The following is a 139,090-nucleotide window of genomic DNA, read 5'->3' as shown; positions in this document are numbered from 1 at the left end:
CCGCTGCCCGCCCACGGTGAGCAACTCCTCTGGAGAGCGATGCGGATGAGCCATCATCAATTTAACACGGCAGAAGTCACCAAACTGGGGAGATGCCTCCACGGACCTGTATCGAGGAAAGTAAGACAGGACTCTCTTCTTCGCGTTGGCAGCGAGTCTCCTCCACGTCTTGAGATTATACGATTGCAGGTACTCGAGGTAAGTTGCATCCTCGTGCTGGTCATTTCTCTCGAGATACCTCCTGTAGCTGCCGACGGTCTCGTTGACATCTTCATCCACGCGATACGAACGTGCATGTTGCTCCAAAGGACGGCAGTCGACAGAGACCACCATCCGCGTGCCTTCCTGCAGAGGAATGTTAAGGAGAAGATGGGAAATCTCCTGCGCCGAGTAATCTCTCTCGGCAATCAGCTTATTCATCAGGCGAGAGGAGAAGGATAATAGCGGCTGAAGGTGTGCCGTGTGCGGCAAAACCTGGTCTGCAAGCTTACAGTAAGGCTCAGTCTTCTTCTCAGATTTGCTGCAATACTTGGCAGCGTACGTAATAACCGCCTGTAGGCTGGTGCAAGGAGATATGTCGATATTGGCTAGCCAGCCTAGTATAATGGCGGGATTGAAGTGATTCATGAGGTTGTCATTCCGCGCCGCCTCGAAGACATAGTACGACTTGCCTTCCTTCCTGATCACTGCGGCCAGCTCCCGCAAGGCACGAGGAAAGTCAAAACGACACTCCCGCTCTGGATTGGCCGCATTGGCCGCCTCGATATCTGCAGCAGCGCCTTCCATATCCCTCGCCAGATCAACGGTTCTCTTCCTTACGCGTAAGCAGTATGTGGTATTGCATCTGTGGCGCTGGCAGCGGTTGACGATTTGTGAGAGACGCAGGAATGTCAGTTCTGTACTCAGTGGATCTACGCTCAGGGGGTTACCCTCACCCTGGGGCATAGTCCTAGTCGGCTCAGGATTAATGGCAGTGATGTGGAATCCCCACGTGCGTGCAAAAACATCACGAGCGGCTTCATCCACCATGTCGACTCTTGGGCAATTCTCCATCCAGTACAGGCCATGGTTGTGCGGACTGCCACGCCCTTGCCATTCATACCGATCCCAGTAATCCGTAATGTTGAACTTCTTGCTTAACACGATATCTCGAAAGAAACAGTATCGGCGGTAGAAATGGAAAGCAGCAATGTGAGGATTCTGACGCAAAAGTTGGCGCGAGAGACCCATCCTCTCGGACTCGGACGCAGCCAGCCATTCATCATATCGGGGCATGTGCTGGTAGAGACTCCGCCAGTGTAAATCTGCCGGGCTGAATGTGATGAATGCACCAGGACATCCAAGGTTGTAGGCATAGGCCTCGAGGTCCTGCCTCTTCCTGTTCCAGAAGGGGCGCGTGCCGCGAATAGGTACCGCATGTCTTGTGATTGAGTTGATTAGCACCTGCGCCTCAGGGTCCTCGCTGTGCTCCAGTGCCTGAACAAGCTGCTCCCGTGTGAGCGGTTCATGACTACCATCGTGTTGCTTCACGAAGAATTTGGACCGTGCACGGGCCTGTGACCGCATCAGAGTATTGAAGGCGACGAAGCGGAAGGTCGGGTGGCGTGCAAAACGCCCGTCATGCCAGCGCATCGCGTGCTCGATGTAGTCCATGTAGTCGATTGACCGTAGCCGAGGCTCAACAAAGTCGGCTCTCCCGTCAGGAAAGAGGCAGGGAAAAGCTAAGGAGAGTAGGGCATGAGAGCGATTGAACTCATTAATGGGTGTGCGCCGTATATTCGGAAGCTGCAGCTCGTGCTGCACCTGCTCCTGGAAGCTTGTGGAAAGCCTTGGTTCAGCTTCTGGTTCTCCGGCAAGAATAGACCGCAGAGCATCGAGCTCCGTGTCCTTGGCCAAAAGGTCCGGCACCGCAGCCTCGTCCTCCAGGTCCGGTTCTGCCTCCTCATCTTCCTCGGGTCCAACTTCGGCAGCCTCCACCTGGCTCTGGGGGATGTCGTCCAGGACATTGCCATCTTGAGGCAATTGACTCAGCCGCTCTTCGTCGATGACGATGCATCGATAGCCAGGATGATGGCGCCGGAGGTAGTTAAGCCATATGGCAACTGGCTGGCGGCGTACACGGAACTGGCGGGTGAATTGCCGGCTAAGGTTTGCATGGGACGACGTATTGGAAGGACGGAGTAATACAGTGTTCAACTCCCGCGGCAAAAGCGGGAGTTGGTTGTACACCAAGCCAACCTCGCGGAGAAAGTGAACAACATGTCCCCGATATTTGTACTGCTGGCCCCGCACAAGCATAATATTCACGTGGACGTGAACACGGCCTATTAAAGACTCTTCAGTAGGTGTAAGCTGAGGCAATTGAGTCGGTACGGAGCCAAAATCCAACTGGTTGTCCACAGAGAAGAAGTACGGCTCTTCAGGGCCGCGTTTATCATCCTTTCGACAGCAACGCGCACAAATGCCATCAGAATCGATCTTCATCTGGAACCAACGCTCTTGACATCGACCACAAAATTGCATTTGGTCATTGTCCAGCTTTGTCCAGAACTCACGGAGGATTGCTTTATCACGACAGGTCAAGGCGCAAGCGTCCAGGTCCCCATTCCACACCGGATCTTGTGCGTGAAATACGGCCGATTCTTCAGGTGGAATCATCACTGGACTCCGGTACCGTCGTGGCGGCCCCGACGATCGAGTTTGCCTTTGAGATTTTTTTGGCCGCCCTCCTGTACCAGGGGCAGGACCACGGCGAGCACGGCGACGAGGCCCTGACTTTCTGGAAGGCTGCCGCGAGCAATAGCGAAGAGGGCTTTCGTCCAAGGCATTGCTATTATCGTTCCCGTCTTCGTCCCCTAGATCGGAATCAGACTCTACCCCTAGGTGTTCGAGGTACTTCCGTGGTCGAGCAGGTGAAAGCAGCAAGTTGAAATAGTCCTCGACGTCAACATCAGATTCAGAGAACTGTCCCCTGTCATCCGCTTCCTTGGTCATTCCATCCCCATCTGGGAGCTCATTTGCCTGTAGTCGATCTTGACTCCCAGCTACGTTCCGTGGTTAGCTTGAACAAACTGCCGGGACCACAGCACAAGGATACCTTCTCCAGGACCATCAGAACCTTCAAAGACGCCGAGTTGAGAGATTGTGGGAGTTAGTGACACAGCCTCCCCTGCACGGCGTCGTGAACGATGGTCGCGCCGAATAGTGGCCTGCTTGGCCCTGGCGCCGGCCTTGGAGGCATCATCTTGCGAGTCCTTCCCGCCCTTGTGGAACCTAACAGCCAGGTAAGAGTAGTCCACACCAGTCGTGCTGCTTCGGACAGTAGATGGATCAGAATGTGAGGCGACAGGATCGGTCGAGGGCGGCACAGGCGGTGAGGGAGCTAGAGCCCGGAAGAGCCGCGAGCTCGCTTGGGTTGGTGGGATCGGCGTCCCCAGCACTATCTGCGGCTGGCTGCCTGGCTCTCCGAACAAACTCCTAGCTGTATGTTGTTGCCGTAGCTTCTCTGGCGATGTAGGTTGGGTTCCAGATCTCTGGTTAGGAGGCGATAGGCCAGCGTCTCTGTCGGTTCTTTTCGGGGCAGATCTCTCAGCTGAGGTAGGACGGACAGCCAGCTTTCTCAATGCAAGGACGGCACCTTTGGACCTGGCACGCTTGATCAGGTTAGGGAGGCATATATAGTATATCAATGGTGTCAGTTACCTCGGAATTGCGGTGGTCCCGGCATTCCAGACAGGTTGTAGTTGGATTGGCAGATTTCCTCCTGCTAACGAAATTACTTGGTGATTTTGTTCGGTCGCAAGACGGGCAATGGACTGCCAATTCAGATCTAGGACTAATATTACCCCTAGAATCATAATCCATACCCAACCATGCGGTACATCTGTTTCAATAATGGAAGAAAGGCTGCTGGCCAAGCAAACGAACAGATCGCTGGGCAAATTTAGCGATTGTAAACGATTGTAAACGATTGTAAACGATTGTAAACAGAGAAGTAAACAAAGAAGCACCGACAGACGGTGGCTGTCCTTTACCCACTTTTCTAGAGCCACCAACCAATCCAGCCTTCTTTCGCGATTTCCCATACAAAATTTGGACCAATAGAAACTTATTTGTCAAGCCTGCACCAAACCCTCATTATTCGGAAAACTTATGGATTAATGTAGAGTCAGCCTTCGGCTGAATTATCTTGCATTTATTCTTAATAAGCGTCTACATCATATAGAACTCTTTGTAACGCCATAGAATCGCTACTAGAAAGAAAACATGAGCAACGGCAACAACCCCTCCATCCAGTTTTACTCTCTCCAGGACAACTCAGTAACACGTAACAGTCCCGAAAAGCATTTAGCGGCACAGGACTCACAAATGTTCCCGGAATAATACTGGACTCTACATCTTGCAAGGCGATACTTGGTGGGTTTAATCTTCATCTCATGTGGAGAATATCCCGAAACATCATAACACGTTAACATAGATGGCCAAGATGACTACGTTATCGGCAACACAAAATATTATATCGCAAATTGCTACAGAACGAAGATGGGACAATCTGGGACGGAAAATTAGTCAAAGCGAATTCAAGGCTTCAATAGGAATTCTATACCCCAGGGAATATTTATAGCAAAATTTCGTGATACTAGTATGCCTCCGGCTATCACAAATGTATGAGCAATGCAAGACGATCTCGGCAGAACAGTAATAGGGGTCATGCTAACGATTCCCCTTCTTACAGCCTGTGATGGGACCATTTAAGTACACTAGTTCTCTTCCGTCCAAGGGAGTGAGAGATAAACTCATTGAAGCGCTAAATATATGGGCTGAATTACCAGACGTGGCCCTCGCCGATGTCAAGTCCGTTGTGAGAGACGTGCATAATCTCTCTCTCATGTGAGTTTCTATCTGAACTAGTCTTAGCATATATGTTTAAGCTGGTCCGAGCCTCCTACATGCTTAAAAAGGGTTATCCACCATGAGTTTGTTTGAACAGAGAATGCTTACACGGACCTTAGGTTAGACGATGTGTAGGATTATTCACCAATAAGACGTTTAAAACCAGCGACGCACTATATATTTGGTATGTTACAGACCGTTAACTCCGCTACCTGTCAGATTGTCGATGTCCTTCGCGGGTTTCTTGGCTTGGTGATGCCCTATCGCTGAGCGTAATGATTGGTATAATCGTCCTTAATCTCCTTCCCGTTTTAAATTTGCTTTTAATCTTCTGATTTAATGGGCGCCTATAATTATGCATCTAATAGCTAATAAGATACGAATGAAAATGAAGTGAAAAGCCTTCTTATCGGATAAGGTTATAATTTACAGTGGACACATCTTATCTCCGAGCCTATAATTGAAGCTTACTTACGGATGGTAGATGGTAGTAAGTGCACTTCTTTCTACATTCGTTAGTATCTCAACTGTTTTATTAATGAACTAAATATTAGAGACTGGTGGGCTGTTTCGTATGATATTAAAACTAATGATTGCTTAATCCCGGTCACCAACGAAGCCTGCTAATCTGGATCGTTTTATGACACTTGTTAGACGACTCTTTTAGATCCGCGGCAATTTCTATAATTTAACGTCAGATCAGGTAAGCTTAGTGCGTTGATACAATTGAGTGATGCTAATTGAGAAAACTATAACGCTAATTATGTATGATCCGCTAAATAGTATGAGAAGACTAAGGGCTTTGCCGAGGACCTAGAAGAAGGCAAATATAGCTTCATTTGATACGTGTAGTTGTTAACGCGGACACGACTACTCGGATGATATTAAGAAACCTTCTCATTTAGCGCTACGCCGCTGTAGTAACGCTACGGAATGCCACAAGGAGACGGTTATCGATTTACTGCGCACCGCAGAATCTCTCGAGTACACGAAGCAGGTGCTCCAGTTACTGCATGCGAACATAGGGGGCGAGATGCACAAGATTGAGACTTTTACTGGCAGTTGTAACCCAGAAGCGCGCAATATCATAAATTCACTGCGAATTCAAGGACTTTCTTCATAGGGTAATGGGACACGCTCGAGCGAGTAGAACATTCCCAGATGCAATTCCTCCGCTTCAGACACAGGCACTACATGACACTCATGTTATTTCACTACAACTCTCTTTTTTATGTGTTAATTTGTTTTATTTGAGACAGATTAACTCCCTTATATTAGTTACTACTTAACACAGAATATTTATTAGAGGTAAGCTGTTTAATGTAAGTGTTTTCGCTATATAAAACTATAAATAAACCTTAATTAAATACCTTAACTCTTATATTCTATACATTCTATAGCAGAAGAAGTTTTTATACTTAATTATACCCCGTGCTTATTACTATTTTAAACGTAATAATATTTTGTAAGAAATAGTTGTTTACTTGTCTTTCGCGTTAGTAGCCCCTCTACTAATATTGCCTAGTCTAATATAAACAGGTATATAATCTTTCGGGTGCATTATTTTAAGCCTAGTTAGATATAATCGCTGCCTATTTATAGTGTATTTTAGTATATTTAAACGGAGAAATAGCGGTGTAGTTAGTTTATACTATTCTTTTAACCGTAGTCGAGGCATTCTCCGCGTCCTAAGCGAGTAAAAGAAGGGTACCAGAACTCACTGCTTCTCATCCCACTTATCCCATACCTCCTTAATGTTAAACCGGCGAGCACACAGAACGAGGACTAGCTTGGCCTCTACGAAAGCTAATTCTTAGCTAATGCAGCTCCTTTAACCAAGACAAAACGTACGGAGGGCGTCTTTTAGAGGGTGTAGAGGATCCCCTTGGAAAGCCACCGTTCGGGTACGAACTCGTGCGCTCGTAGCTAGATAGCCGGATTTCGCTGCGTCTAACTAATAGCATCCTAAATACCAAATCCTTCTGTGGGATATTTTATCAAAAACCAAGCAATAGTAAGAAAATAGTCTTTTATTAGTCGAGAGTTAGTAGATTCTTCACTTTATCCTAAAAGAATTAGCCGTTCCTCTCGCTTTTCTTAAAATAAGTCTCTTTTTTTATTAAAAGTCTAGCCTTCTTCGATGTATTACCAGGTTCGCCTTATCGAATAATAAATGTAAGGGAATACACTCTAAGAACTTCCTTTATAACCGCCTTTATATAGGGAATAGAGTTTAAAAAGTGAGGCGACTCCGTAAGACGAATTAAGGCGTTAGCTAGATTAGTGCTATATACAGCGCCGTGCTCAGCTCGTTTGCTATGCCTTAAGGGTTATCCTGTAATTCCTTAAACATCCAATATATAATCCCTAAAGTAGTCTTAAACCCCGCAAGTACAAGGACTTTTAAGTTACTTATAAGAGCCTAATATAATTCCTTGTCAAGTGATAATACAGATGCCGCCTTTCAGCCAATTTCTCCCTCGATGTATTTTAACGCTTAGCTAAGCAGCGTTATTTTGTTTAATGTAGGAGGGTTAGTGTCAACAATAATTTTCGCAGTTAACAGAGAATGGTTCTCCATTATGCGATTATTTCGGCGGATCAGCCACTTATGCCAAGGCATATAACCAAGGTTAAATAGGGACTAACGCACATCACCACCAATTTCCATCAATTGTATCTGATAAAGCAGTGCGACTTTAAGAGGACTTCCCGTGGGGCTAGTTTGTTCATGCAGACGTTTACCGCTTTATTAACCCAGTTATTGTTAGCTGTCTGCGATGTCTAAAGCAGAAATGCGAACTTACACAGATGCTCGGAAGATTATGTCCAAGGTGAGATGTGTGGTTAGACTTTAGAGCTGGAAACGGGGCCCCATTTCCTATTCACCCCAGATTTCATAGAAGTCCTCTATCTCTTCTAGAAGCTCTGGAATCATGGCTCATTGCGAGGGCTAAATTCCGGACTCAACGCGGACCGCCACTTCTTCCAAGTATCGCCGCGTGACGAAAGTACATCCATACCCTCCGTTAAGGGTCGCAGAAAGTCTCTCATTATGAAATGTTTTCGAAGTTTACGGTTGATTATGAAATCGGCGGACGTGGTAACATCAAAGACTACCACAACTGAGGACTTCGGCAAAGGCCACATGTCGAGGTAAACTACAAGTGGAACCTCATCTAGAGCTGGGAAGTATTTCTTGACGTTTTCGGCTAGCCAGCCATGAAAGGCGATAAAACTAATGTCTGGAGGCATACCGCTCTTAATTCCGCGACAATGTGCAAATGGCCTAGGAGCCAAGATTGCGGCAACATGGGCTAGAGTGTTCAATGTACAGCAGTCAGTTTTGGCAATTAACATCAAGCGAGTAAAACGGCTCGACTGTAAGAGTAACCGACGATTCCCAAAGCAGCGAGCTGTTTGTGCCTCAGCCTGATCTTGAAAGTCTGGTGAAGGAACCTTAGCAAGGCGAAAGCGGCAATGCCATCTGGTTGCTATGGTGACATAAAAGGTGTTAGTGTGCTTACGTAAATCCAACGTGGCTGGTGCCGTTATGCAAATTCAAAGTCTACTTGGCAGCCCACCCAGAAACCTCCATTACCCCATAGCCTCTTCCAGTGGTAGAGAATGAAGTTGTCGAGTATATCCTGCCAGCCAGTTGTGTGTTGCTTATAGAATTTGCATGGCTGTTCCCGTCGATTAATACCAGATGTTGCGCCTAAACCGAACGGACAGGGAAACGAAGTCAAGGGTTGATCAGCGCCACGAAATCAATCCTATATCTTGACCAAAATCACTTCCTCTGCTTCTGCGACGCCTCGGCACCAACGACTACGGACGAGGGCGAGGGCGAGGGCGATGCGGCTCCAAGACGTCTGTCTCTCACGTCAACTTCCGTCGCATTTGCGCTCTCATATTTCAATATGGCACCCTGGGTACATCCGCGGTGAGGACACAATGTTCTCGCTACCTAGACTGGATGAGGTAGGGCCGCAAGACAAAACGGACGACGAAACCGACGATAGGCAAAAGGGCGCCTGCTTCGGAAAAGCGCGTTATGGGGTCCATTTCAAAACCATGCTATTAGCCTGCCAGATTATCGCAGGAAACTCATTCGAGACTGCGTATTTAAGCTACGATCGCAAAGGCAGCAACAGGGTACAACTGGCTCCCTGTGGTATCTTGATGCATGACCACTACTTTCTCCACGTCCTCCAAGGTGATCTCATTTTCCCTTCCCCCCTTTATATCATCTCGAAGCTGAAGTGCCGGTTCTTCCGCCATTCAATCATCCGTGAATTCGCCTGCTGACCAAAGATTCGTAACAGAAGACGACACTGACACGACGTCGTATGCTGTCACACCTAATTTCCAGGAGTGGCGATTTCCTGATGCTCTCCCGCAATCTTGGGGTTCTGTTGCGATGACTCCCCGCGATACTAAACCAAGCTGTATCATCTCGGGCCGTATGAGGCCCGAGAAGGCACACGTTATACCCCAATCTCACGACAAGTGGTACACTGACAATGCTATGTGTGACTATTCTCAAGGCGCAAAGTCGGTGTCAAATAGTGACGATAATGTATGCCGACTTCGTGTTGACCTTCATAAGATCTTCGACGATCGCGCGTTTGCTTTTGTTCCTAAACTAGATGAGGAAGGGCATCAACATACTGTCGTACACTTCTTCTCGACTACGAGCGATTACGGCGACGCTGCTCTCAAATATCACAACCGCAAGGCACACAGCCTTAATTCCGTGGCACCGCAATTCCTGTTTGCACGATTTGCTCTCACAGTGTTCGCCTGTATCAAAGACTTTATTCTAAGAGGAGAACGCCGCCGGATCGCGGTGGTGCGTCGTGGCATCGACTCCAGCGGCAGCCCTGCTTGGATTACTCAAGAAGTTCAGATGGATCGTGCACAGCGACACAGTCAATACGGCGGCGGAGAATCGCGGGCCTCGAGTCCTAGTAAGAGATCCAGGCCACAATCAGAATCCCAGCAAGGAGACGGTCAAGAAAGCGTAGAAGAATTCGAGTACGCATCGGAGGATCCCGAGAATAATGATAATGACGGATATTATACGTCTCGAACTCGGGCTTGGGTTGAGGCTAATATAGCGGACTACGATATAGCTGCACTATCAAAAAGACGGCGTATTAATGGGGTTGAGTCTCCTCTATCCTTGACAAGCTCTGCTAGTTCCCAAGCAACCATTAATAAACAAAAAATCGCGGATAAAGCAGCTAGTTATAGGCCTAATTGTACTAGTATTAGCTTAAAGGGGAGCGAAAATAATCCCAGCTACTATCTTGTAGAAGCGGTTAAGGTAGTTGATAATAGCAATCCTTTTATTTTCTATTAGCATATAAATGTAACGGTAGCTTAGGTTCTAAGGTATAGTAGGTTTGTTTCTTAGAAAGTAAGTTAGGTTAAATACTATAAAGTAGCTTTTAAGTAGTATTATAATAAGGCCGTTAAGAGTATAACTCTTAATAGTAAAACTATTACTTAAATTAATTAATAGAGATTTAAATTATTTAATTATAGAAATACCTTCTCCTTAAGTACTTGTTTATCTCTCTATTATAGTTTTAAATTAAATAAATCCCATTTAATCTCCCGTATTAGATTAGGTTAATCCCCTTTAATCTATTAAGTTAAATTAAACTAATTCTATTTAATTCCCTCACGTAACCTATAATTCTATTAGGCCTTATTCTTATTTGTATACTAGCAGCTTATAATGCTAGCTAACTACTTTAAGTACCCTTAATTCGTAATATAATACTTCTCCTCTATTAGTCTTATTCTTAAGGCTATTTTATTTTATTTAGTAAGTATTCTCTTTCTTTCTCTCTTTTCCCTTTTTTCTTTCTTTATTATTCTTTTTATAATATCTTTTAACCGTATTTTAAAATAGTGATTTTACCTTAACTAGAAGATTAATTATAAACGTCTTTTTAAGTTTATATTTGCCTTTAGCTTTATTATACCTTCCTATAATTTATATTAAAAAAACAATTAAAAGTGTTTTATTATTAAAGGGAAAGATAAGTATAGCGAATATACTTTACGTGGTTATACTAGCTATAATTTAAGCGAAACATTTTTAAATACTTATAATCGTATCCTTTATAAAAAGAATTATCTTAATAAAGAACGTGCTTTAACTAAAAAGAATTTAAAGCAAGTAATAGCTCGTTTATAAAGGATTTATTATTAGGAGAAATTTTTATGATAAAAGGCTACGAAGATAATTACTTATAGTATAAAGAGTTCAAACGAGTTAAAGGCCTAAAAGCGTTTAAAGTTAAAGTTTAATATACTTAATTAAACACTTAAGTTTTTAATAGACTTAGGTTTTCTTATTTCTAATAAGTTTTTATTCTTTAATAGAACTATTTAAGTAACGTTAAGTAGTTTATAAGATTCTTAGCTAGTTTTTAGGTGTTTTTAGAGTTTAAATATCCCTTTTATTTAATAAGATAATAATAATTCTTTATATCTTCTTATACTTTAAGTATTCGTTTAACTTTATATTTATTAGTATCTTTTGTTATAATATTAGTAGTAATTATAGATTTATTTAATGCTTTCTTTAATAATAATATATAAAATATAAGATAAATTCTTATTTTATCTAGTAATAATAGTTTATAGTTAGTATTTAAGATTTTCCGTTTAATAAGAAATAATTTAATCTTCTTTTAATTAAGTTTATTACTAGGTTACTTAGTTTTAATATTTTTATAAATAAGGTATACTTTATATCTCTTCTTTAGGATTAACGTTAATAATCTCTTTTTATTCGCGTAGTATTTTATTTAATTCTATAAAAAAATTTATTCCTATTATAAGTGTTTTTATATTTCTATTATAATTACTATATACGTTATAGCTACTAGCGCGTTTATATTCTATATTATATGTATCTTAATAATAGGGTTAAATCTATAATTTACCCTAAATAATAATATCTTTATATTATTAATCTTAGAGCTATTATAAGCCTATTATACTAGTAATAGCTATTTTACCTAATTATTCTATTAGTAGTTAATATAGCTTTACAGATATTATTCGAGTATTTAGTTTAAGATTTCTATTTATTTATTTAATTATAAGTGGAATACTATTAACAAGCTTTATTTAATCTTTATAGTTTCTATAAGGTATTTCTAAAAGTTTAAGGTAAATAATTTATCGCGATTTAATATAAGCTTTATTAGTAATTCGTGCTATATAATAACTATTTTAAAGAATATATACGTTAAGTTCTTAGTATTACTTAATTTCTTATATAGAATATAGTAGGCGTATTTTATAAGTTTATTTATAATAACTAGAATGCTATTATAAGCTACTCCTATTATAGGTTCTTTTAACTTTAGTAGTTTAATAATAAAGTCTATTATAATAGTTTACTATACTCTTTTAGGTAATAGTATTAGTTATAGTTTACTATATAGTGCGTGTTATACTACCTTTACCTTATTATACGTGTTATATTTCTTAATAACTTCTTATACTATTTTTCTGCTTTTTAAGAAGTCGTATAATCTTCTTAATCTACTAATCGTCTTCTTCATACCCTAGTATTCGTATAATAAGTGTTCGTATATTTCTTTAATAAGCTCTTCTTAAAGTATACTAGGAATATACTACTATTTATTATATAAGAAGGTCTTACCTTCCTTAAATAAATACGTTTTTATTTCCTAATTATTTAGGTAATTATTATTCTTAATATATAATACGATTCGTTATATTTATATTTTATTTAGCTTAACTTATTAGGTTATATTAACTTTCTAGGTATCTAGTATAAGGTTCTTATTCTTAATAGCGCGTAGTAAGGGTATATTACTTACTTACTTATTTAATTTTAAATTCTCTCTTTAGCTAAGCGTATTAGCCCTTTTATTTTTAAATTCTTTATAATATATAATCTTAAAGTTATAATTCGTAAGGGTTTTATACTATTTAATCTATTATTTATTTAAATCCTTTATAATTAAAAATAATATAAGATTCTTATAGTTAGTATAAACCTTAATTTAATGCTTTACTCCTATAAAATAGTATCTTTATTCTTTAAAGCACTTAATAATAGCTATAAGTTCTTTATTATAAATTCTATAATTAAGTTTAGGTTCGTAGAGTTTCTTTAAGAAAAATATAACTAAGTATAATCTTCCTTAATTATCTTATTATTTAAGCTATTCGCCTAGTATAAAGTTTAAGGCGTTTATTTTAAGCTTATAAGGTTTATTCTAATTAAGTGCTTTTAATATAAGTTCTAACGTAACTAGACCTCTAAATGTATTGTATTTTTTGTATTTTTTACTATACTGTATTGTATTGTATTGTAATGTAATATATTACAATACATTACAAGATTAGAATACCTATAAATGTATTATAAGGCTATAAAATATTTAATATTATAAATAAATGCTTATATAAGCATATTATATATTAAAATGAAGCTAAAAATCACGTGATTTTGAATCTTTTAAAATTAACCTTAAAATGTGGATATTAAGCGAGATATTAAGCTTTAAAGTTATGTCTTAAAATAAAAAGTAAGTAAAGCGGGGCGAATTTTCAATTGCTTATAACTTTTTAATGTAGTAACTTATAATAGTAAAAAGTAGGGCATTTCAAAGAGCTGATTTAGCTCTTTTAAATGATATAAAATCTTTTCTTATAACCCTTATAATTAGCCTTATAATTTTAAGTTAAAAAAACAAGGGTCTTTTTTCCTTAAAATACATTTATAGGTATTTTACTAATGTAATGTAATGTATTTAAATACAATACACGAAAATACAATACAATACAAAATACAATACACAATACACTTGTATTTACTATATTCGTAAGAGCTCTGAACGTAACTAAATCTTTTATCTTTTAAAATACCGTAGCTTTTAATTTATTCTATTAAAAGCTAACTTCTTTCTTTATTAGGTTTATAAGAGGTTATAAAATATCTTTATATTCGCTTAAGAACTTATAGTAAAAGTTTACGAATACTATAAATCCTTTAACTTTCTTTAAATTCTTTAATATAAGCTATTCCTTAATAGTTTTAATCTTATTTAAGCTTATTTATATTTCTTTATATATAAGCATATACCCTAAAAAGTATATAGTATTCTAGTAAAACTAATATTTTAAGGCTTTAATTAAGAGTTTATTATTCTATAGAGTTTATAGTACCTTATATACATATCGTTTATATTTCTTAAGGGTATTTAAGTAAATAAGAATATTATTAAGGTATATAACTATAAATACTTCTAATTATTTCTATAAGATCATATTAATTATTCTTTAAAAGGTTATTAATACGTTAATAAGCCTAAAAGGTATTACTAGATATTCGTAGTATTCTCTACTAGTTTAAAATGCTATTATTTACTCGTAGCTTTCTTTTATTCGTATAAGGTTATAAGCTTCTTTTAAGTTAAGTATAATAAACTATTTAGCTTTTTTAACTTTATCTTTAATTTTCGTTATAAGCGGTAACGGGTATTAATTCTTAATTATAATTTTATTTAAGTATTAGTAATTAATATATAATTATAGTTTCCCGTTCTTCTTTAATACTTATAGAATTAGGTATTCTACTAAGAACTCTAATAATTATATATATTTCTTCTATAATATATCCTTTAAATACTTCTTAAGTGCCTTATCTTACTTAGGGTTCTAAGAATAAATCTTATTAAATGTTAATTTAATACTAGGCTAAAGTTTAATCTTATAGTTCTAGTGTAAATACTCTAATAGTTCTATTTCTAGCTCTCTATTAAATAGCTTATTATACTATAAGTATTCCTTAAAAATCTCCGTTATTTTAGCTTTTAGCTCTCTAGTAATTATATATATTTTTAAAGGCTTATTATAGTTTAAATAAGGTACTCTTTATAAGCTACTCTTAGCTTTATAATTATATTCTAGTAAATTCTATTAAAGTTAGTCGGTTCTTTAATTAACTCGTAGATTACTTACTTATAATTAAGGTATTCTTAATATAATATCGTGTTTTAAAATTACTATAATATTTAATATAACTTAGTATTTCGTGCCTTATATATTAATAAGAAGCTACGTAACTTTTATATTAATTACCTCTTAGCTATACTTTACTATAGTTTCTTCTATAATTATAAGTTAATAAGGCTTATCTTTAGGTGTTTAAGGTAATTATAATTTATTAACGAGATTTAATAAGATAAAATTTCCTTATACTCTACTATTAATTATTACCTAGATCTTTCGTTCTATTATAATTATATTAATTATAAGGTATATTATATTACTAATATTTATAGTATATAAAGACCTATTAGATCTCCGTTAAGGAATCGGTTTTAATTCTAATAATAGCTATTATTTCCTAATTTATTAATTCTTTTCTCTTATTATTTAGCGCGTATCTTTAAGCGCTATTATTAGCGATTATTCTTTAACGTATTATTAAAGCTTTCTTAGTAATTACTTAATCTACTATTTGTATTAATTAAACTTAAGCTAAGCGAGTTACTTATAATTATATAATTCCCTTTCTTCTTATATTATAAGGTTATAGCTTAGGTAGTATATATATTATTCTTAGTATAATATAACTTCTCGTTTAATATCTTTAAATTAGTTTATTATAATTTTAATTATATTATAAGGGTTATTCTTCTTCCCTTTTATTCTTATAAAAACTATTTATTACCTTACTTACTACTAAGATACGTGTAATAATTATTATTATAATAAAAGGTTTAATTAAGAAGTTTATATTTAATTTTAGATTTGTTTTTCTTAGTTAAATAATTCTCTTCTTCTTAGATTTATTCTAGTAAAGGTTTACTTTTTAGTAAGGGTATTTAATATTCCTAAAAGTTATTAGGTATTAGTTAGGTTTTAAATTCTTAATCTTTATTTAAATTAATATTATTTATTAACGTATAGTTTTCTTTATTACTTATTATACTAAGATTTCGCGTAAGTAAGTCTTCTTAGTTTATAGTATAAAGTTTCTTACCTTTAAAGATTAACTTTTATAGCTTCTTTAAGGCTTTACATTTATTTATAAAGTGTTTAGTCTTACTATAATTATAATAAGTCTTCCCCCTTTTCTTATTTATAGCGTTAAGTTTTATAGGTTTAGCGTAGTACCTATATACTATTAATATTTAGCGTAGCTTACTACTATTAGGTTTATTAAACCTAGTATATAATTTAAATTTTCTATAACTTTTTTTATAATATTACTTATATAAACGGTTATTTACTTTAATAACTATTTTAATAAAGTTATTAAATAACTTAAGATAATCTTTTTAATAAATGTTATTCTTTACTTTTTCTTTAAGTTTTTAATAGAAAACTTCTATTTTAAGTTTAATATTTTAATTAAGTTTTACTATAATACGTTTAAACTCCTTAATATAATAAGCTATAAATCTAATTTACTTAAGTTAAGTAAGTTATTATATAGCTTTCTTATACTTATTAGGATTTTTAAATATAATAAGAAGTTATTCTTTAAAGGTTTTATAATTAAAGAAGATATAAATAACTTTTACTTTAGCTTTAACGTTATACTTAAAATATACGCGAAGGGTTAGCTCTTACTATTCTATTACTTTTTTAGTTAAGAGGTTACTAATATAAAGAATCTATAACTTAAGTGTTATATAGATTTTTTTATTAACTTATAGGTAAGCTTAGGCTTATATAAGAAAGTTTCTTATATTACCCTTATAGCTATTATATAATTTAAGCTTAGGGAATTTTAATATATTATTATTATTAATAGAGAATATAAGTGTAAGATTTTAAACTATTATAAGTTTCTCTTCTCGTACCTTAAGTTTTTTATAGAGATAATTTTATTAATTAAAAAGCTATTAATTTTACTTCTTAAGCTTAGTAATCTTATTATAAAGGTACTTTATTATCTCTCTAGGGTTAATAGTCTTTTCACTTAAAGTAAATATCTTAGAAGTTATTATTACTTAAAGTTTTAAGGTAACTTATTAAATAGAATTAATTAAAATGTAATAATAGCTTAGGTTTTAAGGTATAATAGGTTTATTTCTTAGAAAGTAAGTTAGGTTAAATACTATAAAGTAGCTTTTAAGTAGTATTATAATAAGGCTATTAAGAGTATAACTCTTAATAGTAAAACTATTACTCAAATTAATTAATAGAGATCTAAACTATTTAATTATAGGAATACCTTCTTCTTAAGTACTCGTTTATCTCTTTATTATAGTTCTAAATTAAATAAATCCTATTTAATCCCTTATGCTAGATTAGGTTAATCCCCTTTAATCTATTAAGTTAAATTAAACTAATCCTATCTAATCCCCTCACGTAACCTGCGATCCCGTTAGGCCCTATTCTTGTTTATATGCTAGCGGCCTATAACGCCGGCTAACTGCTTTAGGTACCCTTGGTTCGTAATAGTAGACAGCTAGTTTACATAGGGAAAAACAACACATATAAGACAACTAATATAAGATAACTAATATAAGACAACTAATATAAGACAACTAATATAAGACAACTAATATAAGACAACTAATATAAGACAACTAATATAAGACAACTAATATAAGACAACTAATATAAGACAACTAATATAAGACAACTAATATAAGACAACTAATATAAGATAACTAATATAAGATAACTAATATAAGATAACTAATATAAGATAACTAATATAAGATAACTAATATAAGTGTAATGGTAGCTTAGGTTCTAAGGCATAGTAGGTCTATTTCTTAGAAAGTAAGTTAGGTTAAATGCTATAAAGTAGCTTTTTAAGTAGTATTATAATAAGGCTATTAAGAGTATAACTCTTAATAATAAGACTATAACTTAAATTAATTAATAGAGAATTAAATTACTTAATTATAGCGAAATACCTTCTTCTTAAGTACTCGTTTATTTCTTTATTATAATTCTAGATTAATTAGCTTAACTATTAATCCCTTTAAACCTTAATTAATTAGCTTAAGGTTTAGTTAGTTTAATTCTCTTTAATTAATACGTTTAAATATTAATCTCTTTAATTACCTTTTAGGTTACGTGGCTAGTTACGTGCCTTTACCTTCTTCTTATACCTATAAGTTATACCTATCTTAGCTAGTACAGTTTTATCTTATCTCTTATATAGTATTATTCGTAATATTATACCTCTTCTTTATTAGTTTTATTCTTAAGGCTATTAAAATAGGCTAGTTAAGTATTATACGTTTTTCTTCTTTTATTATTATATACTATTATATTAACTAATCGTATCTTAAAATAATAGTTTAAAGCTTTATTTACTTCTTCTCTTTATTAAAATAATTTTCTTTTTATAATAATTAATAATTCGTTTTTATCTCTTATAAAGGCTTATACTTATTATACTTATATAGGATTTCTTTAATATAAAGCCTTTATTTTTAATTTAAGTTATTATATAAAGTATATAATAAATAAGTAAGGGAATTATAATATTACGAGGGTAACCCCTTAATAGCTTTATAGTATTACGAATTAATATTATAAGCTTAAAAGAGAGCTTAAAGAAGCTAAGAAGCGTGCTTTAACTAAGAATTAAAAGGTCTTATATTTATAAAAATAAAAGAAATTATAGTTTAAGAAAATAATACATGCGATTACGCGTAATATTAATAATATTAAAGAGTTAAAGCGTGTAAAACGTAAAAAAGTAAAATAGCTTTAAAAGATTATAAGAGTTCTTTTTACTTCTTTTAAGAATTTAAATTTTACTTTAGTTTATTTCTTAAATACTAAGTTTAATATTAAGTTATTAAGTAATACTTAAAAGATTAATTAAAATACGTTTCTTAAAAATAAAACTATTTAAGTAACGTTAAGTAATTTATAAGGTTTTTAGCTAGTTTTTAAGTGTTTTTAAAGTTTAAATATCTCTTTTATTTAATAAGATAATAATAATTCTTTATATTCTCTTATACTTTAAGTATTTATTTAACTTTATATTTATTAGTATCTTTTATTATAATATTTATAGCGATTATAAATTTATTTAATACTTTCTTTAATAATAATATATAAAATATAAAATAGATTCTTATTTTATTAGGTAATAATAGTTTATAATTAGTTTTTAAGATTTTTCGTTTAATAAGAAATAATTTAATCTTCTTTTAGTTAAGTTTATTATTAGGTTACTTAGTTTTAATATTTTTATAAATAAAATATACTTTATATTTCTTCTTTAAGATTAGCGCTAATAATCTCTTTTTATTCGCGTAGTATTTTATTTAATTCTATAAAAATATCTATTTTTATTATAAGTGTTTTTATATTTCTATTATAATTATTATATACGTTATAGCTACTAGCGCGTTTATATTCTATATTATATATATTTTAATAATAGGGTTAAATTCATAATTTACCCTAAATAGTAATATCTTTATATTATTAATCTTAAAGCTATTATAAGCCTATTATACTAGTAATAGCTATTTTATTTAATTATTCTATTAGTAGTTAATATAGCTTTATAAATATTATTTAAGTATTTAGTTTAAGATTTTTATTTACCTATTTAATTATAGGTAAAATGCTATTAATAAGCTTTATTTAATCTTTATAGTTTTTATAAGGTATTTTTAAAAGTTTAAGGTAAATAATTTATTATAATTTAATATAAGCTTTATTAGTAATTTATATTATATAATAACTATTTTAAAGAATATATACGCTAAGTTCTTAGTATTACTTAATTTCTTATATAGAATATAATAGGCGTATTTTATAAGTTTATTTATAATAATTAAAATACTATTATAAGCTACTTCTATTATAGGTTCTTTTAACTTTAATAGTTTAATAATAAAGTCTATTATAATAGTTTATTATACTCTTTTAGGTAGTAATATTAGTTATAACTCTTTATATAATATATATCACGCTAATTTTACTTTATTACACGTGTTATATTTCTTAATAACTTCTTATACTATTTTTTTACTTTCTAAAAAGTCGTATAATCTTTTTAGCCTATTAATTGTTTTTTTTACACCCTAATATTTATATAATAAGTACTCGTATATTTCCTTAATAAGCTATTCTTAAAGTATACTAGGAATATATTATCGTTTATTATATAAGAAGGTTTTACCTTTCTTAAATAAATGCGTTTTCGTTTCTTAATTATTTAAATAGCTATTATTATTAATATATAATACGATTTAATACATTTATATTTTATTTAGCTTAACTTATTATATTATATTAATTTCTTAGGTACCTAATATAAGGTTTTTATTTTTAATAGCGCGTAATAAAGGTATATTACTTACTTACTTATTTAATTTTAAGTTCTCTCTTTAATTAAGCGCGTTTACTCTTTTATTTTTAAATTCTTTATAATATATAATTTTAAAGTTATAATTCGTAAGGGTTTTATACTATTTAATCTATTATTTATTTAAATTCTTTATAATTAAAAATAATATAAGATTCTTATAATTAATATAAACCTTAATTTAATACTTTACTTTTATAAGGTAATATTTCTATTCTTTAAAGCACTTAATAATAGCTATAAGTTCTTTATTATAAATTCTATAATTAAGTTTAAGTTTATAGAGTTTCTTTAAGAAGAATATAACTAGGTATAGTCTTTCTTAATTATCTTATTATTTAAGTTATTCGCCTAATATAAAGTCTAAGATATTTATTTTAAGCTTATAAGGTTTATTTTAATTAAGTGCTTTTAATATAGATTCTAACGTAATTAAATCTTTTATCTTTTAAAATACTATAGCTTTTAATTTATTCTATTAAAAGCTAACTTCTTTCTTTATTAGGTTTATAAGAGATTATTAAATATCTTTATATTCGCTTAAAAACTTATAATAAAAGTTTATAAATACTATAAATCCTTTAACTTCTTTTAAATTCTTTAATATAAGTTATTTCTTAATAGTTTTAATTTTATTTAAGCTTATTTATATTTCTTTATATATAAGCACGTACCTTAAAAAGTGTATAGTATTCTAATAGAACTAGTATTTTAAGGCTTTAACTAAGAGTTTATTATCCTATAAAGTTTATAGTACCTTATATATATATTATTTATATTTCTTAAGGGTATTTAAATAAATAAGAATATTATTAAGGTATATAACTATAAATACTTTTAATTGTTTTTATAAGATTATATTAATTATTCTTTAAAAGGTTACTAGTACGTTAATAAGCTTAAAAGGTATTACTAGATATTTATAGTATTCTTTACTAGTTTAAAATACTATTATTTACTTATAGCCTTCTTTTATTTATATAAGGTTATAAGCTTCTTTTAAGTTAAGTATAGTAAACTATTTAGCTTTTTTAACTTTATCTTTAATTTCTATTATAAGTAATAATAGGTATTAATTCTTAATTATAATCTTATTTAAGTATTAATAATTAATATATAGTTATAATTTTCTATTCTTCTTTAATACCTATAAGATTAGGTATTCTACTAGAGACTTTAATAGTCTTATATATCTCTTTTATAATATATTCTTTAAATACTTTTTAAGCGCCTTATCTTACTTAAGGTTCTAAGAATAAATCTTATTAAACGTTAATTTAATACTAGGCTAGAGTTTAATCTTATAATTCTAGTATAAATACTTTAATAGTCTTATTTTTAGCTCTCTACTAAATAGCTTATTATACTTTAAGTATTTCTTAGAAATCTCTATTATCTTAGCTTTTAGCTCTTTAATAATTACATATATTTTTAAAGGCTTATTATAGTTTAAATAAGGTGCTTTTTATAGGCTACTCTTAGCTTTATAATTGTATTCTAATAAATTTTATTAGAGTTAGCTAGTTCTTTAATTAACTTGTAAATTACTCGCTTATAATTAAGGTATCCCTAATATAATATTATGTTTTAAGATTACTATAATATCTAATATAACCTAATATTTTATACTTTATATATTAACGAGAAGTTACGTTACTTTTATATTAATTACTTCTTAGCTATACTTTACTATAATTCCTTTTATAACTATAAGTTAATAAGGCTTATTTTTAAGTGTTTAAGGTAATTATAATTTATTAATAAAATTTAGTAAGATAAAATTTCCTTATACTCTACTATTAATTATTACCTAAATCTTTCGTCTTATTATAATTATATGAATTATAAGGTATATTATACTACTAATATTTATAGTATATAAAGACCTATTAGATCTTTATTAAGAAAATAGTTTTAATTATAATAATAGCTATTATTTCTTAATTTATTAATTCTATTCTTATATTATTCTTTAACGCGTTATTCTAAGCGCTATTATTAGTAGTTATCTTTTAACGTATTATTAAAGCTTTCTTAGTAATTACTTAACCTATTATTTATATTAATTAAACTTAAGCTAAGCGAGTTACTTATATTATATAATTCCCTTTATCTTTATATTATAAGGTTATAATTTAAGTAATATATACGTTATTCTTAGTATAATATAATTTTTCGTTTAATATCTTAGAATTAATTTATTATAATTTTAATTATATTATAAGGGTTATTCTCCTTCTCTTTTATTCTTATAGAAACTATTTATTACCTTACTTACTATTAAGGTATATATAGTAATTATTATTATAATAAAAGGTTTAATTAAGGAGTTTATATTTAACTTTAAGTTTATTTTTCTTAATTAAATAATTTTCTTCTTTTTAAATTAATTCTAGTAAAGGTTTACTTTTTAGTAAGGGTATTTAATATTTCTAAAAGTTATTAGGTATTAATTAGGTTTTAAATTCCTAATTTTTATTTAAACTAGTATTATTTATTAACGTATAGTTTTCTTTATTACTTATTATACTAAGATTTTACGTGAGTAAGTCTTTTTAATTTATAATATAAAGCTTTTTACCTTTAAGAATTAGCTTTTATAGCTTTTTTAGGGCTTTACATTTATTTATAAAGTGTCTAGTCTTATTATAATTATAATAAGTCTTTCTCTTTTTCTTATTTATAGCGTTAAGTTCTATAAGTCTAATATAATATTCGTATATAGTAAAGGTTTATTATAGTTTACTACTATTAGCTTTATTATACTTAGTATAGGATTAGTAATTCTTATTATCTTTTTCTTAACGTTATTTATATAAATAATTATTTGCCTTAATAATTATTTTGATAAAGTTATTAAATAGCTTAAAATAATCTTCTTAATAAATATTATTCTTTACTTTTTCTTTAAGTTCTTAATAAAAAACTTTTATTTTAGGTTTAGTATTTTAATTAAGTTTTACTATAATACGTTTAAACTCCCTAGTATAATAAGTTATAGATTTAATTTACTTAAGTTAAGTAAGTTATCGTATAGCTTTCTTATACTTATTAGAATTTTTAAATGTAATAAGAAGTTATTTCTTAAAGGTTTTATAATTAAAGAAGATATAAATAACTTTTACTTTAGCTTTAACGCTATACTTAAAATATACGTAAAGGGTTAGCTTTTATTATTCTATTACCTTTCTAGTTAAAAGATTATTAATATAAAGAATCTATAATTTAAGTATTTTATAGATTTTCTTATTAACTTAAAGGTACACTTAAGCTTATATAAGAAAGTTCCTTATATTACCCTTATAATTATTATATAGTTTTAATTTAAAAAATTTTAATATATTATAAGTATTTATAAGGGTTATAAGTATAGTTCTATAAATTACTATAAGTTTCTCTTTTTACTTATTAATCTTTTTATAAAGGTTATTTTATCGTTTAAAAAGCTATTAATTTTACTTCTTTATTTTAATAATCTTATTATAAAGGTACTTTATTATCTCCTTAAAGTTAATAATCTTTTTACTTAAAGTAAATATCTTAAAAGTTATTATTATTTAAAGTTTTAAGGTAACTTATTAAATAGAATTAATTAAAATATAATAATAGCTTAAGTTTTAAGGTATAATAGGTTTATTTCTTAGGAAGTAAGTTAAGTTAAATACTATAAAGTAGCTTTTTAAGTAGTATTATAATAAGGCTATTAAGAGTATAACTCTTAATAGTAAGACTATTACTTAAATTAATTAATAGAGAATTAAATTACTTAATTATAGCGAAATACCTTCTTTTAAGTACTCGTTTATTTCTTTATTATAGTCTTAAATTAATTAGCTTAACTATTAATCCCTTTAAACCTTAATTAATTAGCTTAAGGTTTAATTAATTTAATTCTCCTTAATTAATACGTTTAAATATTAACCTCTTTAATTACCTTTTAGGTTATATAGCTAATTATATACCCTTACCTTCTTCTTATACCTATAAGTTATGCTTGTCCTAGCCGGTACGGTCCCGTCCCGTCTCTCGTGTAGTGTCGTTCGTAACAATAAGATAACTAATATAAAAGACGTACAAATAACTGTAAATAACTGTGGGATAACTGTAAATATAACAGCTATAAGGGCTAAGAAGGTTAAGGTTCTATTTTTCTATAAAGGCTCTAGAAAGCTAGTTATATAATTGTGTGACACGTAACTTGTCACGTGACTAGCCCTTAAGGCCACGTTGCTAGTTAGGCTAGCTAGTTAGTTAGGCTAGCTAATTAAGCTACTATGTAAGATTCAATCTAGCCTAATAAATTAATCATTAAATTAAGCGTTCTACCTTATTAAATACTATTAGGTATAAAGAACTTTCTATTAAAAACTAAACTTATTAATGTACTAGACTTTACGTATAAGCTGATAGGTGGAGGAATTCACCTGCATATCGCAGCTCGATTCAGCTACTAACGCGGCCTCTAGTCACGTGCAGAGCATTAACTGTAGTGTAGTTTTATAGTTTTATAGTTTTTGTAGTTTCTAATATAAAAAATTATATCAAATCTAATAAAATACTTATAGAATTAAAAGTTTTACGAATAATTAATATAAATTTAAAATTATAAGCTAATAATAAAAAAAGTGGTTCCTTATATACTCTTATAAGCTTAAAACTTAAGAAACTATAAAATTTAGTTTTTATAGTATAATATAATATAGTAAGTTTTTAGAAAACTATATAATCTAGTTTTTAAGCTTAGAAAAAGCTAAAAGGGCCCACTTTTTTATATAAGTTAATTGGTTATAATATTAGCTAATTTATGTATTTAACATTATAATTCAAGTATTTTATTAGATTTATTATTAATTATTTAACCTTTTTTAAAAAATGAAAATATAGTTTTCTTGTTAATGCTCTGGTCACGTGCCACACAATTATATAACTAGCTTTTTAAAGCCTTCCTAGAAAAATAAAACCCTAACCTTCTTAGCTCTTATAGCTGTTATGTTTACTAATATTTTTAACTAATATTTTTAACTGATATTTTACGATATATTTACCGTCTTTTACTTTCTATTATCTTGTGTGGTTTTTCCCTACACAAACTAATAAGTTATTTATACTAGAATAGAACTTATAATTTCTATTAATAGTATTCTAATATAAACTATATTATAGTTCTTATCTTTGAGATAATAATATTATCTTTATATATTATCTTATTCTTATTATTAATATAAAGAGCTATAATATAAACTAATTTATTACTTTTATATTATAAGGAGTTTAATATTACTATAACTATAAGTAAATTAAAGAGCTATAAGTATTAGCGTATAGTATAACTATTCGCGCTTTAAGTAGCTATTTAATATTACATTAAATTTATAAAGAAATAACTATTTATTTTATTAGCTTAAAGATAGTACACTCGTATATACCCCTTTATATAATACTATTACGATCCAATTACAGGCTATAGCGTAGGTTGCAGCTTAAGCTAACTAGAGCTTAGACTTACTAACAATGAGAAGCTAAGTCCCAAGGCCGCAAAATAGGTTGTCATGGAGTGCCGAGTCGCCCTTGGTAAGACACGTTGTAATTCAATGTGGATATTCGTTAACATATCAACAGATATCGACTGGCTTATAGTCATCGACAACGCCGATGGTGAAGATAAGGAAGACTTACTCAAAGAGTACTTTCCTAGAGGTCACTGTGGATCTGTGCTCGTTACCACTTATTTTTATTTTAAATGTCAAATGCCAAACACAACCGATCGGCCAACGCACAATGCAAAAGGGAACGCTCCGCAATTGACTGTGCAATTGGGAGCTTGTATGCCGTCTGGTATATGCCGCATTTTGCAGCTGACATTAGAGAGATATTATATTATATTATATCATATTTAAAGCTCTACTCTCCTAGAGTTTTAAAAATTTACTCAGCCTACGAGCCGTGGCCCCGCGTAATAAATGCATTCTTCTTCTATTTTCTTTTTTTTTTCTCTTATTTTTTTTTTAAGCAATCCGTCCCTCAATCAGCTCTCACCATCTATCTATGCGCTCCACGGCGTCATAGAAGCCGCAGGTCATATTGCGCCTGAAGCGACCATTCACATGATTAGTTCACCCAACAGGACAGCATGACCCAGACTGAAGGCTCCCACGTGGTTTCATTCACCAGCTTGATAGGATCGTGTAAATCCCTCACGTCCCAGCGGCATTAGCTCACTCGTTGATGCAAAAGACGGATGGTTGAGCAGACCATTGGACTAAGCGGCATGATAGATGGATAGATAACATTGGTAAATGCGTTTCGAAGCACAGCATTTTACAACTGGGTGGTGCCTGGATGGTGGAGGGATCCCACGAGTTTGCCAACATGGACTGATTAGCCCAATCCAGTCAGTCGCAGCGTCACAACGCCACACTCCTCCCAACTCGGCCCCTGGCAGGACCATCAATCGAATTGTAGGATGCAGCCTCTGCCGGTTAGCCGGAGAAACCATGTCAAGGTCGCTTTTTGGATCGGTGAGGTCAGTGTTGTAGGAGGACGGACGGAAACAAGGTCATACTTTGTTCTCGAAAACCAGTGGCTTCTTTTTCTCTCTCTCTTCTTTTTCCTGATTAACGTACATGGAACCCGTCTGAGTGGCACTTCGTTCGAGATGCATCCACAGCACATTCAGTTCGTGATTCTGGGACTGCACATCTCCAGTGTGACTTCGGCAGTAGTCACTGATATTCCAAGTATATACAGATCTTGGGGCGAGCTCTCCATCTACGCCGACAACGTGGAGGATGCCTTCGGGGTGCAATTCGTTGGCCTTCCGGATGGATGCCAAGTGGTGAGTCGCATCCTCCAGGGCCCTTCCACCACCACAACATTTTTGACTTGTACCGCATCAGGAATCCGTGAGCACTCTTCAGCGCCATGCAGAGCGATATCCTGATAGTGTGGATGGAGCAGTTACTGGCGGATTTGCGCAAAAGGTAGCAAACTACACCAAAGCCAACGGCGGCAAGGAGGCATTCACGGGGCCATTGACGTTTCTGAATTCCCATGTTTACATCATGAATGACACGGGGCTTCTCACTGGCCGCGGTGCCAGCACAGAATTCGGCGCAGGCGCATCGTTTTGGAACCGATACGGGCGGACTCTGTACGACGCATCCGTCGCCCCGTTGCAATACAGTCCGTCCTTTGCGAGCAATGGAAGCAGCCGCCCAAAGGTTACTCTACGGACAACTGGACAGTCGAGAATCGAAAATAGCCTGATCAACTGGTCGCTTGGATTCTTTGGTCCATCTTTCAATTCGACCCCGGATCCGACACTGACGAAATGGGAGAGCCCGTTTAGTGTCGTCATTATTCCTGAAGGGGGCACGGAAAACAACACTCTTGCTTCCTACGATAGCTGCTTCAATGACAACAGCGAAGCAAATGGGAACATTGCGTCTCAGCACCAGGACGCTTACAAGAAGATCTACTTGCGCTCTGCGCTTCGTCGGCTCCAAGCCTATGCCCCACGAGGCTTCAAGTTTGACTACCAGGACCTGTATGCAATGCAAATGACTTGTGCTTACGAGTATTCATTCATTGGCATGTCCGAATTTTGCAATTTGTTTACATTGGAAGAGTGGGACGGGTTCGAAAACGTCCTCGATCTACAGTGTGAGCAAATTGTCGTCATCGTCTGATTCGGCTTCAGAAATTAACGCAGCGGATAGATTATTACCTTTATAGCTATGGCAATCCCACCGGTCGCGCTCAAGGCATCGGCTACTTGCAGGAATTGATCGCTCGTATTAACCACGAATACATTGCGTCCTCCAACTCATCCGTAAACGCTACGCTTGACGACAACCCAAACACCTTTCCTCTGGGACAGCAAATCTATGCCGATTTCTCTCATGATGATATCATCATCTCGGTTCTGACAGCCATGTCGCTAGACTACCTCAAGGATGCGCCGACTATATCCAGGTTCCCCCCGAGCTCCAACAATCACTTCACTCTGTCGCGTCTCACTCCGTTTGGGGCGAACCTCATCACCGAGGTCATCGGCTGTGGTGCATCTGATCCTGAGCCCGTGGAGAGGCTCCGGGTTCAATATGCGCCAGGGCAGTATGGCTATGAAGCTTCAAACTCGAGCCATAAATTCGTGCGGATGCGCTTGAACAATGGCATCCTGCCGCTCAACACGATTCGTGGTGGCAAGTGCGGCAACGCAACGTCTGGCCGACTCGACGGCCTGTGCGATTTGGGTAGCTTTCTGGAGAGCCAGGAGAACGCATTCGAGTTGAGCAATTATGGCTTTGCCTGCTTTGGTAACTACACCCTCACAAACTCGACTACAGGCATCGACTATGATGGTACGATTATCCAAGGGAAGAATTACGCTCAGGTTTAAGTGACTTGGGAGTGGTGATTGTAGGATTTCATGCACATGACTCTCAATGCTAGCCTTAAAAGGACGTAACATGTTGGAGAACGCGGAGACTAGGCCTAGATGATAATGCAGAGCGGTTGGCATAAAAAGAAACATGCAGCTGCCAGATGAATTGCTACCAAACTAGAGGCTGACAATGGCATTGTCGATGGCGAAACCACATTACAATTCAATCATCGTAATTGGACAATTGTTTCCGTATCCTTGGCCGCCAACACGACTTCACATTTCTCCGTCTTAGTCTCGGCCTTTGTCTCGGTAGTGGAGTTCCATCAAGGCATTCTTCATGTTTCCTGGCAGACATCGCCCCAGGTGCCCAGGCTGTCGCATTCTAAACAACTAGTTAGTTCCCGTCTAATTGCTGTGCTCGGCCAGGGTCTTCTGGGGTCTGCTGTTTGTCACTTGACACAGAGTGTCCATTGAAAGGCATTGGGGTGATGTTGATCCCTTACGTACCTAGTTAGTAGCCCTGCTCATCTTTGACCACTTGACTTGCCATGGCTACGCCTACGCACGCTTACAGTGGGTTCGCAGTAATTCCGAAAAACGCCCACTTTTACACCAAAACTTACACTTTTTAAAAGCTTATAATTCTATTAAATAATATATTAAAAATGTAAATTCTTATATAAACATATAATTAAATACTTATTAATTATAAATATTATTTTTATAATATTTTTAAAATTTTATTTCTTATTTTATTTAAGTTTAAAATAATTAAATATTTTAAAAATTTTAACCTATTTTTAATTTTAAATTTTACCTTAAATAAAGTAATATAAAATATTAAAAATATATATAAATAATATTTAAGTATTAAATTATTATAGAATAATTTTATTATTTATTTTACTCTTATATATTATTTAATATAAATTTTTAAAAAGTATAAGTTTTTTTTTAAGTGGATTTTTTTTTTCGGAATTACCGGGACCGACTGTACATGGAAATTATTGTTTTTTTCGCCTCTAATAAAAGTCACTCCAACAATGAGCCTAGGTATTCACAAGGCACTGATTATGCTACATGGCAGCCATTGCCTGCTTAAGGAGCAGAGCATTGACTGTAGTGTAGTTTTGTAGTTTTGTAGTTTTTGTAGTTTTGAATATAAAAAATTATATTAAATCTAATAAAATACTTATAAGATTATAAGTTTTACGGATAACTAGTATAAATTCTATATTATAAGCTTATATTAAAAAAGTGGGTCCTTATATAGCATTATAAGCTTAAAACTTTAAAAACTACAAAATGTAGTTTTTATAGTATAGTATAGTATAGTGTGTTTTTAGAAAATTACATAATCTAGTTTTTAAGCTTATAATAAGCTAGAAGGACCCACTTTTTTATGTGAGCTGATTGGTTATAATATTAGCTAATTTATGTATTCATTATTATAATTCAAGTATTTTATTAGATTTATTATTAATTATTTAAGCTTTTTTGAAAATTGAAAATATAGTTTTCTTGTTAATGCTCTGTTAATAAGGAGTGGTATAGTGGGTAGACAAAAGTCACGATAATTAGCGATTTTACACCTAAACTTACTACTTTTATTAATAAATTATTACTTAACCTTTTAATAAAAATTTATAAAAATTAAAATTATATTAAATTCTTATAATAATTATAATAATATATAATTTTTATAATTATAAATAAAGTACTTCTCTTATAATTAAAGGTTAAATATATAAGTAGATTTTTTTAGTCTCTTAATCCCCTATAATATCCACTATAACCCACTATAATTAAAATCTTTAATTTTTCCGTTTTTTAAGCTTAAAAATCTATGCTTAAAAAAATAAGAAAATTAATTAAAAAATAATAATAGTAAATTTTAATTAATTATTTATTAAGTTTAGATTTTTATTAATTTACTTACATATAAAAATCTTAATTTATTTATACTTAAAAAGTATAAGTTTTGGTGTAAAAATGGGTCATTATCGAGACTTTTGTCCAGTGACTGTAAGCCTTGTGATCATGGCGACCGTGGACAGTAGCACTAGCGTAGCAAGTGCTTCATCGGCGAGATATTATCCACTAATGGCCGTGATTCTTTGTGCTCGGCCATCAAGATAGCAGGTGGCAGTGATACGGAGCCCGCACGCATTAGGTGACCATGGCATTCGCCTACCGGGTGAGGATCACTAGCGGGCCAACCAGCTCACCTTCACCGTCATAGGGTTGCAATTAGACGGGCTACGGGTGCAGGGAGACTGACCCGGCCTCCCGATCCTCGTATTTGCCCCCGCAAATAAGCAAATTGAATGTGGAGAGAGTCCTTGCAGTTGGGTGCCGTTGGGCGCACCACATACGTCAGAATCCGTCATGGCTTCTGTCACGCAACCCGTGAGCATTGAATGTCAGTGGACTGACGATCATTGAACGAGTCGGGCAATTGTTGGGGGTCGTGAATTGTTATATATACCGGGCATTTGACCTGCATGGCGAGACCTGCCAGCCTCTCATGAAATCCACATCATCTTCTGCGTAAACACCGTCACCAGCTTTGGACCAACCCACAGAAATGAAGTCTACGGCAGTCTTGGCTTCCCTCGCTTTGGGCGGCCTGGCAGCAGCCCAAACCGTCCAGTCAAAGCCATTCAATTTGCTCGTGCAGTCGGACAACAAGGAACTCAACGGCCGTGCCTTGAGTACATGTCACACGGGAGCGGCTATTGAATCCATCTGTCTTCTCAAGGACACCAAGGCTGTATTTAACCTCAACACCACCGAAGGTGCCCAGCCTGGCCCTGGTGGCATCTCTGGAGTTCTGGCATGGACCTTGCCATCACGTATGTATCACATCACGGGTCAAGCCACTGCGCCAAGTGTCAGCTAATCATTAAATTGCACAGAGCCACCTATTCCGTCCAGCATGTCCTTCTATACCGACCCGTCTACCAACGTTGCCCTTCCCCTCTTCTATCCCGGAGACAACAACGTTCAATACGTCGGTTTTGACAAGGACGATCTCATGAACATTGTCAGCCACCTCGATGACACGAAATCACCGCCCACTGGTCAGACGACCCGCGTTCTCAAGCGTTGGTACGTTTGCACCACATACAACTTCAGCTACACCTACCAGACTCTCACTTGGGTCCTGGGCAACGCAAATCCACAGAACCCAAGCTGTGTAAAGGTTAATGTTAAGAGAAAGTTCCTTTAGGACTCGACTGGGGCCAAGAGGATATGATGAGGATAGCATAGCATAGTGTGATACAATTTAATCTAATGTACAGTCTCACAATCACTGGCTTGTTTACGCACAATGCGTTGGCAATCTGCCCTGCGACATTTACAAACGACTGCCTCAGTAACTACTACCCTTACGATTAGATCTTGGATGCCTGAAGAGGCAATTGTTGGCCAAACGGCAAGTAATCAGGCTGATCAACTCCCAAGACAAGCTTACAATCTCACCTTACGCGCGCTTTGCCTTCTTGTCCCACCTTTCTCTGAGTATGTCCGTCTATCCCGGCTACTATTAATTCTCATGGAATCCTTTCTTGATGCAAGACCCAGCGATTCGCTGCTTCATTAGCAGTAGGATCATTGTCATGACCGGTATCCAGCGCAAGCAGAGTCCCACTAACAATCCACGCAATTGGGAACACGATTGACCGACCATTGCCAACGCATTGAACAAGTCCTCTCGATGTGTGCTTGGTTGCGCATGTAAGAAGCCCCAAGCATCTTTGAGAGTGTTTCGGTGCTCCGTACTGCTTATATTGGCAATCGCACCATCCAACCAGTCATTGGAGACTTGGACATGGTCGTTATTGAGCAGATGGCGAACCACACCACCTCGCTACTCGACACGTTCGTAGTGCCCTCCCAGACGGTATTGACGCTGATATCACGGAAAGTCCGAGCCAGATTGTCCGGTTCATCCATGTATCCTACGCTACCCATGGCCTTGATACATTCCTGAATGGTGGCAACGGCTGTCTTGCTAGCCACAGCCTTTGTCGCTGCAGTGAGGGCTCAAACGATCACCTGAGCATCCTTCCGTGACGCATGAAGCGGTGCATATGAGCTACTGCTAGTGGTTTCTTGGAATGACCAACCAACGCATGATGCTTCCAAGCGACCGGCTCTCGCGAAACCAAGCTCAGAATAGAACACGGACGCCTAACTACGGTCTCTGATAAAAGAATAAATGAACCACTTAAACAGCCTTGCTTCACTCAACTGCTAGAAGCCATGCCGGCAATTCGCTGCAGCGATTAATACCAATACTTCAGCCAGTGTCTCAGACACCACACCGCCGAGTGTGCCCATGAGCAAAGCCGTCAGAGTCTCTGGTATGTCTAGAACAATGACTTTGATGAATCTTATTGTTTGATTAATCCCCCTTTTCCTTATATTTGCTGTCGTCCATTTGGGCACAAGCGTTAGGGGCAGTATTGTACTTGCCTAAAGAATTCCCATCACCAATAATCAATGCTCGCAAGCGATAGCACTCGAGTCGGGGCCTCAAGAATGGACATTTGTAGAAACAAGAGTTATCTTCACGGATATAGGGGCACATATATATGTACTCATTGAGGCCAGGCTGCTTAGCCTACTTCTTTGCTTCGTATAAGGCCACCGGCACTCCCTGTCCCGGACATCCAACCAACTCCGCCTTGTGAAACTGAGCATTCCAATCGCCGCGGTATTCAACACGCTCATACTTTTGCAAAAGCCGCACCACTATGGTACAGAGTCAGCATCGTCTAAAATTCCGAACGCTGAGCTCGGAAAGAATCCTCACATGTAAAGGCCATCTCGGTGACGGCAAAGTTTTGGCCGATGCAGATTCTTGGCCCACCATTGAAAGGCACGTATTGCCACGGCTTCGGTGTCCAGTTCTCCCATCGATCGGGGCTGAAGATGGCAGGGTCGGCGAATGAATCTGAAACAGGCGGGTAAAGATCAGGCCGGCGCTGCATAGCCATGGTGCTGTAAATTACAATATCGCCTGTCGATGTCGCGATTTCTGGTTGGCCTTCAGGCGTGGGGAGGGTAGAGTCCTCAACTAAGTCAAGTATAGTCAGTCAGTGTCCGTTAGCGACAAGCCGATGCAGAATTTATACAGGTCAAACACGTACTGCAACCACGAATGTTATAGGGGACCGCGGGGTACAGCCGCAGAGTCTCGTTGATGGTGTGAGTCAAGTATGACAGGTTTTTGAGGTCCTCGTATGATGGGGTTCGAGTTGGGCCTACGTGCTCCAATACCTGGTTTCGAAGCTTTTGCCACACCTCGGGGTAATTGGCAAGTTCATAAAGAGCCCATGATAGCGTTGCTGCAGTCGTGTCTCGTCCAGCAATCAAGACAGCAAAGATCTGGTCTCGGATCACTTGAGGGTCTCGTGAAAATAAGGCAATGTTGTGAAGGAAGGTGAATTCCTTGTCTGACTTTGACAGCTGTTCGAGCTCCTCAATGGGCAGACGCAATGTTGATTCAATGTACGGGGTAATGAATCGCTCAATTACTTTGATTCCATCATAGTATTTGCGTAGTGGCAGTACGTGACGAAATGGGCTACACGCGCATGATTAGTACAGAGATGACTCCGCGCACGTCATGAATGCACAAGGGAGACGGTTTCCTTCTTGTATTAGGGGAGTGACACTTACTGGAGGATGACTCGAATCATCTGCATACGTTGTACATCGGTGAACGCTTGGCTAAACTCGCTGTTGGGGTTTTCCAAGGCACCAACAGTCTGCCCCAGGAGGAAGTCGGTTGAAACATCCAGCGTCATCCTGTAGAACAAGTCGCAGATATCGACAGTCTTTCCCGAGGCGGGAAGCTTGGAAATCAACACATCGGTCCATTGAGAAAAAATCTCAATGTCGCGGACGCGCTCTCTTGTGAACATGGGTCTGATGAGAGCGCGGCTCTTTTGCCACAGCTGTCCGTCAGTGGTGAAGATGGAGTCTCCCAGGAATGGGCTGGCCGCAGTGTGGACCAGTTCGCCCTTTCCATACTGGGTAAGCTTGCTGGTGAGAACGGTCTTTATATGCTCTGGATCCCGAGTAATGATGACGCGCCGTCGGCCAAACTGTAGCTCAACAACATGGGGGGTTTTAGGGTCCCCCTTGCCGAACATGGTATCAAAGTGCTCCAGCATGCGATTTTTTGCTTGCATATAAGCCGATTGGGCAAAAAAGAGCAATACTGGACAGAATTATTAGCATGTGCGGGAATAGATGCGAGTGTTGACCATATACCTCCAAAGGGGTTTCCGGACAGGATGGGCGCCCTAGTTCCAGGACTCTTCCGCAGCCGAATCGGCATATAAATCAACTCGAATATCCATAATGCCATGAGGAAACCCGGTAGGGCAAGCACTACGGCCCATGGGTTGACTGTGACCTTGAGCATGGTCGTTACCGGCAAGTTGCCGCAGTAAGACGTCTGGTGGTTTATGCGGCGTATTGAGCGCGGTGTTTTGGGGGCTCTGAAGCCTTGCTCGCCAACAACGATTGGCAGACGAGCGGCGGGCACCTGGGTACAGGTAGAGACGTATCTTTATAGTCGTGGGAGGCCGATGGGACGTCAATGCCGTTCGCTGAGCAGTCCGGCAGGCTGCTGTGTCCATGACATGGCGATGGGAGAAGGGGGAACGGAGGGCAAAGGGAGGGCACCCTGTCATGCCCATCGGGCAACCGGGCAAAGAGTCGACACGTTGCAAGCTCAAATTATGAACCATCAGAGCCGTATGTATGAAGACAGAAGTGGAGTGACGGACGGTGGCGTGTGACAAGCTACCAGACATCTTTCTTGATGGACCAAGGCGGAGACTTTGTTGACAGATGGGTGCGATGCTGCATGGAGCTGTCCGGACCTGCGGAGCAACTTTCCAATACAACCAGACACAACTGATGTTCCAGCAGTCTCTGGAGACTCCACCCCCGCATTCTTTGTTTGTTTGCTTGACAATCTTGCTGGCGAACCAGTTTGCTTTCAATGGTCAGGTTGAGAGGCATAGGATGATAGGAAGCGGGCCGAGACACCCAAGTGTCTCAGCTGCCTCTTAGCATCAGAGTCTACCAGACAAAGAGTGTCAGAGGGTTGGGGCTACGAGTCAGTCACAAAAGGGGACTTGTGACTCGTGAGGCCCCTCTTCACATGCTTTCAACCGCAGAAGAAAAACTATGGAAATCCCCGCAATTTGCGTCGTCACAAACTGGGAAGTTGCCGCGTAGGGACGACGGGCGCGTGGCTCTGTGTATCCCAACTGCCAGAGTGAGGCAGTCACGGATATACATGGAAGATGTTGATGGCACCGTCCGCTACTGGGCAACTAGAAGCCCCTGTATTCCTTCTCAATCAAGTTAACGCAGGGTTCGAGGAATCAGTATCACATGCAAAACATGAACATATTCATCTACTCTGTTGAATTGATTACAATCTCAGGAGCCACCTCTCTCTGATCTGAATGGCCTCCCCGAGCATCTGAGACCAGAAAAGTCATCGTATAGACAGGCCACCCAAGCAGTGCCCCAAGATAGCAGCGCATGGGACTGACGTGAAGAGGAGCGACCAAGAGGGATAAGGGGTACAAAAACAAAACCAAGTTCAAATAGACGACCATTGGCCCTACGATGTTCGTCCGATAGAATAGAAGAGAGCATCAGAGCCCCGTGACAATGCACGGATGGAAGCTTCTTTCTCGAGCACAGGGCGTCCTACTTGGTACTTGGTCTTCCATCTTGTGCGGCACGAGTCCATAGCGCGCTGTTCATTTTGATCAGGTTGGGCCAGACGAAAGAAATCCCATGCATGCGCCCTTTGGCCCATGTATGTCTCATTCCCCCTCCTCGAAAGCGCGGTTGTTGGCCACGACCAGCAATTTCCTCACTTACGGAGTTGCTTATACACAATCCCGAACTCCGCTGTTCGTCTTTCCGAAATCCATCTTTGCACGTGCTAGTCGGCTTCTTTGGCCTGCACTTCCAGAGTTGCCAGATTGTCAAGCACGAGTTGACGGGCTTTCTCATCGTCCCCTCCTGTTCGACGCTTTGCCTCGGCCAAAGTTTTCTGGAACTTCTTATTCGTGGAGTGAAAGGCATCCAGCAACCCCGTAGGACCAAAGTTTTCGTCAAAGGCAAAGTGGTGAAAGTCATGCTGCAGGTTCGAGTGCATCCAGGGAATGTTGTATCCCGAATGCGAGCAAATGGTGCCAAACTCTAGGAAGACGAATGTAAAGACGGCTTGCGACCAATGGTGTCTTACAAGCAAGGTACCAATGACGTTGGGGAGCAGGTTGGAGAAAATGTGCTCCGTCACGGTGCAGTAGGTAGCTGCGAGACCTACAGGCGCTGTGAACTCGTGGTGTTGTTTGTGGAAGAGCGAATAGAGCGTCTTTGAGTGAAATAAGCGATGGATATAGTAGAATCCGACTTCAGTGCACAGAACGTCGAATATGATGGTTGCAACGGTTTCCAGTTTGCCCGGCAACGCCGACGAGCTGACGGGCTTCAGAGGGCCGATATACATGGTCCCTAGTAGCAGTGGTGCTGCGACCAGGACCTGGTTTTTCAATGAGATGAGCGCGATATTGGCATACTGTCGTAGATTGACTCTGACGAACGGTTGCGTCTTGTATTTGAACAACCAAGCCGGATAGCCGGTAAGATCCGGAATCGCAAACACGGCTCCCCAAACCCAGAGGAAAATGGATGTAATGAGAAAAGTGCCCCAAAAATTAACGTTCCATGCACCGTATCGCGTTTCGATGCCGTCATAAAAGTTGCGCCCCAATTCGGACGAGTTAAAGGCAATAAAACTGCCCACTATGACTCCATCAATGGCGGACGACTTCAAGGCTCCTCCATTTTTGAAGGCGGGCGTTGAGTAAAGCCATCTTTTATTCTGTGGGATTGGATTGCCAGACAAGTCTTTTGGCACAAATCGCTTGGAGCTGCGCGGGACTAGGGCCTGGTCCGCGGTCACAACCTGTACAGTTGTGCTTTGTGCCATCTGGAACTCCGCGCCTTTGTATGGATTCGTGGCTGTAATCCTGCCCCAAGATGTAACATGAGCTGGTTGGGTGTTGGAAGGCCTCAAATATGTTATTGTTGTAGTGAGAAGAGGATGTGCGGGAGGCTCGGGGTGACGTAGCTGTAAAAGAACGAGCAAATACGCACCTTTATCTATGGATTTGTGGGCTGGATAAACTTATTAAATAAACCCAACGTTTAGTAGGGTCTTGAAAAGCAATCTCTGTGCTTAAATACTCATTCGCCACTTCGTATGTACAGAACAAGTGACGGGTGCTTTCCGATCAAGTGGGTATCTGGCCATCGGGATCGACCCGTGCGTCTGGGTATGATGCTCGATTTACCTCGGCCCCATCCGTCAATTCCATTTTAAGGCGATCCTCGCTGTTTCATGCGGTTCACTGGGTACCAGGATATAGCAGGTCGATTTAGGAACAACCGAGTGCTGGTCGTTGTCACAATCGGAGGCAGTGTCTTAACAAGACAGCATACTCGAGTACTCGATCAACTGCACATGGTCTCGCAAGGCATGTTGCAATCATGACAAGATATATTTCAAATCGGCCTAGATGTTATCATCACATGCATCCCCCATGGCATGGTTTGCCATTGGTCTCACAGTACATGCTCAAAAAAAACACACCATGACGAACCCGAAATATTGCCATGTCGACATTATTATGTAGAATGCAAATTGGGAAGAGCAAATAATTCGTAGCACAGCATTTCGGGCGTTTCCCACCATTGTATCAATCTCATTCTCCTCACAAGAAGTTTCTTGACAGGAGTATGGCATGTTTAGTATTTGGCATCACAAGTCACTCAAATGGAGGGGAAGATGATTGCATTGGCGCCACAGGCGACCGGGAAAAAGGAAGAATAGTTTCATAAATAGTATGGTATATACATCAGATCAAAAAAAATTATGTACTCAAAGTATTCGAGGAACCCAAGGGTAATTTATACAGCAGTGCTCCAGCATAAGGGATAGGATGTCTTCGGCCTTTTTCCCTCCCCAGCTCAGCTTAAATGCGGCAGCTACTGCCAGCCAGAGTCCAGCCAGTAAGACGGTTAGCAATATCAGACACATAGCAAGGGGTGCTGCCCATGGCCTTGTCGAGGCTGTTGTAGTCAACGAGGCCGCTGTTGTAGAGGCGGGCAGCCGCGTAAAATGACCGGGTGCTCTTCTCACCAGCAACTCCACGAGCCTGGTCGAGCACTTGCTGAAGACCGTCTCCAGACGAAGTTCCAGCGACGCCGTCGCTAATCATTTGGGTGATTTGGCTGGCAGGGCACGGGTTGGTGTTGGCGCAAGTACCTTTGCCGTTGTGAGACTGCATCAGGCCAGGGTTCGTCACTCCGTTGCTGGTCGTGGGAGCTCGAACACAGCCCTTACTCTCCTGCATCATGACGGCAAGAATAAAACGGTTATCGACGCCAGTCTGGTCAGCCAGCTCCTGGATAGCAGACTCGATGGCGTCGATTTCATCGTCAGAGTTATTCGCGCCCCAGCCATTCCAGCCGCAGGTCTGCTTCATGAGAAGGGCATTGGCATTCCAGAGGGCGTCCCAGGAGCCCCACGCGTCCTGGGAAGGCCAACCCGCTCCAGTAGAGCCGTCGCCTGCGTAAAAGGTGTAGCGGTCAGTGATGGCGCCGCGCTCGTGGTGGGCGTTGACATGAACGTGGTTGGTGTAAGCCGGTAGTCCTGCTACAACGGCGGCAAAATGAACAGAAACGAGGGCAACTTGTCCAAACATGACAATGGGTTTTGGAGTGTGTTTAAAAAGGGGTTACGTAAGGCATATACAGTGTACAGCGAATGGATTGAAACGAAGGCGTTGACTGTGAAGCCGGAAGATGCCTGTCGAACCTGCTTGCTCAGTGAAGAATAGCAAGAAATTTCTGAGGATGTTTGCAGCCGTTATATAGGTGATTTCTGCAAAAAAAAAAAAAAAAAGACTCACTACCCAATCTAACATGGGCTCTTCTTACTCTGCTTTACACGGCTTACGCCAGCTGGGCAAACCGTACCATGCTCCAGACGTGCGTGGTAACATCTACACACCAGACGTGATGCTTTGTTACGGCCAAGACAGATCCCAGTTCTCGGCTTCCAGTGAGGGTAGAAGTGCTATTGTCCGGGCAGTAGAGCCAGACATTGGTCAACGAGACCACGAGGCCAACAGGAGGCGGCGCCGGGCTCAAGACGTGCTGTCCAATTGCATGCTGTGTCTTGGCTGGAAACGGGAGGTGTGATTTGGGATGAAATTCTGTGTTATATGGGGGTCGTTGACATGCCATTGTTTGGAGCTTGAACGGTTCAGGACATTTGGCCGGATATTCAGATCTACATGTTGAACCGTATCAGCGCCGTAACCGCAGAACAATTGAGGGTAGAGTGTAATTTTGGTTTTTTGATCATCATCTCTTCAAATCAATTCAATGTCCTTGTCCTACTCATACACAACTTGGGCAGTAAACGAGATCTCACATCACTTGATTGACGCTCTCTCGGATCGTTGTAGGCATGTGGCCACAAACAATGCGCCCGGCCAGGCTCACTTGGTCTCAGCTGGACCGCCATGTTCAATGTTCTCATTTTCGTTCGACTCAGACTCTACAGGGGCAGCCACTAATTGCCCACGCCGTCGGTGGCGTGAGGCCCCAGAAGCCAAAGACTTGGCCCAATTACGCAGAACGAGGCCCATTTCATGCGTCCCGAATTCCAGCTGGAACCAGCGGCCCCCCACAGAATGCCCTGAACCATGCTGCCACAGGTGGTTCTATTGGACCAAGAATTCATGGCGGCTGTTGTTTCCTGAGTTGAGCAATGATCGACGGTGCCTGGAAACGGCACACCCACCGCCCTCAGTAAAATGTCAAGTACTCGGTACGGAGTAGTGGACCAGCAATCTCATCATGTTACGTGCCTAGTGGGAGGCTAAACGCTATTGTAGAGTCCATGGTGGGATTAATTTCGTGGCCCAAAGTGCTGGGTGGTTCCCTGGGTCAAACGGCCGCTATTCATATTGTCATGGTGTAAAACTATGTACAAGTACGTACGAACCGTTGATGGCCGACAAAATCTCTCACAAAATGTCGTCGGGCTTCACAATGACCCAATTCTTGTCGGCCCACACGGGCAAACCCTCGCGCTTCTGGGCGGCAGCAAAGTCTTCCCTCATCTTGTTGATCTGCTGCATGTACTTGTCCTTGCGGTTCACCCACAGGTGAATACCACCACGGCCAACATCAACTCCCTGGAACAGCATCGGGCCGTCACTATCGGGAGTATCACCAGCAGCCAAGATGGGACGGTTCCAAGGGTCAATGTAGTCCAGAATAGCCGCCCACTTGCCCTCTTTCCATGTGGCCGGGGTCCAGAGGAAAGGAGTCATGACCAAATCGAGGTTATTCTTCTCGTTGTAGTCGCCCTCTCTGATCTGCTTTCGCGCAGAAGTGACGTTTCCGCTCCCGAGATCCTTCATCAAGAGGGTGACGCCAATGACATTTTGGGGCTTCACATTGTACTCATACTTGGGGTCCGAGGCAACCATGCGCACGAGTTCCTCCGAGGCAGCACTGACAACGTATACTTCGATACCGTTGGCCATGAGCCGATTATACAGCTCAACCTGGCCACGGAAGACCTTGGGCGGGCTCACGGTGGAATTGGTCAGGACACCCTCTGCGTAGTACTGCACGGGGATAGTGCTGTTGAGGGCCATGAGCTCGTCCACGTAGACTTTGAGCTGTCGGATTGGCACGCCACTGAACACCTGAGCGGCAAAGGGGTAGCAGACGGCATCGTCGATTTCACACAGACGAAGGTAGTAGCTATATAGGCTCTCGGTGTGGGAAGCAGTGTCTCTGAAGGGGACAATTTTCAGAGAAGGGTCGAGCTTCTCGCGCGACAAGACACCCTTGGCCTCGAGGAAGGGCAGCAGGGACTCCTCGAGATCGAAGCGGTAACTAGTGTTGTCCATGTCGAAGACAGCATAGCGACCCTTGTGGGCATTGCGCACAATCATTTCATTGAGGGCCTTGGCAGCCTCGGGCGGCCAATGGGCCAGACGAGGCCCAGCAGGACATTTGGTGTTTTTGTCGGCTGGCGTGGCATCAGCAATGCCGGCGATGGCACCGAGGCCGAAGACTGTCCAGGTGCTTCTCATGATCATGATGGTCGGGTGTGTTGCCCCGAGATCCAACCAATAAAACTCTCGGTGTTTCTCTTGGTCTTTGATGATGTCCAATTACTCAGCTCAAGTCGTGTAGGACAAACGACATGCTGGGTGAATTTTCGCTGGGACGAAGGCAGTTGGTTGTGCTGACGGACAGGAATGGAACAACAGAACGTATGTGCCGGGGGTAGCGTCTCGCAATTTAAGTAAGATCGCATGCGTGTATGTATGTATGAATGTGTATTTACTCGTGTTGCACAAACAGGTTGACGGCGTTAAACTAATAACTAACCATAACTAATGCACGTTCAAGGTCGACAAGGGCTTCCCGTGGCTCGCCGAAGCCATGTTGAAAGTTTTCCCGAGGGTCAATTTTTCATCATGGACGGGGAGGCACGGCAAGAACAGCCAATCAGCCTCTGGGGCCAAGTGCTAGTAGTTTGTGTCATTTTTGAAATGCTTGCTTGCATCTCAACACAATGTCCCAAGAGTGTCGAGCACAAGGGACAAGGAACCTGACTCCTCTCTGCTCCATCGCCCGCACAATTGCTTGCGTACAATTGGGTCGTTTCTGCTGAGCTAGGCCTTGCGAGCCAGAACACACGTCATTGGGGGCCAGGATATCCTTGGAGATCGCGTGGCTGAAGTCGTTGGTCTCTCGGCGGGAAAAAACATCGTGGAGACGAGGGATAGAAAATAGCTTTACTACTAGTCATCGCAGAGGCGCGGCCTTGAGACCTTAGCACAGTAATCAATGCAATTGAGCAGGTGTAGCCATTATCCATTGATGGCGGCGGTTGGCGGCCAAGTTTCTCGTCGGCTCTGTGAGTGAGCGTGGTGGTTGGTGATGTTGTCGAAACCATGGCAGTTCGCCATGTCGTGCCCTTGTCATTGTTTGGCGGTACACTCACGGCATGCTTACTCGCGCAGCTAATAACATCTAAGCCCTCGAGCCCCCGATTGACCAAGATGCGTCAATTAATTGAACAGTTAATATGAATTGCCACTGCGCATAGCCCGCGAAAAGCCGCAATCCGGTGGTCCTACCCTGCAGCAGCCTGCGCCTCCATTTAGCAAAAGGTCAACCAACACATGTGCAAGCATTCCGAGTTACCATGGCAGAAATCATGTCTCATGTTATGTCTGAGCGTAAAGACCATATGATTGCATGGGTTTGTATTTTACTTTGAACAAAATAATTGCTGGCGTGGGCGCGTCTGAATCTGCTGCTCATGGACGCATCCCAACAACACGTGACACGGATGATGCTCAAACACTCCAAATGCTACCGAGCAGGTTATCCCTCCATGCATGAATTCAACCGCCAACCGCCAGCTATCACGTCCTGTTGATCCATCTCCCCATCCACTCCTTATTCAGCTTCTTTGCTTCATCAACCATGCCCAGCTCAAGCAACAGCTGCACCGACCCCCTCACCGCCGAATGCAACGACGAGCTAATCCACGCATGCGTTGGTGCCGTGTGCTCCCCAATGAAGATGGTGTTGTGCTCGGTGCGATGATACGACGGGATGTACAACCTGTGCTGCTCAACATTGGGTCGACACCACGACGTCGCAGAGTGCTCGTCCTGCAGCCAGCAGAGCTTCTCGTAGTCGCCCGTGTACAGACGCCGCGCCTCTTCGCCGTGCAGGCTGACAATGGCATCCAACACCATGCCCACGTACTCCTCGTCCGGAAGGCTGACGAACCGATCGCTCCAGTCGCCTCCGCGGTACTGCGTAATAAGCCCCGGACGGCTCTCGTTCAGCCCATAGCTGGGATAGTACAGCGCCCCCATGGCCGCGCTCGCAGGCTGAGAGTAGCCGCCAAAGATGGGCCGCTCGCCCTTCTCCCAGAACCGTTCCTTGAACAGCAGCGCCGCCTTGCAGGCTGATTTGAAACCGGAGGCCGTGTTCGCCAATGGCCCTGCTGAGCGTCGACGAGAATTTGGGCAGGTCCATCAGTCGAGTCATGGTAAATGGGAGCGTCATGACTGTGTAGTCGTACTCCTTGGATTCGTACGTGCGGTTAGTTGCGCTGGGATACCAGGAAAGCCGTGTCCGGAGGCCACCTTTGCCGTCGCCAACAGACTCGAGCTTTCTGATCTTGCGGTTGAAAACCACCCTGTCCTGGACATGTGGCGTAAAGGCGTCGGATAGCCTGTTGAAGCCCCCGTCGACACACTTCCACTCCGTCTCGCCAAAGGCGCCGCGTCCACCATCCTGTGCCAAGTTGGAGTTGTGCACCATCTCGTCCCAAAACACCTCGTAATCCGTGTCGGTGGCAATGGCGTCCGTGACGTTCTCGCTGGCCTTGAACAGGTGACGCATCATCCCTTGTTCGCTCCAATCGTCGAGATTCTCCTCCATTGCCTTCTCGTGTGCCCGCCAGATATCGCGCTGGATCTCACGCAGGCGCGTCTCATTCTTAAGTATGCCATTCATGGCACTCTTGGTGTTATTGTACTCGGCGCTGCTCATTGGAGGCGGAGCTGCCAGCTCAGGGTTTGCCGCGATTTCTCCTCGGGTTGGAATCCTCCCATCGGCATGACGGCCGGTTCCTCTGGCGAGAAGCTCATTGGGATGGTGCTGCAGCCAAGGGATAAAGTCTACTTTCCATTTCGTGTCGTTCTTATTGAGTTTATTCAACCACTCTGCCAGCTGGAAGGTCATGCGGTGGTCTGTGTATTCGTGTGTCGTATTATCGCTCCTGTACTTGATCGAATACGGCAGCCTCATAGGGCCCATTTCTGCCCATTCTTGCGTACCGCCGACATATTTCGTTCTAAAACGGCCGCCGATTCGATCACTAGCTTCAATTATCTCCCAGTTATGCACACCAATACTATCGAGCATGAGCCCGGTTGTGAGACCAGAGATGCCGGCCCCTACGATTGCGATTGTGACATTTGGGCGGCGAGCAATCGACGTTCCGTTGATGGCTGCTACATCTTCAAACCAGGCGCCTATGGCATCAAAGTTCTCTAGCAGTGCGGGCCTTTGTGACGAGCCATGGGTATGCTGTTGGTTGGCGGCATGACCAAGGACGGGTGTCAGTGTAATTAGAGTCACAGCTGACACGAGATGCCTGAAACTGGGTACCCTGAGCAACATTTTGCATACGTCGTCGTTGCATGGAACTACACGACTTTGTTGGGATAGTGATCTTGTCGGACTGGCATTATGTTGTGACTGAGCAGCGCTCTTCAAGTCTGCTGCTTATATATTTATTTGACTACTGACCTTGATTAAGCAACCACCAAGCTGGACTACTGCCGTAATCGCAAAATGAAATGATAGTGCTTGTCGGGTCCACGGAGTTTGTTGGCGCATGAAATAAGCGCATACATTCTTCGATGTTGTACCATTTACCTTGATGGTTACGTTGCTGATAGCACAATTATGCAGCCGAGACTTGCTGATGGGCCGCGGGACTACCCCGTAATGTTGTTGCAAAATGATTTGCTCCAGGACTGTACAAAGCTCTGCGATGGAGCAGTTGACTGAAGTTGGTTTGTGAAACTGACCTCCATAACAGCGGCTAGTTACAGTTCATTGAACAGTATTCATATCGATCGATATTGCAAACAGTCATGTCTGGTATTGGCACTTCTGATGGCTAAGAAGTCATGGGAATCCCACTTGTTCTGTTCCAGACGTGTTTAAACAGCCACTTCGCTAGGGCTAATGAATAATCACGTACTATCACCATGTACATTCGACCGGCTTTGCGGCTATGCGCAATTTCTTTTCGGGCCTTTGTAGAACATCAAGGTGCTTTTGTGTCTCTCAGGGTGTTCAGCTCTGTGGAGATTACCGTCTATTTTACACGCACGATGTAACAGCGATAAACACATGGTACTATGTCAAGTTTTTTAGTCAACCTAAACAAGGAGTTTTACCCGAAGTTTGGTATCTCAATGTAGTATCAAAAATATCATGGTATGGGTGAGTAGGTGCACCCATTGCTGATCTCATATCATCCGTGAATCAGCTGCTTCCCGGCAATCATTGATCCTTTGGAAGATTCTGTGGAAAGCACCACGACCCGGCCATGTTGCGACTACAGCGTTGGCGATTGCTTGCTTTGGCAGTGCTTCTGGCCGTTTCATCAACCAGCGAGGCTGACATTCGCATCACTGGCCTAACGCTGCAACTGAATAACATACCATATTATGTGCCGCCGCAGTCAATTGGCGTGATCCCTCAGCCAGCAAACAGCTCCAAGGCACGCGACTTTGATCTTGTTCCAATCACAGTGGTGACGTCAAATTATGGAAAATTTGGACAAGATGAGTTGAGATATATAAAAACTGAATTTTCTGGCAACGATGACGTTTTCCAAGATGGATTCATTCAGGGTGCGCCCAACATTGGCAAAAAACTATGGCATTGATCTACAGTGCCATGACGACGACCACTTGCAGAACCGATGAAAAAGCTCGGCTAATCCAATCTATAGACATCTACATACGGAGTACGACGACCGAAGGGAGCCGTTTCTGCGATGCCGCTCTGAGGAACTGCGTTGATGTGCATGCTTCAACCTTGGACGACAGCATTCCCGACGGACCGTACTTTATGTCAAGCTGGGGGTCTATATTCCAGGCATATCGACTGTATTCCGATACACAGGCATCATTCAGCGAAACCACTATACCGGACGGCAACGGGGGCTTTGCAGTCCTTCCTGCGAATATTCCCGGACAATCCCTAGCTGTTGCGGTCCCATCCCGGTTATACTTCAAACCCACCCCCGAGAAGCCCTTGGCTGGTGTGCGTCTTGGGATCAAGGATATATATGACTTGAAAGGAGTAAAGACTTCGAATGGTAACCGTGCTTGGTATAACCACTATGCGGTTGCAGACGCAACCGCTCCGGCGGTGCAGAACCTCATCAATGCGGGTGCCATTGTCGTGGGCAAAATGAAGACGAGCCAGTTCGCCAATGGGGAGACGGCAACTGCTGACTGGGTAGATTACCACTCGCCATTCAATCCTAGAGGGGATGGCTATCAAGATGGATCGTCGTCGTCTACAGGACCTGCTTCTGGAGAAGGTCTGCCAAAAGCCCGCCTATCACCGACAGGTTGTGTTTCACTGACAGCTACGTGTAGCTTCATACCCATGGCTAGACATTACACTCGGGTCCGACACTGGTGGCAGCATAAGGAGCCCAAGCCAAGCTCAAGGACTATACGGAAACAGGCCATGTGAGTAGTATTTGGGGGAAAAAGTGGACGGTTAAGAACTAACAACGAGCTGCAGCTCATGGACTGGTCTCCATGGACCGTGTTATGCCGCTCGCGCCAGAGTATGACACGGCCGGAATCTTTGCTAGAGACCCTCGTCTCTGGGCTTCGACAGCGCAAGCGCTCTACCTTGACAACATTACCTTGCAAAGCACATACCCAACCTCGGTCCTCGCCGTCGGTTTCCCAACCAACTCGTCAACCAGATACAATGCATTGCTAGACAATTTTCTACGAAATCTGACTAGTTTTCTGTCCGCCAGTGTAACCGCCTACAATGTCCAAGAGTCGTGGAAAGCAGACATGCCAAACGAGCAACCTTTGCCGATTCTGCTCAAAAACACGTACGAACTCTTGACAGCAAAAGAGCAGGCAAAGCTTGTCCGGGACACATTCGTGTCAGACTATGCCCAAGCTCACGATGGTCGACTCCCTCACGTGGACCCGAGTCCGTTGCAAAGATGGGGCTTTGGAGACGAGGATCCGAGCACGATTGAAGATGTGGTAGCTGCCAAGACAAAATTCATGGACTGGTTCAACAAGAGGCAGTTGCCACGCGACCCCAGGACATGCTCCAAACACCTCCTCGTGTATGTCCCGAGAATGCCGACGCCAAAGTACCGTGATACATACCTCAGTGGACCGTCTCGGCCGTTCCCCTTTTCCGTCAGTCGCCTTTCAGTATACAGCGGCGCACCGGACATGGTGGTGCCCATCGGAGAGCTGGCATACGAGTCGATTGTTACGAACCACACAGAGGTGCTGCCCGTGTCGGTGGACATGATGGCCGCCAAAGGGTGCGACGGCGTCATCTTCTCCCTTGTACAGGATTTACATGCAGCGGGGATACTGACCACGGTCAAGACGGGGAGGAGCATAGTTGACGGCGAGGATATTCTTTACTAAGAGCATATGCGATGGCTAGATTCCATGTACAATTCTTATCATTATCTTACAAGTAGATTGTTTGCACCATCACGTCTGGTGTCTCGTCATGAGCCATGGCTTGCATGCTTGGGCGTCTGTCATGGGAGTAGATTCCCGCCGATGCCTTTTATTTTATTTTATTTCATCTCTTTTTTTCTTCTCCACGTCCCGTGTCATCATGACCTACTCGGCGAAATGGAGACGGAGCTTGACTCCATCAGCCGGGCAGTTGGTCAAGGTTAAGCCATGCTTGACGGGACCCGCGGCCGAGCCATCGAGGACGTCGATGCGCTGCAGCATACGGACCAAGACGTAGGCGATTTCAGTAAGAGCGAACTGCTGGCCAATGCAGATACGGGGGCCGCCATTGAAAGGGAGGTAGTCCCAGCCAGGCTTCCGTGATTCCCAGCGCTCTGGCTTGAAATCCTCGCAGTCCTCACCCCACAGGTCCTTGCGACGGTGCATGATGAATACCTACAAGATTCAATTTGCGTGAGCAGAGGACGAAAGGGAGAGTGTCCTTGCAAGCAGCAGCAGGGCCTGAACTTACAGAGTAGCCGACATCGGTCCCCTTGGGGACAAAGACGGGCGAGCGGCCGTCATCGCCTCCCCCAGTGGGAAGAGTCGTGTCGGTCAGGGCTGTGCGTACATTCATGGGGACGACGGGGTACAGTCTCAGGGCCTCGTTGATACACCACTGCAAGTATTGGCAGCTCTTCATCCTCTCAAAGGTGATGTCCCGCGGGCTGTCATAGGTGCCAAACTCGTCGACGACAATCTGGCGAAGCCTCTTGTAAATGTGCTCGTGGCGCTTGTCGGCCAAGGTGTGGAAGAACCAGCCCAAGAGCGAAGCCGTCGTATCACGACCAGCCAGCAGGATATTGAGCAGTTGCGATCGCAGCTCGGTCGGGTCCTGGGTCTGCTCGGCCAGCGCGTGCAGAAAGACGTAGTGGCCCGATGTCTGCTTCTCGCCCGGGTTGCTCATGGCCTTTTGCACAAAGTAGTCGACAAACTTGTGGACTCTCTCGACCATTCGGTGGAACTCGGGCGTGTGCATCAGCCAGTAGTTGTGGCCCAGCCGGGCAGCAATGGCCAGGATGTACTGTGAGCGATCGAAGGCGTAGGCGAAGCTGTTGTCGTCCTTGCCGCTGTTGGTGATGTCGGCCTGCAGATCCATCTGGCTGTTGACGCTCTCGCCAAACAGGAACTCGGTGGCCGAGTCGAGGGTGAGACGGAAGAACAAGACCTGGAGGTCGACGGTGCCGGTCCAGCCATCGCTTCCAAGGTGACGATCCAGCACCGTCATCATATTCCTGACGTGCGCCTCCTCGAGATCCAAGTCGCTGACCTGGCTGCGGACGAACTGGGGGCGGAGGAGGGCTCGCGAATGCTCCCATTGCTTACCATTGGCAGCAAACTAAACAAACAACAAGAGAGGAGTCAACCGTCTGGCGCTCGAGATCATGTCGGGCCACAGGCAAACAAAACTTACAATGCCGTTCCCGAGAAGTGGTCTGAAATTATCGGTGCGGTTCACGCCCAGACCAAAGTCCTTGAACTTCAGCGCCAGCATGGCCTGGATGTTTTGCGGATCCGAGGTGAAGATGATCTTCTTGAAGAATGGGGTGACCAGGGCTGCCGTACCGACTTGTCGGCCCTCGCGCTCATTGAGCTTCTCGAACTGCTCCTGGACCAGCCGGGGGAATCGCTTCTCCTTGGACGCCTTTGCGCCGCGGTACATGGCCACGACGCCGCTGGGTTCCGTGGACGGACCTAGAACAGGCGGTTTGCACCCGAGCTTCTTGGCCATGGCCCTGTGACGCTGTCTTGTCTGCACGGCGTTGATGACCATGACGACGACGGCGGCCCCGAGGGCGATGCCGACCAAGACGGTGACTTGCATGGCTGTGAGTTGTGGCAGTACCTGTTGTCGTCTACGAGCCGTCAAGTTTTAATGTTTAGCGAGAAGCCAGAAAAGGGAAGGCGACCTAATGCGACGGCTACTGGGCTTTTCTATTGTAGTATTTGGGATCGCGTGCGGAGGGTCGGGAGAACTGACGACCCCAGACATCGTCATTCAAGGCCGTGTCTATGCCGTTTCCTGAACCCGCAGCTGAGCCACCGGGTTGCTCTCTAAACCCCTTGGAAGCCAAGTCTTACCGCAAGGCCCCGTAGACTCAGCCTTGCTTTTTACCCCGTACAAATACCTGTTCTGTCTGGTAGTTATTAGTTTTTGGCAACCCCCCGCGTTTCGGCACGGCCTCGGAGTGGTCGGTCGTCGGTGGCGCCGTTCCCGTGCCCCTGTGTGCGTTTGGAGTTGCTGTTAACAGAAATGGAGACAACGTGGCCGGCTACGGGTTACGAGTGACGAGGTGGCTCAACTCAGTCGTCGTCAACCTCTTTGCTCCCCGTGATCATGATGCCACCACACGGCAGAAAACCCAAACCGGGCACGACGTTCCCGTGCAGTCTATCCGATTACAATCCACGGGCCTGTGAGTCGGTGCTTCGGGGGGAGATTCACGCTTGACAGAAGTTGGTGACTGGTCAAAACATGGCCGTTGGGCGGGCAAAATCACATGCGACTCAACCACCAGGCTAAGACTACCACATCGTAGCCACCGCTTTTATTACCGATCTGATTTTTCTAGTGTTGCGGGTTAGAGCGCGATAACCCAAGCAACTCGCCCTTGCTTCTTCATGTCCAGGTTGCCGTACAGGTGAAGCGATACCGACCGCCACTTGGGTACGTCTATAAACGTAGAGTTTACCAATACTTGCGTGACCGTGATGGGCTTTCCGAAAGTATCAATCTTCTTGTGGCCTACACTAGTTCTGCTGGAGCGTCCACGGTACAAACAAAGTACCATTGACACCGCCAATGTCTACAATCTTCGCGTACACCTCGTAAGACCGGATGACTTGGCCGTTGGTCTGGTCCTCCATCAGTTGGATGCGATCAACGGCAGTTGGGTAGTCAAAAAGTCATAGAGTACGCGATAGCAAGACTGGATAAGTCGCCCAGCTGTTTGTACCTTGCGGCATGGTCGGCTGGGATCAAACCGCTACGGTCGGGGGGCAAAGTCCAGCTCAAGCAAGCAATTTCTGCCAACCATGGTGTGGTAGACCTCTCTCCAATTATTCGAAGAGGCTGTCCGACGCCAAAAAACCAGCAGTCGTTTGTCTGCAGTGTCGTGTCTGGTCACATTCAGACGGCACAAAGTACGGGCTGGTTGGGTCGCCGCCGCCTGCTAAACCACTGCAAACTGCACCGTGAGCTCAGAATAGCTATAATATATACATGTACTGGGACGAATGTTACAAGCTGCCACGCACGTCGACCAACTCTCTTCGGGAGCCAAGCCCCTCTCGTTTCCAATCCAGCGAACTGGTCAAGTCTCTCGTCAGATCATTGCTTACATTAATCTGTAGCATCGCGGAACATGGGAATACCTGAAATAGGCGATACACAACTGCCATTGCTGTCGTATCCGTTGAAAATCACGGCTTGGGGCTGCTTCGCCTCCAGCAAGCGCTGGATGTTGTCCTTTTCGGCGGCAATATAGCCGCCATCGAACCAAATCTCGTCGTTTATTAGCGATTTGATTCATTCTTTTGAACGTTGGGAGTATGTACGTACCTTAGTCAGACTTCTATAGTTGCTCTAAAGCTCAGAAAGTTGATCTAACACGATTTGATTGCGAGTTGCATTTGTGATTCCCACCCGGCCGGGCGATAACTTGCTGGTCCGAACTCGCGACTTTTGGGCGTTGAGAAAATTGTTCACAACAACGCTATAGTAGGACCCGTGGCCAACATTATATTCCCTTGCAGAGTCCACAAACTCCTTGGCAACGTCCAGGCCGTCAAGTGGCGAATCAGTAGTTGTGTAGTTGTAGCGGATCCTCTGATTGCCATGGCGAGTTGGGAATGTGACTTGGCTCGGCCAACTTGCGAAGCCGCAATAATGCTTCACAGCCAGGGCGGCATACTTGACACCAAGAGAAGTGACGCTGTCGAACCACTGATTTGTGTTGATGAGTGTAGGATCAAAAAGCGACGCATTCGGCACCAAGGACGGGTCCGAATTACACCCATCAATGCTGAGCCAGGTCGCGACGTCGAAGTGAATCAATGCGCCGATTTCGCGGTCTTGGAACGCAAGTTGTTCTTTGGTTGGCAAAGCAATCTTTGAGCCATCAATTGGCGAGATGCGGTATCTGGGCTTGAAAGGCGGACGCCAGCCGCGAGATCTGCCGGACGCCCTAATAACACCAGAGACGAAGAAAAGCAACGTAATCAGACCTAGTGAAGGCATTATGCAACAGAATTAGATCCGATGCTAATTTTGTGACAACGAATGGCTCATGGACCTCAACACGGCTCAAGACTGTGAGCCTGATCACGGCTATTACATTCATGGACATGCGGGGTTCATGCTGGGAGTCAAAGTAACCGTCGGGTCTTTTATATTTTACCGGCCAAGCTGATAGTTCAATTTGTGCATGGTAGCGATGAGCATGTATCCAAAATCGCCGTCGGGTGCACCGTTGCCTGTCGCTACGACCAGGTTCAACTCCGATGGCGATCAGTCGGGGAATACGAGTGTAGTCGTTGTAGAACTACGCGCTTGTACTATCCTTGTGGCATTTATATTAGAAAGTGGGAGCTTTTATTAAATACTCTCTGTCACCTTATTTTAGCTACAAAGCCGCTCAAAGAACCCCCTTCACCCTGTCACACGCATGGATCATCCACTCATGGCCTCTCACTCATGCAACATCATTTCTTGGAGTGAGATTTCAATCCGGCTGGCTAAAAGTTACTTGAGCCTGCCTCCAATGTTCCTTGGGCCACCAGGTCCGTCCTCTAAACCATTTCGCCGGGGAACATCTTCTCTCCATCGCCAGTGAGTACGCATGTGAGACTTCGCATTGTCGGTATTGTTAAAGACATCGGCCGCATGCTGGGTAAAAACTGCGTCAGTAAGGTCTCAGTCATATGGAACGGGTAGTCGTACGTCTCCGAGAACCGGCATGAATTTGGCACCATGTCCGCTACCGCCAGTACACACAAACACAGAGTTCTCGGCGTAATCTGGCACATAATCAATCTGTCGAGTCTATTAGCCACGCTTACTATACGTCTCCTTGGATCTTGAGTAACTGACAACAAACGAGTTGTCCAAGGAGTCAGTGTACCAGCACAACTTGGTCGTGTCAAAGTTGGCCTTGTCAAACTCTGGCAGGAAGATGGACACGAACGTTCTAATCGCTTCCTCCGCTTGTGCCGGAACGGTTTTGCAATCCTCATACGGTAGAGGAATCGACCATTGACCGTCTTGCGTGAAAGGAACCCCGTCAGGTGCCTTCTCAAAATTGGTAAACTAAATAATGTAGTTTCAGCAAGGTATTCAGCAGATGGATCATCGGGTAGCACGCCACCTTGACACCACGATATCCAATCTTGATAATACCATCGGAAGTTCTTGGAAACACGTAAATACTCCCAGTATCTTTTCCGTCTTTGGCGCGAGGAGCGCTTTTCCAGGTAATGACTGGAAATTTCTCTGGAGAATATTTGTCCCAAAGTGCTTTGTTTTCAGGGTCGATCTTGAAGGTCACCAAGCTGCCAGCGGCGGACTCTAGATGGTAGGAGAGTTTCGATAAGAGCTGTGTCGAGAACGAGCCCGCTTCAGTCGTTTATTAGGACTATTACTGAGATCAGGTAGGGGAAGAAAATGAAAAAGAAAAGAGACAAAAAAACTAATCTTCGACTTACCTGCAATGGCGACTACATCTGCCTCGTGAGCTTTCCCATCTTTTGTTCTTAACCCAACAACCTTGCTTTTGGATTCCTCCACGGTGCTTGTTTTCTCAATAAATGATGCAAAGGTTCCCTCCTCTGAACCAAATACAAACTCGACACCCGCACTCACAGCCAACTTGTAGAAATGATAGCAGGCAGCGCTGCATCTCGTCAGGCCCCCAAGGGAATCGAGTACAGCATCAAAGGTCTTGTGATCTGTGCTGCCTGGAATTTCAAAATCAAGAAGCTTCCCCTCCCACCCAAGCCTTGCTGCACGCTCCCGATCATCGGCATTGCTTTTGACAAATTGGGTGTCTCGGAAGCCGTCCCGTTGCATGTTGGCGAGTGTTTCCTTCTCCAAGGCTGCCAACTCGTCGGAAGGCTGAACACGAAGCATTCCGCATTCGACAAGAAGTGCGTCAGCCAGGCCTTGATTGATTCTCAGCCATGCTTCTCGACTTTCCATTGCCAATCTTTGATAATGCAGCTTTTTGCCATAGGAAGCCCGGAACTGCTTGGTCAGAAACCCGTCGTGACTTGCAATGTCGCCGGCTGGTCTGCCACTTACTATTTTGTTAACATCGACCGAAGCTGCCTGGACCTTCTCGTCTTCATCTGGCTCATATTTGTTCTTGTCGTACTGGTAGCGCTCAAAGACTGTGACGCTGTGGCCTTTTGCCGTGGGCTATGAGTGTGGTTGCATCACAACATGCGGGGGATGGCTTTCTGAAGGCCAATGACATACCGCTTTTCTGCAGGGCGAGGGCCAGAGAAAGGCCGAATATGCCAGCTATTGGGGGTCAGGGAAAAAAAGGTTCTGTCTCATACTTTTGCAAAGGGGGCTCATACCACCGACTACTGCGACGCGCTTCTGATTCTGCGTCATGTTTGTATGGTCTGTGTGCACTCTGCAATACGAGATCCGGACGGTTTCCGCGGCTTTTTTCTTTGTTGAGGGAGCGACTAGAGTTCGCTTATCAGACGCTGCTTATAGCTAAAGACCTGGTTGCTGCCCGGAGATGTGTTCTGTCAAAAGAACCCCCGAAACGAACCATCTAACCCGGACCTAGGACGTGAATGCAGGAAGCAAACTTGCTCATCGACACCTTGATAGACAAGCTTTGGGTACACTCCGGGCCAATAGACGAACACGGCTGCGTGATTAGCTTCAATTTATACATAACACGCCACCTTGATGTCGCATCTGGCTGTTAAATCTCGCTCCACCAGTAGGAATCCCAACGAATCGGCCTTGTTTCATTTCTGATGTTGGTGGTACAGCTGTGCCAAACTGTAAGCCTGTCACCTTATCGAGGGAATTCAAAGACCCATATACAATTTTTTTTTTTCCCGCCGTTTTCGCCGAAGTAAATGGAACAGCCTATAAAACGGATGTTTGCGAACAAACTGGACAAGCTGCCGTGGGCGATTTGATTTCAGCATACAAAGGCAACAAGAGGGATATACCACTATCGCCGTTGAAATGTCGTCGGGCGAGAAGCAAATTTTTGAGACCTCAGCTCTCCAGGCCGGTCCCTACCCAGACAACCCGACCTCGGACAAGACCGGTGCAAATCCAACTTCAAGCTCCGGACTACGGCAACGTGTGCATCTTGTCACCAAGCAAGATATCGACGACACGACGCTCTTTTACAACAGCCACAAGGATGGCGTCGAGCCCATCAAGCCAGATGAAGAAAGACGTTTGAACCGGAAGAACTTTTGGTTCTTGCTCATGCAGACTTGGTGGGTGGCCTTCTTGATTCACCTTGACAAGTCTACCCTGTCTCAGGCCAGTACCATGGGTATTTTCCGCGACGTGAAAATGAGCAAGAGCGAGTACAACGATTTGTTTGTTCTATTTTACGCGGGCTATCTTATTGCCCTGTGGCCGGGTGCTGCTCTTGCGCAGCGAGTTGGACACAAGCAATTCATCACGGGCTCCTTGTTGCTTTGGGCTCTGCTTCTTGGTATGCATCCGCTGGTCAAGACGGGCAAACAGATGATGGGGCTACGATTTATCCTCGGCATGGTACGTAACAAGGCCCCGATATCTTGTGCTTAGTTCGTCAAACATGGCGATGCCTTTCCAAACCTAACCACTTAACCAACAGACGGAATCTCAAATCGTCCCGTCGACCACGGTGCTGCACCAAGCTTTCTTTCCCCCGAAAAAGAGTCCATGGGTCCAGCTACTCTGGTGGGCGTCTGGCAGTTTCGCCAATGTTCTCTTGACCATGGTCGCTTACAAACTCATCATTGACGATCAAGCTGGGGGCCTTGCTGGGGGGATTTCTTCGTGGAAGTGGCTCCATATCATTTGTGTCGTCTTGACTTTTGTTGTCGCAGTGCCTCTCGTCATTTTCCTGCCCAACAACCCATCCGAGGCCAAGTGGCTCACGACCAAGGAAAAGGTGCAAACGATTAGAATCATTCGAGAGACTCACTCGGGTATTTCCAACAAGTCCTTCAAGTGGTATCAAGTGCGTGAGTGTTTTACCGACGTCAAGAGCTGGTTGTTCATGTGAGTTTCCTTTTCGTCGCGTTGGTTGCATCTATGGGCACATTCTAACAGTTCCATCAAGCATTCACATGTTCTTCAACGAGTTGCCAAATAATACTTCGCAGCAGTTGCCACTCATTCTTGTTGGCTTTGGATTCACCCCGGCCCAAAGTGCCTTGTTCAACATTGCCAAGCCTCTTTGGGGATCATTCCTGATTCTGGTTTCCGCAGCAATGCTCTATGGTACAGAGCTTGGCGTAGGGTACACCTGCGCCATTTCTTACATACCTTGCTTCGTAGGAGGCATCATAATGGTGAGTGCTCCCATCAACCGGGGGCATGAGCGTCGAGGACTAACGGCGCCCAAGGTCTCTGCGCCGTGGTCGAACAAGATAGCGCTCGTCGTGGGAACGCAAATCTCAACGTTCAAGCCCTCGTACCTTTTGGGCTTGTCGTGGGCAGGAACTACCACCATTGGGTATACCAAGAAGCTGTGTTTGATGTCTACATGCATTGTCGCGGCATCTGTCGCCAACATGATATCGCCCGAGTAAGTAGTTGGACGTTTACCTGCGCGCAGCCCTATATCGCAATATGCGTGAACTGATTCATCTTGTGCGGCAACAGATTCTGGCAGGAGCAATACAAGCCTCGATACCTTCTTCCTTGGGCATTCATGACGGCATTCTGGCTCATCTCACCAATCATGTGTCTGATCATCCGATGGTATCTTAGCAATCAGAACAAAAAGCGCGCGAGAAAACTCGAGGAGAATCGAGACAGTGACTCGGAAGTTGAGGGCCTGGAAATTGGCAGCGAGATTTTGCAGTTGAATGACCAGGATCTGGATCTGACTGATAGGCAAAACTTGCGCTTTGTCTACCCGCTTTAGGAATCCTTTGTCAAAGAGTGATTGAAATGGATTCTGTCATGCTTTAATCGACTGACTGTACCAAATCCTGTTGTTGGATCAACCAGAGTGTGACGCGCTCGGTCGGTGGCTGTTTGCCGCATGCCCGCATTGCGTCCTCAAATTTAGTTTTTATCTTCTCTATTGCTGAGCTACATAAATGGAGATTGGATTGTTCCTGTATCTCGTCTGAGTCATTTACACAGCAGCTACTTCAATACATTCCTTGGTGCAATTGTCGCACTGTCAATGCCGTAGCCTGCAGTATTCTTCCAAAAGGATAGATTGCTCCTGCGCCATGCATTTCAGGGCCAATGGTGATGATGACCCCCTGAAAGAGGCCCCAGCCTGCTTGGCCAATCTCACTAGCAGCAACAGATAACCTATCAGAAGGATTGCCCTGAATGCCTTGAGATGGCTGGGCGCCACCAAGACACCACGACGCGGGCGGCGCGCGTTGGTTGCCGAATAGTGTGGCGGTCAATGAAAGGCAGAGTATGGATATTGGGCAGGCCAAGTTTGTCTAAGAGACCGAGATACATGTTGGGGGTTAATGGATGGATAGGAAAGGTTGTACGAGTTGTGCCGCGGCTATAGACCCCGTCCCCAGGCGCATCATCCCCCGAGACCCTGACCCGGGCAAAATGCAACGGTTCATCATGTGAACCCGTGGTTAGGAGGATTTCACCGTTAGTGTGGGTGCATCATCACTTGCCATGCGGAGCTCATGATCTAACAATGTTGCACAGGCGAGACACAAGACGCACAGAATCCAATGAGAGCTAACCCGTCCGGTAAGGTGCTTCGAGTCAATATCGTGATCTGCGTTATTCAACCTGCCAGGTTGGCACAGAATTGGCCGTAGCATTGCCGACGACGCGATGCAACGACAATATTGAAGGAACTGGCAAGGGTGGACGCATCTAAGACATTGGTCGCAGACATGGCCATTGCGAGATGTCATCTGAGGCCGAGAGGAGAAGCTTCCAGGCCTCTCACATTCCCCAAGACAATGCCAAAGCTTGTAAAGTACGTGGCACTCCGTGTATATATACATATATAAAGTCATGGATCTGCACAAACATGGGCTTCACCCTGAGCGCGCCAGGTTCAACCTCGTGGGCTGGAGCCATTACCCTGTTCCCATAACTTCTTCCTTTCGGGGAGAAGAACAACAATGGTGCATGTGCAGACACTCGGCTGGCTTTCTGCCATTCTGCTTGCCTCTTTTCCACGAGCCAATGCACAAGGGCTCGGCCGCATAGACCCCCTTGAATACGTTGACGTACTGATCGGGGCAAGTAATGGCGGCAACGTATTTCCCGGTGCAACTGTGCCGTATGGCATGGCGAAGGCGGTTGCAGACACGACCAGCGGCAGCAACCAAGGTGGGTTTACTCTCGATGGTGCTCCGGTGTCTGGGTTCAGTGTTCTTCACGACTCAGGAACTGGTGGTTCGCCCTCGTTGGGGAACTTTCCATTGTTCCCATATAACAAATGCGAGGGCGGTGATGTGAACAACTGCGCGTTCCCCAAGAAGACGCGTGTAAATTTTGGCAAGTTTGCCAACGAGAGCGTCAAGGCGAAACCAGGATACTTTGGCATCACTCTTCAAAGCGGACCCCAGGTCGAAATGACAGCTACAAAACATACAGCATTGTTCCGCTTCACCTTCAAGGGCGCTGCTGCGGGCGACAAGCCTCTTATACTCCAGGATCTCAGCGATCTTTCAGACTCGCGACAAGACAACGGGACTATCAAAGTCGACCCCGAGACTGGCCGCATCACGGGCAGTGCCATATTCGTTGCCAGTTTTGGCCAAGGCAAATATCAGCCTTTTTTCTGTACCGACTTTCACGGCACGGACATTGCGGACAGCGGCATCTATGCCGACAGCCGCGCCAGCACTGATGTTCACGAACTCAAGCTTTCCCGCTCAATCAACGGCTACCCTCTGCCCGGCGGTGCCTTTGTTCGCTTTGTTGACGGAAACAACCCCGTCCACGCCCGCGTTGGTATTAGTTTCATTAGCAGCGAACAGGCCTGCGCCAATGCCGAGGGCGAGATGCTCGAATTCGACTTTGATAAGCACGCTCGCGACGCGCAGGATGCTTGGCGACAGAAGCTGTCTCCCATTACCGTGGATCCAAAGGGAGTAGATGGGAGCTTTGTGAAGAACTTCTACTCGGGAGTCTACCGAACCATGGTGAATCCGCAGAACTATACGGGAGAAAATCCACTCTGGCAGGACGGCGAGCCCTACTTTGACTCATTTTATTGCATATGGGACTTATTTCGCTCGCAGTTTCCGTTCCTAACTATTGTTGATCCAGAGGCCGTTGCCCAAATGATTCGCTCACTTATTTCAACGTATGAGCACGACGGCTGGCTGCCAGACTGCCGAATGAGTTTCAGCAGAGGCTACACTCAAGGCGGCTCCAATGCTGACAATGTATTGGCGGATGTTTACATCAAAGGCATCACAGCCGGCATTGACTGGGACAAGGGGTACGCGGCGGTCAAGAAGGATGCTGAGGAGGAGCCATACGATTGGTGCTGCCGCGGCCGAGGAGGCATCGACTCATGGAAGAAGCTGGGATATGTGCCGGTTCAAGACTTTGACTACAAGGGATTCGGAACTCTGACAAGATCCATCAGCCGCACCATAGAGTATGCCTACAACGACTTCTGCATCTCGCAGATGGCAAAGAGCCTCGGCAACAAGGAAGAAGAGGAAAAGTACATTGCCAGCAGTGGAAACTGGCAGAACTTATACAGGGCGGATCAGCCGTCCTCGCTGCCAGACGGCACAACCACGGGCTTCACAGGATTCTTTCAACCAAGATATCTGAACAGGACGTGGGGATACCAGGATCCCCTCAAATGCAGCAACACCGACTCCAAGAGCGTTTGCTCTCTTCAGAATAGTGGCCCCGAGACGTTTGAAAGCAGCGTCTGGGAATATGGCTTGTAAGTATCTTTTACAGAATAACCGAATGCCCAAAATACAGCTGCTGATGACGGCTCAGTTTTGTCCCCCACGACCAAGCACAGCTCATCACCCTCTACGGAGGCCCGGACAAATTCGTGAACCGCTTAAACTACCTCCATGACAAAGGAATCACCTACATTGGCAACGAGCCCGCATTCTTAACCGTCTTTCAGTATCACTATGCTGGGCGCCCGGCTGAATCCGCCCGTCGCAGTCACTTTTACATACCGAAATACTTTTCCCCCAAGCCCGACGGCCTACCTGGCAATGACGACAGCGGCGCCATGGGCTCGTTCCTCGCGTTTTCCATGATGGGGCTATTTCCGAACCCGGGACAGAGTGTGTATCTCATTACGCCCCCGTATTTCGAGAGCGTCAGGATCAAGCATCCTCTTACCAAGAAGACGGCCATAATTAGAAACGTTCATTTTGACCCCACTTACAAGAATATATATATTCAGAATGCCACCCTGAATGGCAAGCCGTACACAAAGAACTGGATTGACCATTCATTCTTCACGGAGGGCAAGGAGCTTGTTCTCACTCTTGGCGCCACGGAGAGTTCTTGGGGGACCGCTGTTAAGGACTTACCTCCTAGCCTCAGCTCGTACACGGGATTCAACGGGACTGAAGGCAAGCGTTCTGTACGGGCACCAAGAGGGGATGGGAGCTATCGCGGAGAATTCCGAAGCGATGATTTGGATATCTGACGGAATAATTTGGTCAAACGTGTTCTGCGTCGAAGCATTGTATAAAAGCCAATCAATGCGATTCATCTTTTCGCCCACCAAGGGTACATTTGCGATTCCAACCCCCCTTGCCACTTGCATCTAGAGCGTAGCAAGGCCGTCAAGTCGCTATGGAGCCGGCCTTGGAGCAGGGACATCATTGCCGGGAGGGCGCTTCTTCCTGCTTTCCATCCACTCGCCTGGCCTCGCATAGCCCTGCCACAGCGGCAGTATGAACGTTGTCAGACTCTGCGTATTGCTCAACTCCTCGTATGGCCTCTGGGATTTTCAGCTGACAGCTCTGAATAGTGATTGGCCTTCCAAATCGACGCCAACCTTTTTGGCAACTTGCGCCCAGCGAAGGGGAGCCCCGAGGTTAAAGTGCGAGCAAGGCCAACTTCTTCGGGCTCTGAGACATTGGCATTGATTTGGTTGTTCATAAAGGTCTTTGCCTTCTCAGGGTCCATCTGCGTATCATCGTCAAGAAATAAGGTTTGGAGAATAGCCACTGCAATACTTTGGATCGTGGTTTAGGCTGAGGACGTAACTCGAGTTGAACATCTTGCTGGCTCCAAGGCTGCGTTGGTAATGATCCGCCTCGGGATTCCGTTTCAAATCCCTTGGACGTGAGGGCATCCACCTGCAGAGGCGGGATTCGGCCATCAGCAGGGCGCCTGTGAGACATAATCATGAATTGTGCCAGTGGGTGATGCCTTGGCCTTCGCCGCGAGTCGAGTCTCGCATTCTGTTTGACACCAATCAACGCAATGCAACTCCACAACTCTAATAAAAAGAGATAGATTATCGAGTTCTTTACCCTGATGACTCTCCCTGATAGCACCATGTGCAGACAACTGCATCGCCTGGCCTGGTGTTCCCACAGGATATAGTGTTTAGCTCTTGTGGCTTGCGCAGAAACTCCTCTGCAGCGTTGCCACGGCGCATGCTCCTAGGGGAACCGCTATTACCGTTCCTTGTGGCTTTTATTTATACGCTGTATTATAATTAGTAATTGCGTCACGGCAGTACGGCGTTTCTGATAGCTGCCTTTTGGCAAGCGTCTCACCGACATACTCCTGCCAACCTGATGTGATCTTTGCACATGGCGACTAGGTAAATAAATGTGCGACCACGTGCCATTATGGAATGAGGATCGCAGGCCAGTTTTAGAGAATTCTCAAGAATGACGGTATGGAGAATGACTGGCGTCGGAGACGTAGTCCCAAAATGTCTGCATCCCGAATCTGCAAGACAGAAGTCAGGCGACGAGCTGAACAAGTGGGGGAAGAGGATCGGAGCTGCAGTTATAGTTGCAGTAGTTACTTTTCCAGGAGACCATTGACCCATCAATAAATGGCGTGGCGCTGTCAACCGTGATCCATCTCATGACGAGCATGCCTGCCAAAGTCTTCTCATGATAGGCAGCTAATGCCGCTTGCCACGAAGCAACAACTGGGATGGTCTCTGGACTAACAGGAAACGACACCAGTCAAAGGCCAAGTAGTCAACGAACTACGCCGAGGACTCGAAGCCCTGATGCCTCGGTTCAGCAAAAGGTCAAGCCCAGCTCCTCTGGGAAGCGCAAAATTCCGCATCGCATCACTGTGGCCTGCACTACCTGTCGCAACCAGCATTTGCGGTGTGATGGAATAACTCCTACGTGTACACGCTGTAGAAAAGGCAATAAGCGATGCGTGTACAAAGATTTACGGCGGCAGAGTCGCCGTCTACCGAACTGCAATGACTCAACGACCCTGGGATCAGATGCAAGTCCGTCGGGGCATACCGGGCCCTCACGAAAGAGCTGGTCCGTATCAGACGGCCTGCAGCCTAACAGCGCGCGGTACACTGGTTTTAACGATGACATGTGCTCTCGTGACGACTCTGCTGGCCTGTTCAGCGATCCCTTGGCTGCTCCGCAGGTTGTGAATCCCCATCAAAGCAAAGCCCTTGACAGTTTCTGCGCCTCCTTCTTCAAGGGCCATCCAATCGTCCTACCAAAAGCTCGCCTCGTAACCAGTTTGACAAAGATCCGGAATCAGTGGCCGATGTAATAAGGGCGATGACCTTCATTGGCGCGCTGTATATCCTGGATCCTGCGTCGCATGCATATCGGGCCGCCGTTGAGACAGCGATTGCTAACCGTCTCCCACGAAATGGATTTAGTGTGCAGTGCCTCCTGCTATATGCCGGCGCCCTCGAATGGAGTGGCGAACAAGACTTTGCGCGTAGCACCACGGATAAGGCCAAGTCGATGACTCTAGATATCGGACTACAATCGCAGCGGTTTGCAAGTGAGCATAGCGTTGGCTGTTTGGTGTTGGCGGACGGACATGGTGGGAATCGTACGTTATCGATGCCATCTTCGCAGGGAGTCGACATTTACCTACCTTTGAGTTGTGGCATGCCGAGTACGACGCCGATTTGCCCTGCGAAGAAATGGATTACATCCAAGGCGTAAGAGAGACCTGACGCTGCCGTCGCAAAACACTAACAAGGCTACTGTAGAACATTCCCCCACCGCGGACACTTGCAGAGTACGATAATCGTGCGTTTGAAGATAGTGGCAGTTTGTTCTCTTCATTTGCCTATCTTATAGATGCTTCACGAATGCTGGGCACCGCGTTACTGACCGTGGACGAGGAAGGAGATGAGATCACATCGCAGGTCAAGAATGCCGAGGCCAACATTACGAGTTGGCATTTGTATCTTCCCGAGAGGAAGAAAGAGCCTGTGCAACCAGACGGATCTGTTGACGAGATCATGTTCCGCGCCCACATGTTGCTCAATACGTGCGTCGACGCTCGTCGCAGCCGGTGTCATCTCGCTAACCTCGCAGCGTGACAACACACCTCCATCGCCCTCGGTCGAGACTTCACTGCAGTACCATGGAGCTCTTGTGTTCCAGATATGCCCCGCCTTAAAATGTCAGCGTCCTAGAAGTCTTCAACGAGCGTCACACGATGCAGGCCGTCAATGCCTCCAAAGCGTCTGTCGAACTTTTCACACTCTCTGCATCTCCGACAACCCACACTCCGTTCATCATGTGTATGGGATCGATGGCTGCAGCAACATACATATCTGCTTGCGAGTACTACCTAAAAGGGTCTGAGTATGCTCATGCCAAGGATCGTGTTCGTGTCTTCCTCGGCGCGTTGAGAGCTTTCGAGGACATATGGCCCCAAGCAAGGAAGTGGTCCGGGGAGGTCAAGCTCATGGCTAAGGCAGTCTTCGATAGCAGGGGAAAAAACGGGGAGCTCATCATGCAGAATCGACAGGACGGCGTCAGCAGCGGGCTCGGAGCTGGCGTTGCTGGATTGGATATGGCCTTGTTGAGAAGCTGCTTTGAGAATTGACGCAGTACTGAGATCGTGGTTGGAAACATTCTGTATGTAGGCGGAAAGTCATTTATATAAACTTGGAAAAAAGGTCCGTAGAAATCAGAAAGTATTACTACTCGCCCGAACCCACGAACTCAATCACCGCTTTGCCATCTCTGCCTCTCCGACCACCATACTCCCAAGCCTCAAGCCCCTTTTCGATGCTAAACGACTTTACAGGAATAGGCGCTAGTGTACCCTCATCCAACAGACTCGTGAGTTTGGATAAGATTGCACCACTTGCTGTGACAATAAAATAAACCCACTTCACATCAGGGTGTTCCCTCAACTCTTCCGGGGTTGCTCCCCCAAATGACCACGGCGGCGGAGGATCAGCCACTGTCACGATACTGCCATTTGGCTTGACGCATTTCCAAGTCTTTGAAAGAGTTTCTCCGCCCACTGTGTCAAGTACCGCGTCAACATCCCAGGCCGAATCCTCCCAATTTGGCCAGTGGTAGTCCACCGTAATCGCGGCCCCCAGTGATTTGAGGTACGCATGGTTTTTTGCCGACGCGAGAGCAACGACTTCGCAGTTCAAAATTTTGGCTGCGATTTGTACTAGTACAAGTCCAACAGCACCGGAAGCACCTGTGATGAGAACCTTTCCGCCCTCGCGCACTTTGGCATGCTGATGAATAGCTTCCCAAGCCGTCAAGAATGGAATGGGTAGCGCAGAAGCCTGCGCATGCGATATAGAAGTCGGTTTCGGGGCGATTTCTTCCGGAGAGACGATGGCATACTCTGCCTGTCCGCCGGCGTCCGATGTTGCCTTCAACATGGCAAACACTTGGTCACAAACTTTCAAGGGTCCCGTGTAAGCTGGGCCAAGGGCGTCGACGACACCGGATATGTCGTGGCCCGGAATCCCGGTGGAACTGTCGTATAATTCCGGCCACGTCACCTCGTCAGCGGTAATGCTTGCTGCGTGGACCCCAACAAGAACCTGGTCTTGTTGAGGACTGGGTTTGGCAGCAGCCATGTTGAGAATAACCTGGTGGCTGCCTTTGGAGCCAGTGACTTGGATTGCTTTCATCGTCGGAAAAGATGTACCTGACATGGGAACTTTTGATGTGAGGTGAATGCTAAAGAGAGCCTCGGATTGCTTGAGATGCTGTTTTTGCGACTCTTGGACAAAATGGGCCTGGTTTGTGCCACTTATATTAAGCATTTTGATGTCGAGCTTGTTCTTTGGATCGGGTCGAAAGATGACGTGAATTCCGGGTCGGTCGGGTCACTCGGGTCGGAGTGGGCGTCCTTCGGGCTGACATGGCTGTACAAGCACCCAAGTAGCCCAGAATGCAGAGTTTGAGGAGTCAACTCTGTATATTCCCTTGAAAACACATGTTTCTGACCCAAGCCACCCCAGTATTTAATCGTGAGCCGACGATGGACAGATGTTGCTCCCAATAATCCTCCATAGCTTGGGTATAAAAGGGTAGAGCAGGTACAAGCTTGGGTAGAGGAGAGACCATCTTCATAATTCCGCACGATTTCTTCCAATCATCAAGAGCAAACAAAATTTATTCACCCAATACACAAGGAATCTTGCAATGGAGTCAAGTCAATGCAGCTCGTAAGTTGCGCCACCGGTCCGACGGCTCTAACCCTCACTTACACCAGTAGGACGCGTCCTCGAGAAGGCCTAGGCATTATATTCGACCACAAGCTCACCAATGCTCCCGCGAAATCCATTTTTGGGGTTCAGCTTGAATACCATCCAAAAGGATTCACGACGCCCCATCGCCATGGTGGCGCTAACGTCGTCGCTGTTATCCAAGAGGGTCAGGGCCTCAGTGGCATGAAGGGCAACCCACCAAAAGTCTATCATCCTGGAGAGAGCTTTTCGAGCTGCCAGGGCCCAGGTTATCACCATACCGTTGGTGACAATAATAGAAAGGTGGAAGGGGCAAAGTTCATGGCAGTTTTGGTGGTGGACACGGAGGTGCTCGAGACTCAGGGCTATGAGGGGCTCATGATACTGGACTAGCTGTTAGATTGCAAAGTTGCAGTTTCGTCATTGCAATATTTGGAGCAAAATGTGATCATCTTAGGCTTTAATAGAAAACAGCCAAGGAATGGTATATAGTCTAAACTTGAACTTCTGGAGGCAGGATCTGGCAGTTTGAAGTGAAGTCATGTCGCTAGCATTCATGAGAGAAGACTTCGTAAGAAACTTGGCCTAAAGAAATAAGCTTGCTACAGCAGGGACCGAGACATTCGCGATGATTTTCTCCCAAAGATTATCTCTCAGCGAGATCCGGAAGATATCCTGGGCATCAGGAGCGATTGAAGTAAGCTAGACCTTCGCTGCATTTTAACTGAGACTGACTTTTTGCAGGTCGACAATTAATGATTCAACTAAAAGGGCAAGCCATTAGATGAATATACTAGAATGGGAGCCACAAGCTTGGTAGGAAACCATGGAAGAATACAGATTTACACCTTTTGGGAGTGGCGAGAATAGTGTGTAGTTGTCCGTTACGTGATGGCTTTTATCAACTAAATTCATTGCATGACGTTGAAATCGACCAACTATAATTTACGCCAACTTTCCGCGAATGCCTTCCTATCAGCTTCGTATCAGTGCATGCACATGTACGGTGTCAAACTTGCCCCGATACAGACCTGCTTAATTGGGACTCCTTTTCACGGTAATGTCTGTTATTCGCCAGGCGCAAGAGATGCGCAGGGTGGTTTGCCGGCCCGTATTGGCTGGGTAGAGTGACAGTGGGCTTATAACTGTTCCATTATTGACAAGATGGAGAGAGATAGCAACCCTAGTATCGAGTGTTCCTCCACTCGGCAATATAATAAGATCCACAGTTCAAGTGGACGTCGCTGGGGGCCTTGCCAACACATAACACCACAGAGGCAATTGGGTTTGCCTCATTCTGGTACTCAGGTTCTCGGCTTGCTTGTACGATCATAGAGTCGGAACTCGGCAAGATATTTGTCACGAGGCTACCTGACTTGACAAATAGTGGCCTTAGTACTGCCAATTTGAGGATAGGTTTGGAAATAGAGTTTCAAATACTCAATCCCTCGGATCTTTGACGGAATTGAACTGCCGTTTGAAGCTATAGCATTTGATACACTTTGGGCTATGACTTATATACGTCTTCAGACATGTATCGGAAATTGAGTATAAATAAAGAAGTAATCCCAACGGCCTCTTGAAGTTAAGTTATCACAATACACAGACAGCCGCTTTCAAACTCTCAAATCAGAAGCTAGCCTATTAAGCCCCCATTCACTCCAAGTCATCATGAACTTCTTCCAGTCCAAGATCATCCTCGCCGCCGTCGCTTGGCTCGCGTTGGCTTCGCCAGCTATGGGTATTGATCAATTATCTCCAGTCCTTACATTTCATACCTCGCTAATAGGATCTAGCTTGCCGAAGTTCATCTGAATGCCCCAAGGGCAAGGTTTGCGATCAACAGAGACTCTCCCCTACCTTTGGCAAGTGCATCTAGGAGCTGCAATGGTAGACATTGCTAAGGAGGTGCTTATGGGAAGCGGTGCGGCACAGATAGTACAAGTCTCGGTGCAGGTTTTGTCCTAGGAGCTTGGCTAGGTTTCTCTGCATTGTTATGCAAATGCAGAGACTAACCCTTGATGCATTTACTCGGCGGGCTTTGGAGAGGTGAACTTTTCAGCTAGAGAATGAGTAAACAATTGATGCTTTATTTCTTCTACTACTATTATTGTTCTTATCGAATTATTAGTGGTATCCAACATGTTTCTTCGGTCTTGCACCCTCGCAGGAAGCTCAAGGATTCCAATTGCAATAACCCCGATGCGAGGTCCAAATCGAGCCCGGTCCAAAGCTAGTAAAAAGACTACCCGGCCCGAAGCTCTTAACAACTCGGCTACGAGCTTTCAGCCTGGCCATCTAGAAAGGCCCTTTGCCGGATTCTACTTCACCAGCTTTGGTATGAGATTCTCCTAGCCGCCATTTGGGCTAGACAATACTTGGGCGGATAGGTAGTATGACTATGCATCCGTGCTGCCGACATCTGTTATTTTCCGACATCGGTGAACTAAGTAATATAGTAAGCTGCGCGCACCTAGAATGCTAGATTTAGTCCCTTCTTGTGAATCTTCTTAGCCGCAAAAGCTGACATCTCAACAACCGCCTCGTATACGTTTATTGATGAAGGACTTATTCAACCTAAGTATAAACTCTGTATAATACGCTGTTCTTTTCATAAAAGCCTACTTGAACCAACCCTTCAACCTCGAGAAGAATAACTCAAGTGAATCGCGTAGGATAGGAGATAGTTCATAGAGTGTCCTTCCTCTTACCTGCGCAACTTAGTCACAAGCAGATCGTCACAGTAGACAACGACAGATGGGCCACCAGTCGAATATCTCAAGCCCTTTTCGGGGTTCCAGTTCGGCCGATATATGCCCTGCTTGAAGTACGGAGCTTCAGTTTGGTGGTAATTATTTGATCCTTTATGCACAGCAACGGTTTTACCATTAAGAATTACCGTTATTGTGCCGTTTAACTCAGGGCGGGACCAATCAATCCGAAAATACCACTGGTTCCATTCACCCTTCGCGATTTGACCGAGGTCGTACGTTCGAGCCTTTGGTTTGCTGTCGTTCGGGTTCTCTAGGTGGCACACATGTAGTGACCAACGCATATCCCTGACAGAGAGCGCGATCGGGGGGTTCGTATTTTGGCCATTTGTGAGGTTAAACCCATGCCACTGGGCGACAATAGTGTTAAAGGACGTATCTACCCAGTCTGTGGGAAGATAATTGACGAATGAGAAAGAGAAGGATCCGTATCCCAGGGAATTCTTTGCTATCTCGGATCGCCAAGAGACTCCGTCATTGGGCAAGGTAAACTTGGCCGATTGCTGTCCGTGGAATACCGGGTTGGCTACTGCGGTAATCGAGCCACTGCCATCGATTCTGTAGCGTGTATGTTTGAATTGTGGCGCAGATCCCTCAAAGTCGTCGGAAAAAGCAACGACGGAGTGCAAAGTGCTATCTGGGTAGATGGTAGTTGCACTTTGCACCGGGACAAGAGCCAAGGGGACCGCAGACACGGAAGCCACCAAGGAAGAATGATTGCCTCCCATGCCGTGGAGGTCAGATTCGGGCGGACAAGCTGTATAACGACGACGCGGGAGAAGAGATGGGGCAAGCACAGTAATTCGAAAGCTGTGTATACCACTTGCAGCCGTGTTGCGCTACGTATAGAGTACAAGCAAAATGAGAGGGCTTTTTTTTTCTTTTTGAGCAACTATGGGACAGAAAGCAAATAAGTCTCCTTAAGCCGTACATGTGCATACCGTTATATACGATTATGTCTCTTGGGGAGCTCTATATATACATGAGGCCATATAAATGGTAGGGCTATTGAGGGCTGTATGCATAACGCTGTTTTCAGAACCGCAGCCGGATTTTGCCAGGCCACTAACCCCCGCACTATATTAATAAACAGCAATATATTGAACTTTTTTCCTCCATCGCGTGTTAAATGCCTGCTCCGTAGTGGAGTCACCAAGAAAAGAGGATCAGGAACTCACCGTAGGGCAGCGGGAAAACTATATGTAAAAACTAAGATGGGGTTACGACAGCGGCTACCCCTGGAAACAGAAAGAAGACAATTTGTATCATTTTCAAGACTAATACCACTATAGCCCAACCGTCGAGGTGGGAGAAGAGCAGAAAACGACTACTACCTATAATAAAGTGCATCTGTTGGCTATTAAACAAGAGCAAAGGGGCACAAGGCAAAGGCTGGCACCACGAAACCTCTTGGTGTTCACACCAATAGCAGGCATTGCCTATAGCTTGGAAAAATTTCTTATTCATCCAGAGAGAGCTAAAGCTAGCTGACTATGTTCTACTTTGTAGCGGCTTATAATAGAGGCATTTCATCTTTCTGTGCATGTCTTTTCCTTGAGCCATGTTTGAGAAGCACAATCAGTGACGGTGGTGGCCTTCAACCAAATCTTTTGCGGCAACTTTTCTGCATTCCTCCAAGATCCTTAATTGTTCGGCAACCTCGGCCAATCTGCTAATGACTTCCTTATTTCCCCGCGTAAAGCTAAATATCACGTAAGGAATCCCGACGTCGTTGCAGAACTCCTTGACATATTTTTGGGCGCGGCGCAAGTTATGTCTCGGGAGACGAGGGAACAAATGATGGACGACTTGAAACTGGAGGCCGCCATGTACAAAGTCCAACCAGGGAGGGCAATCGACATCCATGGTCGTCCGCGCCACCTTCTGGGCAAACGACTCGTGGACACCCAGATCGGCGCTCGACATGGCGAAGTGACTGAGTGTGAATTGCACGTGCAAGGGCCCGGTGACCATGTGCGAGATGAGCAGAAACGTGATGCGGGACGACCACGTCGGGATCGAGAGGTATAGCGTCCGGTAGCCGAACCAGTACCAGAAGAAGACCTGGCCAGCCATTTCAAGATGGCGATGCCACCACGCCGGGCCCTTGCGCGGCGCTTGTGCCGGATCTAGAAGATATAACCATGCCAGGCGGTACAGGTTGAAACGACCCATTAACAGGATAGGATAGTAGAGGTAATGCTGATGCTTAATAAAGAACTGAGATGCGGCATCGAATTTCATCACGTGGTCGTAGTAAGTCGAGCGCAGGGAAGAAAAAAATCGAGAAGAAATGGCGAAAAATGGCATGTGCTGGATGTCCGGGTCGTGCTCAGGCGAGTTGGTTACGATGTGATGTATATTGTGATTTCGTTTCCACCAACCGGCTGAAAGGCCACCGAGGAAATCTGCAATCAAGATGCCGATGCAGCTGTCCGTGTGGAATCCATGTGTTATGCTAAGGTGAGCGGCGTCGTGAGCGGCGAATGTAAGTAGTTGCCAGAATAAGCCCAGGCAAATGCTCGAAAGGGTGTAATGGGAATAGTGAAGAAATGTCCGGAAGAGAACGAAAAGGATCAAGTATCTGGCGAATTCGACAGCGTAGCAGCTATATTCGCACTGGTAGAGGCCTTTGGATCGCAGTTTCTCATCGAGCTGGCGGTATTTTGAGGCAACCTCGTCTTGTGATATTTTGTCAAGAGGAGGATATTTTGAAACGTCTGTTGATATCGCGTGGGCCGTTGACGCTTCCACAAGTCTGAACTGCCTCGGCTCCGCCTCTGATGAGAATAGGGATGACGTTGAAGAAGTAGGCGAATCATTACCCGTACGCCTTGGGCGAACTGCGTCTCCTGTCTGTTCGATTTCGAAGACGGATGGTGATGGTGTCGATGTTCCAGATGAGCTAGCATCTGTTTCGGCCGGTAACGCTTCGTCGCCGTCATTCTTCGACACGGGCGGTCTGAATATTCCTCCCTGTATCGGAGGCAAAAAGTTTTCCCATGACCCCTGGACTCTTCCTATCGCATACTTTTGCATTTGTGCCTGTGCCTCGGCTGAGTGTAGCGCTGCGATTTCGTCCGTGGCATCACGACCGACCATGTGCAGTATTGATTTGTCCCCGCCCGGATGATATGGAAGCCATGCGTCGACCCTTAGCACCTGACCACGTAATATGATTATCTTTCGCCCATCTGCTATCAATCCTTCTATTTCCCTCCGAGACCAGACACGGTCTCTGTGTGACACAACCGACGCCATGGTCTAGTGGTGGGTGCAGCCAAATTGAAAATAACAATGTCTCGGACAAATCGAATCGTTGTAACAAACAGAAAAGGAAAAGTCCCGCTGAACGGAGCCAGGCCCTTAATAAGGGTTCAACTGGTGAGATTATTCGTCATCCCCCTGCTGCCCTGTCGTAATTTCCGTGTAAATTCCGACACCCGCGGCTGAAGGGGCCCGTGCTAAAAGCGCCAGAGGAGATGACGAATAAGATAACATCATGGAAGGTATCAATTGATGTACTAGTAGTTCACAAGCCCGCCAGTTCCGGTGGTGGGCTGATGTTGAGCTGCAGTTTTTGCAGACCCATGTCATGTTCCTGCAGGTAATTCCTGTTCTGGCGGGACACAGCGGACGATAAAAGGCTGCCTAGAGTGATTGCGTGGCCCAGCACTTGTGAAACGAGGCCGAGTTATGACGAAGTAGAGAGATCAAGAAAGACAGTGGCAGCGCTTCCATCTTGAATCAAAGCAAGATCCACAGCCGTCACTTGTTACCGAACCCGAGCAACTAATCAAATAATTAGCCTTAGTCCAGTAAGTAATCAGGGAACTTTTGTGGTTTGGGAGTGAGTATATTTACAAATCTCCGGTTTGCTGATGCCAACTAGTGACAGTGTCTTCCGTCTTTTCGCGCAACTTGAGCATAATGACATATTTATTCTATTCAATGCCTACCGTTATTCCTACCACTGCAGATAATATTGCTAGTGGCTAGTCTTTACCCTTATCTCTTATTTGTTCCGAGCAACATGTCTGCAGTGCCTCGAGGCAAGACATAATTTGCATAGATTAAGGTACACAACACCAACCGCAGACAATGCCCCGTCGTCATAGTACCATCGCTTCGAACGACCCTTAAGGGAACTTCGTGGAGCGCCTGATTCATCGCGAGGGACATGGACTGAAATGGTCGAGTCGTGGCCAATAAGTCACTTATCACCCACTCCGTTGTGGCAGAGTACAGCTGGTACGCCGTAAAGGCTCAAAGTAAGCATACATTCCAGCCACTGTTGTTATACGGAATACCGTCACCGTCATATATATTGCTATACCGTCTCCATGAGTAGGAGGCCTCCACTTTGAGCGGATTCGTTCAACAACTGTAATTTTTAACTGCTCTCGAGATAAAATGTGCGCGCCTCTGCCAAAGCTCTTCCAATCTTGAAGCTCGAATGGATGCGCCACGTGGCCGGGATCCGGATAAAATGCTTCTGAAGGGGAAACAAGCGGCAATGGAATATAATGTTCTTGACCACTAAGACGGGCAGTTCTAACACCCTCGACATATTCCGCTTGGCCCTATTACGTGCGCACTTTCAAAGACATGCGGCACAGCCAGCCAGACTTGACCTATAGGCACCAGGGTACCTTGACATTTCTAACTCAATCCAGTTAGTAGGTTAACGGAGCCCAGTTCAGAAACTACAAGTTCATGGTCTGCGACCTCTCGTCCCAATTAGGTCCTTGTTAAACGTGTGAGTGAGCCACAAGTACAATGGTGTCTCCCTTGGGCAAAAGTCATGGCCATCCGCGGTAGTGGTGTTGGTTGACGCAGGTCTCGCCCAGACTCGGTTCGGAAACATAGACGGGATGAGCAAAATACAAAATACATGTTAGTCATGTTCTTCCCAACCACATTAACGCCCCAACAACTTCATTCTTACACACTCCAAAATACCATCCTGAGGCACTACCATCATGTCCACTTCAACCGATGCGAAGCGAGTCTTTGTCGCCGTCACGAACCTACACCCGCTTCACGTTGCTTCATGGGACTCGCCTGATAAAGTATTCCAACACGCGCTGAAGCTACTCCAGAATACCGGGCTCGTCGCAACAGAGAATCCAGATTATCAGTTCATAGCTAAAGAAAGATATAACAAGATCTTCTTTATATACGACATTGGCAACGTTAATTTCAGGCTAGCAACCGCACATCTGCCTGGCGACAATGACCTCCCAGTTCTTTGTGTCACCTTGGGCAAGGAGGAACATGTTCAAGCAGCCAGCCGGCCTGTTGAGAATCAAGTCAATCTGAGATTGCGAGAAATATATGAGTGTCACGGCTATGACGCACATCCGCCCTTCTCAATTGACCACGCCAACGGCAATATCCCAACCTACACAAGCCCCCGAACGCTCTCGCATAGTGTAATTCCTTCCCAGTCTCATTGACGAGGTGATGGGTATGCACAAATCGGACATTTAGGAGTTCTGTCCCAAGTAACGTTCGCTCAGGGCGCTCCGTGACGATGGTCTTGCCCGCAATTCATCATTTGCAACGTGGATATGATGGCGTCACATTCAGAACATGCTTTGACGAGATATCCGCACATTTTCGATGTTGCGGGACCTGAGATCCGATTCATCGGAGACTTTTCAGCTAGACGATGACTACTTACAGAGTACACTCGTGGAGTTTGAAAGCGCTTTAGGTAGAAAGATATGAGTACGATTTTCCTTGGGTCCCCGAGCATTTGTGCGGTCTTCGCAATATATACAGAAATACCTGACTAGACTGGGACTGGGACTGATGGGGGTTCCAAAAGCGGCCAAGGCCTGTTTAATTGCTCCTTCTCGATCAGAATGGCATATAAAAGTATTAATACAATTAGCTTTATGCACATTTAGTACACGCCAGTTCTTGAAAATGTCAAAACCACGATTCAAGCTCCTGCTATGAGTGTCAAATGCACACATCTTTACAGCCAAAGGGTCCAGTCGAAACCAAGCCAGGTCAGATTTGCTGCACCACCACCATACGACTGTAAACCTCTTGGGCAGTTGAAAGCCTTCAACGGGTGAGTTTCAGCTTCCATCTCATAGCTATAAAATAATGCTAAACACTACATAATATAAATTGAATCTATTGGTACGACTGAGCATGCATCGGGACTGTTCCTCCATTATTGCATTGAATAGGATAATGCCCGGCATAAGAATCGCTCCTGCATGCAAAGTGATGCCCAGCATCTTTTCAGGTCTTGGAGAAAAGGGTTTCCCTCAAACCTCTTTATGAAAACAAGGTTATAAATGTCACGGCTAAAATGCTTATGGGTGTTAACATCCAAATTGATACGCATCGTGGGAACAAGAACTACTAGTATATGCGACCTGTTAAGACAATAACGCTCGGCCACGTGCAGCGGGTGGATGTCGGTGACCCTGGACTCAACTATGCCGCAATGCAAACCCTTCGATGCCCCTTAGACACGGCCTATCATCCAGAGTGGCCATCAAGTTCAAGAAGGAATGGTGGATTCACCATCTTGGTCAACAAAACATCAAGAGGGGCGGTCGAGGAGACTCAGACCATAACACTCGCACACTCTTGAATTCAGTGCATAATATTTACCATGACAAACGCAGCACCGCAGTGCTTCTCTGCTCGTACACATGACGGCAGGACCCCAAGCAGCCGGGGTACTCATATCTACCTACCCAACTATGATTAGAGCGTGGAAGAGGTGGGATCAAAAAATGTACTCATCATCGCTCGTGCGCCCACACGATCGATAACATGTCGGATAAAGTATTTTTACCACACGATTCTAAGACCACCAGTACACTCGTTCCTCTCTGTGTGTGTCCTGACAGTATATGTATAGCTCGAAGTGGTGATGGTGACACGCCTAGACTATCAGAGTAGTTGAAAGGAAACACGTTCAAGTCGGGATAAAACGGATATATTGTCAGAGGCCATAGTGAGAGAGAGCCAATGTGTGCATCCTTATAAGCCGGATATCGGGGATATTCGGCCAGGGGCGGCTATTGCTGAATCTTTCGCTTCCGTGGCCTGGTCGTATAGCCCGACAACCACTCTGACATATTGGTATAAGGGTACTTACGCTAGAGCTCACTCAATTTGTTAATAAGACTAGCAGCCTTTGGTTCATACATGATTGAGATGACGCAACTATTGATTGTTTACTTTAATTTTGTATGTCCTATCAAGATCAGTGCACTGGTGGAAAGTGTTCTTCTCAAAACACACTGCATAGTTGCTGTGTTCTAGTTTGGCTAGCGTAACGCATTCGGCTGCGCTTGCTAAAGGCCCAAAGCAATTATACCGGCTGGCCAAGTTCTGTGACTAAACTTGACGTATCTTGGGTGGCGGCCCGTCTTACCATACCCTAGCACTACTTTCTGCGTTCCCCTCCGAGTATATTGACGGCTTTTTCTGCCAGGGCCTGTCACCGAGGTGGCTTAGGCGTTTCCAGCCCATCACCCGTTAGTGGATTTAACGGTGCGTAGCCCCAGAGTTTCATGATGCTCATCATCTGTTGAGAGTATCGCTCTGGTCCCAGCCTTCTCCGAGCCTGGAAAGCATCGACAGCACCAGTCAACACTGACCCGCCCGTACAATCTGGTCCGAATTTTGGTTCATGGGCTGAAGCAAGGCAGCTGTACCCGGGGGAGGAAGCAAGAAGCGGCCGATCGGGTGTGGGTATTTTGTCTCGCGGGGTTGATTGCGAAGCATGTAATTGGTGTCAATGTTTGCCGACGGTCGGCAATAATCTGTGCCTCATCGTTTTGGGGACATATGTGCTTCCTCTCGGGATATAAATGGGACAGAGCACTTCAGTCGGTTCGTTTCCAAACCACACACCGCATATTCACGGTCAACTGTCGTGATAGGCTCATCAAGAACAGGAGAAGAAGTGAGTCCAATGGCAGTCGATATTGTAACCCAGGCTCGTGCCATCGTCAACGCCAAGTTGGACGAGTTGAACGACGGCCTGCATCGAGTTAACAAGACACTTCATGCAAACCCAGAGCTTGCATACAAGGAGTTCATCGCCCATGACACAATTACAGCCTACCTCGAGAAGCTCGGTTTCCAGGTGGAGAAGAGCGCGTGGGGATTAGCCACAAGCTTTGATGCCACGGTTGGATCTGGCGATGAACAAGTCATCTTCTGTGCCGAGTATGATGCTCTGCCGGAGATTGGCCATGCCTGTGGCCACAACCTCATTGCCATGTCGTCCATCGGGGCCTTCCTCGGAGCGGCAGCCGCCATGTCGGCGCTCAAAATCGATGGCCGTATCAGACTCCTGGGGACGCCGGCAGAAGAGTCTGGCGGAGGCAAGGAGGACCTCATCAAGGCGGGTGCATTCGACCCTCCAGAGAGCGTCGTCGCGGCCATTATGGCTCACCCAATGCCAAAAGGCCTTGTCTCCCAGGGGAATTACTCGGGCCTGGCGGGGATGAAGCTGATTGCTTGCAAAGGCACGCTTGTCGAGTTCAAGGGTCGAACAGCCCACGCGGCCGGTGAGCCGTGGAAAGGTGTCAACGCGCTCGACGGAGCCGTCGCGGCATACAACAACGTGTCTCTCTTGAGGCAACAGATGCACACTGAAGATCGGGTACACGGTATTTTCGAAGTCGGAGGCGCGGCGCCTAATGTGATCCCCGACTACACCCGCATGAACTGGCTAGTTAGAAGCCCGACTGCGGCGGGATGCGACAAGCTCATGGAACGAGTGACCAAGTGCTGGGAGGCTGGGGCATCCGCCTCGGCTTGCGAGATGAAAACGACGAGGTTTGATCGAATCCCATTCTTCTTTTCACTTTGCTCCAGGGGTGCCAAGAAGCTAATCAACATCACATACGAATAGACAACACAACTACTTGAATCTCCGGGCCAATGATGGCCTGTGCCAAATCTACGTTGATGAAATGGCCGCCTTTGGCGAAAACATCCTTCTCAAAATGGATCGGGCGTTGAACGCATCCACTGACATGGGCAACGTATCCCATCTTGTACCGAGTTTCCACGGTGGAATAGGCATACCCGCGGAACCCGGCGTTGCCATGCATAATCCACGCTTCGCCGCCGCCGCCGGGACGGATGAGGCTCACGGAGCGGCGATTCAGGCGGCAAAGGGTATGGCCATGCTGGGGTTGAGGGTACTTTTGGACAGAAAAGTTGCCGCTCAAGCGCGTCTTGACTTTGAAAAGGAGGGCGAATAGTATCACAAACGCAGCATGTACAGATTCAGTAGGCCAGGAACACAGAAGGACAAACCTATATCAGAACACGTGCGTTTGCAGAATAAAACAATTGGCTGATATATTTCTGTCTTGCTGCCCAGAGCAGTGGATTGTTCTAAACCGGTCACTGTCCACCAGACATCCAAGACGGTAGTTGTGAACCGGGAGCCGTAAATTGACTCACGCCGCGTTGCCCAGGAGCAGGAGAACCTGCAGCATGCCACCAGTAGTAATTCTCCGCAGGGGAATGGTTGCAGAAGATGTTGGGGGCAGGAAAACTCGAAATGTGACTGGCTGGGACGAGGTTCCAGGGCCTTCGGGCTTGCCGAAGACTCCGCAAACCTCACGCCAGAAACACATCCCGTCTGGTATTAATCAATCTGTGCCATCAGGGTGGTGCGGACAGGGGCGCCATTTCCGACATGGCGGGCGCGACAGCAATATTCGAAGCGCGAATACCGAGTGGTGACGATGGAAATGCCACAACATGGAAGGCTGCGAATGGTTGCTTCGTACCGGACCACAAGTTGACCATCAGCCAACAGAGGTTACATGAATTCAAGCCCACTCATAAGAAACTACTGGGAAAACAAAAGCAAAACCCGCGCGCCATCGAGCAGCCGCGCTGGCGGACTCGGCACAGCTGCTCCCGTTGGCTCGCCGCCATGCGTAAAGTCAAATGCCAAGGAGTGCCTCAATACGAAAAGGGCCGTTATTTTTGGAGAGCTAATTCGAGTGCTACTGCCACGAACTAGTACAAAACCATTCTGTACGGTTGGAGTCATGGGGCGTTTGTAGTCAAGAGGCCAAGAGGCCTGATGACTCGGTTAAGAGCCCCCCCGACCCAGAGGGTAATCAATTTTCTGACACCATGTCCAGCCCTACCCTCCACAGTTCGGGTCCCGAGGTATCGATCGACATGATTGTCCGAGAACAGTCGGCCCGGTGCTATTGGCTCGCTGCCGTTATCCTTGTGGCCGGCTGATGATTGCCGAGCGCCCAGCGCCATAAGACCCCATTCTGCCCAGAAAGCCGCGCGTTAAGAGGGCCCTCTCTCAAGTTCTGGATCCAAAGGATCCCGCGTTCCCCTGAAGGGAACACCTGAAAAAAAGAACCTGGGCTGATGATGGCTTTCGATTGGGGGGGGGGATGGAGAGGCTTCCCAGCCCGCGGTGGTCCCAGAGTGCTGGCAGCCAGCCGCGACCCCAGAGCAATTGAGCCATGCCTATCAAGAGGCAAATAGGAACATTGTCGCGCCCGTCTTGTCACGCCTCGCAAGGTCTTGAGCGTTTATTACGTCTGCGGCGGCTCGCAACGAGCAGTGGGAAGGTTGAGGGCAGCTCTGGTTTTGTTGAAATACCACCTAGAGTACCACCCTGTCTCGCGCACATTGCGAGGTACCAGACACGTGGCCGTCATCCGAATTTTCCTCTCCTCTCTCGGTGTTTTCCCGTGCTGCTGAGTTCCTTCCTTTCACTCGGTGGGAGACGCCGGACGTTCTGTCAGTCCTCTCTGGACCCTGCATTCCGCCCATGACTTGGGATTGAACCCTTTTCAATCTGCACAAGCAAGTTTAAGCTTCACAAGAGCATGTCGTCCACTGAGGAAACCTTGTCTGCAGACGGCGTTGCGCCCGGGGCCCAGGAACCGTCATCGACCCCAGAAATGTGTGCCGTCAAGGAGGCTGTGCCAGCGGCACCATCACCGCAACGGGCAACACCGGCTGCAATTGGCAGAGCCAGCACTGAGCACAGAGTCTCAGTCTCAGTCTCGGCGGCTGTTCATCATCGGCAGCCGCCGGTGAAGCTGGTCAAGCAAAAGGGCGGGCAGTGGGCGCTCGCCAGAGACGGGAGGCTGATCAACAACCTCTCGCGGGCGGTTGGCTTCATGGAGCTCGCCAACGCGGGCGACTTTGCCGCCAACGTGTGGAACGACATCCCCGTGCCCATCTACGCCATTGTCTTCATGGCCATTGGGGGCACAGTGGCGGGCTTCCTGTCCATCTTCGCCTTCAGGGACGCCAAGCGCGCGTGTTGCAACGTGCGGTATTTGAGGGCGCAGAGACGGCTGTTGCTGGAGGAGAAGAGGCAGCTCAAGGCGGGATGCGAATCGACACTGGAGATGGACGTCCTCTTGGCCATCAACTTTCGCGAACTTGGCACCGAGCTAGTGACGCGATGGATCATGGACCTCCTCATGGGCTTTGGCGCCATCTTGATATGCGTCGGCACCTACATGGCCATTGGAGGCGCGAACCCTTCCGTCTTCCTTGCGTCCAACCTGCTCTCTGGCTACGTTGGCAACACGCCCATTGCCCTCTTTGGCCTCTGCAACTCGTCGTGGGCGGCCTTCATCTTCACCAAAGCCCAGCGCCACATCAGCGCGTCGCGGAATCTCCTCGGCTCGTGCGCCGCAACGGCCCTCGTCAAACGAAGAGCGCGCAAGGTCCAAGTGTTTTCCGTCATCAACGGCACGGCCACAATTCTTGGCGGAGTGGGCTCCATGATCACTGCAACTCGATGGTGGGGATATGTCATCCTTATTCCCGTCATCATATCCTCCGTTTTCTGCAACATTTGGTGGCGAAGAATGATTGGATACACGCGATCCGAGGGCCATCCAGCCATGGCCCGGGACGAACTCATCTACGCACTCGAGTTCGCGGCCGCGTCGGAGGTCAAGAGCCTCGAGGACCCCGAAGCTCCTCCGGCGTGGTGCTCCGAGTTGCCAAGCTCACTCGGGGAAATGCTTCAATTCTTGATTCGTCACTCACTCATTCACCAATACTGCGCCGACATGATTGCAGATCCACGAGTGTGTCAGGCACTGGGCGGGAACGCGACTGACCAGACCGAACTCTCCATCAGTCCCGAGAGCCTCCTGGCTCTTCCGGCCGACCTCCAACAAATTCTCCTAGACAATGCCAACAGGATGGCCCGCGAAGTCGGCCCCGATCACTTCAAAAACAGAGAGAGATATCTCGCAGAAATTCTCGGCACATACTGCACCCTGGCACTCCGCCATGGTATAATCGACGACTCCGACAGCGCTGAGCGCCGGGAGAAAAACACGGAAAAGATCTAGAATCTGCCTTTTGATCCGATGCGGCCGGCTCGTTCGATGGTCCCTTTCTTGCTCATAATAGTGTAGTCGGGCCACTACTTATCAGCACATACACGTTGCATAGTTCTGTTCTAGAGAGCGATTTAGTTTTATCAATGACGTAATTCGGGAATGTTAATAAAACCATTGCCTCTTGTGTATTATTCTCTCTGGGGTCCAGAATTTACTCACGCAATGCAGGGGGGGAAAAAATAGGTGAACCTGTACTTGTATGTACAACAAACAGCACAAGGGAACTTGCAGCACGACATTTCCATCCACCGTCTGCCAGGAACGGGACACTCTATTTAGCCACAACAAGCACTCGGCATGGCTTGGAAAACCTTCTGATGTGGAGGAAGCCCGCCCACGTGTTCCTGAACCTTGAATGCTCTTTTTGTTGGCTGGCTCGCAGTGATCACTGCGCGACACACAACGCGCCCAACTTGCCGCCAACTCAGCATGCCATGTAAAGCTCAGAAGACGCTCCATTCCCGATTCCCGACTCTTTGCTCCGATCTTAGTCCAAACCAATTATCAAGACCAGATGGCCTTAGCAGACTACCCAGGTGTCCATCAAGCTTCCAACTCGGGTTAGCCCTCGTCGAGTCAAATCATGCTTCAGGGGTCAACATGATTCAGTAACCTACTAGGATTCGAGGGGAGACACCTTCCCTCAGACCACCGATGACGCTGGATTCAATCTCAGTAAGTAGGCCCCAAAAAAACCCAAGACAGACCGGGCAAGGGGTTTTGGGGCTGTGTATTGTTCGTCCCTTGGAAAAAGCGCTCCGGGAAAGTCGCCAAATCTCTCACACTTGCACCCTTCCGACCCCGAGTCGCAGTCTCTTGCGGACCTGAGAGAAGCCCTCGCCAACAAGAGTCACAAAACACCATGCTTCTTATCCCCGCGGCGCTGGCGTTCGCGCTCTCCCAAGCCGCAGTGGCGGCCAGGTTGGGGCTGGCTCCGACGCCGACTGACAAACAAGCATTTGCGGCCGTCTTCCCTCGACAGACCGGCCTTGGACTTGATGGCTCACCGGAATGCTCGTCTGTTCTTCGCAATCTTGTCGATGTCCCGACACCGCCTCCCGACCTTTCAAGCTACATGCAGCAGGCTGCCACGCGGACAAACGCCGGCGGCATCAGCTTCCCAGATAGCCTCACCAGCAAGGCGAGTCGTTATCAAACCCAGGTCTCTTCATGGTGTAGCGAAAAAAGGGACGTCTTGACCAGGTGTACGGAGCTTTCGGCTCTTCAATCTCAATACTCGGACGTCTGTCAAACCACTGGGAATGACGCTGCGGTAACCGGCTTGAACGGCGGTACAGATTCTGGCACTATAGTCTTGAAAAATGGCGGTGGAGGTGGTGGAGGTGGTGGTGCCGGTAGTGCTGGTGGTTCTGAAGGAGGAGGAGGAGTAGGAGGAGGAGGAGGAGGAGAAGCAGCAACCGGTGCTGGCGGCGGCGGCGGCGGTGGTTCTTCTGGAGGAAGCAGTATATCCGGGGGTGCCATCGCTGGAATCGTCATCGGTGTTCTTGCATTGCTGGGTATACTTGCCGGCATCGCCGCCTTTGTCATCTGGAGAGCCAGACGAAAGCCCACGGTGACCGACCAGATGGATATGGCGCGGCAGCAGCAGATGAGTGCGCCGCAGACGCCGCCCTCGGGCATGATTCACCAGCCTGGCCAGGCATATGCCAAGGATAGCCCGGCATACAGCGAGGACAGCTACCAGACTTTCCCCCACGAGCAACACGTCCATGAGATGCCGCACCCAGGAGCGAAGCCCCCAGCCGAACTGATGGGCAGCACGGAAGCGCCGCCTGTCGAACTGGGGTCTAACTCGGAGCCAGTGTATGAGATGCTGGCCGATTATCGGCCCAAAAAGGGGGCTGTGGCGAATGCAAGATGAGAAAGTTGACATTTATATGGGAATTAACACCTGGTTTTATCCATGGTGAAGCGGCACGGTTTGTTACTTGTGAATAACAATTAGAGTCTTATAACTCGTCTCTAATAGGCGTTGTGTATCTAAAAGTCTTGCGTCTATCCTACAGGATCCTACTCACGGGACGGCCCATAGCTGGCCATCAAATCAGCCATGGCCTTGGCCCCATTGTCAGCAAACAGTAGCTTCGAATTGGACCACGTCTCCTCGGCGGATGCGCGGGTCCTGGCAAACATTTCCTTTTCATACTCGGCCGTAGACAACTGGCTAGCTTCTTGGAAGTTTGGCTGGTTCCACGCGCTCACGATGGCTTTGGATAGCTCGAGCGCATCACGCATGGCAAGGTTGACGCCTTTTCCGGCCCACGGCATCATCAGGTGCGCAGAGTCGCCCATCAGTGTCACGCCTCGCGTATTTTCCCACGCGTGCCCAACGGGAAGCATGTACAGCGGTCTCATATTCAGGACCCGGGGATCTCGGGGCGTCAACTCGTTGTCCAGCGCCGTCTTGATGAGCTCTTGGAATGCGGGGAGCCATGCTTGGAACAGCTTCGGGTCATTGAGCAGCATGTCTCGGACGACGGCAGGATCGGTATTGTCTTTGAGTTGGGCAAAGTCGTCCTTGTTGGAGGATGAAGCGCTGACATGAAGACAGATGGACCCTCCGACGCCTCGGTGGGTGACTAGGCCGTTTTGGCCGCCGAGAATGAAGCCTGTACCTTTTCCGACGAGGCCTGCGAGATGGGGATATCGCTCCGAGGCGTTGGGGATGTGCAGCGTCGTGTAATAAATGCCGCCGTGTTGAGGCTCGACATGGGTCAGGAGAGGCCGAACCTTGGACCACGCGCCGTCTGCTCCGACAACAAGGTCGTGTGTAAAGGTGCCATTGTCACCAAAGTCCAACGTAATTTGGCCGGTTGAACTGCTCGCTGCCCTGCGGAGCTTGTGGTTCCATCTAAGAGCCTCGGGGTTGTTGGCCGACAACAGAAGCTGAGTGAGCGAGTTGCGCGCCACCTCGGGTCGGCTACGACCAGACCCAGAATCCTCGTGGTGAAGATTGCCCTCCTCATCCATGATGAGGGTATCTTCGCTGCAATCGTTGGTGAGAGCCAAAAATTGGTCCCAGAGCCCGCAGGCTCGGATAGCAGCTAGGCCTGAATCGTCGTGGAGATCCAGCATGCCAGACGGAATCAACATGATATTGTCTGACGGTTTGTCACGCAGTTCATAGATGGTATATGGGATCCCTTGTTTTTGGAGGAGTGCGCCGAGACAAAGTCCACCGGGACCAGCGCCGACAATGGCGATTCTATGTTTGGAAGCCATTTTTGGTTGTAAATATATGTGCCAAGCCTCACTCCGGGATCACAATGCGGAGGAGGTAAGGGGGAGCTTCCGAGTGGAACACGGCCATTGATAGGGGAGACTTGTGAGTTCTTAAACTTTTATTGGGCTAGAAGAATGTTTTTAGATACACTTGACGCTTTGTCCCGAGGATCGGTGCTCCGTAGTCCGTACATTTGCTGGCATCACGGTGCGGCCGACGGAACATGGAAATCACTCGGCGGGCCGGACACAGCTTCGGTCCCGAGAGGACCACAGAAGGAAAGAGAGGTGGGGTCATGTGGACTGGGCTACCCTAGGCCGCGCACCGGTGACAGCCACACCAGGTAGCGCCAAGTTATGCACTAATTATAAGCCAAGGGAGAAAGAGAGGTGGAATTCTTTCTTTTACTAGTTTGAAATTGCGGTAAAAGGGGAGTCCGAGCTACGTAGGTAGTAAGTAGTTCCATAACCGCATCCACCAGACTATCGCGGCACGACGTGGGAACTGTTTGTTGCCGACCCATGGTAAAAAAAACAAAGGCCAAAGCACTTGACATGAAAGAGAGTTATCGGCGTCGCATATTCTGCAGTTATTGCATGTAGCAGAAAAAGACACGCGCCGTAGTCACGAACCACACGATAGTTACTTTTTAAAGTTAAGAGAGGGAAGCGGAAAGAAAATTCCCTGCCTGAAGGGGCAAAAAAGGAAAGTGGCTCTCCCGCCGGGAATTGAACCCGGGTCTCAAGCGTGACAAGCTTGCATACTGACCACTATACTACGGAAGATAAACGGCTTTTAACCGTCGTAGTGAGATGATGGAAGGAGTGGTCTTATCTTCACTTATCTTGGTTTGCTGTTGATCTACAGCACTCACCTTCAAGGATCTCAAGATGAACCTAAAGCACCCGATGGAGAATTACGTCAAGTCCACCTGCGAACATTTTGTTCGCGTTATTCGGTCTAGAGTCCATCTCATTCACCAGACCGCTCGAGAGTTCCTGCTTCAGCAACAAGAGTCAAAAGAAGAAACTCTCAGTGTTTTCCATCATATGCTCATCCCCGAAGAGTGCGAGAGCACCCTCCTAAGAAGCTGCATTTCCTACCTTTTTCTCGTAGCCGTTGCTCCGGACAAAGATTCGGATACAGAGAAGTTTATTCCGTATGCATCGGCACTCTGGTCCAGGCACCTCAAAGACACAAATAAAACCATTTTTGATGAAATTGTGGACATAGCTCTTCGCCAATTCATAAAATCACATGCACAACCACCGGTGGCTACTCGCACATGACCTCATCGTCCAACTGGACAACTGGAGGTTCTTTCCAGCTACGGTCCCGGGCGAGAAGCAACTGGCTATTTCCCATATACTTGATAGGCTTATTCCCCGTCTTCTTGGCGATGACAGAGTTGATGTGGAGGCAACTGACGTCGCAGGGAGGACTCTCCTTCACTATGCATCCGCTTTTGGATCCCCAGGGCTAGTAGCGACGCTGGTCGACAAGAATCTCAATGTCTCTGCTTTAGACAATCGACATAACACGCCTTTACATCTTCTCGCTATGGGGCAAAAAGGGTTCCGGTGCCAAGAAAACAATATGAGCCAACAACGTACTATACTTTACCGCAGGCCAGAGGAGTGGACTGTCACGGATCCTCCCCAAACTCATGATAGTGAAGAGGATCTAGACCCCTCATTGAGAATGTTTACTTTGGGAGTGCAAGCGTGCATCGAGAGAAAAATCCGCCTTTCCCTTCGTTCTAGTCACTCCCTCTCCTCCTCTAGCGGCACAAGTGTTTCAAGCTTTAACATGGATTCCTACCTTGAAGTGCTGAGGACTGTGCGGAATGGACGTCCACCTGGTAGCCAAAACCAGTGGACTGGCACGAATATTGTCGATCTACCGGTTTCTCGAGGTGCTGACATCAACGCTATTACAGATACAGGAGATATGCCACTGCATTTGGCATGTTAATTTAACGTGGACACGATTATAGATAGGCTGCTATTTAATGGTGCCGATGTAAACTGTAAGGTGGTTAGGGAACCCCGCCTACCTGTAACGCGATTAATAACGTTACGTGGAATGGGGGCTTTAAAATTATATCTCTTATATCTTATAAAATACTACGCCACCCCTTGCACGTTAGAGCTGTGGGTGCAAGGGGTACGATCATCCGAAGGCTGGGAGTCCTTGGGCCAAGCAACTATTAAGCCATTACATTTAGCTAGCTATCTAGTTATGCAGAGCCGTGGTCTGACCTATATGGATTCCGTGTAAGGACCTGTCGTCTTCTATGCCGCTCATCCCTCATCTTCATCTTCATACCCTCTGGTGGAGACTCGTAAAACAGGTGACCACGATCAAAGGGCGCATCCAGCATCAAGCCCTGGAGCGTTTTTACGCGAGAGACAGCTACGTAGCTTAAACCAGTCTGAAAGTCCCGACAGGAGAGATCTGTCACGATGACATCTTCAGTGATGCTCTGCGACTTGTGAACCGTAATGGCGTAGCATACGATCAGGGGAAACTGCGTGCGAGTGCAGAGAGTGCTTCCGATGAGGAAGTCCCTGTCTACTGGGAGAATCGGGACAATCTTTCTGCCATCAGCGGTGGTCAGGAACACAGGTCCACTGTACTTGTCAAACTCCATCATGATAACACAGGGAGGGTCTTGGACTGGGTCAGCCCCCGGTGCCCAGCCGATATCGTAAACGGTACCGCGAGCGCCGTTGCAGAGACCAACTGGCTGCCAAAGGTTAGATGTCAGCATCAGACGGGCGCCAATGCATATAGGGATCTGCTTCGCAAGGTTGCCCGCCTTGTCATCAGGCGCCGCAGCCGCGCCAAGGCCGACATTCTTAGCCTTGACCTGAATGACTGGCCGGCCGAGGCGGTCGAGGTGGTAGTGGTTATATTCGTTCACCCTATCTTTCGTGGCGTATACTCGCAAGGCGTTGGCGAACCTGGCGACCTCCAGATCATCTAGCTTCGCCTGTACTCGACCGGAAAGGAGTTTCCAGGACTCGACTGACAGTTGGAGGAGCCGCAATTCCTCGAGAGCTGTGCGAAACGCCTTCTGATCGTCGCCCCGTTGCCGTTGGACAACCTTCAAGAAGACTGATTTATCGAAGCGTCTATATGCGTTCCTGCCTTTGATCTCCACTCCCTGCACCTCTTTATCGTAATAGAGCGGCTTCTGTAGCACGGGTGGAAGCTGGAAGAAGTCGCCAACCAGAAGGATGTTAAGACTACCAAAGAACTCCTCATTCCTACTCGGGAACGCCTCGCGCAGGCGGTCATCGATCCAAGAAAGCTGTCGCAGTCCCAGCATGCTCTTCTCATCGATGATCAGGTAGTTGATGTCCTTCAGCTTCTTCTGGAGCTGGGCCATGTCAGTGGGCGAGAGGGGCTTGAAGTCCTTGTTGATTGGAAGGTGTAACAGGGAGTGCAAAGTAGTGCCCGATATCTGATTTCCCGCGACGCCAGTGGGCGCGGCACGCCAAACAGGTGTCCCTCTCCCGGCAGCAGCGGCTTGGAGGTGCGCGGAGAGCAAATTAATGAGGTATGACTTCCCGGTACCACCTCCACCATCCACATGGAGCAGCAACTGAGAGGGTTCCTGATTCAGGAAGTGGTCCATCACGGTATCGTATACTAAGCGCTGATCCCGGTTTAGGGAATCTCGAGCTTCCAAGGGCTGATGATCCACATCAAGGTCAAGGCGGTTTGCCGCCTTGCGTTGCTTCCAGTAGTCGCCCTTGAGAATACCGTCATCAGTATACCGTCCAACGTGAGGGGTCCAATCATAATTGATGTCGATGTCTCGGCGGCCGAGCATGTCGATATCCTCTTCCTCCAGCGGGCGGTCGGGAAGCATGCGGGCGAGTTCATGCCAGTCTTCATCCACAATGGGCTCTTCATGGACCTCAAGCTCAAATTCGTCGTCCTCAGCCCTCAATTCATTTGTATCTGGCTCCCCATAATGATCGTCCGCATGGGTGTCACGGTGCTGCTCTCTGCAAAACCTGTACGCAGCCGCGAAGGAATCGAACCGCTGCCCGCCCACGGTGAGCAACTCCTCTGGAGAGCGATGCGGATGAGCCATCATCAATTTAACACGGCAGAAGTCACCAAACTGGGGAGATGCCTCCACGGACCTGTATCGAGGAAAGTAAGACAGGACTCTCTTCTTCGCGTTGGCAGCGAGTCTCCTCCACGTCTTGAGATTATACGATTGCAGGTACTCGAGGTAAGTTGCATCCTCGTGCTGGTCATTTCTCTCGAGATACCTCCTGTAGCTGCCGACGGTCTCGTTGACATCTTCATCCACGCGATACGAACGTGCATGTTGCTCCAAAGGACGGCAGTCGACAGAGACCACCATCCGCGTGCCTTCCTGCAGAGGAATGTTAAGGAGAAGATGGGAAATCTCCTGCGCCGAGTAATCTCTCTCGGCAATCAGCTTATTCATCAGGCGAGAGGAGAAGGATAATAGCGGCTGAAGGTGTGCCGTGTGCGGCAAAACCTGGTCTGCAAGCTTACAGTAAGGCTCAGTCTTCTTCTCAGATTTGCTGCAATACTTGGCAGCGTACGTAATAACCGCCTGTAGGCTGGTGCAAGGAGATATGTCGATATTGGCTAGCCAGCCTAGTATAATGGCGGGATTGAAGTGATTCATGAGGTTGTCATTCCGCGCCGCCTCGAAGACATAGTACGACTTGCCTTCCTTCCTGATCACTGCGGCCAGCTCCCGCAAGGCACGAGGAAAGTCAAAACGACACTCCCGCTCTGGATTGGCCGCATTGGCCGCCTCGATATCTGCAGCAGCGCCTTCCATATCCCTCGCCAGATCAACGGTTCTCTTCCTTACGCGTAAGCAGTATGTGGTATTGCATCTGTGGCGCTGGCAGCGGTTGACGATTTGTGAGAGACGCAGGAATGTCAGTTCTGTACTCAGTGGATCTACGCTCAGGGGGTTACCCTCACCCTGGGGCATAGTCCTAGTCGGCTCAGGATTAATGGCAGTGATGTGGAATCCCCACGTGCGTGCAAAAACATCACGAGCGGCTTCATCCACCATGTCGACTCTTGGGCAATTCTCCATCCAGTACAGGCCATGGTTGTGCGGACTGCCACGCCCTTGCCATTCATACCGATCCCAGTAATCCGTAATGTTGAACTTCTTGCTTAACACGATATCTCGAAAGAAACAGTATCGGCGGTAGAAATGGAAAGCAGCAATGTGAGGATTCTGACGCAAAAGTTGGCGCGAGAGACCCATCCTCTCGGACTCGGACGCAGCCAGCCATTCATCATATCGGGGCATGTGCTGGTAGAGACTCCGCCAGTGTAAATCTGCCGGGCTGAATGTGATGAATGCACCAGGACATCCAAGGTTGTAGGCATAGGCCTCGAGGTCCTGCCTCTTCCTGTTCCAGAAGGGGCGCGTGCCGCGAATAGGTACCGCATGTCTTGTGATTGAGTTGATTAGCACCTGCGCCTCAGGGTCCTCGCTGTGCTCCAGTGCCTGAACAAGCTGCTCCCGTGTGAGCGGTTCATGACTACCATCGTGTTGCTTCACGAAGAATTTGGACCGTGCACGGGCCTGTGACCGCATCAGAGTATTGAAGGCGACGAAGCGGAAGGTCGGGTGGCGTGCAAAACGCCCGTCATGCCAGCGCATCGCGTGCTCGATGTAGTCCTTGTAGTCGATTGACCGTAGCCGAGGCTCAACAAAGTCGGCTCTCCCGTCAGGAAAGAGGCAGGGAAAAGCTAAGGAGAGTAGGGCATGAGAGCGATTGAACTCATTAATGGGTGTGCGCCGTATATTCGGAAGCTGCAGCTCGTGCTGCACCTGCTCCTGGAAGCTTGTGGAAAGCCTTGGTTCAGCTTCTGGTTCTCCGGCAAGAATAGACCGCAGAGCATCGAGCTCCGTGTCCTTGGCCAAAAGGTCCGGCACCGCAGCCTCGTCCTCCAGGTCCGGTTCTGCCTCCTCATCTTCCTCGGGTCCAACTTCGGCAGCCTCCACCTGGCTCTGGGGGATGTCGTCCAGGACATTGCCATCTTGAGGCAATTGACTCAGCCGCTCTTCGTCGATGACGATGCATCGATAGCCAGGATGATGGCGCCGGAGGTAGTTAAGCCATATGGCAACTGGCTGGCGGCGTACACGGAACTGGCGGGTGAATTGCCGGCTAAGGTTTGCATGGGACGACGTATTGGAAGGACGGAGTAATACAGTGTTCAACTCCCGCGGCAAAAGCGGGAGTTGGTTGTACACCAAGCCAACCTCGCGGAGAAAGTGAACAACATGTCCCCGATATTTGTACTGCTGGCCCCGCACAAGCATAATATTCACGTGGACGTGAACACGGCCTATTAAAGACTCTTCAGTAGGTGTAAGCTGAGGCAATTGAGTCGGTACGGAGCCAAAATCCAACTGGTTGTCCACAGAGAAGAAGTACGGCTCTTCAGGGCCGCGTTTATCATCCTTTCGACAGCAACGCGCACAAATGCCATCAGAATCGATCTTCATCTGGAACCAACGCTCTTGACATCGACCACAAAATTGCATTTGGTCATTGTCCAGCTTTGTCCAGAACTCACGGAGGATTGCTTTATCACGACAGGTCAAGGCGCAAGCGTCCAGGTCCCCATTCCACACCGGATCTTGTGCGTGAAATACGGCCGATTCTTCAGGTGGAATCATCACTGGACTCCGGTACCGTCGTGGCGGCCCCGACGATCGAGTTTGCCTTTGAGATTTTTTTGGCCGCCCTCCTGTACCAGGGGCAGGACCACGGCGAGCACGGCGACGAGGCCCTGACTTTCTGGAAGGCTGCCGCGAGCAATAGCGAAGAGGGCTTTCGTCCAAGGCATTGCTATTATCGTTCCCGTCTTCGTCCCCTAGATCGGAATCAGACTCTACCCCTAGGTGTTCGAGGTACTTCCGTGGTCGAGCAGGTGAAAGCAGCAAGTTGAAATAGTCCTCGACGTCAACATCAGATTCAGAGAACTGTCCCCTGTCATCCGCTTCCTTGGTCATTCCATCCCCATCTGGGAGCTCATTTGCCTGTAGTCGATCTTGACTCCCAGCTACGTTCCGTGGTTAGCTTGAACAAACTGCCGGGACCACAGCACAAGGATACCTTCTCCAGGACCATCAGAACCTTCAAAGACGCCGAGTTGAGAGATTGTGGGAGTTAGTGACACAGCCTCCCCTGCACGGCGTCGTGAACGATGGTCGCGCCGAATAGTGGCCTGCTTGGCCCTGGCGCCGGCCTTGGAGGCATCATCTTGCGAGTCCTTCCCGCCCTTGTGGAACCTAACAGCCAGGTAAGAGTAGTCCACACCAGTCGTGCTGCTTCGGACAGTAGATGGATCAGAATGTGAGGCGACAGGATCGGTCGAGGGCGGCACAGGCGGTGAGGGAGCTAGAGCCCGGAAGAGCCGCGAGCTCGCTTGGGTTGGTGGGATCGGCGTCCCCAGCACTATCTGCGGCTGGCTGCCTGGCTCTCCGAACAAACTCCTAGCTGTATGTTGTTGCCGTAGCTTCTCTGGCGATGTAGGTTGGGTTCCAGATCTCTGGTTAGGAGGCGATAGGCCAGCGTCTCTGTCGGTTCTTTTCGGGGCAGATCTCTCAGCTGAGGTAGGACGGACAGCCAGCTTTTTCAATGCAAGGACGGCACCTTTGGACCTGGCACGCTTGATCAGGTTAGGGAGGCATATATAGTATATCAATGGTGTCAGTTACCTCGGAATTGCGGTGGTCCCGGCATTCCAGACAGGTTGTAGTTGGATTGGCAGATTTCCTCCTGCTAACGAAATTACTTGGTGATTTTGTTCGGTCGCAAGACGGGCAATGGACTGCCAATTCAGATCTAGGACTAATATTACCCCTAGAATCATAATCCATACCCAACCATGCGGTACATCTGTTTCAATAATGGAAGAAAGGCTGCTGGCCAAGCAAACGAACAGATCGCTGGGCAAATTTAGCGATTGTAAACGATTGTAAACGATTGTAAACGATTGTAAACAGAGAAGTAAACAAAGAAGCACCGACAGACGGTGGCTGTCCTTTACCCACTTTTCTAGAGCCACCAACCAATCCAGCCTTCTTTCGCGATTTCCCATACAAAATTTGGACCAATAGAAACTTATTTGTCAAGCCTGCACCAAACCCTCATTATTCGGAAAACTTATGGATTAATGTAGAGTCAGCCTTCGGCTGAATAATAGAATAAAAGATTTAAGTAATAATTAATAGTAGAGTATAAGAAAATTTTATCTTACTAAATCTTATTAATAGATTATAATTACCTTAAATACTTAAAGATAAGCTTTATTAACTTATAATTATAAAAGAAACTATAGTAAAGTATAACTAAAAAGTAATTAATAGAAAAGTAGTATAGCTTCTTATTAATATATAAGACACGAAACATTAAGTTATATTAAATATTATAATAATCTTAAAATATAATATTATATTAAGAATACCTTAATTATAAGTAAGTAATCTATAAGTTAATTAGAGAACTAGCTAACTTTAATAGAATTTACTAAAATACAATTATAAAGCTAAGAGTAGCTTATAAAGAGCACCTTATTTAAACTATAATAAGCCTCTAGGAATATTTATAATTACTAGAGAGCTAAAAGCTAAGATAATAGAGATTCCTAAGAAATACTTAAAGTATAGTAAGCTATTTAATAGAGAGCTAAAAATAGAACTACTAGAGTATTTACGCTAAAACTATAAGATTAAACTCTAGCCTAATATTAAACTTACGTTTAATAAAATTTATTCTTAGAATCTTAAGTAAGATAAAGCACTTAAGAAGTATTTAAAGAATATATTATAAAAGGGATATATATAATTATTAAAGTCCCTAATAAAATACTTAATTCTATAAGTATTAAAGAAAAACGGGAAACTATAATTATATATTAATTACTAACACTTAAATAAGATTATAATTAAGAATTAATACCTATTACTACTTATAACGAAAATTAAAGATAAAGTTAAAAAAGCTAAATAGTTTACTACACTTAACTTAAAAGAAGCTTATAACCTTATTTAAATAAAAGAAAGCTACGAGTAAATAATAGCATTCTAAATTAGTAAAGAATATTATAAATATTTAGTAATACTTTTTAAGCTTATTAACGTATTAGTAACCTTTTAAAGAATAATTAATATAATCTTACGAAAATAACTAAGAGTATTTATAGTTATATACCTTAATAATATCCTTATTTATTTAAATACTCTTAAGAAATATAAGTAATATATATATAAGGTACTATAAACTCTATAGAATAATAAACTCTTAGTTAAAGCCTTAAAATACTAGTTCTACTAGAATACTATATACTTTTTAAAGTATATACTTATATATAAAGAAATATAAATAAGCTTAAATAAAATTAAAACTATTAAGAAATAGCTTATATTAAAGAATCTAAAAGAAGTTAAAGAATTTATAGCATTTATAAACTTCTATTATAAGTTCTTAAGTAAATATAAAGATATTTTATAACCTCTTATAAATCTAATAAAAAAAGAAGTTAGCTTTTAATAGAATAAACTAAAAGCTATAGTATTTTAAAAGATAAAAGATTTAATTACGTTAGAACTTATATTAAAAGCACTTAATTAAGATAAACCTTATAAGCTTAAAATAAACGCCTTAAACTTTACGCTAGGCGAATAGCTTAAATAATAAGATAATTAAGAAAGATTATATTTAATTATATTCTTCTTAAAGAAACTCTACGAACCTAAACTTAATTATAGAATTTATAATAAAGAACTTATAGCTATTATTTAATGCTTTAAAGAATAAAAACACTATCTTATAAGAGTAAAGTATTAAATTAAAGTTTATACTAATTATAAGAATCTTATATTATTTTTAACTATAAAGAATTTAAATAAACGATAGATTAAATAGTATAAAACCCTTATAAATTATAACTTTAAAATTATATACTATAAAGGATTTAAAAATAGAAGAGTAAACGCGCTTAATTAAAGAGAGAACTTAAAATTAAATAAGTAAGTAAGTAATATACCCCTATTACACGCTATTAAGAATAAGAACCTTATATTAGGTACCTAAGAAATTAATATAATATAGTAAGTTAAGCTAAATAAAATATAAATGTATTAAATTATATTATATATTAATAATAATAGCTATTTAAACAATTAGGAAACGAAAACGTATTTATTTAAGAATGGTAAGACTTTCTTATATAATAAATAATAGTATATTCCTAGTATACTTTAAGAATAGCTTATTAAGGAAATATATAAGTACTTATTACACGAATATTAGGGTGTAAGGAAAACAATTAATAGGCTAAGAAAATTATATAACTTCCTAAAAAGTAGAAAAATAGTATAAGAAGTTATTAGAAAATATAACGTATATAATAAAGCGAAATTAACACGATACGCACTATATAGTAAACTATAACTAATATTACTATTTAAAAGAGTATAATAAACTATTATAATAGACTTTATTATTAAACTATTAAAGTTAAAAGAACCTATAATAGGAGTAGCTTATAATAGTATTTTAATTATTATAGATAAACTTATAAAATACGCCTATTATATTTTATATAAGAAATTAAATAATACTAAGAACTTAACGTATATATTCTTTAAAATAGTTATTATATAGCACGAATTACTAATAAAGCTTATATTAGATCATAATAAATTATTTATCTTAGACTTTTAGAAATGCCTTATAGAAACTATAAAGATTAAATAAAGCTTATTAATAGTATTCCACTTATAATTAAATAAATAAATAGAAATCTTAAACTAAATACTCAAATAATATTTGTAAAGCTATATTAACTATTAATAGAATAATTAAATAGAATAGCTACTACTAGTATAATAGGCTTATAATAGCTCTAAGATTAATAATATAAAGATATTATTATTAAAGGTAAATTACGAATTTAACTCTATTATTAAAATATATACGATATAGAATATAAACGCGCTAGTAGCTATAACGTATATAGTAACTATAATAAAAATATAAAAATACTTATAATAAAAATAAATATTTTTATAGAACTAAATAAAACACTACGCGAATAGAAAGAGATTACTAGTGCTAATCCTAGAGAAGAGATATAAAGTATATCTTATTCGTAAAAATATTAAAACTAAGTAATCTAATAATAAGCTTAATTAAAAGAAGATTAAACTATTTCTTATTAAACGAAAAATCTTAAATATTAATTATAAACTATTATTACTAAATAAAATAAGAATCTATTCTATATTTTATATATTACTATTAGAGAAAGTATTAAATAAATTTATAATTACTATAAATATTATAATAAAAGATACTAACGAATATAAAGTTAAATAAATACTTAAAGTATAAGAAGATATAAAGAATTATTATTATCTCGTTAAATAAAAGGGATATTTAAACTCTAAAAACACCTAAAAACTAGCTAAGAATCTTACAAATTACTTAACGTTACTTAAATAGTTCTACTAGAGAATAAAAACTTATTAGAAATAAGGAAATTCAAGTCTACTAAAAACTTAAGTATTTAGTTAAGTATATTAAACTCTAACTTTAAACGCTTTTAAGCCTTTAACTTATTTAAACTCTATATACTATAAGCGATTATCTTTATAGCCTTTTATCGTAAAAATTTCTCCTAATAATAAATCCTTTATAAACGAGCTATTACCTACTTTAAATTCTTTTTAATTAAAGCACGTTCTCTATTAAAATAATTCTTTTTATAAAGGATATAATTATAAGCATTTAAAGATATTCCACTTAAATTATAGCTAGTATAACTATATAAAGTATATTCGCTATACCTGTCTTTCCCTTTAGTAATAATATACTCTTAATTATTTTTTTAATATAAATTATAGGAAGGTATAATAAAGCTAAAGGTAGATATAAACTTAAAAAGACATTTACAATTAATCTTCTAGTTAAGGTAAGATCGCTATTTTAAAATACAGTTAAAAGATATTATAAAAAGAATAATAAAGAAAGAAAAAAGGGAAAAGAGAGAAAGAGAGAGAATACTTATTAAATAAAATAAAATAGCTTTAAGAATAAAACTAATAGGGGAGGAGTATTATATTATAAACTAAAGGTACCTAAAGCAGTTAGCTAGCGTTATAAGCTACTAGTATATAAACAAGAATAAGGCCTAATAGAATCGCAGGTTACGTGAGGGGATTAGATAGAATTAGTTTAATTTAACTTAATAAATTAAAGGGGATTAACCTAATCTAATACGAGAGATTAAATAGAATCTATTTAATCTAGAATTATAATAGAGAGATAAATAAGTATTTAAGGAGAAGGTATTCCTATAATTAAATAGTTTAAATCTCTATTAATTAATTTAAGTAATAGTTTTACTATTAAGAGTTATACTCTTAACGGCCTTATTATAATACTACTTAAAAAGCTACTTTATAGCATTTAACCTAACTTACTTCCTAAGAAACAGACCTATTATGCCTTAGAACCTAAGCCACCGTTATAAAGAGCTATTAATTTAATTTAAAATTATATATCTTTTAATATAATCTCTTTAATTTTTAATTATTAGAGATTAATTTTAATAAAGAAAGACTTATTTATTATTTTTACACTTAATAAAACTATTTATTTACTTTTTATAGTAAAGTAAAGCGTTTTTAATCTTTTAATAGTATTATATACTATAAAAAAATATTCTTTTATTATAACCTTAAATAACGAAGAAAATTCTAAATTAACGTGTAAGTTATTATCTTTGAACTATTCTTTTAATATATTATAATACTTTAAAGATATTAATTATTAATTTATTAATATATAGTGCCTATTAATACCAAATTACCTTTATTACTTAGAATATTAGCTTAATCCAGTATATTTAGTAATAAAAGAGATAATAAAAGACCTAAAAATAATACTATTATTAGTGAATTTTTTAAGGATATTACTCTTATATTAACTATTAAGTTTATACTTAAAATAACTTATCTTTTACTACTATTACTAATAAAAGCTTTAAAAAGTTAATAAGCTATTATAATAAGTAAGTTTAAAATATTATATTATATATTTTATTATAATATTAACTTATTTTAGTTAAGATATTAGCTTTTTTTATTATTAAAATATACTTTCTTATATAAATATTTTATATTTAAAAATAAAGAAGAATATAATTAATATAATTTAAAATTAAGTTAATAAATTAAGTTATATATTTATTTAACTTAATATTTAAACTTCTATTAATTCTAAATCTTATTTAAGAGTTATAGCTAGTTAGCTAAACTTTAAATTTAATTTAAAATATTATTTAATTAATTAATTTATTATTTTTATTATTTTTATTATTTTTATTATATAACATTATATTATTATTTAACTTTTTAAATTAATTATATTTAACATTTAAATATTTATTTAATACTTATATTAAAAGTTTTATTAATCTTTATTTTAATTAATTATTATTAGAATATAATATAGAACTAAAAAAAATATTAAGGTAAGTTAATTATAAGGTTATTTTATAATATTTTATAATATTTTATTAACTTATTTTAAATTATAGTTTTATTAAAGATAATAGCTCTAATAATAATACTTTTCTTATCTCTTTTTTAAACTTTTATATAAAAAAAAACCTAAAACCTTTTAATATTTATTATATAGCTTATATTTTAAATATTATTATTAAAGATATTATATTTACGTTTATTATTAAATTAATAACATTTAAAAATATTAAAAAATATAAAAATAATAAGCTTTTATACTTTTTAATAAAAGAATTTAATTAATAATCTTTTAAAAAATAAAAATAATTTTTTAATTTACTTTTAGGTATTTTAAGGTTTTTTTTATTATATTTATATATATTTTAAGCTAATTATAATATAAGAATTATTAAAAAAGTTAGAAAAATAGTAATTCTTCTTAGAAATAATTAATAACTTTATTATTAAGAAATTAAAGCTTTAAAAGAAACTAAATATAAGGGCTTTATAGCTAAAAATAATAATATTATAAAAATACTATTAGGTAAGTTATATAATATATTTAATAGCTTTTATTTCTATTATTAAGACTAAAGCTCTTACGAATATAGTAAATATAAGTGTATTATGTATCGTATTTTATATTGTATTGTATTTTCGTGTATTATATTTAAATACAATACATTACATTTTAAAAATACCTATAAAAGTATTTTAAGTGAAAAAGACCCTTGTTTTTTTAACTTTGATTTATAAGGCTAATTATAAGGTTTATAAGGGAAAATTCTATATTATCAGAAAGAGCTAAATTAGCTCTTTAAAATGCCCTACTTTTTACTATTATAAGTTACCACATTAAAAAGTTATAAGCAATTGAGAATTCGCCTCGCTTTACTTACTTTTTATTTTAAGATATAACTTTAAAGCTTAATATCTCGCTTAGTATCCACATTTTAAGGTTGATTTTCAAAAATCTAGAATCACGTGATTTTTAGCTTTATTTTAATATATAATATGCTTATATAAGCATTTATTTATAATATTAGATATTTTATAGCCTTATAATACATTTATAGGTATTCTTATCTTATAATGTATTGTAATATATTATAATATATTATAATATAATATAATATAATATGGTATAGTAAAAACTACAAAAAATACAATACATTTAAAGGTTTAATTAAGACCTTAAAAATCTATTTAAAACTATTAATAATTATTATTAATTATTTTTACTTAACTTAGTAAATGTAATAAGATAAAATTTAACTTTTAGAATAATAAATACGACTATTATACCTAAAAAAGCTATTATATTATTATAAAACTTTATAAATATAATAGCTTTTAAAGATACTAATTTAATAACGTAAGAATAGCTTAATTTAAAGACTTTATTAAGTATTTTAAACGTTTTTAATAAGCTTATAAAAAATTATAAAGCTAAGCTTATAATATTATAAGCTTAATATCTTTTTATATCTTTAAAATATACTTTCTTCTTAAAAATATATTAAAAGATTAAGAAAGTTAACTTAAAAACGTAAGTTTCTTATATTTTTAAACTTCTTATATTAAAATAATTTAAATAATAATTATTTTAACTTATTTATATAAAAGACGCTTATAATTTATTAGTTAAAGCTTTTATTTTAGCTTTAAATATAGGTTTAAAGAAACTAAATTACTATTTTCTAAAAAATATTAATATCAATTATAGTTTTTAAAACCCTTATTTGTTTACTATTATATTAAACCTTAAATTTAATACTAAAACAATTAAAACTTAATTTAATATAAATTTAATATAAATTTAATTACTTTATATTTATTATTAAATAATTTAAAAATAGAATATTAAGAGTAAGTATAAATAATTATTAAAAATAATCTTTTTTTAATATCTTATAATTAATTATATCTTAGAATATATAAATTATATATAAAAGACCTTAAAAATAAGCTTATTTTAAATATAAAAATAAAAGAAGATTCTTTTTCTAGTTTTAATTTAAATAATAATTAAGTAATAATTAATTTATAATAACTAGCTAAGAAATTAATATCTTATAAAGATTCTAGGCTTAAATTAAAGCCTAGTTTATTTAATAATAAGTTATTTTTTAAGTAAAAAAATAAAGCTATTAAAGAAACTAAAAAAAACGAGATTTTTAGTTATTATAAGCTTAATTTAAAAGATAATAAGGTATTTTTAACTTTTATTATAATAACCTTAACTTTATAAGCTTAATTATATAAAGAAAAATACTAACTTTTAATAGAAAGATATATTTATTTAATAGGCTAATTCTATTAAATCTTTTTTAATTCTTTTAATAATAAGACGAAAATATTTAGCTATTTTAGCTACTTTAAAAGCTATAAAAGAGAATTTTAATTACGAAGATCACGTAATTAATAAGCGAAGAACCTCTTTAATATATTTTAATATTTGAAAAGTTTTAGTATTAAAAAACTAGGTTAAAAATAAGGAAAAATAAGTTAAAATAAAGAAATACTATAATTTATTCTCTTATTTTAGCTTAAAGTTAAAAATATTTAAATTAAATGAAAATTCAGCTTTTTTTAGTAGTAATAAAGCTATTTTTAAAGCTAAATATATATATAGTATTAAAAATAAAGAAGAAGAGAAAGATAGTAATATTTATAATATATAATAGTTTTTTATTAATATAAAATAAAGCTTTTAATATTGTTTTTAAATTTTATAATAATAAGAAGAACTTAAGCTTTATAAAGATATTTATATTAATATTATAAGTTATATATTTAAAAAGTTACTTGTATTTGTATTTTTTTAAATTATATAAATATAATATTTACTCTTTTTATAGTATATTTTTAAATATATTATTAAGAGTTAATTATATAAAAAATAGTATTATATTAATATAACTTTAAGGTTTATAATAACATATTATTTACTATTATATTCTTAATAATTATTAAGATATTAAGTAATAAAGCTTAAAAATTTAAGTTTAATATTATATAGTTTAAGAAAAAAGAACCTAAAAATAATAATAATTAAGTAATATAATTAATTAACGCGTTAATAGCTTTAAAGTATTTAATTTTATAAAATTTATATATTTAAAGTTTAAACTTTATATTTAAATTTTTAATAACTTATTTTAAATAATATAAATATAAATAACTCTCTTATTATATAACTTATAATAATATAAATTAATACATTTTAAAGGATTAAAATAGCTCTATTTAATTATATAAAAATATTTCTTATAAGCCTTATAATTAGTCTTATATATATAAGTAAAAGATTTACTAGCGTTTTTCTGTAATAATATATTTATAGGTATTTTAAGAATATAATATATTGTATTTAAATATAATACACGAAAATATAATACAATATAAAATATAGTATAGTACAAAATATAATATAATATAAAATATAATATAATATAAAATATAATATAATACAAAATATAATATATAATACACTTGTATTTACTATATTCGTAAGAGGTCTAATTAGAAGTATATATAATTTACCTTTATATTTATAAAGATTTTAATTTAAGAATTTAAGGTTATTATTTTTCTCTCTTATTATTTTAAGGTATACTTTAAGCTTATTTATAATTATATATATTTTATAAAATTTTATAAGATTTTATTTACTTTTTTATTATTTAAGATATAACTTTCTTTTAATAAATATAATTAATCTTTTAAGTATAATTTATAATTACTTTTAATTAAAGTTTTCTCTTTAAGTATTATTATTTTTTAAGTATAAATATTCTTTAATTTAACTTATTTTTTTATTATTTTATTTAAGTATTAACTTATAAGTTCTTTAAAGTAATAAATTAAAAATATTAAATATATATAATTATATTTTTAATTTTTTATTTAAGGTATATATAATATTAAAATATAATTAAACTTATAAAAGTAATTTAATAATTAAAGTACTTATTATTATCTCTTAATAAATTACTTAAAGTATTAATTTTATCTTTTATAAGAGAGTTAAATACGTATAATATTTTACGCTTATAATTAAATATAAAGTATACTTAATAGCTTAAAAAGTATATAAACTTTATAAAGAATTATATTTTCTTTTAATATATATAAATATTTTATAAATTATATTATATATTATATATAATATTTATTAAAGTATTATTAAGTCTTTTAATTTTACTATTAATTAATTATATAAGTTTTACTTAATAAGTTACTTAACTTATATAATAAATAAGTATAATATAATATTAAAAATCTTTTTAATTTCTTTTCTTATAATATAATTTATTATTATTTCAAATTAATTTAATTAATAATTTAACTCTTTTTTAATATAACTTTTATAAATTTATAAATTTCTTTTAAGTAATTATTTTATAATTCTTTAAATATTATTATAAATATAAGTGATAATTCTTTATAATACTTATTAAAGATTTTTAAGTTCTTATAAATTTTATACTTATAATTGTATTACTTTTAAAGTTAATATAATAATAATTAAAAGACATAAAAATTAATAAAATTTTACTTAATAAGTAATTTCTCTTTTTTAATATAAAACTTATTAATATATATAAAGTATATTCTTTTATATATAATAATAATTATATTCTTAATTTTTAAAAATAAGTATATTTAATTCTTTTTTAATTTAATAATATTAATTTATACTTATATTTAAGTAATTATAATTAAATATTTTATAAATTTAATTTTCTTTAAAGTATTTTTCTTAATTAAAAATACTTAAAAAGCTTAAATACTTAATTTAATTAATACTTAAATATCTTTTTATAAGAATTCTTATATCTTATAAGGTAAAACTTAAATAATAAGTAAATTAAAAGATTTAATTTTTAATAGCTTAAATTTAATATTATATAAAATAATAAGTAAAAAAGCTTTATAATACTTTTAATAATAATAATATTAAGAGTTATAAAGCTTTAAAAAGAAAAAATATAAAGGTTATAATATATTTAAGAAAAGAAAAGATATTAATATATATAAGAGATAAGAAAATTAAATACTTAAAAGATATAAAGTATACTCTTTATATTTATAATATATAATATTATAGCTTTAAGTATTTAAAGTTTTAATAAATTATTATATAGTTTTTTACTTAATATTATTTAATTATTAATTTCTCTCTTTTATAACTCTTTTCTTTTAATATTTTTCTTTTTTATCTTTTAATTATTTAATTATAAGTAATTAAGTTTATTATATTTATAAGATACTTTTAAATATTATTTTAATTATAAAGATAATTTTTAAGAATAAATTTATATTTTTTATTATTATTAAAATTTAATAAGATTATAATAATAAGCTTTAAGTTAATTACTTTATTATTTATTAAGTACTTTACTTTTTTTATTTAATTAAGATTTCTTTTAAGTATATATTAACTTTCTTTAACTTAAATATACCTTTTACTTTGAAATTTATAATAAGTATAATCTTAAATAAAATAATACTTTTATATATATTAAGATAATTATTTATATAAAGTCTCTTAAAAGTATTCTCTTAAATAAAGCTAATTAATTAGGTAAAATAAAGGCTCTTTAATTATTTTTATTAGTTCATTTTTAATAATCTTAAAGATAATAATCTTTTATATTAAGAAATACTTTATTATTAGCCTTATAATATAATTCTTATTTTTATTAAAATAATTTATTTTAATAATTAATTTCTTTTAATTAAAATTAATTACTTTAAGTATATTTATACTTTACTTATTTTATTATATAAAAGATTAAATTATATTTTATACTTTAATTACTTTAACTTTTTATTAAAACTATTATTATATTTAAAGAATATATTATAACTTCTTTTTATAATTATATATCTTTTAAAACATATTTATATAAGTCTTATAATAATTATATTTAAAATAACTCTTATATTACTTTTTATAAATAATATTTATACTTAACTTATAAGTTTTATAACTTTAATTATAATTTCTTATTAAAGTTTTTTCTTAAAAAAATTACTTATCTTTAATTATTAAGATATATATTAATTGAAATATCTTTTCTTATATTACTTTAAAAAATACTTTATATATTATAATTAATTACTTTTATTTATATAATAATAAAAGACTTATTAAAGCTATTACTTATAAAATAATTAAAAAACTTAATAAAAAGATACAAAAAAACGTTAAATTTAAAATATAAATAAAATAAAGTTATATTTTATTAATACTTTAACTTTACTTTATATAATTAATTAATTTATATTTTATTTTATTAACTTTTATCTTTTTTTAAATACTTATATTATCTTTTCTTAATATTAATATATTATACTTCTTTTAATTTATTTAATTTAAATTATAATATCTTTTATTAATTATAATTTATAAGAGATTTAAGTAATATTAAGCTTTTTAATAAAAAGTTTAATCTTAAAGAAATAAGGCTTATTTACTTCTTTTCTTATAATTAATATAATAAATTAATTTAATACTTATCTTTTTAACTTATAATTATTCTTATATTATATTAAATTATTTAATTACTTTTTATCTTTAATTATTTTAACTTTAAGTACTTATAATTAAAATTAATTATAAAATAATTAGATTTATTAATAATTAATATTATTTATTATAAATAATAATAAAATAACTTTTATCTTTAAGTTAAAATTTAATACTTTTAAGCTTTACTTATTTATAAAGAATTAAACTTACTTATATTAAAGTTATACTTATATAAGTTTTATATAATAATTATATAACTTTTAAAGTAAAATTATATATTTCTTATAAAACTTTTATAATTTTTAATAAAATCTTATATAATTTATAATTATCTTATTTATTTAATCTTAAATTTACGTAAAAGTAATAGTATTTTTATATTTTTATATAAAATATATAAATTGATTTATATAAGTTAAAATAAAGGTAAGTTCTTAAATTATTAAGTTAATTTAATAGTTTTTTTTATTAGTTTTCTTATATTTAATATAAGTATTATCTTTTATCTTTTATTTTAAGCTTTTATTTTTTCTTTAATTATTATTTTCTTACTTTTTAAAAGTACTTAAATATTATTAATATATTTATTAATCTTTTTTCTTTTAGCTTTTATCTTTTACTTGAATTATAATTTTCTTTTAAAGATAAAATAAGTAAAATAATAATTTTATCTTTAAAATAAGTATTCTTAGCTTTAATTAATTAATATATTTATTAAAATAAACTTATCTCTTTTTTTAATTATAATAAAAAGTAATTTAATCTTAAAATAATATTATAAGTATTACTTAAGTAAAAGTATAACTTTTATCTTTTTATCTTTAAGCTCTTTAATTTAGTTCTTTATTAAATTAACTTTATTTTTAATTTTAATTATTTAATTACTTATATTATAAGTAAATTAACTTAAATTAAGTCTTTTAATTTTTTTATTACTCTTTATAATATTTAAGTTTATTTTTTTTTATTCTTTTAATAATTAATTATTTATTACCGCTACTAGATATAATAGCCTTCTTTATAATAACGAGTAATTACCGTAGTAAATTATTTATTACCTTTTAAGTAGTACTTAAAGCTAATATTAACTTAATAATACGCTTTATAGTAGCTAATAACTTCTTATAATTACTATTATTATAAGTAATTAAAGCTAAGCTAATAATAGCTTTACCTTTAAGCTTATAAAAAGTTTTTAAAGAATAATTATATTAGCCTTTAATTAAACTAAAAACTAGAATTAAATTAAAGTTAAAGTTAAGGGTATAATAAAGGTATATATTTAAGGCTTAAAAGTATTAATAAGCTTAATAAACTTATTTTAAAGCTAAGATAAGATTAAATAAGTTTTAATATTAGTAAAAACCTATAAAGTATTAATTAATATATAAAAATAATAAGATTATAAGTTAAGATTAAATTAAACTTAACTTACCTTTAAGTAAAAATAATTATAAACCTAATAATTAAAATAAGTAATAATATTAAATTTTATAAGAGTTAATAAAGTTAAATTAAAGTTAAAGTATAAAAATAATTTTATTAAAGATAATATAATAAAGATAAGCTTAGCTTTTCTTTACGTTAATAATAACTTAAGTTATATAAAGTAAATATAAAATTTAACGTTAAGTATTAACCTATATAAATATTAATATAATATTAGGTTAAAGTAAAATAAGAGTACTTATAATAATCTTTTACTTAATAGCTCTCTTTTCTTAAATAAGTATAAGTATCTTACTCTTAAAAGAGCTATTCTTTTATAAGTAAGTTAATATTATTATTAAGTTAAAGTTAATTAATTAATTAAAACGTACCTTAAAAGTAATATTAAGTATAATTATTTTAAAAATAATAAGCTTTTATAAAATATTAATAAAAAGATATTAAAATTAAGCTAAAGTTCAGTAAATATATAAAGTAAAATAAACTAATATATAATTAAAAATAATAAATAAAATAAGAGAGAGAGACACTTAATATTAGGCTAATATTAAGTAAAAACTTACCTTAAATTAAAAAAAGCTTATAAGAGTTATAAAAGATAAGAAAAAGCCTAAAAAATAATACGCGTTAATTAAATTTACTTAAAAAACACTTAAAAAATAAGCTAATATAAGTATAGCTTTAATAAGCTTATAAAGAGAGCTAAAAGCTATTATAAAGCTAGCTTAATATTAAAGGCTATAAAAAGAGGTTATATATACGAAAATTAAGGGTTTAAAGAAGAAAAAAAAAGAAAAATTAATAGCTTAATTTAAAGCTCTTGTAAAGGTTATAATAGGCCTTAAATAGCTAATAATAGCTAGCTAAGCTTAATTAAGTAGCTTTAAAAGTAAGAATAAAGTAAAGTTTATTATAATATATTAATTATACTAAAAATATTTAAGATATAATATTATATTAAGCCTAAAATAATATAATATAGTATAATACCTAGAGAAAACTACGTAATAGCCTTAAATACCTAGATATTAAAATAGCTACTTAATTAATATATTAAAGTTAACTTAAACTTAACTTAAACTCTTATTATATATACTTTAATAAACTGCTATTAAAATAGCTAGCTTAATAGGTACCTTTAACTTATATAATTTAAAATATACTTTATATAATTATAGGTTATAGTAAAGTAAAAATAATTTAAAATAAAAGTAAAGGGGTTTTTCTTTTTATATAAAGGGTTTTTTTACTTAAATTATATATAAAAGTACTAGAATAGCTTATAATAGCTTTAAGATACTTAAATAAATAAATAAATAAATTATTATAAAAAGGTGGGCTCTTCTAGCTTATTATAAGCTTATAAACTAGATTATATAATTTTTTAAAAATACATTATATATTACATTATACTATAAAAACTATGAAATATAGTTTTTTAAATTTTAAGCTTATAATATTATATAAGAATTTACTTTTTTTAATATTAGCTTATAATATAAAATTTATATTAATTATTTATAAAACTTATAATTTTATAAGTATTTTATTAGATTTAATATAATTTTTTATATTTAAAACTATAAAAACTATAAAACTATAAAACTATATTATAGTTAATACTCTAGAAATAATATAATTATTATTACTTAGTTCTATAAGGTTTAGGGGATAGATAATCTTATCTCTAAGGCACACTTTAAATAGAAAGTATTTAAGAGACTATAGATTCGCTAATAGCCTTGCTTTTCTATTAAAGACTACTTTAAGCGTATAATAAGGTCTTAGAATTCCAGTTAACCGTAATATTTATATAGAGGTATTAAAGCATTCTCTAAAGTTAGTAATATAAATGTACGGCTATAGTTCGCTTAACTTAATAAAGTAAAAGTTAATAGAATTAAAGTATTAAAAGTAGTATAGTTTTATAGTTTTATAATTTTTATAGTTTTAAATATAAAAAATTATATTAAATTTAATAAAATACTTATAAAATTATAAGTTTTATAAATAATTAATATAAATATTATATTATAAGCTTATATTAAAAAAGATAAGTTCTTATATAATATTATAAGCTTAAAACTTAAAAAATTATATTTTATAGTTTTTATAATATAATATAATATAATATATTTTTAGAAAATCATATAATCTAGTTTTTAAGCTTATAATAAGCTAAAAGAACCCACTTTCTTATGTAAGTTAATTAGTTATAATATTAATTAATTTATATATTAATTATAATAATTTAAGTATTTTATTAGATTTATTATTAATTATTTAAGCTTTTTTGAAAATTAAAAATATAGTTTTCTTATTAATACTCTAGATAGAATACACTAAATACGGCGGAATATAAGGGACAGTAATATTAGGGTGTAAAAGGTCTACGGGTACCCGTATAAGTTACTTACTCGTGGGTTTTAGGTAGGTATAAGTAGGAAAAAAAGACTTAAATAAATTTATAAGGGAAAATAAGGTACTTATAACTAGAGTATTAATAAGAAAACTATATTTTCATTTTTTAAAAAAGCTTAAATAATTAATAATAAATCTAATAAAATACTTACATTATAATAATAAATATATAAATTAATTAATATTATAACCAATTAACTTATATAAAAAAGTGGGTCCTTTTAGCTTATTATAAGCTTAAAAACTAGATTATATAATTTTCTAAAAATATATTATATTATATTATATTATAAAAACTATAAAATATAGTTTTTTAAGTTTTAAGCTTATAATACTATATAAGAACCTACTTTTTTAAATATTAGCTTATAATATAGAGTTTATATTAGTTATTTATAAAACTTATAATTCTATAAGTATTTTATTAGATTTAATATAATTTTTTATATTTAAAACTATAAAAACTATAAAACTATTAAACTATACTATAGTTAATACTCTGCTTATAACTATCTATTAAAAATATTAGGTGTTTTTAGGTACTTAAATAAGACTTATATAACTTACTTTATACTTTAAACTTAAAACTTATTATAAATATAATTAAATATTAAAGGGTTAACGTTAATTATTATAATTAATTTATTTATTTAATTTATATTATTATATTATATTATTATACGCTTATAGGTATTTATAAAGTACTTATCTTTATATTAGGTTACTTATAGTATACCTAAACCACTTATATAATAAAATAAGTAGCCCACGAATAACCTAAGAAAAACTTAGATACCTACGGGTGCCCACGGGTACCCGTTTGTACACTCTAATTGACATCCTCTAAACCATTTCTGAGGATGATATCTGCGGTTTCGGGCTCCCCAAGAACATCGTACACGTCTTCTCGACTAAGCCCGTCGAGAGACCTTGGTTGTAAAAATTATGTTTGAGGGTCGAAGATCTGGCAGCACAGTATTAGTCAAGATCAGAACGGTCTGCAAGCTGCAATGCTACAGTCACTGACCTCCGTGGCAAATCCCATGGCCATGTATATTAGCCAAGCCTTTAATAACCTGTTTTACAAGTTGGCGTATAGTTGCCGCGCATACATCTGGCTGTTGATCATCCATCACGGATCCCAAGTCAGGCCCCAAGACGGGATAGACAATGCAAGCATGTGTCTCATTCGGGTCCTTAATCCGAAAGTCGCGGAGCGAAAGACAGAGGTGTTCCCCCACCCCCGGCTCCTTGTTGATAGCGATTTCACTAAGATGCCGTGCTACAATCAACTCGCGGCATTCAGTCTCAGACAGAAGGGCTTTAAGGATCTTTACGCAACATATTTCGGACTGCAATGGTCGGTATCATAACCACACGGTTGAGTATCCGCCGTGACCGAGCTTGTGAATGACGCGATATCGACCAGAATGTCACCCCACAGAATGGGGTGATAGCCTTGAAGATTCCACTGACACTCTCATAAGGTCTACTAGTGTTTGTCTCGTCCCTCTACCGAGCGGGCCGAGTTGCTGTGTGCAATTATTAAGCAAGTAGCGATGCTAATAGGTTTGCGAGTGTGGTATATTAGGTACGGAGTTCTGCCTGCGAGCACGAGCATATTATTCAGTAAACAATTAACTGGAAGGTGAATAGAAGGCTTATCCACGACACTGATACTCTACCGAGTGAATAGATCGACGACGATTCGCATATTTCGGTGTTCGCGGATCGTATACTAAACGATTGGGACTATTACTTTAAGGGATATTTATATGTTTATTCGAATAATAACGGTGATCCTAGATACCCGCTCCACCCTAAATATTTTAAGTATTAAAACGTCGAAGATCCCCGTCGAGTTAAGCTCTAGAATATATAAGATTAAATATAAGTGTATAAGAAATATTCTAATAAAGAATATTTCTACTACTCTTTTATAAGAAGTTTAGTAGTACTAAGAAGAAGGAGATAGAGCCATAAAAAAAGAGAAGGAAAGGAAAGGGAAGGAGAAAGAGATATTAGTAGAATAAGCGTGTTAGAGCTTTTAGGATTTCTTAAGATTAGGTCGCTTACTTAAACGTAATACTACCTCTATTAGGTATACCGTTAAACCTTAATATTCGTATATATATAAGAGATAGAGGTATTATAAACTAAATTATAATTTTAAGCTTAAGGTTTTAATAATCTAAATTTTATTTATTTAAATTAGGTTATATATATAAAGGCCTCTACACTCCTTTAAAAGTCCTTATAATCGAATCGGTTATCTAGGACCAAGCCTTCACAGCAAGATCGGCCGGCTTGACAATGTGCGTACTGTCGAAAGTCAACCCCCTCAACCCTTGCTGCTCGCCGCAGTCGTCTAGCTCGAAATCATTTCCTCGTGTGAAGTGTCAACAGCAAGCCCATTAGGCTGATCGTGTCCTGTATCGCTGGAATCAACAAAAGCGTCTAGCCCTTTTCCCTTGCGTGGGAATTGTCCAGCGAAGGTTTTGTGGACCTGTAACGCTTCGCACAAGTCTTGATGAGTAACATCATTTAGAAAGACGCAATCACCGAGAGGACTAATCGGCACAGCGGCTCGAAGTTTCCCATCTCGCGTCCGGAGTATAGCAGTTGTGGCTTTATCTAGAAGCTCTTCGTCGAACTGATGATGGTCTATGGACAGCCCAGCACGTGAAAATAGATTGAGCAGGCGCACATGATCTTCGGGTAATAGAAGTCCGCGCACACGACTGAGAGTGGCCGAATAAGCCATGTCGATTGAAATGGCATGACCGTGTCGCAGTGGAGGATCTGGAACAAGCTCGTGCAACGGCGACCAGCTAGGTTGCTTTGTTAGGTTCAACCGGTCGACAAAATTTGAACTTGGTAACTCACGTATGACCATAGGCGATGACCCTGTCCAACATAATCTCATGCAAATTTGGCGTCTCGAGCTTCAGCATCTCGTGGATGCCTGCCCTGCATATCGCGTCGGCGGCAGTTCTGATTTCCTGAGAACTCTCAAGCCTCCCGAAGGCGGTTTCAATAAGCTTCTCGCAGTACTTATCAAGAAGATCAAAAGTTTTTTTATCAGCGCAAGAAGAAATCTTGATGAGCTCAGCAAAGCCATTTCGAATTTGCCCGATTGGGAGTGTGCGAAGGAAAGTGAAGTCGAGAAAGGTGTGTATGGGAGCATGATAGGCGCCAAGTCGATTCTTGTACCTGCCGTAGTTTACGGCAACTTTAATAGAGACTGAAGCATCAATCAACCCGATAACGGTGGTGGGGACTCGTATAAAGTTCGTGTTGCGTCGGTAGGATGCGCATGCAAAACTATACTCATTGGTCATCTATCCTCATCTGATCAGACACGAGGTATTCGCAGCCTACCCAGCAACGTCCGTCACCAGTCCGCCACCAACCACTAACACGGGTTCTTTGCGGTAAATGCCGAAATCGTTCATGGCATCAATGATGCCTAGCATTGTATCCATGGTTTTGGCCTTCTCCCCAACCATGGTTTTGTGTATAGTAAGCTTGATTTGGTAGTGTTCAAAGTAATTGTGAATCGTTTCACCGTAGAGGGAATAAATATTGTAGTCCATGACCGCAAGACAGCGCCGCCACCTACTATAGCACTCTGAAAGCTGAGCGTTTCCGATTCGAAACGCTCCGTCAAGGAACGTAAAGTCGTACTCAATCTTCTCATAGCCGCATACTGCGAAGCCACTGGAGGTGGGTTCTACATTCGCCTTCATGTCAGACATGTTGGATTGAGAAGAGAGCGCTTGCGGTCTCGGGAAATGGTTAGAGTTATGCAGAAAGAACTAGAGACAGAACAGATTGCTCAGTTGATTTGAGATGAGTAGTTTTTAGTCGGCAAACCGGTCGAGATGGCATAAATAATATTCGTGTCGCTAAACAAGCTTGATGATTCACCGCACCTGACGATCCAATTTCGAATGAGGCATCGAACTTAATGTCGAGGGGTTAGGGTTATATAGCCCTAGACATGTGAATCACATCATCGCGAATCATTTTGCTAAGAACACGTGCTGCATGTACAACATAGGACAATATTATATGCGAGAACAAAGCGAAACCGCACCATGGCCGCAAGTACTCATCAAGTACGCAGCATCGAATGCTACATACGCAATCGATAGTGACGCGCCCGATCTGCGGGTGGCTACTACGACACTATCATCTCGGACCGGGTAGATCCATTTATCAGCTGTACAATGGTAAATGCAGCGTCAAGTGAGGCACGGACTGACCCCCGTTTGAAGGAAGCGGCGCTAGTCATATCGTCATTCGTTCCTCATTTGATATCACGAGCGGTGGGAAGGGAAAAGACAGAAAGGGACAAGAAGAGTGCATATTTCTGGCAATAGCTTAGACTCTTCTGCTTATTTTTGAAATTCGACTACCATACATGATGGGAAATCAAGGAAAATTCGATGAAGCGAAAGCTTACGCCCAGCAAGGGGAGCTGTTTTTTGACGACGGGAGAGAACTTGAGCTATTGGATTATATTCTATCACGAGACGACATTGATGACATTCGAGGATCACCCCGCAAAGTTCTTGCAGCGATTGACACCTTTGGAAGACAAAGATATCTCATGAACGTGGGAGAATGCAAAGGCAATATCGTCGCGGAATTAATCTCCGATACTAAGCCAGAAATCATGGTATGACGCGTGCTTCACTGACTCCCAATCCAAGGCTAATTGTGCCCAGGTTGAGCTGGGCGCCTACGTTGGCTATTCGGCCATTCTATTTGCGGATGCTGTCAGGGCTGCCGGGGGAAAGCAATACTTTTGTCTCGAACACAACCCTCAGTTTGCAGCAATCACGAACAAGCTTACCGATCTCGCAGGGCTGGGAAGCTTTGTTACTGTCCTCGTCGGGGATAGTAGCGATTTACTCGTTGAATTGAAGACTACCAGCGCCGTCACGCAGATTGATGTACTATTCCTAGACCATCACAAACCATTGTATCTGCGCGACTTGAAACTTTGTGAGGAGCTTGGTTTCATCAAACCTGGGGCCATCATTGTCGCAGACAATGTTATCAAGCCAGGTAACCCCCCGTATCTCGGGTATGTGAGAAGCTCAGTTGATCAAAAGAAGCAACTTCTGTCGGCACAAATAGCAGCAAAGAGCGTCAGAGATGTGCCCGGCGGAGGGACTGAAACATTCAGCAGCATGGCAGGTGAAGCTCGAGGCAACCCCGGACTTGTGTACGAAAGTCAGCTTGTCAAGAGTGTTGAGCCAACAGGCATTCCGGTATGTTTTGAACAAGACCGAATCGTAAAACGCTAGCATCAAGTACTCACCGTCTGGGTATTTTAGGATGGTATTGAGATTACTCGCTGTGTCGGACAGCATCTATAATAGGGGGTGGCTCAGTCTGCAGCGGGGAAATGTCGTCATGACGTCTAGTCTTGCAGTCATTGATTGTTCAACAGCGTCACCAACGGCCCACCAGGCAGAAGGACAGCAGCGAGTGTAACTACCACGTGGGCGGAACATTGAAAGCAGCACAATATTTTATCATTAGTACTAGTGACCAGTACTGTTTTCACGTCAAACTGGGCTCTTAGCCTCCCACGTCGAGCTTGCCAAGTTAAACAATACCATGGCAGACTCAGCAATTAGCCATGGCTTCAAAAATCTCTTTCTTCTCTTCCTCAGTATTCTTATCCTGCCTTTCAGCACCATAGCTGTGTTAATCGCAACCTGTTTGCCCTCATTTCACCACGATCGCGAAACCAGGGCGACGGATCCCAAAACGATACTCGTGACTGGTGTGTCCATGTCCAAAGGCTTGGCCATTGCTCGTCATCTGCATCGTCAAGGCCATACCGTTATTGGCGCAGATTGCCATCGCCTGTCTGCCGGTCGAGTCTCCAGAGCGATTCGCACATTCCATGTTCTTCCGAAGCTCCAGCATGGCGCTGTTACTGGCGCAACGGAGATGGATCCTTACACAGCTCGGCTCTTACACATTGTTCTTACCGAGCACATCGATCTTTGGATTTCCGCATCAGACGTAAATGGTGCTATACAAGACGGCTTGGCGAAGGAAGCCGTTGAAAATTTCACCCCGGCCAAGGTGATACAACTAGGGCATAAAGAGGTTGCTACCTTGGACGACAAATCTACATTTATAGAATACGTCAAATTTCTCGGCCTTCTTGTCCCCGACACGCAATACGTTGGCAGCAGGGCTGAATTGGAGTCTTTCCTCCGCGCAAGGCAGGGACTTTCGTTGTCATCGAGAGGGAAACAATATCTCGTTAAGCCAATTGGAGTCAACGATGTTGCTCGGTTCAGCATGCCGCTCCTGCCTTGCCTAACAGAAAAGGAGACAATGGCTCGAATTGATGCAATATCTTTTAAATCGGGATCTAACTTTATCGTTCAGGAGTACATTAGAGGTGATGAATTCTGTACTCACTCTCTGGTCATCAAAGGAAATGTGAGGGCTTTCGTTGCATGTCCGTCGTCAGAGCTGTTGATGCATTACACAGCTCTCCCTCACCAGTCAACTCTAAGCAACGCCATGTTAGACTTCACCAGGAGGGTAGTTGAAGCAAATGGCAAGAGCTGGACGGGACATTTGAGCTTTGATTTCATAGTCCCCTACAAGCATGACAATGATAGAATCTCGGCAACGCCCAGAGTTTATCCTATCGAATGCAACCCACGGGCTCACACAGCAGTTTTGCTCTTCAATCAAACATCAGAACTAGCCGACGAGTATCTTTCGGTCCTGAATGACGGTGGTGGTCACCGAGAATCTCCAATTTACCCGATGCAGCCTCAGAAAGTATACTGGATAGGCCAAGACCTAGTTGAACAGGTCTTGTATCCAGCTTTGGAGATCTTGTTGCTTCATACAAGATCGTTTTATCAGTTTGCGAAAGGACTCTCAGAATTTAGAGAGCACGTTATTGGCTGGAAAGATGGCGTATTCGAGTTGTGGGATCCGTTTCCTTTCTGGTGGCTCTACCATATTCAGTGGCCGGTAATCTTCTTGAAACACCTGTTCAAGGGCCGATGGCATAGGGCAAATGTTAGCACGGGGAAGCTTTTCAGATCTACTTAGGTACTTCCATCCCACTACAGGGGGAAGTCAAGTTGCGCGGCGTATCAAAACCCATTCGGTAGAAAACCACTCGATTCGCCAAATGTATATGATGAATAGAGCCGCAATAAGACGAAGGGTTAGAGAAAGAATAAACGTTCCATAACAAAACGGCGTCTTGATCTGAACGAGCACATAGCCGCTGCCACACTTTTGCGATGACTATCAGCGTTCAACCTCTGGTCCTAGACAACCTCATCAACATAGTTACTCCAGCACTGTGCCAGTATTCCAGCCAAGAATCGACTTCCCAGCAAAGAGCAGTCCTAGGGTATCTGGGCGCGCCCGTGACATACACTTGACCTACGCGTCACCCGGCAATGATATCCGTTCCGCCAAGCGCTAATTATCTCTGCTAGTCTGGAAACAGTACCAGGATCATTTAACGTCTCAACTCGGTGAACAGAGGTTGTGGACATATTACTATACAGGATAAATTAAGCAGCACATGGAATGAAGGCTATCCTCCGCCGACCAAGAATGCACGTCGTGTTGTGCTTCCTCGTCGTGTGCGGTTAAGCATCTGAATCATTCTAGAATAGTGCCCCACGACATGTACTAATCATTTTTTCCTTGTCAGCATAGAAGGGAACAAATTAGCGTGGCCAGTTGAGACATCCTTTGACTAGTCTGTCGTACAAGACGATCGTCTCCCAGTTACATGCCCCCAATTGGATGGGCAAAATTTTTACTTGCATGTAATGTTGCTTTATTTAAGTTGAAGTCTTTTGCGGGCAAGTTATACAGGCTATCTTGGACCTCGGCCACGCTCTCATGACTCTTGTTCCACTCGAACACATCTACAAAGGACTTTTTCTGCCTTGAGCGGAAGTTGTTGAATTGTGCTCATTCCACAATAATGTTCAACCTTGCGTACCGGGCGTTATGATGTGGCTTTTAGGCGCAACAACCGTTTGCGTTGGTGGGAGCCGCAGAGCGGGTTGCGGTGACGTCTTTGACTTTCACCGATTTCTGCATGCAACCCCTTTATGCTTTTCTCATCCCTTGTGACCCCATAAGCGTCAGGCCAGCCAATAGCTAAATGTAGAAACTGTGAAGTAAAGAAAATGGACAGCCTGGTGATTCATCAGTTGGGTAGCTTTCATGTGGTAGCGCGCGTAATCTGTCACACGGCCAAGGCCTGGCCAAAGGTATCGGATATCAAAGGTTACACAACAACAAAGAAAGGTATCACGAGAGCCCGGAGTCGGACCTTGGCAAGGGCTGCCTCAGGCCGCTAGAGCTCACCGACTTCTTGTATATAGAGAGACCTTCCTTCAGTCCCCCAAGGCCTCTTGGAAATCCAAAGACCTTGATGCCTCAAAGTCGATTATTGAATCAGAATTGAACTTCATGTTCCAAGCCCAGTTAGCCTGCCCTTGTCACATAATCTCACGTTGTCCCTGGTAGTTACGGTAGTGTCCATCGTCGGCCGCCGTCCATTGCAAGCACCATGATCAAAGATACTGCCTGACAAAACCTTGATTCATGCGATTCATAACCTGCCGCCCGGCGACGTCGCGAAATCTCAATACCGGTTTGGTTTGCCGATTATAGTGGATATGCATGAGTTCTGCGAACCTCTGCCGCGACAAGCTGTTATTTCTATTCTTGGGGGAAAGAAGAAAAAGAGTGCAGACATTACCAATTTGAGTCACGCGCACGGGATTTCAAGCTTGGAAATGGGGCAAGTTCTATCCTCACCCCGATTGGAGGAGCATTCTCCTTTAGACGACGCCCATGTCTCTGGTCTCGAGGGCTTGACGATATACCAGAAGAAATGTCGCCTGATTAACCTTGAAATTGATCGCCAAGGGATGGGTCGATATCAGTGGTATATTTGGATTTTATGCGGATTCGGCTACTTCCTCGACCTTCTTTGGGCTCAGGCGTTCGGCCTGGTTCTCAGTCCTGTGCAGCAAGAGATGGGTTTTAGAGACGGTCAGTCAGGAAACATCTCGACGAGCTTCAACGCTGGTCTAGCAGCGGGTGCCATCTTCTGGGGTTTAATTGCAGATATTATTGGTCAGAGTCTTCTGCATACCCGTGTATAACGGTTCAAGTCTTTCCTTTACGCACATCAGGCTGATTCTCGACAGTTCAGGCCGGCGCTGGGCATTCAATCTGACCTGTCTCATCTCCTGCACATTCGGCCTCTGTCTCGGCTTCTCCAACGACTATACAACATTTCTTGTTATTACTGCCTTTGTCGGCTTTGGGGTTGGTGGAAACATACCTGTTGACAGTACAATTTTCCTTGAATTTGTTCCGCATGTGAGTATCCGCCAGTCACCAGCAGCCAGGGTGGTCATCAATTCAATCTGGGGTGTCGATTGAGTTGAACCAATGGCCGTACGGCTTGTTACCTAAATGGTACAGGTGCACATGGTCATATTTCGTCAACCAAAGAGGTCCGTTGATTGAATTGATGACCGCCCTGCTGGCAGCGGCAACCATTGACGTCTTGCTAACTTTATGCTAGAACCGTCGCTTCCTGCTTGCTTGCTTGTCAATCTTCCAGCCTCTTGGTGTAGTCGTGTGTAGTGCCATTGCTTTTGGTTTCATCCCCGTCTATGCATGTTCTCCGAACTTTTCCGCAAAGAATCCTCTACCATCGTGCCGTACGACCGCTCCCGGGGCTGCTTGCTGCTTGCGTTCCGACAACATGGGCTGGCGTTATTTTCTATACACTTTAGGCGGCATATCCCTTGTGGTATTCTTTCTGAGATTTGCCGTCTTTACCTTTCGAGAAACTCCAAAGTATCTCGTGTCCAAAGGAGAAGATGCCAAGGCTTTGGAGACAATGCGGCACATAGCCAAGGTAAATAGACAGCAATGCCGTCTCACCATGGACGACTTCCAACTGCTCGAACCAGACAGCAGCAGTGACGAAGCCATATCATCCGACTCATTGATTCCTGGCCAAAAAATAGTTTCATTGATGGGAGGGAGCCGTATCAGGTTTCGCCGCTGGATGGAGAGGTATAAGGTGCTGTTTAGTGGCTTTCAGATGACGCGACTAACCATCCTGGTATGGCTCACTTATATCATGGACTTTTGGGGATTCACTGTCGCTGGTAGGTTTCAATGTTGCTTATCAACATCCCATTGGCAATCTGCTTACCCGTTATTAGGTTTCTACCTTCCGCGAATCCTGGCCCTCAAAAACGGAGCTGCATCCGCAAGTCTTACGTTTACATACGCTGCATATATTTACACCTATGCTCCTGGAATTATCGGAGTTCTCCTGGGAGCCTATGCCTGTCGTGTTCCTGCCATTGGGCGCAGATGGACCATGGTCGTGTCCTCGGGCCTCATGGGCGTGTCTATCATTCTCCTCTCTAAAGCTGACACAATCGCTAAAAATGAGTCGCTCTTCGCCCTGCAATACTTCTTCCAGTCTATGTTCAACGCAGTATTGTATGGATGGACGCCTGAAGCGTTCCCGGCGCCCGTGAGGGGAACAGCATGCGGAGTGGCTAGTTTCTGGGGTCGGCTGTTTGGCATTGTCAGCCCCCTCATTGCGCAGAACTTATATGGGAGAACGACGGGGCCCAAAGGTCATGGCGATATTAACAGCGTGCTGTATTTAGCCGGTGGGGTCTCGCTGGGTTGTGTATTAACTACGGCGTTGTTGCCGTCCAGACTAATGGATGCCCACGATGAACGCTTATAAGCAATGATCTAAAATTAATAAAAAGGCAAAATCATTCCCTGTTCCGGTCTTACTGCCACAAGCTAATAGTTTTATAACTATTTATCTCCTAGTTTTCTAAACCTAGAGATAATGGGAATATACCATGAGTGTTTCGTGGTTTTATCATTGTCCGATGCTATAGCTAAGACTTTTTCGTCTAGAAAACCTCCAGGTCTGCGTTCTTGCATCCACCAAGCTCCAGATCTCAGATGTATCCGCAAGCTCTACAGACAGCCCATCCTGTCTTCAGATCTTGTTGCGTCTGCCCACCTCCACATGGGAACTCGCCAGACGGCCGCTGACAAGTCCCTGCGGCGCTGGGGGCATGCCTCGCCCAGGAGTAGCAGGCGGCCATACAATTGCGTTATTCCTGTCCTTGCATATGGCGGTCTTCGAGTCCCAATTGAAGCCGCAACTATGACACACAGCTAATCATGTCTCAGGCTGCTCTTTTATCTGCCCATCGTCACACGAAACCGGGCCACTCGAGTTAAAACACCGCCGTGGTGGCTTTAACACTAATGCGCTGACGAACTATACTAGAGCTTATTAAGTTTTTTTATAGTCTTATAGAATACTAGAGAGTAAGGTTTTTTAAAAAGTTAGTGTATAGTTTATTAAAGCGTTCTAAGTATATTATATAAGTAATATATAAGTTATAGATATTATATAAGATACTAGATAGTATAAAATACAATATAGTTTTAGTAGAATTTATAGAATATATCTAATTTTGCTATATATTATTTAAGTTTTATATTATTATACGTGTTTTATTAGGGCAAGCGCGAAGGTACTTAGGTATAGAGCATAGAAGTAGTATAGTTTTATAGTTTAATAGTTTATATAGTTTTTTATATAATAAATAATATTAAATCTAATAAGATACCTATATAATTATAAGTTTTATAAATAATAAGTATTTATTTTATACTATAAGTTAATTTAAAAAAGTGGGTTCTTATATACTCTTATAAGCTTATAACTTAAAAGACTATAAATGTAATTTTTATAGTATAATATAATATAGTAATTTTTTATAAAATTATATAATTGAGTTTTTTAGCTTATTAAAAGCTAAAAGAACCTATTTCTTTATATAAGCTAATTAATTATAATATTAGCTAATTTACTTATTTATTATTATAATTCAAGTATTTTATTAGATTTATTATTATATATTTAAGCTTTTTTAAAACTTAAAAATATAGTTTTCTTATTATAGCTCTACTTAAGTATTAAGTTAAAGTTAGTTTATTAGCTTAAACGTAACACATATATATACTAGTAACTTTATACGCGATATTATAATTTAATTACTTTTTAATTTCTATAACTTACTTTTTAAGACTAATAAGATTCTTAAATAAGTAATAAATTAATTTAAATAAAGTAATTAAATACTTTTAAAATACTAGTAATTTTAATTATATATATTATAAGTTATAGCTTATTATAAGTGTAAATAAGTAATTAAATAACTTAAATAATTTAATTATATAATATAAGCTTATATAAGATTAATTAAAAGACTTAATAAAATATTAATAAAAGACTTTATAAAATTAATTATAAAAATAAAACTTATTAAATTAAAGACTTAAGCGTATATTTATTCTCTTATATTAATAATATAACTTTAATTAAATATATTATTTAATTTTCTTTAACTTATAAGTATAAATACTATTATATAACTTTTTCTTAAATAAGTAAAGTTAATTACTTTTATAAGTTAATAATAAGTAATAATAATTAAGTAAATTAATTATATAATCTCTTAATTTATAAATTAATTATTTAATTATAATTTTAACTCTTTTATTTTCTTACTTAACTTTAAAGTCTTTAATATTATTAACTTAATTTTCTTTTCTTTTTTCTTTATAATATTAAAACGTTTTAATCTTTTAAAAGCTCTTATAAAGTAATATCTTATAAATTTAATAAATATCTTTTAAAATAATTAATAATATTTAATAATATTATATTAAAACTCTTTTTATATTAGTTTTTTTAAAATTAAGTTTATAAAGCTTATACTTATAAAGAACTTATTATATATAAATTATTCTTATATATACTCTTATAAAAGGTTTATTATATTATATATAATTTTTTAAGTTAAAAAAAAGTAATAATACTTTACTTAATTTATAAGAGCTTTACTTTAATTAAAGGTTATTATATTTAAAATTACCTCTTAAATATTTTCTTTATAATTAAAGTATTTATTTTTTATAATTAATAATATAATATTAGTTTTTACCTTTTTCTTAGCCTTTTAAACTTCTTTAAGGTCTTCTAAATAATTAAAGAGTTATTTAATAATTAAAAACTAATTTAATATTATTATCTTCTCTTTTTTAATAAAACTCTTATAAGATAATAATAAGAAGAGAAATAAACTAATATTAAATAATAAACGTTAATTTATTAGTTTTCTTAATATTAATTTTAAAGGCTTTAAAGTTATAAAACCTTAAATATCTTTCTTTTTATTATTACTCTTTTAATTAAAGTTATTAAAACTTTATTATTAAAGTATTTTCTTTAAGTTTAATATAATAATATTCTTTTTAATCTTTTTTAAGACTTTTAAGAGATTAATAACTTTCTTATTTATTTAATCTCTTATAACTTTAAAGTATTTAATAAATATATTAATCTTATACTTAATAAATAATTATTATAAGATATTATAAGTAATTAAGTATTCTCTTAAAACTTTAATTTATATTCTTTTTATATAATATTATATTTTAAATATAATTATATTCTTATTAATTATAGTTTATTTAATTATTCTTAAATAATTATACCTTTATTAACTAATATAGGTATTTTTTAAAATAAAGCCTTTAATTAATATAATAATATTTTTCTTTACTATAAGTACGTATAATTTACCTTTACTTTTATAAAGACTTTAATTTAAGAATTTAAGGTTATTATCTTTTTCTTTTATTACTTTAAAATATACTTTAAGCTTATTTATAATTATATCTTATAAAATTTTATAAAACTTTATTTACTTTTTTATTATTTATAATATAGCTTTCTTTTAATAAGTATAATTAATCTTTTAAATATAACTTATAATTACTTTTAATTAAAGTCTTTTTTTTAAGTATTATTATTTTATTAATATAAATATTCTTTAATTTAACTTATTTTCTTATTATTTTATTTAAGTAATAGCTTATAAGTTCTTTAAAGTAATTAATTAAAAATATTAAATATATATAATTATATTTTTAGTTTTTTATTTAAGATATATATAATATTAAAATATAATTAAACTTATAAAGATAATTTAATAATTAAAGTACTTATTATTATCTCTTAATAAATTACTTAAAATATTAGTTTTTATCTCTTATAAAAGAGTTAAATATATATAATATCTTATACTTATAATTAAATATAAAGTATATTTAATAGCTTAAAAAGTATATAAATTTAATAAAGAATTATATTTTCTTTTAATATATATAAATATTTTATAAATTATATTAAATATTATATATAATATTTATTAAAGTATTATTAAGTCTTTCAATTTTACTATTAATTAATTTATATAATTTTTACTTAATAAATTACTTAACTTATATAATAAATAAATAAAATATAATATTAAAAACCTTTTGAATTTCTTTGCTTATAATTTAACCTATTATTATTAATTTATATTAATTTAATTAATAATTTAACTCCTTTTTAATATAACCTTTAATTATAAATTTATAAATTTCTATTAAGTAATTATCTTATAATTCTTTAAATATTATTATAAATATAAGTAATAATTCTTTATAATACTTATTAAAGATTTTTAAGTTCTTATAAACCTTATATTTATAATTCTTTTGCTTTTAAAGTTAATATAATAATAATTAAAAGAAATAAAGGTTAATAAGATTTTACTTAATAAGTAATTTCTCTTTTTTAATATAAAATTTATTAATATATATAAAGTATATTCTTTTATATATAATAATAATTACATTTTTAATCTTTAAAAATAAGTATATTTAATTCTTTTTTAATTTAATAATATTAATTTATACTTATATTTAAGTAATTATAATTAAATACTTTATAAATTTAATTTTCTTAGAAGTATTTTTTTTAATTAAAAACGCTTAAAAAGCTTAAATACTTAATTTAATTAATACTTAAATATTTTCTTATAAAATTTCTTATATTTTATAAGTTAAACTTAAATTATAAGTAAGTTAAAAGATTTAATTTTTAATAACTTAAACCTAATATTATATAAAATAATAAGTAAAAAAGCTTTATAATACTTTTAATAATAATAATATTAAGAGTTATAAAGCTTTAAAAAGAAAAGATATAAAGATTATATTATATTAAAGAGAAGAAAAGATATTAATATATATAAAAAATAAGAAAATTAAATGCTTAAAAGATATAAAAGTACTTTTTTATACTTAAAATATATAATATTATAGCTTTAAATACTTTATTTAAACTTTATAATAAATTATTATATAATTTCTTACTTAATATTACTTAATTATTAATTTCTCTTTTTTATAACTCTTTTCTTTAATATCTCTTTTTTTTATCTTTTAATTACTTAATTATAAGTAATTAAGTTTATTATATTTATAAGAATCTTTTTAACGTTATTTTAATTATTTTAAAGATAATTCTTAAGAATAAATTTATATTTTTATTACTATAATAAAATTATAATAATAAGTTTTAAGTTAATTCTCTTATTATTTATTAAATACTTTACTTTTTTTATTTAATTAAGGTTTTTTTTAAGTATTTATTAATTTTTTTTAACTTAAATATATCTTTTACTTTTAAGTTTATAATAAGTATAACTTTAAATAAAGTAATACTCTTATATATATTAAGATAATTATTTATATAAAGCCTTTTAAGAGTACTCTTTTAAATAAAGCTAATTATTAAAATAAAATAAAGCTCTTTAATTATTTTTATTAATTTATTTTTAATAAGCTTAAAGATAATAATCTTTTTATTAAAGAAAAATTTATTATTAGCCTTATAATATAATTTTTATTTTTATTAAAATAGCTTATTTTAATAATTAATTTTTCTTAATTATAATTAATTATTTTAAGTATATTTATACTTTACTTATTTTATTATATAAAAGATTAAATTATATTTTATACTTTAATTACTTTAACTTCTTTAAAAAAACTATTATTATATTTAAAGAATATATTATAACTTCTTTTTATAATTATATATTCTTTAAAATATATTTATATAAGTCTTATAATAATTATATTTAAAATAACTCTTATATTACTCTTTATAAATAATATTTATACTTAACTTATAAGCTTTATAACTTTAATTATAATTTCTTATTTAAGCCTTTTCTTAAAAAGAATTACTTATCTTTAACTATTAAAATATATATTAATTTAAATATCTTTTCTTATATTACTTTAAAGAATACTTTATATATTATAATTAATTACTTTTATTCTTATAATAATAAGAGACTTATTAAAGCTATTACTTATAAGATAATTAAAAAACTTAATAAAAAGATAAAAAAAATTATTAAATTTAAGGTATAAGTAAGATAAAGTTATATTTTATTAATACTTTAACTTTACTTTATATAATTAATTAATTTATATTTTATTTTATTAACTTTTATTTCTCTTTTAAGTATTAATATTATTTTTTCTTAATATTAATATATTATACTTCTTTTAACTTATTTAATTTACTTTATAATATCTTTTATTAATTATAATTTATAAAAGATTTAAGTAATATTAAGCTTTTTAATAAAAAGTTTAATCTTAAAGTAATAAAGCTTATTTACTTCTCTTTTTATAATTAATATAATAAATTAATTTAATAATTATTTTAACCTATAATTATTTTTATAATATATTAAATTATTTAATCTCTTTATACTTTTAATTATCTTAACTTTAAGTACTTATAATTAAAGTTAATTATTAAATAATTAAGTTTATTAATAATTAATATTATTAATTATAAATAATAATAAAAGCGCTTTTATTTTAAGTTAAAATCTAATACTTTTAAGTTTTATTTAATTATAAAGAATTAAAATTACTTATATTAAAGTTATACTTATATAAGTTTTATATAATAATTATATAATTTTTAAAGTAAATTTATATATTTTTTAATAAACTTTTATAATTTTTAATATTAATTTATATAAGTTAAAATAAAGGTAAATTCTTAGGTTTTTAAGCTATTTTAATAGTTCTTTTATTTACTTACTTATATTTAATATAAGTATTATCTTTTATCTCTTATTTTAAGCCTTTATTTTTTCTTTAATTATTATTTTCTTACTTTTTAAAAGTACTTAAGTATTATTAATATATTTATTAATTTTTTCTTCTTTTAACTCTTATCTTTTACTTTAATTATAGCTTTTTTCTTAAAATAAAATAAGTAAGAATAATAGTTTTATCTTTAAAATAAGTATTCTTAACTTTAATTAATTAATATATTTATTAAAATAAACTTATCTCTTTTTTTAATTAAAATAAAAAGTAATTTAATTTTAAGATATTATTATAAGTATTATTTAAGTAAAAGTATAACTTTTACCTTTTTATTTTTAAGCTCTTTAACTTAATTTTTTATTAAATTAACTTTATCTTTAATTTTAATTATTTAATTACTTATATTATAAGTAAATTAACTTAAGTAAAGTCTCTTAATTTTCTTATTACTTTTTATAGTGTACAGAGAAATTTAGCTGTATATTATAGCGAGGAATTTAACTATATATCGCTGCTTAATTTAGCTAGTAATATAGCCTCTAGTCACGTGCTGTATCACGTGATATGTCACGTACTATACAATTATATAACTAGCTTTTTGGAGCCTTTCTAGAAAAATAGAACCTTAACCTTCTTAGCTCTCGTAGCTATTATATTTACTAATATTTTAACTAATATTTTAACTAGTATTTTAATTAATATTTTAATTGTCTTTTACGATCCTTTATCTTATATGTGTATAGTTTTTCTCTATATAAAATAGTATTTAAGTTTATCTCTTTTTATTCTTTTAATAGCTAATTATTTATTATAAAAGACTATTAATTATTTTTCTTAAGCGTAAACTTCTTTAAATAATTACTTAAGATTATTTTATTTAATATAATTCTATTTAATATTTTAATTTAATAAGCTTTTAAAATAATAATATAATTAATAATTTTAAATAAACTATTTTATCTTATAATAAGCTTTTTAATTATAAATATATTAATGCTTTTTTATACGTTATAAGTAAAAATAAAATTATTTAAATTTAATTAATCTTTATCTCTTTTAATTAATTTAACTTATAAGTAATTAATTTATTTAATTAATTTTCTCTTAAACTTATATATCTTTTTCTTAGCTTTTATAATATCTTTTACTTTTTATTATAATAAATATACTTTTACTTTAAAGAGATTTTATTTTAATTTTATTTTATTTTATTTTATTTTATTAACCTTTAAATAATAAACTTAACCTTTAAAGGTAATATAAGCTTTTATTTATAAATAAAATAAAACGTGAATTTTTTATAAAATACTTAAATAATTATTTTATTTAGTAATAATACTTTAATTAAATATTAGTATTATTTTTTAATTAAATTCTTTATTTTAAATATAATTAAAGCTAAGAATTAATATTTAACTTTTATAATTATATTAGCTTTTAAATTATATTTAAATATTTAAATTTTATAAGCTTTAATATTCTTAAAAGCCTCTCTTAAATTATCTTATATTTTTAAGCTTTTATTATAAATAATATACTTATAAACTTTAAATTTAATAAGTATTTTATTTAAAAACTTTCTTATTATTAATAAAGCTCTTACGAATAAAGTAAATATAAGTGTATTGTATATTATATTTTCGTGTATTATATTTAAATATAATACATTATATTCTTAAAATACCTATAAATGTATTATTAAGGAAAAACGCTAGTAAAGTTTTTACTTATATATATAAGGCTAATTATAAGGCTTATAAGAAATATTTTTATATAGTTAAATAAAGCTATTTTAGTCCTTTAAAATGCATTAATTTATATTATTATAAGTTATATAATAAGAGAGTTATTTATATTTTTATCATTTAAAATATATTATTAAAAATTTAAAATATAAAGTTTAAACTTTAAATATATAAATTTTATAAAATTAAATACTTTAAAGCTATTAACGCGTTAATTAATTATATTACTTAATTATTATTATTTTTAAGTTCTTTTTTCTTAATTTATATAGTATTAAACTTAAATTTTTAAGCTTTATTATTTAATATCTTAATAATTATTAAAAATATAATAGTAAATAATATATTATTATAAACCTTAACATTATATTAATATAATAATATTTTTTATATAATTAGTTCTTAATAATATATTTAAAAATATACTATAAAAAGACTTAAGAGTAAATGTTAAATTTAAAAAAATATAAATATAAGTAACTTTTTAAATATATAACTTATAATATTAATATAAATATCTTTATAAAGCTAAAGTTCTTCTTATTATTATAAACCTTAAAAAAAATATTAAAAGCTTTATTTTATACTAATATAAAGCTATTATACATTATAAATATTACTATCTTTCTTTTCTTCCCTATTTTTAATACTATTTATAAATTTAACTTTAGAAATAGCTTTATTAATACTAGAAAAAGCTGAATTTTCATTCAAGTTAAATTTATTTAAATTTAAGCTAAAATAAGAGAATAAATTATAATATTTCTTTGTTTTAACTTATTTTTTCTTATTTTTAGCCTAGTTTTTTAATAATAAAATTTTTTAAATATTAGAATGTATTAAAGAGGTTCTTCGCTTATTAATTACGTTACCTTCTTAGTTAAAATTCCCTTTTATAGCTTTTAAAGTAGCTAAAATAGCTAAATATTTTCGTGCTATTATTAAAAGAATTAGAAAAGCTTTAATAGAATTAACCTACTAAATAAATATATCTTCTTATTAAAAGTTAATATTTATTTTTATATAATTAAGCTTATAAATATTAAAAATACCTTATTATCTTTTAAATTAAGCTTATAATAACTAAAAATCTCGTTTTTTTTAGTTTCTTTAATAGCTTTATTTTTTTACTTAAAAAATAAGTTATTAAATAAACTAGGCTTTAATTTAAGCCTAAAATCTTTATAAGATATTAATTTCTTAGCTAATTATTATAAATTAATTATTACTTAATTATTTAAATTAAAACTAAAAGAAGAATCTTCTTTTATTTTTATATTTAAAATAAGCTTATTTTTAAGGTCTTTTATATATAATTTATATGTTTTAAGATATAATTAATTATAAAATTCTAAAAAAAAGGTTATTTTTAATAATTATTTATACTTACTCTTAATATTCTATTTTTAAATTATTTAATAATAAATATAAAGTAATTAAATTTATATTAAATTAAGTTTTAACTATTTTAATATTAAATTTAAGGTTTAATATAATAGTAAATAAGTAAAGCTTTTAAAAACTATAATTACTATTAATATCTTTAAGAAAATAGTAATTTAGTTTCTTTAAACTTATATTTAAAGCTAAAATAAAAGCTTTAATTAACGAATTATAAGCGGTTTTCTATAAATAAGTTAAAATAGTTATTATTTTAATATAAAAAGTTTAAAAATATAAGAAACTTACGTTTTTAAGTTAACTTTCTTAATCTTTTAATATATTTTTAAGAAGAAAGTATATTTTAAAGATATAAAAAGATACTAAGCTTATAGTATTATAAGCTTAGCTTTATAATTTCTTTATAAGCTTATTAAAAACCTTTCAAATACTTAATAAAGTCTTTAAATTAAGCTATTCTTACGTTATTAAATTAGTATCTTTAAAAGCTACTATATTTATAACGTTTTATAATAATATAATAGCTTTTTTAAGTATAATAATCGTATTTATTATTTTAAAAGTTAACTTCTATTTTATTACGTTTATTAAGTTAAGTAAAAATAGTTGATAATAATTATTAATAGTTTTAAATAGATTTTTAAGGTTTTAATAAAAATAAAAGTAGTTTTAAATAGATTTTTAAGGTTTTAATAGAAATAAAAGCTATTAAATATATTATATAACTTATCTAATAGTATTTTTATAATATTATTATTTTTAGCTATAAAGCTCTTAAATTTAACTTCTTTTAAAGCTTTAATCTATTAAGAATAAAGTTATTAGTTATTTTTAAGAAGAATTATTACTTTTTTAACTTTTTTAATAATCTTTATATAATAATTAGCTTGAAATATATATAAATATAATGAAAAAAAAACTTAAAATACCTAAAAGTAAATTAAAAAATTATTTTTATTTTTTAGAAGATAATTAATTAAATTCTTTTATTAAAAAGTATAAAAGCTCGTTATTTTTATATTTTTTAATATTTTTAAATGTTATTAATTTAGTAATAAACGTAAATATAATATCTTTAATAATAATATTTAAAATAAAAGCTATATAATAAATATCAAAAGGTTTCAGGTTTTTTTCCGTATAAAAGTTTAAAAAAGAGGTAAGAAAAGTATTATTATTAGAGCTATTATCTCTAATAAAACTATAATTTAAAATAAGTTCATAAAATATTATAAAATAACCTTATAATTAACTTACCTTAATATTTTTTTTAGTTTTATATTATATTCTAATAATAATTAATTAAAATAAAGATTAATAAAACTTCTAGTATAAGTATTAGGTAAATATTTAAATCCTAAATATAATTAGTTTAAAAAGTTAAATAATAATATAATATATAATAAAAATAATAAATTAATTAATTAAATAATATTCTAAATTAAATTTAAAGTTTAGCTAATTAGCTATAACTCCTAAATAAGATTTAGAATTAATAGAAGTTTAAATATTAAGTTAAATAGATATATAACCTAGTTTATTAACTTAATTTTAAATTATATTAATTATATTCTTCTTTATTTTTAAATATAAAATATTTATATAAGAAAGTATATTTTAATAGTAAAAAAAGCTCGTATCTTAACTAAAATAAGTTAATATTATTAAATATATAATATTATATTATTAAATATATAATATTATATTATGAAATATATAATATTATATTATTAAATATATAATATAATATTATAAACTTACTTATTATAATAGCTTATTAGCTTTTTAAAGCTTTTACTAGTAATAGTAGTAAAAGATAGGTTATTTTAAAGTATAAACTTAATAGCTAGTATAAGAGTAATATCCTTAGAAAATTCACTAATAATAGTATTATTTCTAGGTCTTTTATTACCTCTTTTACTACTAGATATACTAGATTAAGCTAATATTTCAAATAATAAAGGTGATTTCGTAATAATAGGTACTATATATTAATAAATTAGTAATTAATATCTTTAAAGTATTATAATATTATATTAATATATTAAAAGAATAGTTTAAAGATAATAACTTACACGTTAATTTAGAATTTTCTTTGTTTTTTAAGGTTATAATAAAAGAATATTTTTTTTTATAATATATGATACTATTAAAAGACTAAAAACGCTTTACTTTACTATAAAAAGTAAATAAATAGTTTTATTAAGTGTAAAAATAATACATTAATCTTTCTTTATTAAAATTAATCTCTAATAATTGAAAATTAAAGAGATTATATTAAAAGATATATAATTTTAAATTAAATTAATAGCTCTTATTATTCTTAGAGTTATTTTAATATTAATTTAGCGTTAAAAGGCTTATAATAAAGTTATTATTCGTAAATAAATTAGGTTTAAAATTAAAGGGATTTTTAGCTATTTTTAATAATAAATAAGATAGGGTTTTAAGGTAAAAGAAATAGTTACTATATACCTTAAAAATAGGGTTATTTAATGAAAAAAAAAGTTTTATTAAAAGTAAGATATTAATTAAGTTATAAGTGTTAAAGTGTTAGTATAAAAAAAGAGAATTCTAAACTTTAAAGAGAAATAATATAGTTAATATATAGAGTTTAAATATAATAAAAGATATTATAAAAACCTTAAATTTCAGGTATTTTTTTAATGCTTAACTTACCCTTAAAACGTGTATATTCGTATAGAAACTAGTGAAAAATTTATAAGATAAAATATAACTATTATAAAATAGTAGAATATACTAGTATAATTATAATATATAAAGGGCTTTGTATTATATTACGTTAAGGCGTTTCTTCACTTAAAATATATATATATACTATAAGAAGTATTTATATTTTTAAACTTTAAGTTAATATAACTTTTATAATATTAAACTTATAAAAATACACCTAGTATATAAAGATAAAGCTTTTTAAAAGCTATTAATTAATTTTATTTTTATTTATTTTAGTCTATTATTAGTAGAGATATTTTAGTTTATATAATATAGCGTTTTTATTAAAGTAGGGTTATATAAGATAACTTAAATACTTTACTTTCTTTATACTATTTAATACTATATATAAGATCTTTATAATTATTAATTAAAAATAAATAAAAATATTATTTTTAAATAGCTAAGATTATAAGCTTTTAAATAATATTAATTTTATAATAAAATTCGTTTTTTTTTCATAAAGTTATAATAAATTAAATCTATAATATAATAAAAGTTATAGAATTTATTTTTAATATATATATATATATATATATTATAATATATATAAGTATATATAAATATCTTATAATTATAAAATATATAAATAGGTATAAAAAAAGCTAAAGAATTTTATAATATATAATTTATATATGATTTATATTATATTAATAAAAATATTTAAAATATAAAATATAATAAATAATTTAAATTAGTAATAAATAAAGAAAAAATAAAAAGAATATATATTATTAAGAATATATTATTATAAAAGTATCTTACATTATATATATATTTTTATTTATTATTTAATAATATTTTTAAAATAAGTAATATATATTATATATCTTTTAGTTTTTTATATATAATATAAGTAAAAAAAAATTATTTAAAAAATATTTACTTAATTTATATAATATAACGTCTTTATAAAGCTTAAAAAAAACCTTATTCTTGAATTTATTTTATATAAAAAGTTATATAATATTTTATATTTATTTTATATTTAAAGTGAAATATTTTATTAATACGTAGACTTTTAAGTATAATTTTTATATTATTATAATAAGAAAAACATCTATTATTATTATATATTTTTTAAGTTTTATTATTAAATATGCTAATAATACATTTATAGGTATTTTATTTATGTATTATATTATATTATATTATAATATAATATAATATAATATAGTATAGTCGGGCCGGCGCCGGGTAAGAACTTACCTTAGATAGAAAAAAGCTTATAGAAGCTATAAGAGACGAGAAAAAGCCTAAAAAAAACAACGCGCGTTAGCTAAATTCGCCCGTGAAACACCTGGAAAACGAGCTAACGCAGGCACGGCTTTAACGAGCTCGTAAAGAGAGCTAAGAGCTATTACGAGGCTAGCTTAATATTAAAGGCTATAAAAAGAGGCTATATATACGAAAATTAAGGGTTTAAAGAAGAAAAAAAGAAAGGAAAATTAACAGCTTAATTTAAAGCTCTTATAAAAGCTATAATAGGCCTTAAATAGCTAGTAGTAACTAGCTAAGCCTAGCTAGGTAGCTCTAAAAGTAAGAATAAAGTAAAGTTTACTATAATATATTAACTATACTAAAAATATCTAAAATATAGCGTTATACTAGGCCTAAAATAGTATAGTATAATATAAGACTTAAAGAAAACTACGTAATAGCCTTAAACACTTAAATACTAGAATAATTACCTAACTAGTATATTAAGGCTAACCTAAACTTAGCCTAGACCTTTACTATAACGCTTTAATAAACCGCTATTAGAATAGCTAGCCTAATAGGTACCTTTAACCTATATAATCTAAAATATACTTTATATAATTATAGGTTATAGTAGAGTAGGGATAACCTAAAATAAAAGTAAGGGGGTTTTTCTTTTTATATAAAGGGTTTTCCCACTTAAACTATATATAGAAGTACTAGAATAGCTATAATAGCTTTAGGGTACTTAAATAAGTAAATAAATATAGTATAGTAAAAAATACAAAAAATACAATACATTTAAAGGTTTAATTATTAATATATTTACTTTATAAATTAATTTTACTTTAATTTAATTAATAAAATTATACTTAACTTTAAGTAAGTCATTAAAATTATAATTAAATAATAAATATTAAGTATTAATATATATTTTACTTATAGGGTTTTTAAGAGCTATTAGTATTAATATCTCTTATAATTACTATAAGATAAGTTATTAATAAGTCTTATAATATACTATTATTTCTTTAATTATATTCTATATTATTTACTATTAATATTAGTATTTAATTACTTAATAAACTACTTTAATACTCTTATAACTTATAGTTTTATAAATCTTTTTAATTATTAATTATTAATAGTTTAATTTATTAATTATTAATATTAATCTCTTTATTATTTTAATTAATCTCTTTTAAAGTTAATTATTTCTTATAAAAAATTACTTAACTTTTATTTTTAGCTTCTTATATTTATTATTCTAAAGATTAATTAGTTTTTTTAAGGTTAAGAGAAATTTTATAATTTAAAGGTATTTTAATAAGTAATTTTTATACTTTTTTTACATAATTATTAATATATTTAAATAAAAATTAATAAAATTCTTTATATTTGTAACGACTGTTGCACGGAAGGTCCAATAGGAGTCTTCGACGTGTAACGCTAGGTTCCCAAGGGATAAACTAGGTCGTAGTTTATGTTGGCAGAGCCACTAGGGCAGTCAATCTGAGCAGTTGGGTGTTACGTTGGTAATAGGTCGTAGACCGTAACCAAGTGATCAGAGTCAAAGAGTTGTAAGCGAAGCTTAGTCAATGTAATGATCTGTGTGTTGAAAGCTAAGGAGCTAGAGTCTATCTATGAAGCGAATTTGGGGGTCCCTATATACTACGGTGTTCACCCATTGTTCACTGAAGTCCTGGTGAACTATGGTTACATGCGTGCTACTGGTTCGTCTAGAGTTCACTGAACAGTCAGTGAACTCTTCCTCATTGGCGGCCCGTCCCGACCATTAATCCGTCACCCGCTGTGCCCTGAGCCACTGGGTGGCTCATGCAACCGGCCCATCCTGCGGCCTACGCTGCAGCCTGTGACTGGGTCGTAACAATATTTTCTTTAACTTTTTAATTTATTTAATTTAATAGATTAAACTCTTTTCTTAAAAGTTTATTTATAATTTTATTAATTAATTTAAGAATATATTTAATTATAAAATTAAATAATAAGATATAATTAATTTATTTAATAATTAATAAACTTAATATATTATTATTTATCCTATTAATTTAATAAATTAAAACTTATAAGTTAATCTTTAAAATAAAGTAAATATTATATAAATAAATCTTAAGCTTTCTTAAAGTATAAATAATAGTCTTATATTTTTATTTTATAATATTATACTTTTTTATAGGTTTTATTTATATTTTACTTTTATATTTTATTAAATAATATTTCCCTTTAATAATTTATAATAAAATATATTTTTATTTTATTTTATTAATATTAACTATTAATATAATCTCTTTATAATTCTTTAAGAGATTAAGTATTATAAGAATAAAAGCTTTTATTATTATATCTTTTAAGGTTTTTATTATTATTTATTAAGCTTTATCTTATTTTTATTTTATATTCTTTCTTAATAATTTAATAATTAAGCTTATTATTTAAGTATATCTTTTATTTTATACTTTATAATAATTTATTAATCTTTAAAAGAACCTTATATTCTTTTAATCTTTATATATTTTTTACTTTAAAATCTTAAGTATTTTTACTTTAATAAGCTTTTATTTATATATCTTATAAATAAATTTTATTATAATAATTATTTAATAATAGAACTTTAATTTTAATATTAATATAATATAATTTATTAGCTTAAAGTTTATAAGTACTTTATTAATATTAATTAAATATTCTAGTATAAATTTTCTTACTTTTAATAATATCTTTTTATTATTATAAGTAATAATAAGTTCTTTTATTATTATATTACTTATAAAAGAAGCGTATATATTTAATATAAAATTATATAAAATTCTTTTTATAATTCTTAAAAATAAAGCTATTAAGTTTACAGCTTTTTGTAATTATATATATAATTATAATAAACTTATTAATATAAAAGTTATAATTATATTTTTACTTACTTTTATAAGAGTTATTTAATTATAACTTAGAAGTAAGTTTATAATAAAAAGAATCTTATATATATTAAATCTTTTATTAAATTTATTTACTTTTAATAAGATATAAGTATTTATTATAGACTAGCTATACTATACTACTATAAGTATACGTTTTTAGAAAGTAAAAATAAACTAAGAAGAAAGAGAAAGAGAAAGAAAGATTTCCCTTTTCTTTCCTCTCTTTATATCTTTACTTAACTTATAAATTATTTAGGTTAGGTTTAAGCTACCTTTATATTAGGTTTAGCTTAGGCTTAAGCTACTAGCTTAAGCCTATAATAGTATTTTATATTATAATCTTTGATAATTAATTATTAAGAGAATGAAATATACTTTTTTATTGTTTTTTCTTATAAGAAAGTAAAAATTCTAATATAACTTATAGCTTTCTTTTAAATACTTATATTTTATCTTATTTTTTAATAATTCTATTAATTTAATTTAAAGTTCTAGTAATATAAAAATTAATTGAACTCTTTATACTTTATATTTAATTATTTTAATAACTTAAAAGAGTATAATAATAGAATTTACTTTATTATAATAAAATAAGTTTTACGTAAAAGTAAGTTTATAGTTTTTAAGAATTATTTTAAAAATATAAACTTTCTTTAATTATAAAAAGTTTTTAATTTCTTTAAGTATTTAATTAAATATCTTTTAATTTACTTTAAATTCTTTTAATTATTTAAAGAATTTTCTTATAATATATTTTAAGTATTTATTATTTTTTTTAACTTAATCTTTAACTTATTTTTATTTTTTAGTTTTTTAATTATAATTACTTTTTAAAATAACTTATTTAATAAAATATTATCTTTTAATTATACTTTATTAGCTTTTCTCTTATATATAATATTTACTTAAAAATTAATTACTTATATCTTTTATAGCTTTTTATTACTTTTATTTACTTACTTTATTTTTAATATACTTTCTTAACTATTAAAGCTAAAATTTTCTTTCTTTTTTTAATAAATAAAAAAATAAACTCTTCTTTAAGTTCTTCTTTTAATAGCTTATAAAATTTATTATAAGTATTAAATTCTTTATTAAAGGTTAAAGATATATAAATAGCTCTCTTTTCTCTCTCTTTTAATATCTTTTTTAATATTGTTATATTATTTCTTTTATTATATTTAACTTACTATTAATTTATAATTCTTATTTTTTTTAATCTTTTTAATTAAGCTATTAATTAAGATTTTAATAACGTTAAGTTTATAATTAAAGTAATTAACTTATATATTAACGTATATAAAATTATAAAATATATTTAATAATTTAACTTTACTTTTATAAAGTTTTATTTTTAAGAATAAGTTTCTCTTATGATTTATAATTTATATAATAATATTAATTACTTATAAATTAATTAATATAAATTTTTTTTTATATATTTTAAGTTTATTTTAATTATTAAAAGTTAAGCAAATTAATTAATTTTTAATATATTCAATTATTATTAAATTTATTTTAACTTATATTATAATGATTTAATTATTATTTAACACTTATTTTAATATATTTAACTTACTTAAATTAAATAAAGCTAATATCTTATTATATATTTTTTATATTTAACGTAATATAAGTAATACTTAATTATATTTAACTTTATTTAATATTTTGATATTAAGTAAATAATAGTTTTTTACTTATATATTCTTTTATCTTTTTAATATCTTTTAATTATTGAAATTAAATAATTTTAAAAGTTTTAATATTTTTATTATAAGTAAATAAGTTTTTAATTATATTTTATTAATTATATTTAATATTTTTTATATAATTAATTTTATTACTTAAAATATAATATATATAATATTAAATTTATATTAAATAAGTAACTCTTTACTTTTTTTATTATAATTAAATAATACTTAAGTAAATCTTATAAATAATATACTTAAAATTAATAAAATATAAATAATATTTAATATAATATATAAATAAATTAAAGTTTATATATTTTTAAGGTAAAAGTAAATTCTTATTTTTATATATATATATATAATTTTATTAAAAAATAAGATTATAAATATATTTTTTATAAGTATATATATCTTTAAATTTACTTAAAAAGTAAACTTTATATTAATAATATTTTCTTATAGGCTATTATTTATTAAAATATATATAAAAAATACTCTCTTATAATTAAGTTATACTTATAAGTATAATAACTTTTACGTATACTTTAAAATCTCTTTAAGTTATAAAATTAAGTTTACTTAAAAGTTAATTTAATAATTAATTAATTTAAGTATATTTTAAAGCCTTTTTATAAGTAATACTTAAAGTTTTACGTTTACGTTTATTAAAAGTATATTACTTTTTTTAATTAAGATTTTTATTATATTTTAATTATTTTTAATATAATTCTTTATAATTAATATTATATTAAATATTAAAATTACTTAATTTAATTTTAAAGTATTTTTATTTATAAATTTAATAAATTTCTTTAAAAGAGTTATTAAGTTTTTATTATATTATTTAACGTTATTAATATTATTAATATAATTATTAATTTTATTTCTTATTAAAGTTATAAGGCTTAAAAGTAATTAATATAAGTTTTTTAATAAAACGTTAATTTTCTTAAAAAGTATTTCTTTATATAATTATATTATAATTCTTTTAATTAAATAATTTCTCTTTAATTATATTATTTATACTTACTTATTAATCTTATCTTTTTTAAGTTAATTATATTTAACTTAACTTTATTATTTTAAGTTATAATTTTACTCTTTTTATTTTTATTTTTAATATTATTTTAATTATTTTTAAGTTTTACTTACTTATATATATTTATATTAACTTAAAGATTAACTTTAAATTTAAAATTTTAAGTTTAAGTACTTTTTATTATATATATTTTAAATATTATAATTATTATAATAAATAAGAGTTTGATTAAAGATAAATTATAAGAATTACTTGTTTTAAGTATTTACTTAAATATATTAATTTATTTTAACTTTTTTTATAATATTTTAATCTCTTTTTATAATATATTTTATTTCTTTAATAAAGTATCTTTAAAGTATTTTACTTAATTTAAGTATATATAAATATATATATTTAAAAATAATTTAACTTAAAGTATAATAAGCTTTTTTATATAGCTTTTAGTAATAAAAAATTAAAATAAAAGTTATAATAATATAATATATTTTTATACTTTAATATTAATTATAAGAATATATATATTTATATTATATTAAGTAAAGTTAAGTATTTAATAATACTTTAAATAAAAGTATTTCTTAAGAAAATATTTTATATTATTATAATAATAATATTAAATCTTTTAATATTCTTTTATATAAATATAATTAATTTTAAAGTAATTATTAATATTATTATTATTTAATTTTTTACTCTTAAATTAAATATAATTAAATTAAATTAATTTTTAATTATTTTAATTAAACTTATTACTTTCTTAAAATAAGTTTTTTTAATATTATTTAAGT

The 139,090-nt window shown here is 37.4% G+C and overlaps 29 protein-coding genes and 1 non-coding gene across 38 annotated transcripts; 16 read left to right on the top strand and 14 right to left on the bottom strand.

Annotated features, from left to right (window-relative positions):
* The first annotated feature begins 8,490 nt into the window (after positions 1–8,490).
* On the top strand, positions 8,491–10,373 carry J3458_021431 (uncharacterized protein). Its single transcript, XM_066122618.1, has 2 exons — positions 8,491–9,112; positions 9,225–10,373. Exons 1-2 carry the CDS (start codon positions 8,752–8,754, stop codon positions 10,259–10,261), a joined length of 1,398 nt encoding a protein of 465 aa, XP_065972376.1. The 5' UTR covers positions 8,491–8,751; the 3' UTR covers positions 10,262–10,373.
* A 16,386-nt stretch (positions 10,374–26,759) lies between these two features.
* Positions 26,760–29,263, top strand: J3458_021430 (uncharacterized protein). Of its 2 annotated transcripts, XM_007817433.2 has the most exons (3): positions 26,760–27,098; positions 27,160–27,925; positions 27,982–29,263. In XM_007817433.2, the coding sequence occupies exons 1-3, from the start codon at positions 26,919–26,921 to the stop codon at positions 28,662–28,664; spliced, it is 1,629 nt and encodes a 542-aa protein (XP_007815624.2). In that variant the 5' UTR covers positions 26,760–26,918; the 3' UTR covers positions 28,665–29,263. The 2 variants fall into 2 exon arrangements, with proteins under 2 accessions (XP_007815624.2, XP_065972375.1); XM_066122617.1 differs by having other exon boundaries at positions 26,760–27,925.
* Positions 29,264–31,239: 1,976 nt separating this feature from the next.
* Positions 31,240–31,884, top strand: J3458_021429 (uncharacterized protein; the record flags this gene model as incomplete). Its single annotated transcript, XM_007817432.1, has 2 exons — positions 31,240–31,507; positions 31,571–31,884. The coding sequence occupies 2 exons, from the start codon at positions 31,240–31,242 to the stop codon at positions 31,882–31,884; spliced, it is 582 nt and encodes a 193-aa protein (XP_007815623.1).
* Positions 31,885–33,116: 1,232 nt separating this feature from the next.
* Positions 33,117–35,642, bottom strand: J3458_021428 (uncharacterized protein). Of its 2 annotated transcripts, XM_007817431.2 has the most exons (5): positions 34,941–35,642; positions 34,344–34,887; positions 33,812–34,248; positions 33,475–33,738; positions 33,117–33,413 (listed from the first exon to the last, which is right to left on the bottom strand). In XM_007817431.2, the coding sequence occupies exons 1-5, from the start codon at positions 35,092–35,094 to the stop codon at positions 33,283–33,285; spliced, it is 1,530 nt and encodes a 509-aa protein (XP_007815622.2). In that variant the 5' UTR covers positions 35,095–35,642; the 3' UTR covers positions 33,117–33,282. The 2 variants fall into 2 exon arrangements, with proteins under 2 accessions (XP_007815622.2, XP_065972374.1); XM_066122616.1 differs by having other exon boundaries at positions 34,344–35,642.
* A 384-nt stretch (positions 35,643–36,026) lies between these two features.
* Positions 36,027–37,893, bottom strand: J3458_021427 (uncharacterized protein). The gene has a single exon (XM_007817430.2). It carries the CDS (start codon positions 37,693–37,695, stop codon positions 36,643–36,645), a length of 1,053 nt encoding a protein of 350 aa, XP_007815621.2. The 5' UTR covers positions 37,696–37,893; the 3' UTR covers positions 36,027–36,642.
* Positions 37,894–38,578: 685 nt separating this feature from the next.
* Positions 38,579–39,579, bottom strand: J3458_021426 (uncharacterized protein). Its single transcript, XM_007817429.2, has one exon. The coding sequence runs from the start codon at positions 39,470–39,472 to the stop codon at positions 38,741–38,743; it is 732 nt and encodes a 243-aa protein (XP_007815620.1). The 5' UTR covers positions 39,473–39,579; the 3' UTR covers positions 38,579–38,740.
* Positions 39,580–40,608: 1,029 nt separating this feature from the next.
* On the bottom strand, positions 40,609–42,235 carry J3458_021425 (uncharacterized protein). The gene has a single exon (XM_007817428.2). It carries the CDS (start codon positions 41,891–41,893, stop codon positions 40,805–40,807), a length of 1,089 nt encoding a protein of 362 aa, XP_007815619.2. The 5' UTR covers positions 41,894–42,235; the 3' UTR covers positions 40,609–40,804.
* A 999-nt stretch (positions 42,236–43,234) lies between these two features.
* Positions 43,235–45,174, bottom strand: J3458_021424 (uncharacterized protein; the record flags this gene model as incomplete). The annotated part of the gene is made up of 2 exons (XM_066122615.1): positions 43,686–45,174; positions 43,235–43,633 (listed from the first exon to the last, which is right to left on the bottom strand). Exons 1-2 carry the CDS (start codon positions 45,009–45,011, stop codon positions 43,235–43,237), a joined length of 1,725 nt encoding a protein of 574 aa, XP_065972373.1. The 5' UTR covers positions 45,012–45,174.
* Positions 45,175–46,188: 1,014 nt separating this feature from the next.
* Positions 46,189–48,083, top strand: J3458_021423 (uncharacterized protein). 2 transcript variants are annotated; one of them, XM_066122614.1, is made up of 4 exons: positions 46,189–46,258; positions 46,360–46,956; positions 47,015–47,110; positions 47,166–48,083. In XM_066122614.1, exons 2-4 carry the CDS (start codon positions 46,479–46,481, stop codon positions 48,053–48,055), a joined length of 1,464 nt encoding a protein of 487 aa, XP_065972372.1. In that variant the 5' UTR covers positions 46,189–46,258; positions 46,360–46,478; the 3' UTR covers positions 48,056–48,083. The 2 variants fall into 2 exon arrangements, with proteins under 2 accessions (XP_065972372.1, XP_007815617.2); XM_007817426.2 differs by having other exon boundaries at positions 46,189–46,956.
* On the bottom strand, positions 47,980–50,019 carry J3458_021422 (uncharacterized protein). 3 transcript variants are annotated; one of them, XM_007817425.2, is made up of 3 exons: positions 49,569–50,019; positions 48,627–49,493; positions 47,980–48,550 (listed from the first exon to the last, which is right to left on the bottom strand). In XM_007817425.2, the coding sequence occupies exons 1-3, from the start codon at positions 49,977–49,979 to the stop codon at positions 48,260–48,262; spliced, it is 1,569 nt and encodes a 522-aa protein (XP_007815616.1). In that variant the 5' UTR covers positions 49,980–50,019; the 3' UTR covers positions 47,980–48,259. The 3 variants fall into 3 exon arrangements, with proteins under 3 accessions (XP_007815616.1, XP_065972371.1, XP_065972370.1); XM_066122613.1 differs by having other exon boundaries at positions 48,627–50,019; XM_066122612.1 differs by having other exon boundaries at positions 47,980–49,493.
* A 1,478-nt stretch (positions 50,020–51,497) lies between these two features.
* Positions 51,498–52,394, bottom strand: J3458_021421 (uncharacterized protein; the record flags this gene model as incomplete). The annotated part of the gene is made up of 3 exons (XM_007817424.2): positions 51,498–51,659; positions 51,717–51,740; positions 51,801–52,394. 3 exons carry the CDS (start codon positions 52,392–52,394, stop codon positions 51,498–51,500), a joined length of 780 nt encoding a protein of 259 aa, XP_007815615.2.
* A 346-nt stretch (positions 52,395–52,740) lies between these two features.
* On the bottom strand, positions 52,741–54,988 carry J3458_021420 (uncharacterized protein; the record flags this gene model as incomplete). Of its 2 annotated transcripts, XM_066122610.1 has the most annotated exons (8): positions 54,734–54,944; positions 54,630–54,674; positions 54,453–54,556; positions 53,858–54,395; positions 53,521–53,768; positions 53,247–53,462; positions 53,097–53,189; positions 52,741–53,042 (listed from the first exon to the last, which is right to left on the bottom strand). In XM_066122610.1, exons 1-8 carry the CDS (start codon positions 54,768–54,770, stop codon positions 52,899–52,901), a joined length of 1,425 nt encoding a protein of 474 aa, XP_065972368.1. In that variant the 5' UTR covers positions 54,771–54,944. The 2 variants fall into 2 exon arrangements, with proteins under 2 accessions (XP_065972368.1, XP_065972369.1); XM_066122611.1 differs by having other exon boundaries at positions 52,899–53,042; positions 54,453–54,674; positions 54,734–54,988.
* Positions 54,989–55,220: 232 nt separating this feature from the next.
* J3458_021419 (uncharacterized protein) lies at positions 55,221–57,819 on the top strand. The gene is made up of 5 exons (XM_066122609.1): positions 55,221–55,916; positions 55,999–56,408; positions 56,470–56,701; positions 56,756–56,937; positions 57,015–57,819. The coding sequence occupies exons 1-5, from the start codon at positions 55,368–55,370 to the stop codon at positions 57,277–57,279; spliced, it is 1,638 nt and encodes a 545-aa protein (XP_065972367.1). The 5' UTR covers positions 55,221–55,367; the 3' UTR covers positions 57,280–57,819.
* Positions 57,820–58,405: 586 nt separating this feature from the next.
* J3458_021418 (uncharacterized protein) lies at positions 58,406–62,358 on the top strand. 2 transcript variants are annotated; one of them, XM_007817421.2, is made up of 2 exons: positions 58,406–60,267; positions 60,327–62,358. In XM_007817421.2, exons 1-2 carry the CDS (start codon positions 58,475–58,477, stop codon positions 60,997–60,999), a joined length of 2,466 nt encoding a protein of 821 aa, XP_007815612.2. In that variant the 5' UTR covers positions 58,406–58,474; the 3' UTR covers positions 61,000–62,358. The 2 variants fall into 2 exon arrangements, with proteins under 2 accessions (XP_007815612.2, XP_065972366.1); XM_066122608.1 differs by having other exon boundaries at positions 58,406–62,258.
* Positions 62,359–63,456: 1,098 nt separating this feature from the next.
* J3458_021417 (uncharacterized protein) lies at positions 63,457–63,941 on the top strand (the record flags this gene model as incomplete). Its single annotated transcript, XM_066122607.1, has 3 exons — positions 63,457–63,474; positions 63,526–63,809; positions 63,857–63,941. The coding sequence occupies 3 exons, from the start codon at positions 63,457–63,459 to the stop codon at positions 63,939–63,941; spliced, it is 387 nt and encodes a 128-aa protein (XP_065972365.1).
* A 39-nt stretch (positions 63,942–63,980) lies between these two features.
* J3458_021416 (uncharacterized protein) lies at positions 63,981–64,373 on the top strand (the record flags this gene model as incomplete). The annotated part of the gene is made up of 1 exon (XM_066122606.1): positions 63,981–64,373. One exon carries the CDS (start codon positions 63,981–63,983, stop codon positions 64,371–64,373), a length of 393 nt encoding a protein of 130 aa, XP_065972364.1.
* Positions 64,374–64,470: 97 nt separating this feature from the next.
* Positions 64,471–65,379, bottom strand: J3458_021415 (uncharacterized protein; the record flags this gene model as incomplete). Its single annotated transcript, XM_007817419.2, has 1 exon — positions 64,471–65,379. One exon carries the CDS (start codon positions 65,377–65,379, stop codon positions 64,471–64,473), a length of 909 nt encoding a protein of 302 aa, XP_007815610.2.
* A 342-nt stretch (positions 65,380–65,721) lies between these two features.
* J3458_021414 (uncharacterized protein) lies at positions 65,722–66,533 on the top strand. The gene is made up of 2 exons (XM_066122605.1): positions 65,722–65,973; positions 66,024–66,533. Exons 1-2 carry the CDS (start codon positions 65,951–65,953, stop codon positions 66,385–66,387), a joined length of 387 nt encoding a protein of 128 aa, XP_065972363.1. The 5' UTR covers positions 65,722–65,950; the 3' UTR covers positions 66,388–66,533.
* Positions 66,534–68,701: 2,168 nt separating this feature from the next.
* J3458_021413 (uncharacterized protein) lies at positions 68,702–69,493 on the bottom strand (the record flags this gene model as incomplete). Its single annotated transcript, XM_007817418.2, has 1 exon — positions 68,702–69,493. The coding sequence occupies one exon, from the start codon at positions 69,491–69,493 to the stop codon at positions 68,702–68,704; it is 792 nt and encodes a 263-aa protein (XP_007815609.2).
* A 518-nt stretch (positions 69,494–70,011) lies between these two features.
* J3458_021411 (uncharacterized protein) lies at positions 70,012–74,686 on the top strand. The gene is made up of 3 exons (XM_066122603.1): positions 70,012–73,036; positions 73,174–73,524; positions 73,616–74,686. The coding sequence occupies exon 3, from the start codon at positions 73,748–73,750 to the stop codon at positions 74,222–74,224; it is 477 nt and encodes a 158-aa protein (XP_065972361.1). The 5' UTR covers positions 70,012–73,036; positions 73,174–73,524; positions 73,616–73,747; the 3' UTR covers positions 74,225–74,686.
* On the bottom strand, positions 70,085–74,640 carry J3458_021412 (uncharacterized protein). Its single transcript, XM_066122604.1, has one exon. The coding sequence runs from the start codon at positions 72,024–72,026 to the stop codon at positions 70,344–70,346; it is 1,683 nt and encodes a 560-aa protein (XP_065972362.1). The 5' UTR covers positions 72,027–74,640; the 3' UTR covers positions 70,085–70,343.
* A 1,332-nt stretch (positions 74,687–76,018) lies between the features above and the next one.
* Positions 76,019–78,178, top strand: J3458_021410 (uncharacterized protein). Its single transcript, XM_007817415.2, has 2 exons — positions 76,019–77,591; positions 77,668–78,178. Exons 1-2 carry the CDS (start codon positions 76,720–76,722, stop codon positions 78,020–78,022), a joined length of 1,227 nt encoding a protein of 408 aa, XP_007815606.1. The 5' UTR covers positions 76,019–76,719; the 3' UTR covers positions 78,023–78,178.
* A 994-nt stretch (positions 78,179–79,172) lies between these two features.
* J3458_021409 (uncharacterized protein) lies at positions 79,173–81,277 on the top strand. The gene has a single exon (XM_007817414.2). The coding sequence runs from the start codon at positions 79,634–79,636 to the stop codon at positions 81,125–81,127; it is 1,494 nt and encodes a 497-aa protein (XP_007815605.1). The 5' UTR covers positions 79,173–79,633; the 3' UTR covers positions 81,128–81,277.
* Positions 81,278–82,040: 763 nt separating this feature from the next.
* J3458_021408 (uncharacterized protein) lies at positions 82,041–83,060 on the top strand (the record flags this gene model as incomplete). Its single annotated transcript, XM_007817413.2, has 1 exon — positions 82,041–83,060. One exon carries the CDS (start codon positions 82,041–82,043, stop codon positions 83,058–83,060), a length of 1,020 nt encoding a protein of 339 aa, XP_007815604.2.
* Positions 83,061–83,209: 149 nt separating this feature from the next.
* On the bottom strand, positions 83,210–84,421 carry J3458_021407 (uncharacterized protein; the record flags this gene model as incomplete). The annotated part of the gene is made up of 1 exon (XM_007817412.2): positions 83,210–84,421. One exon carries the CDS (start codon positions 84,419–84,421, stop codon positions 83,210–83,212), a length of 1,212 nt encoding a protein of 403 aa, XP_007815603.2.
* A 714-nt stretch (positions 84,422–85,135) lies between these two features.
* On the bottom strand, positions 85,136–85,207 carry J3458_021406. The gene has a single exon. It is a non-coding gene; the product is annotated as a tRNA-Asp (tRNA).
* Positions 85,208–110,583: 25,376 nt separating this feature from the next.
* J3458_021405 (uncharacterized protein) lies at positions 110,584–112,444 on the bottom strand. Of its 2 annotated transcripts, XM_007808737.2 has the most exons (3): positions 111,785–112,444; positions 111,290–111,727; positions 110,584–111,234 (listed from the first exon to the last, which is right to left on the bottom strand). In XM_007808737.2, exons 1-3 carry the CDS (start codon positions 112,159–112,161, stop codon positions 110,772–110,774), a joined length of 1,278 nt encoding a protein of 425 aa, XP_007806928.2. In that variant the 5' UTR covers positions 112,162–112,444; the 3' UTR covers positions 110,584–110,771. The 2 variants fall into 2 exon arrangements, with proteins under 2 accessions (XP_007806928.2, XP_065972360.1); XM_066122602.1 differs by having other exon boundaries at positions 111,290–112,444.
* Positions 112,445–112,829: 385 nt separating this feature from the next.
* J3458_021404 (uncharacterized protein) lies at positions 112,830–113,721 on the top strand (the record flags this gene model as incomplete). Its single annotated transcript, XM_066122601.1, has 2 exons — positions 112,830–113,087; positions 113,137–113,721. The coding sequence occupies 2 exons, from the start codon at positions 112,830–112,832 to the stop codon at positions 113,719–113,721; spliced, it is 843 nt and encodes a 280-aa protein (XP_065972359.1).
* A 316-nt stretch (positions 113,722–114,037) lies between these two features.
* Positions 114,038–115,510, top strand: J3458_021403 (uncharacterized protein; the record flags this gene model as incomplete). Its single annotated transcript, XM_066122600.1, has 1 exon — positions 114,038–115,510. One exon carries the CDS (start codon positions 114,038–114,040, stop codon positions 115,508–115,510), a length of 1,473 nt encoding a protein of 490 aa, XP_065972358.1.
* A 2,887-nt stretch (positions 115,511–118,397) lies between these two features.
* On the top strand, positions 118,398–119,225 carry J3458_021402 (uncharacterized protein; the record flags this gene model as incomplete). Its single annotated transcript, XM_007817959.2, has 2 exons — positions 118,398–118,626; positions 118,684–119,225. 2 exons carry the CDS (start codon positions 118,398–118,400, stop codon positions 119,223–119,225), a joined length of 771 nt encoding a protein of 256 aa, XP_007816150.2.
* Between the last annotated feature and the right edge of the window lie 19,865 nt (positions 119,226–139,090).

This window comes from Metarhizium acridum (assembly GCF_019434415.1).
Source record: "Metarhizium acridum strain ARSEF 324 chromosome Unknown scaffold_579, whole genome shotgun sequence".
In the NCBI taxonomy this organism is placed as follows: domain Eukaryota; kingdom Fungi; phylum Ascomycota; class Sordariomycetes; order Hypocreales; family Clavicipitaceae; genus Metarhizium; species Metarhizium acridum.
This window is presented reverse-complemented; position numbering and strand designations above follow the sequence as displayed.

Coding starts and splice junctions, on each gene's coding strand:
- J3458_021431 (XM_066122618.1), top strand. CDS start 8,752: ATGCGGCTCCAAGACGTCTGTCTCTCACGTCAACTTCCGTCGCATTTG. Junction 9,113..9,224: donor CTTTCTCCACGTCCTCCAAG/GTGATCTCATTT, acceptor TCGTAACAGAAG/ACGACACTGACACGACGTCG.
- J3458_021430 (XM_007817433.2), top strand. CDS start 26,919: ATGCATCCACAGCACATTCAGTTCGTGATTCTGGGACTGCACATCTCC. Junction 27,099..27,159: donor TTCCGGATGGATGCCAAGTG/GTGAGTCGCATC, acceptor GTACCGCATCAG/GAATCCGTGAGCACTCTTCA. Junction 27,926..27,981: donor AAACGTCCTCGATCTACAGT/GTGAGCAAATTG, acceptor CGCAGCGGATAG/ATTATTACCTTTATAGCTAT.
- J3458_021428 (XM_007817431.2), bottom strand. CDS start 35,094: ATGCTCAAGGTCACAGTCAACCCATGGGCCGTAGTGCTTGCCCTACCG. Junction 34,888..34,940: donor GTCCGGAAACCCCTTTGGAG/GTATATGGTCAA, acceptor AATTCTGTCCAG/TATTGCTCTTTTTTGCCCAA. Junction 34,249..34,343: donor ATGATTCGAGTCATCCTCCA/GTAAGTGTCACT, acceptor ATGCGCGTGTAG/CCCATTTCGTCACGTACTGC.
- J3458_021427 (XM_007817430.2), bottom strand. CDS start 37,695: ATGGCACAAAGCACAACTGTACAGGTTGTGACCGCGGACCAGGCCCTA.
- J3458_021426 (XM_007817429.2), bottom strand. CDS start 39,472: ATGTTTGGACAAGTTGCCCTCGTTTCTGTTCATTTTGCCGCCGTTGTA.
- J3458_021425 (XM_007817428.2), bottom strand. CDS start 41,893: ATGATCATGAGAAGCACCTGGACAGTCTTCGGCCTCGGTGCCATCGCC.
- J3458_021423 (XM_007817426.2), top strand. CDS start 46,284: ATGGCATTGATCTACAGTGCCATGACGACGACCACTTGCAGAACCGAT. Junction 46,957..47,014: donor AGGACCTGCTTCTGGAGAAG/GTCTGCCAAAAG, acceptor AGCTACGTGTAG/CTTCATACCCATGGCTAGAC. Junction 47,111..47,165: donor ACTATACGGAAACAGGCCAT/GTGAGTAGTATT, acceptor AACGAGCTGCAG/CTCATGGACTGGTCTCCATG.
- J3458_021422 (XM_007817425.2), bottom strand. CDS start 49,979: ATGCAAGTCACCGTCTTGGTCGGCATCGCCCTCGGGGCCGCCGTCGTC. Junction 49,494..49,568: donor CACTTCTCGGGAACGGCATT/GTAAGTTTTGTT, acceptor TTGTTTGTTTAG/TTTGCTGCCAATGGTAAGCA. Junction 48,551..48,626: donor GGACCGATGTCGGCTACTCT/GTAAGTTCAGGC, acceptor TGAATCTTGTAG/GTATTCATCATGCACCGTCG.
- J3458_021419 (XM_066122609.1), top strand. CDS start 55,368: ATGTCGTCGGGCGAGAAGCAAATTTTTGAGACCTCAGCTCTCCAGGCC. Junction 55,917..55,998: donor TACGATTTATCCTCGGCATG/GTACGTAACAAG, acceptor CTTAACCAACAG/ACGGAATCTCAAATCGTCCC. Junction 56,702..56,755: donor TCGTAGGAGGCATCATAATG/GTGAGTGCTCCC, acceptor ACGGCGCCCAAG/GTCTCTGCGCCGTGGTCGAA.
- J3458_021418 (XM_007817421.2), top strand. CDS start 58,475: ATGGTGCATGTGCAGACACTCGGCTGGCTTTCTGCCATTCTGCTTGCC. Junction 60,268..60,326: donor AGCGTCTGGGAATATGGCTT/GTAAGTATCTTT, acceptor ATGACGGCTCAG/TTTTGTCCCCCACGACCAAG.
- J3458_021414 (XM_066122605.1), top strand. CDS start 65,951: ATGGAGTCAAGTCAATGCAGCTC. Junction 65,974..66,023: donor GAGTCAAGTCAATGCAGCTC/GTAAGTTGCGCC, acceptor TTACACCAGTAG/GACGCGTCCTCGAGAAGGCC.
- J3458_021412 (XM_066122604.1), bottom strand. CDS start 72,026: ATGGCGTCGGTTGTGTCACACAGAGACCGTGTCTGGTCTCGGAGGGAA.
- J3458_021411 (XM_066122603.1), top strand. CDS start 73,748: ATGTCCACTTCAACCGATGCGAAGCGAGTCTTTGTCGCCGTCACGAAC.
- J3458_021410 (XM_007817415.2), top strand. CDS start 76,720: ATGGCAGTCGATATTGTAACCCAGGCTCGTGCCATCGTCAACGCCAAG. Junction 77,592..77,667: donor TGCGAGATGAAAACGACGAG/GTTTGATCGAAT, acceptor ACATACGAATAG/ACAACACAACTACTTGAATC.
- J3458_021409 (XM_007817414.2), top strand. CDS start 79,634: ATGTCGTCCACTGAGGAAACCTTGTCTGCAGACGGCGTTGCGCCCGGG.
- J3458_021405 (XM_007808737.2), bottom strand. CDS start 112,161: ATGTCTGACATGAAGGCGAATGTAGAACCCACCTCCAGTGGCTTCGCA. Junction 111,728..111,784: donor CTGGTGACGGACGTTGCTGG/GTAGGCTGCGAA, acceptor CAATGAGTATAG/TTTTGCATGCGCATCCTACC. Junction 111,235..111,289: donor GTCATCGCCTATGGTCATAC/GTGAGTTACCAA, acceptor AAAGCAACCTAG/CTGGTCGCCGTTGCACGAGC.